Source organism: Coregonus clupeaformis, unplaced genomic scaffold (genome assembly GCF_020615455.1).
Source record: "Coregonus clupeaformis isolate EN_2021a unplaced genomic scaffold, ASM2061545v1 scaf0152, whole genome shotgun sequence".
In the NCBI taxonomy this organism is placed as follows: domain Eukaryota; kingdom Metazoa; phylum Chordata; class Actinopteri; order Salmoniformes; family Salmonidae; genus Coregonus; species Coregonus clupeaformis.
This window is the reverse complement of record NW_025533607.1, coordinates 411,338-555,516: the sequence shown is the minus strand read 5'-3', so window position 1 is coordinate 555,516 and position 144,179 is coordinate 411,338. Positions and strand designations below refer to the sequence as shown.

Below are 144,179 nucleotides of genomic sequence, written 5' to 3'. Positions count from 1 at the left end.
TGCACCACAGACTGTCCAGGAGTTGGCGGATGCTTTAGTCCAGGTCTGGGAGGAGATCCCTCAGGAGACCATCCGCCACCTCATCAGGAGCATGCCCAGGCATTGTAGGGAGGTCATACAGGCACGTGGAGGCCACACACACTACTGAGCCTCATTTTGACTTGTTTTAAGGACATTACATCAAAGTTGGAGTGTGGTTTTCCACTTTAATTTTGAGGGTGACTCCAAATCCAGACCTCCATGGGTTGATAAATTTGATTTCCATTGATCATTTTTGTGTGATTTTGTTGTCAGCACATTCAACTATGTAAAGAAAAAAGTATTTAATAAGATTATTTCATTCATTCAGATCTAGGATGTGTTATTTTAGTGTTCCCTTTATTTTTTTGAGCAGTGTATTTTTGTTCCATCAGCAGTGTGTGTGCAAAGTTTCAGATTGATCCAGTGAAGCATTGCAGTACTGGACTATTTTGTATCAAGTCTGCCCAAATGTGCCGAATTGGTCAATTAATACATTTTGAAGTACATAACTATAGAGAACATCCAAAAATGATATGGTAAAACAAAATGTAAGTTTACACACTCCAAGGAATGTCATACATGATGGATCATTAGCTTATACACTAACTTTAACACATCTAGATGGTCGGGCGGGGTGGGTGTGGAGCCAGAGACAGCAGGGGTTTAAACTGTAGAACCCAGTTCCTCCATTTGAATATACAAATGGATTTTATCAAACAAGACTATGCTACATTTTATCTCTGGGAACCTTAGGATGACAAATCAGAGCAAGATTACTGAATGTATGTGGTGAGTGATTTTGAAGGAGTCAGGTGCAGGAGCGTAAATCACAGAATAAAAGGGTTTATTTCTGAAGACACAGCGGTACGCTGCAATGCGTCAAATACGCCAGTGCGTAAAACAGGCGCACTGGGAAACAACAAGGCACACAGGGAAATATCCCGGCGATACACTGAGCTAAACTAACCTCCACAATAATCAATCACACACAAAGACAAGGAGGCAGAGGGAACACTTATACAGGTACTGATGAGGGGATATGAATCAGGACTTTGAACGGCCCAACAAATCGCAGTTTCAGCTTCCCGCAGGGCAGGAGGAGGGGCAGATTCTGGGTCGAGAGCCAGACCCGATCACCCGGTACAAAGACCGGGGCCTCACTGCGGTGGTGGTCAGCGTTGGCCTTCTGGCGATGTACGGCGCTCTGGAGATGGACGTGAGCAGCGTTCCACATCTCCTCCGAAGCGCCGAAACCAGTCATCCACCGCATGAGCTTCGGTCTGGCTCTGATGCCACGGTGCCAGAACCGACTGATAACCTAAAACTGATTGAAATGGCGATACGTTAGTGGAGGAGTGGCAGAGAAAGTTCTAGGAATATTCGGCCCATGGCAAGAACACTGACCACTCCCCAGGCCGGTCCTGGCAGTAGGACCGCAGGAACCTACCCACATCTTGATTCACCCGTTCCAGGCTGACCGAGACCCCCAGATGTTCCATGAACGCCTTCCAGACCCTGGATGTAAACTGGGGACCCCAGTCAGACACTATGTCCTCTGGCAACCTGTAGTGCCAGAAGACGTGAGTAAACAGGGCCTCCGGAGTCTGCAGGACCGTTGGGAGACCGGGCAGAGGAAGGAGGTGGCAGGCTTTTGAAAAGCGGTCCACAACGACCAGGATGGTGTTGTTACCCTGGGAGAGGGGAAGATCAGTAAGAAAGTCAATACACAAGTGGGACCATGGCCGTTGTGGAACTGGTAAGGGCTGTAATTTACCCGCTGGGAGGTGCCTAGGTGCCTTACTCTGGGCGTGCACCGAGCAGGAGGAGACATACACCCTCACGTCCTTAGCCAAGGTAGGCCACCAGTACTTTCCGGTCAGGCAGAGCACTGTACGGCCGATACCTGGGTGACCAGAGGAGGGGGACGTGTGTGCCCAATAGATCAGACGGTCACGGACAAGAGACAGCACGTACTGCAGACCAGCTGGGCACTGAGGTGGAGATGGCTCTGTGCGTAACGCCCGCTCTATGTCCATGTCCATCGCCCACACTACTAGTGCCACAATGCAGGACGCCGGGAGTATGGGGGTGTTGTCTATTGGCCTCTCCTCTTTGTCGTACAGCTGTGACAGTGCGTCTGCTTTCACGTTCTTGGTATCCAGGATGTAAGACAGTGTAAAATCAAACTGGGTGAAGAATAGGGCCCACCTGGCCTGGCGAGGGTTCAGCCTCCTCGCTGCCTGGATGTAATCCAGGTTACGGTGGTCCGTCCAGATGAGGAAAGGGTGTTTCGCCCCCTCGTGCCAGTGCCTCCACATGGTCAGGGCTCTAACAACAGCCAACAGCTCCCGATCACCAACTCCGCCGGGCTGAGCTTCTTGGAGAAGAAGGCACAGGGGCGGAGCTTGGGTGGCGTGCCCGAGCGTTGAGATAGGACAGCGCCTATCCCTACTTCAGACGCATCCATCTCCACTACGAACGGTAGTGATGGATCGGGATGGGCCAGTACCGGGGCTGAGGTGAACAGAACCCTCAGGTTACTGAAGGCCCTGTCAGCCTCAGCACAGACCAGCGGAGCCGGGAAGGCCCACCCTTCAACAGAGAGCTGTGACCTTGCCAAAGCCCCGGATAAACCTCAAATAGTAGTTGGCAAAGCCAATAAAGAGCTGCACCTCCTTTACCGTGGTTGGAGTCGGCCAATTACGCACGGCTGAAATACGATCTCCCTCCATCTCCACACCTGAGGTGGTAATGCGGTATCCGAGGAAGGAGACGGACTGTTGAAAAAACAGACACTTCTCTGCCTTGGCATAAAGGTAATGTTCCAACAGTCGGCCCAGCACTTTGTGAACCAGGGACACATGCTTGGTGCGCTTAGCGGAATACACCAGAATGTCATCGATGTAGACAACTACGCCGCGACCAAGCATGTCCCGAAACACCTCGTTCACAAAGGAGTGGAAGAAGGATGGAACATTAATCAAACCGTACGGCATCACCAGGTATTCGTAATGCCCCGTGTTTGTGCTGAATGCTGTCTTCCACTCGTCCCCCTCTCGGCCACGCACCAGGTTGTACGCACTCTGGTAATCTAATTTTGTGAAGAAGCACGCCCCATGCATTGACTCGATTACAGATGGCATGGGGATAACTATAACGTCTTGTCCCCTTGTTCAGTGCTCGATAATTAATGCAAGGGGGCAGACCTCCATCTTTCTTCTTCACAAAAAAGAAACTCGAGGAGGCAGGTGAAGTGGAGGGACGTATGAACCCCTGGCGCAGGGACTTGGAGACGTATGTCTCCATCGCCTCTGTTTCAGCCTGCGACAGGGGATATACATTACATTTACATTTTAGTCATTTAGCAGACGCTCTTATCCAGAGCGACTTACAGTTAGTGAGTGCATACATTTACATACTGGCCCCCCGTGGGAATCGAACCCACAACCCTGGCGTTGCAAACGCCATGCTCTACCAACTGAGCTACATACATTTTAATCATTTAGCAGACGCTCTTATCCAGAGCGACTTACAGTTAGTGAGTGCATACATTTTCATACTGGCCCCCCGTGGGAATCGAACCCACAACCCTGACATTGCAAGCGCCATACTCTACCAACTGAGCTACACGGGTTTACATCCCTGCCAGCCATTCCCTCCCCTACCCTGGACAACGCTGGGCCAATTGTGCGACGCCCCATGGGTCTTCCGGTCGGGCCGGCTACGACAGAGCCTGGATTCGAACCAGGATCTCTAGTGGCACAGCTAGCACTGCAATTTTGAAGGAGTCAGGTGCAGGAGGGTAAATCACAGAATAAAAGGGTTTATTCCGAAGACGCAGCGATACGCAGCAATGCGTCAAATACTCCAGTGCGTAAAACGCACTGGGAAACAACAAGGCACACGGGTGAAATATCCCGGCGATACAAAATACAAGGAGCTCAACCGAGCTAAACTAACCTCCACAATAAACAATCACACACAAAGACAAGGGGGCAGAGGGAACACTTATACAGGTACTGATGAGGGGATATGAACCAGGTGTGTGTAATAAACAAGACAAAACAAATGGAATGATGAGATGAGGAACGGCAGTGGCTAGAAGGCTGGTGACGACGAACGCCGAAGCCTGCCCGAACAAGGAGAAGAGGCAGCTTCGGAGGAAGTCGTGACAATGTATGTACATTATTTACCTTCAGAGGTGAATGTATCAAACCCAGTTGCCGTGATAAGGTTTTTGTTGTGCACTCTCCTCAAACAATAGCATGGTATTCTCACACTATAATAGCTATTGTAAATTGGACAGTGCAGTTAGATTAACAAGAATGTAAGCTTTCTGCCCAAATAAAACATGTCTATGTCCTGGAAAGTTTGCTGTTACTTCCAACAGTCATCCCGTAGAGGTTAACGTTCATTGGAACGTTGCAAGTACATTTATGTGTAGAAAAAAAAACTTTACACATCAAGTCTTGTTACTGTTGCTGAGCCAATTAAGGCCCTGATTGGTGAACCATTGATAGCTCTTTGGATATAAAAGGGTTCATTGTCTCTCACTCTCTATTTGTTCCTGACCTGCTGTGGTCACTCTCTCTCTCTTTCGCTTTATTTCTCTCTCTCTATATATATATATATAAAAGAGACAACAAAAATACTATTTACAGTACAGTTACATTAGATTTTTTGAAAGAGGAGAGGTGCTGTGATACCAGTACCCTACCATGCCCCTCAATCACTGTCACTAGCCAGCTATCACTGGGTACTCTACCCTGCACCTTAGGGACTGATGCCCTACGTACATAGTCATTGAACACTGGTCACTTTAATAATGTTTACATACTATTTATACACTGTTTATACACTGAGTGTACAAAATATTATGAACACCTGCTCTTTCCATGACATAGACTGACCAGGTGAATGCAGGTGAAAGCTATGATCCCTTATTGATGTCACTTTAAAAATCCACTTCAATCAGTGTAGATGAAGGGGAGGAGACAGGTTAAAGAAGGATTTTTAAGCCTTGTGACAATTGAAATGTGGATTGTGTATGTGTGCCATTCAGAGGGTGAATGGGCAAGACAAAATATTTAAGTGTCTTTGAACCGGGTATGGTAGTAGGTGCCAGGCGCACCAGTTTGTGTCAAGAACTGCAACACTGCTGGGTTGTTCATGTCAACAGTTTCCCGTGTGTATCATGAATAGTCTACCACCCAAAGGACATCCAGCCAACTTCACACAACTGTGGGAAGCATTGGAGTCAACATGGGCCAGCATCCCTGTGGAACGCTTTCGACACCTTGTAGAGTCCATGCCACGACGAATTGAGGCTGTTCTGAGGGAAAAAGGGGGATTGCTCTTTAATGTTTTGTGCACTTAGTGTATGTGAGGATTTTGGGTTTGGGGTTTTTTCAACCTCTTCCTCCAAGCTCCCTGTGTATCCGTATCCATGGGCGTTGTTATGACACCCGCCTCCTCATCGATCTCCTGTGACATCTGTCTCCTCTAGTGGAGCCTGTGGTCCTCTGTAGCTCAGCTGGTAGAGCATGGCGCTAGTAACGCCAAGGTAGTGGGTTCGATCCCCAGGACCACCCATACACAAAAAATAATAATAAATGTATGCACGCATGACTGTAAATCACTTTGGATAAAAGCGTCTGCTAAATGGCATATTATATACCCTTTTCATTTTCCTCTTTATCTCCTGTCTGGTTTCAAATTTGTTTAGGATGTAGTGACAGGTGTCTTTCTGATGGGATGTAAGGTGGGCGAAGACAGATGGCACGTAGTCTGTGCTCAGTGGATTATCACTTTCCCCTGTGAAAAGATTCAGAAGTTGGCATCAGCAAAAGTAATCTGCTTCCTGTTATTCTTATAGTAATTATTTCAGAGTAAGTTGAATAGTTGCAAGACTGCTGTAGCTAGTTAGCTAACAGTGAAATCAAAATATCAACTACAATTTCCACTCTTAAAATAGAGATAGATTAGCAGGATATTTCATTAAAATGCAAATATATAGTAGATAAACACATAGATGGCCCTCAGGCTTTCCTCAGGTTTTCCTCAGGTGCCAGTCGTCATGTAAAGATGGCTAGCTAGCTAATGTCCACAAAGCACTATCAGCACAACATATTACAGGCATGTTGGCTAATTCAGCAATTTAAATAAAAGTATTGTGAATGCAAGGAAAATAGTGTGAATGCAACTGATTTCAATGGAACGATGCTAATGAGTTGGGCATCAGTATTGCGGGCATCATGGCAGGCACCACTGTTTATGACGTCAGGTGCAAACCATTTACAGACGATTCATAGACGGTTCTAGGTAGAACCCTGTGATGGGTGATTTGGAGGAGTCAGGCGCAGGAGGGTAAATCACAGAATAACAGGATTTATTCCGAAATACAGAGTTATGCAGTAATGCGTCAAAACAGTCCAGTGCGCAAAACAGGCGCACTGGAACCAACAAGGCACACGGGGAAAATAACCCGGCAATACAAAATACAAGGAGCTCAACCGAGCTTCACTCTCCTCACAATAAACAATCACACACAAAGACAAGGGGGCAGAGGGAACACTTATACAGGAGAGGAGGCAGCTTCGGAGGAATTTGTGACAGTACAACCCCCCCCCAGCCCCCCTGACGCGCAGCTCACCGGAACCCAGCACCGCTCCTCTGGACCATACCCGTACTGAAGGCCCCCACCCGACGCCTCGAATCCAGGATGGAACGGACGGAGTATGCCATGGCGGAGGAAGCGGAGGGACCTCCCGCACCTCAGACTCCTGGAGCGGACCAGCCACCACCGGCCTGAGGAGAGACACATGGAACGAGGGGTTAATACGATAATCTGGCGGGAGTAATAAACTATAGGTAACCTCGTTTATTCTCCTCAGGACTTTGAACGGCCCCACAAACCGCGGGCTCAGCTTCCGGCAGGACAGCCGGAGGGGCAGATTCCGGGTCGAGAGCCAGACCCGATCACCGGGTACAAAGACCGGGACCTCACTGCGGTGGCGGTCAGCGTTGGCATTCTGACGACGCACAGCGCATTGGAGGTGGACGTGAGCAGCGTTCCATGTCTCCTCCGCACGCCGAAACCAGTCATCCACTACAGGAGCCTCGGTCTGGCTCTGATGCCACGGTGCCAGAACCGGTAGATAACCTAAAACACATTGGAATGGTGTTAGGTTAGTGGAGGAGAGATGGAGAGAGTTCTGGGCATATTCGACCCATGGCAAGAACACCGACCACTCCCCTGGCCGGTCATGCCAGTAGAACCGCAGGAACCTACCCACATCCTGATTCACCCGTTCCACCTGCCCATTAGACTTGGGGTGAAAACCAGAGGTCAGGCTGACCGAGACCCCCATACGTTCCATGAACGCCTTCCTGACCTTGGATGTGAACTGGGGACCCCGGTCAGACACTATGTCCTCTGGTACCCCGTAGTGCCGGAAGATATGTGTAAACAGGGCCTCCGCAGTCTGCAGGGCCGTGGGGAGACCGGGCAGAGGAAGGAGGCGGCAGGCTTTGGAAAAGCGGTCCACAACGACCAGGATGGTGGTGTTACCCTGGAGAGAGGGGAAGATCAGTAAGGAAATCAATACTCAAGTGGGACCATGGCCTTTGTGGAACTGGTAAAGGCTGTAACTTACCCGCTGGGAGGTGCCTAGGTGCCTTACTCTGGGCACACACCGAGTAGGAGGAGACATACACACTCACGTCCTTAGCCAAGGTAGGCCACCAGTACTTTCCGGTCAGGCAGCACACTGTACGACCGATAACTGGGTGACCAGAGGAGGGGGACGTGTGTGCCCAATATATCAGACGGTCACGGACAAGAGCAGACACGTACTGCAGCCCAGCTGGGCACTGAGGTGGAGATGGCCCTGTGCGTAACGCCTGCTCTATATCCGCGTCCATACTACCGGCTCCACAATGCAGGAGGCCGGGAGTATAGGGGTGTTGTCTCTGGGCCTCTCCTCTGTGTCGTACAGCCGTGACAGTGTGTCTGCCTTCACGTTCTTTGTACCCGGGATGTATGATAGTGTAAAATCAAACCGGTTGAAGAATAGTCTGGCGAAGGTTCACCGTCCTCGCTGCCCGGATGTACTCCAGGTTACGGTGGTCCGTCCAGATGAGGAAAGGGTGTTTTGCCCCCTCGAGCCAGTGCCTCCACACAGTCAGGGGTCGGACAACAGCCAGCAGCTCCCGATCACCAACGTCGTAGTTCTGCTCCGCCGGGCTGAGCTTCTTGGAGAAGGCGGCACAGGGGTGGAGCTTGGGTGGCGTGCCCGAGCATTGAGATAGGACCGCGCCTATCCCTACTTTGGACGCATCCACCTCCACTACGAACGGTACTGATGGATCGGGATGGGCCAGTTCCGGGGCTGAGGTGAACAGACCCCTTAGGTTACTGAAGGCCCTGTCAGCTTCAGCAGACCAGCGGAGCCGGGACGGCCCACCCTTCAACAGAGATGTGATGGGAGCTGCGACCTTGCCAAAGTCCCGGATAAACCTCCGATAGTAGTTGGCAAAGCCAATAAAACGCAGCACCTCCTTTACCGTGGTGGGAGTCGGCCAATTACGCACGGCTGAAATGCGATCTCCCTCCATCTCCACACCTGAGGTGGTAATGCGGTATCCGAGGAAGGAGACGGACTGTTGCAAAATCAGGCACTTTTCTGCCTTGGCATAAAGATCACGTTCCAACAGTCAGGCCAGCACTTTGCGAACCATGGACACATGCTCGGCGCGCATAGCGGAATACACCAGAATGTCAACGATGAAGACCACTAAACTGCGACCAAGCATGTCCCGAAACACCTTGTTCACAAAGGACTGGAAGATGGAGCATTCATCAAACCGTAAGGCATCACCAGGTATTCGTAATGCCCCGTGGTTGTGCTGAATGCTGTCTTCCACTCGTCCCCCTCTCGGACAAGCACCAGGTTGTATGCACTCCGGAGATCTAATTTTGTGAAGAAGTGCGGGCCATGCATTGACTCGATCACAGATGGAATGAGGGGTAGAGGATAACTAAATCGTATTGTCCCCTTGTTCAGTGATCGGTAATCAATGCAAGGGCGCAGACCTCCATCTTTCTTCTTCACAAAAAAAGACACTTGAGGAGGCGGGCAAAGTGGAGAGACGTATAAACCCCCGGCCCAGGGACTCTGAGACGTATGTCTCCATAGCCTCCGTTTCAGCCTGCGACAGGGGATACACATGACTCCTGGGGGGCACAGCGTCTACCTGGAGGTTTATCGCGCAATCCCCCGCCCGATGAGGTGGTAATTTGGTCGCCTGCGTTTTGGAAAACGCGTGCACCAAATCGAGGTATTCGGGGGGAATGCGCACGGTAGAGGTACTGTCTGGACTTTCCACCGTGGTGGCACCAACGGAAACACTTAGACACATACCCTGACACTCTCCCGACCACCCCGTGAGAACCCTCTGCGGCCATGAAAAGGTGGGGTTGTGGAGTGCTAACCAGGGAAGACCTAACACAGCAGGGAAATCAGGAGACTCAATAATAAAAAAAGTGACTTGCTCTCGATGAGTCTTGTATGTAACCATAGTGACTGGTGCTGTAACCTCCCTAACGAACCCGGACCCTAATGGTCGACTGTCAAGTGCTCTGATGGGGAGTGGAATGGATAGGGGAACCAATGTAATGCCTAAACCATGTAAAAATGACCTGTCCATAATGTTCCCAGCTGCGCCTGAATCGACCAGCGCCTTACACTGGGGAACTACAATGTAGTCAGGAAAGTGGATGGGTAGGGTAAAGTGCGCAGCAGAGTGCTCTGAACGAGTGGGGGTGTTCGATACCTGGGGTGACGCGAGAATGAACTGCCTGCCGCCTCCAGACCCAAAAGAACGCTGACGACATTGTGTAGTGAAATGTCCTCTCGTGCCACCAGAGTGACACTGGCGCTGTCGTCCTCCGTTCTCCCTCCACCCAGCTCCATCAGCTCGTGACGCAGGTTGGGGGGGGTAGAACGGGCAGGCCCCCTCCAGGATGTCCTCTGGCCGCCAGCAGGTTGTCCAACCGGATGGCCATGTCCACCAGTTGAGTGAAGGACAACATGGTGTCCCAGCAGGCTAGCTAACTTCGGACGTCCTCCCATAGATGGCACCGGAAGTGGTCGATGAGGGCCCGCTCGTTCCACCCGGACCCAGCTGCTAGAGTCCGGAACTCCAGGGCAAAGTCCTTCGCGGTCCTCGTCCCCTGCCTCAGGTGGACCAGCCACTCGCCCGCCTCTCTACCCTCGGGCGGGTGATCGAAGACAGCCCGAAAAAGGCGAGCGAACTCCCCGTAGTTGTCCAACGCGGCTCCTCCTTCATTCCAGACCATGTTGGCCCACTCCAGGGCTTTCCCCGAGAGGCAGGAGACGAGGGCGGCCACCTTCTCCCGCTCCGATGGGGCCGGGCTGATGCTGGAATAGTATAGCTCCAGTTGGAGGAGGAATCCCTGGCAGAGAGCAGCTGTCCCGTCGAAATTCAGTGGTCGGGATATATGGATCCCTCTGGGTGCTGGGGTGTGGGTGGCTGGATCCGGTCTCCCAGCTGGTCCCGACAGATCGGGTCCTCTCCTCTCCAGGCGTTGGACGACCTGAAGAACCCGATCCATCGCTTCTCCCAAGCTGGCTAGCATTGTCGAATGCTCCAGGACCCGTGCCACGACTCCAAGCATGTGCTCCTCTCCTGCTGACTCCATGTGTGTGATTCTGTGATGGGTGATTTGGAGGAGTCAGGCGCAGGAGGGTAAATCACAGAATAACAGGATTTATTCCGGAATACAGAATTATGCAGCAATGCATCAAAACAGTCCAGTGCGCAAAACAGGTGCACTGGAACCAACAAGGCACAAGGGGAAAATAACTTGGCAATACAAAATACAAGGAGCTCAACCGGGCTTCACTCTCCTCACAATAAACAATCACACACAAAGACAAGGGGGCAGAGGGAACACTTATACAGGTGCTGATGAGGGGATATGAACCAGGTGTGTGTAATAAACAAGATAAAACAAATGGAATGATGAGATGAGGAGCGGCAGTGGCTAGAAGGCCGGTTACGACAAATGCCGAAGCCTGCCCGAACCAGGAAGTTGTGACAAACCCTCTGTTAAAGGTTCTACCTAGCACCAAAAAAGGTTCCCCTATGGGGACAAACCGAAGAACCCTATATGGTTCTACCTTTTTTTCTAAGAGTGTATATGTAAAAATGTGGTTGTCACGTATTTGGTTGCTGCTTTGGACTGATCACTTCTTCAAAGCGGGTTTGCTAGAGTAGCAGAGCAGCTACTGTACTCACAGACAGCAGAACATATTTCTCATAGGGACTGACTTTTAGGTCCCTTTCAATGCCTTTGTAACTTTCAGTAATAATGGTGCTTAATATGTGTAGTGTTTGGTGTGTTTCGCGACAGTTGAGCTCTTAGGTTATTACTGTAGCTTTCCCTGAGAGTGTATGGCTCTGTCTATGTGCTGGTGTGGAGCTTGTCAGGCCATGACTAAGGACCTTGGGGCTTAGGCCCTCAGCTCCTATAGACTGGTATAAATAAAGTGCTATATTGTAAGGGTTGGTCTGAGGTGTGACCCAGGTGCGGTGCAGGATAGACAGTAGGCAGAGATGGTGAAACCAGGATCTGTACTGGTGGTCCCAAAACCAGGATACAAAATAACGTACTTGTCAAAATAAAATAAAGGAGGAGCAAATTGGTCTCCAAAAACAGGCTGACAGCAAACATATGAAATACTAACTACGACTGAAAACAACAATTAAACAGGGAGAACACTTCTCAAGTACCTATACATACGTCTCACAATCAGACACTGATTAGTACTGTTTGGCATCGAGAGACTAGCAGAGAAAACAGAGCAAGAGAACACAGGGAAGTGAGGGCATATATACACAGGTGAACAGGTAGACACAGGTGACACCAATAAGGTAATGATTAGTCCAGACTGTGAGTGAGGAGGTGCCTAAGGTTGTCAGAGGATGACACCTAGTGGGTCGCTCCGGAACTGCGACCCCTCCTGTAACAATGTATGTCAGCCATTGATTGCTTCGATTAAGTAACGACTAAGGAGATGACCTTTTGAAAATATGCCGTCTAGTAAATGAGAGAGGGAAATGACCAACAAATAAACATGATTTATTGCATGCCCACCCCGCCGTATCGGTTTCACCATTACAAGAAAAGTGCAGAATGTTTTCTGTTGAAAGAGAGAGAGAGAGAGAGAGAGAGAGAGAGAGAGAGAGAGAGAGAGAGATTATTTGATTGATTGATTGATTGATTGATTGGCTTCTGGGGCCACTTCTAAAGGGCAGAGGGTACCCGAAGAGAAAACAAACGACTTGTGGTGTGGGAGTAGATTCACAGACCAAATGATTCTCAAACTAAATTTAAATGAACTCCCATTGAACCTTCCATAATTTCATAAGCTTTCTTTTATCAGCCAATGTCTCTTTCTGTGTGTGTTAGAGGTGCGTTAGCGATTATTTGATTCTCAAGCCTCCCAGACAAAAAAGAAAACTGGACTCTCGGGTGTCAGCAAAGGCCATATGAAAGTTGATGATAGAAACCGTAGGAGCGTTCACTGTCTCCCCATCCCTCGCCCGCGCTCTCCGGTTACCAGTGATACTCTGGAACGCTAACGGTAAGTGAGACAGTTAATAGCCTGCAATGTTGACAGACAGGCCTGGGAGCAGGGGCGGTGTGTTCAATAGGGCGATATGGGCGACGCACTGCCAAACGGGAAAAGGAAGGGATTTTTTTTCTAATCAATTATATCACGGCAACAGTAGTTATCAGTGTTGTAATCTAGACGTCTGATCTGCCACAGTGCCACACTGCCACTAAATGTCCAATCAGGCTAAAGTCGTGCTTCAAATGGCCCCCCCCCCTTTTGGGGCGATTTCAGTCAGGTTGAAAATCGCCCAGAAGTCTGTCATAGACTCCCATGTAAAATCTATTTTTTCAAATTTCAGAGCTTTCAATACAATCTCTATGGGTTTCTGAGGGCTTGCACTTACGCGCTTTCGTCATACGTAACGTAACCATGAACGTAACTAAGAAAAGAGCGGGTAGCAGCATCAATCAATTCACGTACTACTATCAAGATGGCTATAGCGTTCAGTGCAACTCGATTGTCTCTTTGAAAGAAGTTCACATCAAAGAGACAACCACAAAGTGCAGGAGCGCTTTTTTGAGTTCCTTCCCATCTCGAATCAACCTCAGTCTCAATCGCCAGTGTGCTTTTGGAGAGACTGAACGGTCTTTTTGCCGACGACGTGAAAGTCAAACTCATTGCGCAAGCTTACGATGGAGCCAGTGTGATGAGGCGAGAGAAGGCAAAAGGTGCGTGAGCATTTCAAGAAAGGCCATTACGTGCATTGCTATGCGCATCAGCTGAATTTGATCATGCAGCAAGCTAAAAAGTAACTAGTAAACTAGTCCTCAGCATGCCTGATTTCAATGAGAAAGTCATTGACCGCTTTGCTGCATTGAAAGAGAGAAGAGAACAGTTTCAGTACAAGTAATGTAGCCTCTCTCTCTCTTTGTCCCTCCCTGTCTGTCTCTTTAACACACACACGCCCAAATCAGTTCACAGTTGATGTTGTTTAAAATAGTTATTTTTCATTTTAAAAAAAAGTAAACAATTTTTTTTACAAATCTATACAATTGGCCAGAATATGGTTGTTCATATTTACAAAGCCATACAGATAGCTGTGTTTACCTTTTCTAGAAATTATTTTCAAATTCTGTTTTCAGGCAAAATGTCTATCACTGTTCATTTTCACAAATCTATACAAGAGGGCAGAATATGGAAGTCTATAAAAATTTCTTATTACCAATAACTTGCATCAATGTTTTCAGTAGCCTCTATCAAAAGCTCCTGCTTGCTCAGGTGCACATATTTCCAATTCAACCATGAGGCCTTTTTGAAGCAAGTAATGTGTATATCAGTATTGACTTATATGCTGCCCCTGTCTTCATGTTGTTGCTGGACATATCTTTTTTAAAATGTGTGTAGGTCACCTAAATCATCAGAAAAATTGCCCCCCCTGAGAATTTTTTCAGGAGCCGCCACTGCCTGGGAGATAGGGTGTCCGAGGTAGGGTAGGATTTGCGCGGGCACTCATTTTACCCAATCGCTCATGTGGTGTGGGGGAAGGACAATTTGGGTGCTCCTGTTGTAAGGGTCTGTGTGGAGTGAGTTCGTGGGCATGCATGGATGTGTGTGTGTGCATGTGGAATGTAAAGGCAGATGGGGTTCCATCAGGGACGTGTTTGTGATGTTTCACCTCAAGCAAAGAGAGACCTGTTTACAGCGTCAGACCATAGAGCCTGCTTGTATTCATCTTTATTGAAATAACAGATCACAACCTTCCCACCATGGGATTGAGCCTATCGCAACTGAGCAAACGGTTCAGTTTGTTAACTCTCGTAGAATCAAGGTCTCAGCTGCCCCCCCCTGCCCAATAAAAGCTGCTCCTCTGGGCATCCCTCTGCCCTAGGGTCTCTGGCTCTTCCTAGGAGTTTGGAAAGGCAGCTGGTTTGTACTGTACCATGTTTTCCATATGCTTCATTGCAAACACACACTCACAGGCATGCACACACACACGTGCACACACACAACCTGCCCAACTGGAGCACTGTGTCCTTTGTGTGGCCCCACCTGTATTGTTTACAACACTATCTCCGTCCTCAGAGGAATGAGCTTCACAAACCCACAGCCATTTGCATAATGTCAGCTCTATGTTGGAAGTGTGCGTTGTTCTCTTCTCTCTCTACACACATATTCTCCAGGGACTAGCTCTAAAATTTGCAACAGAAACTTAGAATCTGATTACAAAGAAGCTGAAGCCTTATTAGTTGTGGAAGGAGGCTGCTGCAGAAGCATTCCGTCAATTACAGAAGTATGTCTAATCCCATTCCAGTTGGTCTTATCTGAGTTTAATATGGATCAGCTGTTTTTTTGTTATAAACCCCAGTGAACGCAATGAAGAAGAAAATGTATTTTATCAGCACATAGTGGATGGAAATGTCATATGTCAGCTGCTACTTGTGCGATATCATGCTTCACATCTGTGCCATATTATCTGTTCCTTACATGGAAGAAGGCCCGGGACATGCCAAAGTGCTTCCATGAAGTTTGGGTCTGAAGATGAACATTCCAGTTCATCATGGGTGACGCTACTCTGTCTGGTATCCTATGGCCGAGGATCTATCAAACTTGAGGTACTCCATTGCAAAGGCAATGGAAGGCAAGTTGGGCAACCTGACAGTAGGTTTTAATTTCACATCTCATTAATTACTTTGGGGAGAATCCACCACGGGAGGTGTCATGTGGCCTTAGACCCCTCTGAGTTCACTTTCTGATCATTTATTGGTCATCGGTGGAGAGGTTTGAATGGCTATGCCAGCTGCCTGTCCCTTTCCGTTGAGATGAGTTATGACTACAGCTACGAGCAAAGCCATAAACAACATAAATCTAATCATGTTAGGGCAGAATCCGCCTCCCCATGTTCCCCCTGACCCGCCCTCAGGCCTTTCCATCCAGGGAGGTTCATATAGGTCAAATGTTTTGCCATACAATTTTAGCTCAAGGCTTTCCCTGTTAAGTCCCCCAGGTGGAAAATGGTTGTCCCCCCCAATACCACCACTCCCCTCCTCCCCTGCTTGACGTAAAGACTGCTCTTTAGCAGTAACTCCAACTGACCCAGCTGCTGTGTGTGTGAGCCACACGCGGGGAGAGTTCTTATTTTATGAGTGCACCGCAGTGCATTATAACGGGGGAAGTCTATTTAAGTCTGGGCTCTTGGCAGAGACCTCTTAGTAGGGGCTTAAGAACCAAACTTAGATGAGGAAAGAGGCCTTGGCCAGGAGAGAGAGAAAATCTCCTATGTTGCTGAGCCTTCTCAAACCATTGACTCTATGCACAAAAAGACCTGATAACACTTTACTGAGACCTTCAGGTATAAGGCATTATGAAGCGGTTATAAGTAATGAAGCATTATACCAGCAGACTTGAAGTAGTGTTCTCAAAGGGCTATTTCAGCTCCGTCAAAGCTACCTCCTAGAATGTAGATAAGCATAACATAGCTCTGCCATGTTACAGAGCTCTCTGATTCTACCATGTATTGTTCTACGTTCTGCGATAAAGAGCCACGATAGGGCCCATGTGAGGCCTCAGAGCAATTGGAGCAATGGGAGTTTACAACTCAAACACCCTTGACGTTTTCCACATTTTGTTTTGTTACAGCCTGAATTTAAAATAGATTAAATGTAGATTTTTTTGTCACTGGCCTACACACAATACCCCATAATGTCAAAGTGAATTATGTTTTTTTATTTTATTTTTTACAAATTAATTAAAAATGAAAGCAAAAATGTCTTCAACCCCTTTGTTATGGCAAGCCTAAATAAGTTTGTTAACAAGTCACATAATAAATTGCATGTACTCACTGTGTGCAATAATAGTGTTTAACATGATTTTTGAATGACTACCTCATCTCTGTACTCCACACATACAATTGTCTGTAGTCAAGCAGTGAATTTCAAACACAGATTCAGCTACAAAGACCGGGGAGGTTTTTCAATGCCTCACAAAGAAGGGGATCTATTGGTAGACGGGTCAAAATAAAAAAGCTGACATTGAATATCCCTTTCAGCATGGTGAAATTATTAATTACACTTTGGATGGTGTATCAATACACCCAGCCACTACAAAGATACAGGTGTCCTTCCTAACTCAGTTGCCGGAGAGGAAGGAAACCGATCAGAGATTTCACCACGAGGCTAATGATGACTTTAAAACAGTTACAGAGTTGAATGGCTTTGATAGGAGAAAACTGAGGATGGATCAACAACATTGTAGTTACTCCACAATATTAACCTAATTGACAGAGAGAAAAGAAGGAAGCCTCTTCAGATAAAAATATTCCAAAACATGCATCCTCTTTGCAACAAGGCGCAAAGTGTTATGTTTGGGGCAAATCCAATACAACACATTACTGAGTACCTCTCTCCATATTTTCAAGCATGGTGGTGGCTGCATCACGTTATGGGTATTCTTGTAATCGTTAAGGACCGAATGTTCCTGAGTGGCCGAGTTACAGTTTTGACTTAAATCTACTTGAAAATCTATGGCAAGACCTGAACATGGTTGTCTAGTGATGATCAACAACGAATTTGACAGAGCTTGTAGAATTTTGAAAAGAATAATGAGCAAATGTTGCACAATGCAGGTGTGGAAAGCTCTTAAAAACATACCCAGAAAGACACACAGCTGTAATCGCTGCCAAAGGTGCTTCTACAAATTATTGACTCAGGGATGTGAATACTTATGTAAATGAGATATTTCTGTATTTCATTTTCAATACATTTGCAGAAATGTCTAAAAACATGTTTTCACTTTGTCATCATGAGGTATTGTGTGTAGAAAATATATTGAATCAATTTTGAATTCAGGCTGTAACACAACAAAATGTGGAATAAGTCAAGGGGTATGAATACTTTCTAAAGGCACTGTAGCTCAGGTTCAACGTGATAAAGTCTCTTTTACAAGTATGAAATCCAAACTATGTTGGTCTAGTCTACAGAGGAAATTAAATAAATGTGCATAAAATGTCTTATTATGCGTTAGCCGGTTCTCTCCAAAAGTGTTATTATTTTTTCCAATGCAACAGGTATATTTTGGAAAACAAGTTAGCTTCTTTGTACGGACTTCTTCTTCTTTTTCTAATGACGCCGTTTACTTAAAATGTATTAGCCCTTTTTTATCCCTGTCATAATTCAAAACAGAAACATCATTCATTTTAAGCCAAGTTCACAGTTTTTTCCAATGCTAAAAACTGTTTGTTTCAACAGAGTTCCAAAGAGTTCTAAAACCCAGAAATGCTTGGTATGTTGGTTAATTATTCCCATGAGAGGATAAATAGTGAATCCAGTGCTGATACACAAACCTACTGATACTGTTGTCACCTGTATACACTGTCCTTGGCCCAGTTAAATACAGCAGCATCCTTTGTTTTATTTTTATTTTATTAAATTTTTTTTGTTTGTTTCGGGGGTTTTTTTAGGGGGTAGATCAGCTTTAATATTTCCGATAGATTGTAACTTCCATCAATGTAATTGTCTGCATCACTTCCAATCCCCCATATGTTTTTTTGCTGTATATACATACATACATACATACATACATACATATATATATATTGTGACGTCACGAGAGGCTACACAGCTTTCAGCGGGATTGCTCAAGTAGTGCAAGGAGACAAGGTTCAAACAAAACAAGGATTTTATTATAGGTCTTGGGAAATTAACGAAAATATAACAAAATTCTGTTCTCTTGTGGCTCTTTAAGGGTTAACAGTTCAGGGATGTCTCTTCCACATCCAAAATCATAATTCTCACTCGCTCAGATAACTTTTCCCCAGCCTTACTGTAGTCCACGTTGCAGCTAGTGGCCAACCCAGCAAAAAGTCCTTCCAAATGTCTCTCACGTATTTCCACAGGTGCATATATCCAAAGGTGAGTATTTCCCAAAGGTAAGTATCTCCAAATCCTTATATTCCTCATGGAAGTGGACGTGCAGCACTCTTGTCCTCCAGAGAGCCCAGGTTGGAGACTGTGTCTCTTCCCTTCCCAAACCTTCAGCTCATCAGCTCCTCATTTGTTTCAGCTGCGTGGGAAGATTGGCCATAGAGGGGTGGAGTTCCCGACCATACCAGCAGATGGAGCCATAGCTGTCTGGGTTTGCAGCCACCTCAGGGGGATGTAACGTCCCTCCAGGACACAGCCTCTCGTGACATCACAATATATATATATATATATACACACATACATACACACATACATACACACATACATATACACATATATATATATACATATATACATATACACACATACACACACATATATATACATACATACATACATACATACATACATATATACATACATCCATACACACACACACATATCCTTTTTTAAATTATATTTCCCTTCATTACTTTCCAATCCCACCACCCCTTCCCCAATTGGAGTAAACTAGTGAACAACAATGCTTAGGCCTCTACTTCCAGCCCATACATACTATATACATTTTATGGACGCAGTCAAATTCTACAATAATTATATTTTGTTTATTTTTACTCCTGAACTTCCTCCGATCATTTTCATGATGTCCATCTGGTTTGCTTCTATATGCCATATTTTTCTGTGCTCTTTCACAAAAGCTCTCAACCTATAACCTATATACTTATTATGGACACAGTATGTTTTACATTAGTTATCTTGTTGTTATTAGTTGTTGTTATTAGTCCCATCCCTCAGCTCCATTCAACACCTCCCATCTATCTCTTAACACCATCCATATTGGATTTCTATTTGCCATATATTTTTCAACTGAACTGTGATATTTTGCAAAAGTTCTGAACCTTTCTATTCTCATTGTTTCTACAGATCGTAAATTGAAAATAAACATTTTTGCTAAAAGTATTATGATATTATTGATCGATTGACTATGACTTTTCAGATCACCCAGTAGTGCTATCTGCAGGGTTAGCTCCAGGTAAATATTGCAATCCTTTAGCCATTCCTGGACCTGTGTCCAAAAACAAGCTACAAACGGACAGTACCAAAACAAATGATCAAATGATTCTGTCTCTTTGCAGCAAAATCTGCAGAGCTGGGAAGATTGTATCCCCCATATAAATAACATTATGTTGGTAGCAAGAATTCTATATAATAATTTAAATTGAAAAATTCTAAGTTTTGAATCCGGCGTCGTTTTGCGTATAAATTCATAAACACTATGTCATGGAATCGGTACGTCAAAAATCTCTTCCCAACTATTTTGCAATCTATATGGGACGGCTGTCAATCCTTTGGTCCTTAAATTAAACTGGTATACTTTTTTATTTATCACAATTTTCTTTAACCAATTATATTCTTTAATGCAAGGCCGACAGACAAGTTCCTTACTTTTTCCCCCTTCCACTTTCCTTTGTTTTCTTTCCTTGACAGCTTCTCTCACATTTGTCAAACCACTTGAGTTAAAAACATTTTTTTTTAAATTACATCACGTCCCTGGATGAAAGCATCCTCAGGCAGTCCATCCATCTAATGTCTGGCCTAAACTGCCTCACAGCTCTACATACAGACTATACATATAATTTTTTGTTACCATTCAAATGCCATTACAGCTGACCTGTACTCATCTTACAGTATATGTGGAGCAATTCTGCAACTACTGTAACAGCAATCATGTCTATCAGAACACAGATTCTGTTCAATTTTTTTCTCATACGTTTTTAGATTCAGAGTGGTTTGACAAGTGTAGCACAGTAAAAATGTAAGAGATGTGGCAGCCTTAATTACATTCACGGGTGGTCTCCTGAATTAGCTTTAAGGAAAAGTGTAGCCATGTTAATGGTGACTCAAATTTAATCTGGCGCTCTGCAAATTGAGTCCAGCTTTACAGCAACATGAAATTTGGGCAGTTTTGGGAATCTGAACCATAGCAATGCCAGCTAAAGAACAATAACCAACTCGCTATCTTAGACAGACTTCCCTGCTGAAAAAAACTGAATAGACCAGCCTAAATTTCAAGCTGGTCTATGCTGGTTCATGATGTTCTATGCTGGTCAAGCTGGACTGACTATCATGGTCTAGCTGGTTAGGCTGGCCGACCAGTTGGTCAAGCTGGTGATGCTGGTGACCAGATCATGCTGGTATGCTGGTGGCCATCTTATGCTGATATGCTGGTGACCAGTTCATGCTGGTATGCTGGTGACAAAGCTGGTTCATGCTGGTCTAAGCTGGTCCAGCAAGGTCTAGCTGGTCAAGCTGGCCTTGCAAAACCATGCCCATCAATATCATATTACCCAGCATGCTCTATTGCAGTTAGATTTTTAGAATTGTTTGTTTTAATCAATATCTTTATTGTTTGTTGTATTTTTGCATGTACAATGATTGTCTAATTAATCTTATGCTACACAAAGATAAATAACATACATTTTTGTAAACTAATCCAATCTGTTAGTTGCATCCATTACTGAAATGGTTGTTCCAGTTTAGAGGGTTTAGGTAGTCTCATTTATTAATCTTTCTAGCCACGGGAGTCATTCTGAATGTAGATTGTGGATGAATATTATTTCTAATGGTTGGATGTCTCCACTCTGGCTGGATTCCAATAGGAATTAAACATCACTTTGCAAGCCAGCATAATGTGACTTGCAGACCTGATGTCGCTACTGTATTAGGGAAAAACTAGGTCTTGATATATTTAATGTACTGTCTTAAATAATTAAGCACTTCGATGCTGGTTTATGCTGGTATGCTGGTGACCAGTTTCTGCTGGTATGCTGGTCACCAGTGTCCAAAACACATGCTGGTAGGCTGGTCACCAGTGTACAAAACACAGCCAAGGCTGGTCACCAGTGCCCAAAACACAATGAAGGCTGATCACCAGTGCCCAAAACAAGGCTGGTCGCCTGCTTGTCTATGCTGTTTTTTAAAGCAGGGTTAGAAACAAGACAATGTTATGACTATTGCTTGTTTGGTCCTGACGAAGACCCAGTTGGGTTCGAAATGTTTTCCGATTAAACTAACACTTTGGGAGCATGTACCAGTGTGCAGGTTTAATTTCTGTTCTACATTTCTTGATATGGAACGTCAAAGAACTGCATCAATTAAGAATATCGTACATTTGCGTGTCAACTTTACGTGTCATCTGTCTGCTCATCAAATTGGACTGTTGATTATAATGACACTGTCGATAAAATCTTAGATCAGATGGCACCTTCTTGGGTTCCGACCCTCATCTCCCTTGAGCGCTGACACAGAGCGACGTGGTCTGAGGAGGTCCGAGCCCTCAGGCCCGTGGAAACATCTAGAAGGTGATAAGAGGTTCTGAACAGCTGGTTGACACCCCCTCTGGAGTCAGTCTGAAGTCATGGGCAGCTGCCCCCCACAAACGGTTTCATCCTCTTAACCCAACCTCAGGTCTGCCCCGGCCTGTCTTTCAAAGAAGAGGACGAAGAGACTGAGCGAGACATCGAGCCCGACTTGGTAAAGTGTGAGATGTCCAGACTGATTGTGGACTACAATAGGACTGGCCAGATGGTAGAGACATCGCATACTGGACTCATTATGAACAAATATGACATCTAACTAACACTACCATCCTGAAATATAAAGTTTGTTAACACATCTGATGGCGGTCTGTAGCTTTATGAATTTACAACTGAAATGGTGAAATGTACTTTCCTCCACACTGGCATTTATATTCTTGAAGTTGCTAATTCTAGCCTTGTGGCACAAAAATAATCCATCCTTCAATGCACCGCAAACAACAACAGATTAGACAGCCATAATCAAATGCTGTTTGGGGCTGAATAGTAGTGACAGTCAGTGAAGGGCATTGGACATTGAGCTAGTGTTTCATTTGTTTGTTTTCTCTTATTCATTTATATGGGACATTGTGAAATCTGTGGATTTCCCGGCTTGTGAATCAGGACAATCAATAAACTCCGTATAGTCGTTCTAACCTTGGTTAGAAATGTTAATGGCCTCGGTACTCAGGTGAAAAAGTAGACCTTTATGGGTCCTCAACTCGAATCCTTTAAATCCAATCTAAATTAACAGGCCTCTCCTTTGAAGCTGACCTTTCTGGGCTCCTGGGTAGCTGGGTAGTTGCAAGAGGCTGACATAAAAAGGACTGTAATTGAATAGCAGTGCTTTGTAGAGGGTAGAACAGGTGCCATGGTTGTGTCAGCATGGAGTAGGAAAGTGAGTAGAGGCTGGATTTTGGAGTTGACCTGGGATTTGATGATAGCATGCCGTCTTGGCTCCAACCAACCCCGTCTCCCAACACCGCCGTTACCGGGCAGGAAACTGTGAAAGTGTGTAGCACTATGTGCTCTATGTATCACTGCTCCATGCATCACTTAAATAGTTTGGGCTTTACAGAGATATTGATCTGAATCTTGAGAACATTGTTTAAATACATACAATGAGATCTAAATCTATTATGCCTTCATGTCATCACAATGCTTTGTAGTTTAATAATCGAAACATGGCCAACTGTATTGCTAAACTGTAGATCCCTCCACGCTGTGGTAACCATTAACAGATGGTCAAAAGGCTTTAAAAACAATATCATGCAAAGTCACTGGCACAGAGACACGGGGAATATAGTCAAGTTCAGAAGTGCTTCTGAGAAAACATTTCTGGTTCAGACTGCATGTCCATTTATGATACTAGTGTCCACACGGCGATGTTGGGAAATCACACAGCCTGCCAAACACATCACTTTCTATTCAAAGTGTGTCCTTGATCCCTAGTAAGGTACTGGTTAATCATTGGTCTCAATCAGTAGAGTTTAGATTGTTTTCTGCTTGAGGTTCACATTAGGTGTTGGTTGAGTCTGTGATTGTCGTCCATAAGCATCTCCTGCTTCAGTATCTTATGTTATTCTTTACTATGAAAGCTGCACTGTCTGTGGCCCCTTGTAGATGAGGGTGGTTTTATGGAAGTTAGTTTGGATATCGTAAAGACCTGTGTGTCCTGACCTGTCAGTTAGGGAGCAGACGCTTCCAACAGGTGGGCAGTATGTGGGGGAGTGAGACCTCTTTTATCCAGGCACAGATGGAGAAAGTGGTGTCAGAGGGGTCGCCCAAAAATAAACCTCCCTGCTGTCTGTACACCCGTGGGTTATACTAATTCTCTGGGTCACAGTCCAGGGCTAATAGGGTAGGTGGGGAAGTCCATGAGGGGCGTGACTCAGGGGGCAACTATTCAACTGTAAGGGTTCATGCAAAACCACTCTTTAGTTACATTTACATTTACGTCATTTAGCAGACGCTCTTATCCAGAGCGACTTACAAATAGGTGCATTCACCTTATAGCCAGTGGGATCATCACTTTACAAAGTTTTGTATTTTTTCATTTAATTTTTTTCATTATATATATTTTTATTTTTAATCGTTTGTTAATTGTTCTTTTTTTTAAATTTTTGATTTTATTTTTATTTTTGTTGTTTTTTGGAGGGTTGGGGTTTGGGTTGGGGTAAGGGGGGGGTAGAAGGATTACTTTATCCTATCCCAGGTATTCCTTAAAGAGGTGGGGTTTCAAATGTCTCCGGAAGGTGGTGAGTGACTCCGCTGTCCTGGCGTCGTGAGGGAGCTTGTTCCACCATTGGGGTGCCAGAGCAGCGAACAGTTTTGACTGGGCTGAGCGGGAACACACACACAGACACAGTTGTACAGCAGTTGAGGAGGGAATGTGGCCTGTGTTTGGGATTGTCCAAAAAGGTGTGTAATGTGTGGGCTGTTCAGTCAAAGAGAACCCAAATATCCTTGGAATCGATATATCACCGGATAACTATTAATTAATTCACAATAAAGACAAATGTTTCTCTATTTATGTCTTCAAATGTGTTGAACTAGCAAAATACTTGTGTCACAGCTGCTCTGAACCATAGATTGTGCTATGAATATATGCAAATTAATTCTGTCAATTGGATAGTAAATCATGTAGGATAATTGTTTAGATATGAGTGCACAAAACTCATGTTTGTAAAACTAAAGTGTTAAACGTTTTTGGAAGATGTTCCTGAAGACAGTTTAACATCTTTACACTACAAACCCCCCCCAACATTTTTTTTGGGGGGGATAATATATATATATATTCTGACAGAGGTACAGTGTTTTCAATAAAAGTATTGAGGCTAAATTATTCCTGTGGATAAAGAGTAGGATAGTGAGGCCTTTTGGTGACCCCTTACAATGTGAACTCTTGAACAGTAAATGCCGCATAACAACCCCTGCTTGATGGTGAGACACCTCTCTTTGACACTTTAACCTCTACGGGATCGGTGTCCCGTATACGGGATGGTTGAGCTAACGTGCGCTAATGTGATTAGCATGACTGTTGTAAGTAACAGCAAACTATCCAGAACATAGACATGTCTTATATGGGCAGAAATATTACATTCTTTTTAATCTAACTGCACTGTCCAATTTACAGTAGCTATTACAGTGAAAAAATACCATGCTATTGTTTGAGGAGAGTGCACAGCAACAAAAATCTTATCACGGCAACTGGTTTGATACATTCACCTCTGAAGGTAAATAATGTACTTACATTCAGCAATCTTGCTCTGATTTGTCATCTTAAGGGTCCCAGAGATAAAATGTAGCATAGTTTTGTTTGATAAAATCGATTTTTATATTCAAATGTAGGAACTGGGTTCTACAGTTTGAACCCCTGCTGTCTCTGGCTCCACACCCACCCCGCCCAGCCATCTAGATGTGTGAAAGTTAGTGTATAAGCTAATGATCCATCATGTATGACATTCCTGGGAGTGTGTAAACTTACATTTTGTATTACTATATCATTTTTGTATGTTCTCTATAGTTATTTATCAGTTGACCTATTCGGCACATTTGGGCAGACTTGATACAAAATAGTCCAGTATTGCAATGATTCACTGGATCAATCTGAAACTTTGCACACACACTGCTGCCATCTAGTAGCCACAATCTAAATTGCGCCTAAACTACAATATTATATTGTGGCCTTTCTCTTGCATTTCAAAGATGATGGAACAAAAATATAAATAGAAAACACATGTTTTTTTGTTTGTATTTCTTTTATCAGATCTAATGTGTTATATTCTCCTACATTAATTTCACATTTCCACAAAGGGGGGGGTAGAAGGATTACTTTATCCTATCCCACTGACCTCTACTTTGCCTACTCTCACATCTACTCATGAGGTAAACAATGTACTGTAGGCATTTGCTTTTGGCTTCCTGTTTTAAATTAATCAAATAAGCTCTCAGATAGCACTATTTGTTTTTGAGATTGATTTGTGCTATACATGCCACACATTTGGTTAGAGGAATTTGTCTTTGCAATGCAAAATACGTTCATCATCGCTGTCCAAGGATCTGGCAGAAGTGGCAGGCTGTTTAAAGGTTTAAACCTTCCAATGCCTATTCTTTTATCTTTCATGAGGATAATTTGATTTTGGGACCAGGGCCCATATTCACAAAGACTCTCAGAGTAGGAGTGCTGATGTAGGATGAGTTTTGCCTTCAAAATCATAATGAGTAACATTACATGGACGGGGGATCTGGACCGAGATCTGCACTACTACTCTGAGAGGCTTTATGAATACAGGCCCTGCTCTTTAAATATTGATGATGACATGCCACAGATGGCAGTAATGCTACACTAAGCTTCACAAGGAGGTTAATTTTGTCCTCAGATATTTTTTCTCTTTCTCTCAATGTGGTTTTCCCACAATAAGTTTTCCACTTGGCAGAAAATGTATTACAGAGAAGAAAACAGGACGCAAAACAAAAGCAAGAAGTGTCTTTAGGTGATTTGCCAGCAGGCACTGTTATAGGCTGTATTGCATCTTGAGCACAAAGCTTTTGCTATGAGTGTAAAAGTCTAACTTCCCTTTGCTAATTAAAGTGGTGTAAAGTAACTAAGTAAAAATACTTTGAAGTACTACTTAAGTGGTTTTGGGGGTATCTGTACTTTACTATTTATATTTTTGACAACTTTAACTTTTACTCCACTGTATTCCTGAAGAAAATGTATACTTTTTACTCCCATACATTTCCCTGACACCTAAAAGTACTCGTTACAGTTTGAATATTTAGCAGGACAGGAAAATTGCCCAATTCACGCACTTATCAAGAGTACATGTGGTCATCCCTACGGCTTCTGATCTGGTGGACTCAATAAACACAAATGCTTTGTTTGTAAATTATGTCTGTGTTGGAGTAAATTTAAAAAAACAGGAACATTGTGGTGTCTGGTTTTCTTAATATAACATTTACTTTTACTTTTCATACTTAAGGATATTTGAGCAATTACTTTATGAAGGTACTCTCCCGAGTGGCGCAGTGGTCTAAGGCACTGCATTGCAGTGCTAGCTGTGCCACTAGAGATCCTGGTTTGAATCCAGGCTCTGTCGTAGCCGGCTGCGACCGGGAGACCCATGGGGCGGCGCACAATTGGTCCAGGGTAGGGGAGGGAATGGCCGGCAGGGATGTAGCTCAGTTGGTAGAGCATGGCGTTTGCAACGCCAGGGTTGTGGGTTCGATTCCCACGGGGGGTCAGTATGAAAAAATAATAATAATATGTATGCACTAACTGTAAGTTGCTCTGGATAAGAGCGTCTGCTAAATGACGTAAATGTAAATATTTACTTTTGCTCAGGTATGACAACTGGGTACTTATTCCACCACTGGCTAGTTACTGTTTGGGTATTGTCTTCTAGCTGTGTCTATGCAAGGGGTTACTTGTAGGTTACTTGTGGGTTACTTGTAGGCTTACCACTGGAGAGCTGTAGGCCTACATGGCATGGGAACGTTATCACTATGTACATTCTATCTGGTCTATGTCAATATAAAAAGCAAACATTAAAATGAAGTGTGACAGCCAACAATTGATGAAAAGGTCTCACAATTATGGATGTTTACCGTTAATAGTCTACTGTAAAGACTATTTATTTCATTTGGCTTCAATTCATCTGGCTACTGTCTTTGTCATTACTAGGGCCAGGAGTTTTTCCTTTCCCAGGATTAGATCACATGGTCAGAAAAATATTGTTGCCCTAACCATAACCTATAAATGATGTATCTTTGTATGATGCATTCATTGTGTTGTCTCATCCCCTAGTAATCGTAGTCCATAGTTGGGGTTGTGGTTATTGCGATTTGAATGGGCTCAATACTGCTCAACAGAACTTTGCCTAAGGGGTTGTTTTGTTCCCTGTTTTTCCAGACTGCGTTAGCTTGATTCATCCTAACATATGTACCAATATTTGCCTTGCAAATACAAAGCTTAAGGCAATGTCACTGCAACCCTAGCATCTTAACTGTCAGTGCATCCAGTTGGTCCAAGGACTCAGGTCTGTTCATAAATTAATATGGTGAGCACCTATGGTAGATATTGAAGCATTTGTGCAAGGTTCATGCCACCTGCATAATTTCAGTCTTTATGACTCTGGTATACCTTCATCAAGACTAATGATGTTTCCTCCTGTCCAATTTCTGCCAGGACAGGAATAACTTGCTGTAGTATAGCAACAAATTATGAAACATGCCTATGAGACCTCTCGCCTGCCTTGGATTCTTTCTTATACTGTATATGCAGCGCACATGACCTGAAATGATTACATTTCTGCAGAAGCGCTGTAGTGACTGCAAATAACAATTGTGGTGGACTTTGTTACAGTGTAACACGCAGCTGCTGATGAAGTAGAAAACATTTTGCTAAAGTGTAACTATACTGAACAAAAATATAAAAGCAACATGTAGCAATTTCAAAGATTTTACTGAATTTTATAGTTCATATAAGGAACTCAGTCAACTGAAATAAATTCATTAGGCCCTAATCTATGGATTTCACATGACTGGGAATACAGATATGCATCTGTTGGTCACAGATACCTTACAAAAAAAGGTAGGGGCATGGATCAGAAAAACAGTCAGTATCTGGTGTGACCACCATTTGCCTCAGTCAACTGAGGCAGCGTGACACATCTCCTTCGCATAGTTGATCAGGCTGTTGATTGTGGCCTGTGGAATGTTGTCCCACTCCTTTTCAATGGCTGTGTGAAGTTGATGGATATTGGTGGGAAATGGAACATGCTGTTGTACACGTCGATCCAGAGCATCCCAAACATGCTCAATGAGTGACATGTCTGGTGACTATGCAGGCCATGGAAGAACTGGGACATTTTCAGCTTCCAGGAATTGTGTACAGATCCTTGCAACATGGGGCTGTGCATTATCATGCTGAAACATGAGGCAATGGCGGCAGATGAATGGCACGACAATGGGCCTCAGGATCTCATCACGTATCTCTGTGCATTCAAATTGCCCTCAATAAAATGCATGTGTTCGTTGTCTGTAGCTTATGCCTGCCCATACCCATATCCCCACCAGCCACCATGGGGCACTTTGTTCACAACGTTAACTTCGGCAAACCGCTCGCCCACACAACGCCATACACATGGTCTGCGGTTGTGAGGCTGGTTGGACGTACTGCCAAATTCTCTAAAACAAAGTTGGAGGCGGCTTATGGTAGAGCAATTAACATTAAATTATCTGGCAAAAGCTCTGGTGGACATTCATTCAGTCAGCATGCCAATTGCACACTCCCTAAAAAATTGAGACATCTGTGGCATTGTGTTGTGTGACAAAACTGCACATTTTAGAGTGGCCTTTTATTGTCCCCAGCACGAGGTGCACCTGTGTAATGATTATACTGTTTAATCAGCTTCTTGATATGCCACACCTGTCAGATGGATGGATTATTTTGGCAAAGGAGAAATGCTCACTAACAAGGATGTAAACAAAGTTGTGCACAATATTAATATTTGAGAGAAATAAGCTTTTTATGCATATGGGAAATTTCTGGTATCTTTTATTTCATTTCATGAAAAATGGGACCAACACTTTACATGTTGCATTTATATTTTTGTTCAGTGTATGTTTATTGATAATCATAGTAGGCGCACACTCTGAAACATGTTTGACGGAGGGATACCAGGAAGGAAATTTCACCTGCGTGCACTGAGCTGCGCTGCGAACGAAGGCTCTACTGTAGCCAGTACTATAGCGTCGTATTGTATGCGTTCTCGGAGAATTTCTCCACTTTGAATTCATTCCTCGTGAGCGCACAGCGCAGTGTCACATTACAACTGCTCTCGCTATTTAGTGTGACATGAATACAAAACGGACCTGATAAAAGGCTTGTTTAACGAGCTGATAAACGTCATTCCCGCAAATGTTTCGGTCAATACGATGCTTGACACACAGTAGCCAAGGTTAGCTCTACTGGCCTGTTTATTCGGATTGCAACCTATCATCGGAAAAATTTGGTTGACAGTGACAGCAACGGATCCTCTGCCGGCTTTCACCCAAGACGCTATACGACCCGGACCCGCCAGAGGAGCGTGAAAAAACCAAAAACATCGAAGGTAAACTATAGCCTGTCTATCCCTGCTTTAGTATGTCCTTTTATCCCCACCAGCTACTGTATATGGTATAATGTATCACATGTGAGGTTATTCTCAAAGCATGACTTCTGATACAGTGTAGTTACCATTTGTCAAGCTACAGAAAGTCGACAGCTCGATGTCATTTTGAATGCGTTTCATGTTGTCAATTGATTGATCAGCAATGCTAGAGGTTCAGTTAAGTCAGCCAGTGAGTCAGTTGCATAGTGAAAACCCCATTCATAGTTCACCCCCCAATTATAATTTATAATTATTTATGAGCAAAAAATGGGACAGGATTGATTGTGCCACCCATTGCATAAATTATCACTACATCATAGCATATCCTGTTGCAGTTTGCTCTAAGATCCTGGCTTATTGTTCTCTTAACGCAGATAATATCTGTTCAAATGTACACAGATAAGAAAGGTGTAACCACATTCCCACTGGTATCCTGGCACAGGTCCTTATAACAAATAAGCTGTATTGTACTGTCACTTTTGTTTATTTACTAAGAATAACTTTTCCATTTGCTGTTCATTGGGATCATTGTAAAGCAATGGGATTTACAGTAATCGGCCTTTTACAGTATGTATGGTCTCTTGTTAACTAGCCTACAGTTGATGCTGTGAATGCATGGGTGATGCCCTCAACTCTGTATGGTATACATTTGAGGACACCCCTGTCACTGGCACTCTCCAGTGTCAGGGTGTTGTATCTACAGGGTGTTGTATCTACACTTGTCTCTTCACAGGATTCACACCTTACGTGACATTTATTTTCAGACCGTTGCAAAATGTGATGAGAAAAGGTGGCATTCACAGGAGAAGTCGACAATTTGATATGGCGTTTTTGACACTGCCAACTCTGGGGTAACTTCACTTGTGTGTGAATGTAATGACTCTGGCCCCTGTAGAATGGCTGCCACTGAAAGTTGACCAAATACTCCAGATATCTACAGCTTTAGCCTACATTTGAATGAAAATGTCTGTCAATAGGCAAGACCTAACAAATGCATAATCTCACCACATTGCTGAAATAAGGAACGATAGCTTGCCATTTGCCATGCTGTTCACAACGGACCAAAATAGAGAGGACCTTTAGCTGTTGAGTTCCAACTTGATAGCAGCAAGTTGAGAAGCATGTTCTCACGATTTGAGGATGCCTCAGTAATGGTCTGCTATGTATTTTCAGGACAAGAGTTGTGTAAATCAAAAGCTCACATAGCTACATATTAACTTTCCACCTGTTTACAACAGTCCAAGAAATAAACATACTGATTATAGTGCTGACTGAGGAGGTTTTTAAGAAATCTCAAGTAGGAACAAAGAGTGATTATATGTACCGCACATGGAGCCTACTCAATTGGTGGGAGTTGATGGGAACTCGCTGTGGCTGTTGCACCCAACAGAGGGACTGTCTCACATAGACTGACACTGAACTTTTAGTGAGGACACACTGCTATGGGGCCCTGTATTTCCTTCGTCACTCTGAGAAAATAAACCACATAACTTTCTCAGCCTTTCTGTTATTGAGTGATGTTTTTTTGTTTGGGTTCAATTATTATTGTTGCGTTGTCCAATTCAACGTTGGTTTGATGGCTTTGGTCAGTTGTGAGTTTGCTGCAGAAAATCACAATGATGCAGTCATGGTTGAATGATTTCTTATCTGAGAGGGCCATTATAAATAGGCATAAATCAAGTTACAATGGGCCTAATTGGCAGTAAGGCAGCTTTTAGAAACAAAATAATTATCCTATGATGTCCATGGAACTGTATGGAAGGAAGCTACATAGTGTATCTTGACTTAGGGCTGTTGTGGTGACCGTATTACCGCCACACCTGCGGTCACGAGTCACGAAGGCAGTCAAATTCCACATGACCATTTAGTCACAGTAATTAGGCTTCTCCAAGCTCTGATGCTGCTGCTGGTCATTAGTAGCCTACCAAACTTGCTAACTGCCTGGTATTCAGCACTCTATTATCCCTCTAATCACTCTGACATCAATGCAAATCTATTCGAAAATCTAATCAAACACTTAATGAGAGCCCATGAGCTCATGTTGCGCAACATTTCTATAGGCTATGCAATTGCAGGAGAAAACCGAGTGATGGCCTCTATTAAAAAGAAGAGGATCCCATCAGCTTTCTATAGGCTAGGCCTAATATATTTATTTCTCAACTTTCCTAATATTAAGCACATTGCTTATATTCACAACAGGAGTATAGCCTACCTGGCTGGCATGAAAATAAACCACGGGGAAAAGTGTCCTCCATTCCCTATTTAAGTGTATAGATGACATGTATATTTTCCCGCTGCCCCTGTTTCAATGCAGGTGCATGATAATGGTCCGTTATAAATCGAAACAAATGTCACACATATATTATTTAGTATATTTAAAGAATAAATCAAGAATAGTCTGATGGGTGACAATATTAGCCTATCACTTGTGAATTATATATTATCACTTGTGAATGATGCCCAGCATAAGAAACAAAGCCTTTTTTTGTGCCTTTTTTAAATCATAGTCGCACACCTCATGTAGCCTAGCCCATAGGCATATATGTTTTAATAAGGTTTGTATCACAACTAAAGTGGCCTAATAACTTCTTAAAATTAAGGACATTAATCCTCTTTACAAGGGGTGTAGAGCCTAACTGGCATATATAAGCACGCGTGAGTTTCAAGTTTGGTGAAGAAGATTTTCACCATTAAAATGCGCCTTTATAATAAAAGCATTACATGCATAATTGCATTTGCGGTCACTTTTGATAATGGTGTTTTCCGCTAATGGAACATTCGCGCTTATAGCCTAATACCATGTGTGCATTGCTGCGCTTATAATGTGAAGAAATAGCCTAATAGTTTAGCAACATTTTAAGCTAAACGTTCTGATCTGTTGCGTCAGCCACATTGCATAAAAAAGGTTTGTTGATGCTAGTGGTTGTATTAATTTGGGATCTATCGCATCCCACAACTGTCCCAGACAGTTTGAAATATTTATTTCTCGCACAGAATAGAATACGTTGACTTTTGTACTATGGGGGATAGTAGATTGACATAGGCTAGTGCTTTTGCTGTTCGTTAGGCCTACTCATCTTGCTGGCTGACGAAAAGTAAATGTTGACAGTTCTTCCAATTTCTTCAATATGCACTTAGGAATTGGATAAGGACGCGCGCATTTGCGTCCCCGATGTGTCTGTCTTCACTTGTATGTAGCCTGTGAGAAAGACCCGATCACGTGACAGAGAGCCATGTGAGTGAGAGACTCTTCGGATTGCGCAGCACACTCAGGGAGAAGGGCACAACGCAGTACTCCAGGTCGCAAAAGGCATGGATTTTTTAGGGTGCATTACTGCCACAAAGGGGATGCCGCCGTGAAATTTCAGGCATTATCAAGTGCTTGTCAAATTGTGAATGAGAGACTTTTGGAGTGTATACAGCCTGTGCAAAAAACAAAGCGACTTTTTTCAAATCATCATTAGAGTCTCATCATGCAGCCTTACAATGTATAAACAATCTAAACATATAGGCCAACGTTTGTAGAACAACTAAAGTTATATGAATAACTCTAAATTAAGCATATAGGAGTACCTATTTATTTGTTAACCGCTCAACACAGAATAGTCGCATGTGGGCACTCCCTCAAATCGTTTGGAGAAAATATTTATATTTTATTCAGCTTTCTTCAATTGTATTCTTCATACTATAAAATAATATAAAATAATGCCACGGAATTACAAGCAAATCTTGTCTGCTAAATAAACTAGTGTAACCCTCAGCCATTTGGCATAGCCACATCAGGACCTAACATAAGGACAACTCAGAGTATGCTGTTCTTTTCTTCTTTAGACCTGTCTAAAATAAATCATAGATTTATTGTGAAGGTGTAGGCTATGTTACATGGATTTATTATTCTTTTTAAAATTGCTTGTAGAATATGTGTGGAAGCCAGGAGATGCTAAATGTGTTTATGTTAATTAACGGTCAATTACCGTGAGACCAACAGTTATTTGCTTGACAATCGCCGGCTGACAGAATTTCGTGACCGCCACAGCCCTAATCTTGACTCCAGCAGCAGAGTCAGCTTGGCAATCCATGAACCGCCTCTATAAAGCCACGTCTTGAGGGAAAACTCTGACACCCTTACAATGATGCACACATTTCTGGTCCATTTTGGTAACCAAAGACGACATCAGTGACAGTTGCTGTGGGGAGTGTTGTCTCAGTGGTCCATATAGATGCCAAATGTGATTCCAGCTGCTTCTTAGGCATCCAGGTCTTAATGATAGAGTAGTTGATTGAGCGGAGTGTGTCTGTTTATACTGTCGCTGCTGTATCGAGTTGCCCAACCATTGTTCGCAACAACTTTTGCCCTTAAATAAAATAAACAGGTGACCGGGCTTGAGCAGCTGTCACTCTTTGCACCAGGGGCCCCTGTGTGTGTGTGTTTGTGTGTCTGTCAGTATAGGGTACATAATTAGTGTAGATGCTTGTCACAGCCTTTTAGATGTTTAAATCCTAGTGATTAGGCTGGGGACCACACTCTGTGAGGAGGAGACAGGCAGCTGCCTCTGGTTATCAGTTGGAAGTGGGTCACTGTGCTCTGACTGAAATGGACCCATGATTCATCTCACTTTACCGACACTTATTACTTATTAAGTTACAGTTAACTATACTTGGAATGGCCTACACATATCCTTGCCATTTTACCAGTAAGATAAACCAGTCACACACAAATCAGGGGAGCATCTATTTAAGTTAAAGATGATGAAACATGATACAGTAGTTACCTAGTGAATGCCCAGTTTGCCCAGTTTTGGCCCCTGCAATACGGTACACGGTTTTACCAGTAAGATAAACCAGTCACACAAAATTAAGTGAAGGAAGTGATTATACTCTAGTTACCTAGTGGATAAATGCACAGTTATGCCCCCCATCTTGTTTAGTTTCATTTGACAGGCATTTGAGAGCTTTCAGAAAAGTTTATTCTCAGAAATATGAAACCGGTCCTGGGAAACCCCCCAAAACAGATGTTTTTCTTGTTTGTTTAATGAGTTTTAAACAGATTCTTGGTATTACAGTATATGCAGTTATACAGCTATACAGCTATAGGCTACAGCTGTTAAGTCAACTGTGTATGACTAGGATTTAAAGGTCTTCTGCAGAGAGTAGTTTGCAAAATGTCCAATTTCATAATATGCCATACCATCTGTTGACCAGGATTTAGGTTCCCTTTATTTTTCCAAATGTGGATACGGGAGCACGTTCTGAATGCCGGTCATGAAATGTGCCCGGTAAGCAAAAAAGTATATTACAGTGCCTTCAGGAAATTAGCCCTGGAAGCCAAAAATAACAAGCGCAGTCTGCAATGAAGAAAAGCGAGGGAAGGAGCACCATAGAGGAGTAGCAGGAGGAGGGATCCATTTCAATACTCACCAAAGTAGTAGCAGGGATATACTCTGGGACCACCATGTGCTGTTTGATGCCGGTGCACCGTTTTTGAAGTCCTCCCAATGTTTAGTCTGCAATTTCCTCTGCATGGCATCCCCCCTCAGATGCTTATCAAAATGAAAAATAAATATTTTGATCCCTGCTCACTTAGACCGAAGATCATATGCCACGGAGAGTGTCCATAGACTGAAAAACCTAATCTGCTGGATCATATGAATAATTCTCAGAATATAGCCAAAATCCCCTTAAGGAATCGTATTTACCCTCCACAGGGGTAAGGAACATGTTAAGATGTTAGGCACTGATTGTGCTATTCTAGAATGGACATTCTTCGGCCACTGATTGGCAGTTGCATTAGGCCCAATAATCAGATCATCTTCTCAACTCTCACAAGCCAATCCACTTGCTGGTCTGACACCATATGACTGTTATCCTTTCAATTAGTTTATTTCGGAGAGAGTTTTTCACACATTGTTGACATCCAAGGCTAGCCAGAGTAACCTTCTCTTTATTGCCAGTCCAGTTGTTCAGTCTGTGAATCTTATAAAGCTCTCCAGTAATGTCTTGTAACTTTGAATAATCAAATCAAAGTTTATTGGTCGCGTACACATATTTGCAGATGTTATCGCAGGTGCAGCGAAATCCTCCAACAGTGCAGCTCTAACAGTGCAGTAATAATACCTAGCAATACAAAACTATACGCACATAATCCAAAAAGTAAAATAAATCAATATCAGAACGAGCAGTGTCAGAGTTATTAGGTATGCCCATCTAGTACCGGATCGGACACTTCTTTGCCTCCAGAACAGCCTGAATTCTTCAGGGCATTGATTCTACAAGGTGTCGGAAATATTATTTGCTCAATTGGTATCAAGGGACCTAAAGTGTGCCAGGAAAACATTCCCCACACCAGTACAGCCTGTACCAGGCAGGATTGGTCCATGGACTCATGCTGCTTACACCAAATCCTGACTCTGCCATCAGCATGATGCAACAGGAACCGGGATTCGTCGGACCAGGAAATGTTTTTCCACTCCTCAGTTGTCCAGTGTTGGTGATCGCGTGCCCACTTCTTGTTTTTTCCTGGCATGCGTTAGGTCCCTTGATACCAATTGAGCAACGTGTCCATGCCACGACGAATTCAGGCTGTTCTGGAGACAAAGGGGGGTCCAACCCTGTACTAGATGGCTGTACCTAATAAACAGTGTATATAATTGTGTATATAGACAGAATGGACAGTATATGAATAGAAAAGGTGTGTACAGCAGTAGTTATTTAGGATGAGCCATGAATACAGTATATACATAGAAAGTGGGTAAAACAGTATGTAAACATTATTAAAGAGGGTTGTGTTGTCAGAAAACGTGATGATTTAGTTGGAGATGTTCATTGCCATGCAGTCATGGCTGAGCACGCACCCCTGTGGGGCCCATGTGTTGAAGATCAGCGTTGCGGAGGTGTTGAACTTCTACAGATACACCATTGAGAGCATTCTGTCAGGCTGTATCACCGACTGGTACGGAAATTGCACCGTCTGCAACCGCAGGGCTCTCCAGAGGGTTGTGTCGTCAGCAAACTTGATGATTGAGATGGAGACGTGCATGGCCATGCAGTCATGCGTGAACAGGGAGTACAGGAGGGGGCTGGGCACACAACCCTGTGGGCCCCCGTGTTGAGGATCAGCGTGGCGGAGGTGTTGTTGCCTACACTTCACCACTTGGGATTGGCCCGTCAGAAAGTCCAGGTCCCAGTTGCACAGGGAGGGGTTCAGACCCAGGGCCCAGAGATTAGTGGTGAGCTTGGAGGGCACCATAGTGTTGAAGGCTGAGCTGTAGTCTATAAACAGCATTCTTACATAGGTATTTCTCTTGTCCAGGTGGGAAAGGGCAGTGTGCAGTGCAATGGCGATTCCGTCGTCCGTGGATCTGTTGGGATGGTATGCGAATTGTAGTGGGTCTAGGTTGCCGGTTAAGGTGGAGGTGATATGGTCCTTAACTATCCTCTAAAAGCACTTCATGGTGACAGAAGTGAGTGCTACGGAGCGAACGTCATTTAGTTCAGTTACTTTCGCTTTCTTGGGTACGGGAACAATGGTGGACATCTTGAAGCAAGTGGGGACAACAGACTGGGATATGGAGAGATTGAATATGTCCGTAAACACTCCAGCCAGCTGGTCTGCACATACTCTGAGTACGCGGCTTGGGATGCCGTCTGGGCTGGCAGCCTTGCAAGGGTGAACACGCTTAAATTACTTAATCACGTTGGCCACGGAAAACAAGAGCACACTGTTCTCGTGAGCGGAGGGGGCCCGTGTCGGTGGATCGATGTTGTTTTCCTCGAAGTGGGCTTTGAAGGTGTTTAGCTTATCTGGGAGCGAGACGTGTGTCTGCGACGTGGCTAGCTTTCCATTTATAATCCGGGATTGTCTGGAGTCCCTTCCACATACAGTACGTCTCGTGTCTAAACCATTGAATTGCAACTCCAATTTGTCCCTGTACTGTCGAATATACACGGCGATGTGGTCGGCATTTGATGGGGAGGTATTCCAGATCAGGAGAACAAAAGGACTTGAGTTCTTGTACATTACCACAATCACACCATGAGTTCTTAATCATGAAACAAACCCCTCCGCCCTTTCTTTTTCCCAGAGAGTTCTTTCTTCCTGTCCACATGATGGACGGAAAACCCCGCTGGCTGAATGGACAGGGACAATATATCCGGAGAGAGACATGATTCCGTAAAACAGTTCAGTCCCATGACTGGAATGAAACAGATTCTTTAATGCAAATGAATGACTACATGAAACTGGTTATGTTACTTGCACCTGCAGTATCCACACTGTTCTCCAACAGTGTTTTTGGCAGCAATCGTTAGTGTATGGTGGTAACCTTTTTGCACTTCTTTTAAAGCTGCTTCACTGCACATTTTTGCACAAAAGCTTTTCTGAAGTATGGCATCTATTGAATGCTTTATATCTCTTGGAGGTATTGTTGTCATGGTTTTCTCGAGTCACAGCTCTTTATCTTAATCCCTCTATCTCTGCAGTGACTGTAGACAATCATTCAGCGGCCTAGTCATCTGGTTGTAGTTTGCCACCTGACACTTCGGTCACAGTGATTTACAGATTTGCCCACTTTTACTATTTGACAGCCATTTTGCTCTAAATCTTCAAATATGTTGTGAAGAATCCTTTATCTTGTTAAGTTGTATTAAATTGTGGGCATCTCCTATGTAGTAGGCCTCATTGAAGAATATCAATGTTTTTGTACGCAATTGGGTTCAGATGAAAAAAATTATAATAATAATAATAATTCATCATTGTTATTAATCCTATGAACAGCACTTTAGCTTATTCAAATGTGCCTTGTTCTACTTATTCAATGTTGCCTATGTGGGCCTATTGAAAATGTGGGTGAAATGTTGAAATTGAATAGATGCTGATGCTCACTGATTCCCCTCTGTTTGTCTGACAGGCTGTTGTCTCAAAGAGGTTGCCTGCAGTGATGTCCAAGGCAACGAAGTCAGCCTCCAAGTCTCGGTCCCACTCTCGGTCCAGGTCCAGATCTCGCTCTGTCTCCCGCTCCAGAAGCAGCTCACGATCCAGATCCAGGAAACATCGCTACAGGTGGCTAACAATGTAACTTACTGTAACTTAGCTAACTTACTTACCTACATAATACGGACCACCTCAATTCCTCCCATGGGAGGAAACTAGGACATTGTTATGAATTAATATTATTTTGTCTATAAATTGCCTATAAACAGGTTAAGAGGGATGAGGCAACATATTCCACCTTATAAGGACTTATGAAGTCATTTTTTTGTCTATAAAATCCATAAAAGTTCATTACATGGGTAGAGAGCCTGAAGAAGATTTTGAAACAAAAACAAGAGGCGAGGTAACACGTTTTCTGAGAAAGATTATTTCCTTCTTACTGACAAATCGAAACAAGATAAGAGTTGCTGACAGCGTCTTGACAGATATGCTACACATAGATTGTAAGAAATGCTTTTGACCCAACAAAGGTTGTTGCTATGTCGATTAGCCAAGGTTTGAAATGCTCCTGATTGGTTGCTGACCTCCAACAGTTATGCGTGGACTATGTATGCTATGTTTGGGCCTCAATTCATGACATGTTTCATTTGTTATCACCAACATGTGAGGTTCATAGGAGCATGTCAAATAGGGTGTCAAATGAAAGCTGAGTCATAAATGTGTTACAAAGTATCTATAACCGTATATCATGCTTTATAAAGGGTTCATAAATGTGGTGTAACTGTGTGACATAATCGCCAATATCAAATATGACATAACCATGTGCTTTATAAAGGGTGACATGTTGGGTCGAAGGATTGGATTACTCTCTGAAGTAAAGTCATGTTAGTCACATTACACCTAATCTCATTCGCAGACACTTCCGCCCAAAAGTGCGGAAGGTCTGGAGGACCAACGCATCAGACTTGGCCTTTATTAGTTAGGGTTAGGTTTAAAATCAAATTTTAAGAGGATAAATTGTGGAAGTGGGCAGGGTTTAGCCATAATTATTACTTTTTTACTGTGTTAACTAGTGACGATGACAAAATGTTGGCACCATTGTAACAGGTTGTAATCAAGCCCTGGTCTCCAGCATGGGAACAGATGAGGAATACCTGGTGCGGTAGTCTCAGGTTGGACTACTCCACATCATCTTGGCTCCGACACACACAAAAGCTTTACAGGTCCATCAACCCATTTAAATACCTCACACCCTACAGTAACCTGTGGACCATGAGAGAACCTTCATAAATCAGTAGAACGTTAATAACCTATTTATTGACACTTCATGTAGTGTCCTGTAATACTTAGTTTTACGTGAGACATCTTCGGTCATTCATAACACATCCATAAAGACTATATCACATGACGCTTTACTTAATTTAAAGTCAGACACCTTTTTGTAATTTACAAATGTATTAACACTTAGGGAATTATCACTAACAGCTAAAACAAATAAACATTAAAGACATGTTTAAACCATACATGTCCTTTTATTTGTATATCTTTTTTATTTTGTACTTTTACCCCCTTTTTCTCCCCAATTGGTAGTTACATCGCTGCAACTCGGGAGAGGCGAAGGTCGAGAGCCATGCGTCCTCCTAAATACGACCCTGCCAAGCCGCACTGCTTCTTGACACACTGCTCGCTTAACCCGAAAGCCAGCTGCACCAATGTGTCGGAGGAAACACTGTACAACTGGCGAACGAAGTCAGCTTGCAGGCGCCCGGCCGGCCACAAGGAGTCGCTAGAGCGTGATGGGACAAGGAAATCCCGGCCGGCCAAACCCATGGGTCTCCCACAGCCTTAGATCGAACCCGGGGCTGTAGTGATGCCTCAAGCACTGCGATGCAGTGCCTTAGACCGCTACGCCACTCTGGAGGCCCTTATTTGTATATGTTCTAAACAATACAACTACATTAAGTAAAAAAATGTCCAGCAATGTAATTACATTGAACATTACACAGAACTGTGAATAGTGTAGCTTGTCCCTGAGATGGCGGACAAATGGTTCCTGCCTCTCTGCCTGCTGGAGGTACTGCATGTTGGTTCCAACTTTAAAAGTAACAATAACAAAAAGTTAGCAGGTCTGTTAGGAAATGCCTTTGTCACACCATCTGGATAAGGGCATTTCTATGCAGCACCAGAAACTCTAAATGGGGAGATGGGAAATTCAATTTGATTCGTATTATTATATTCCTCTTTCATTTACAAATCGCACGTGACGATGAGACGTGGATGTATCTAAGAGGATTTTTATTAAGCTGAGCCTGGTAGCAACATTTTGGCTAGCTAGCAATTGCTGTAAAGTCACCAAAATTATTTGAAATAACGACTGAGGTAGCTACAGTATGTAATCTAACTCAACACTTAACTACTACAAACTACTTTAAATTACAAAAAATAAAGGTTAGCTTGCTTGTTTTTTGCTGTCCGGTTGGCACCACAATTGGGCATTTGATTTGCGAACTCATCACATGATCAGCGTCTTGTCAGCAACACAAAAAAAGTCCTTCCGGGTCACTGAATTTTGAAAAGTCACTCCCACTAAGGCCAACTTTGATCAGCGTCTTTTCAGCAACACAAAAAAAGTACTTCCGGGTCACTGAATTTTGAAAAGTTTCAAAATAAAAGTACCCCACATAATTGTATAAAAGTGTCAACAACTTGCATTTATTAATAATATATGAAAAATAATTGTCTAAACATTAACAATATTTGTTCATATTTAAGTGACATATGCATTACATTTGGGTTTTAAAACATGTTCCAAGGTCATATAAATGCCCCCAATGCGAATCATTGTATATGGAATACATATTGGCTTATAGAGCAAAAACTAATCTGGGCACCACAGTAAACGTATTGTAGGGAGTACTCAGTAGGGTCTATAGAATGTATATATAGTGTCATTTCATTGTGCTCTGAATAATACGGAGTGTTGCTAGCCTTTTACTCCACCCATTCCATTGGTGGTCAGAATGCAAATCACTGTATATGGAATACATAATCATCACATGTGCGATTACTGCACTACAGAAAACCCTCTAACCAAACAACAGTGCAGGGCATGAGCGCCGAATTAAAGGGCAACTACACTAAAAAATCTAAGTTTCTTAGATTTTTCACAGACCTCAAAGCTCATCCCCTGATGTGGTATGAGCATTGTTGTGGACACAGAAAATCAAATGTTGTTTTTCTATTAAAAAAGTGTGAAAAAACTGAGGGATAACCTGAAAATATTGGGGAAATCCGAAACCTGGGAAAACTCAACTGAGAAAATGGAATTAGGCAAAAAATTATTTTAAAAGACCTCACTAACGTTTTTTGATGTGCATGACTGCATTTTGGGGAAAGTTGAGGTCAGGTCCAATATAGGGAAGGGAAAGAAGTTGGGCCATCCTAGAAATGTTTTAGAATAATATAATATATCAAATTTAGCAGACACTTTTAATCAAAGCGACTTAGTCATGCGTGAATACATTTTTATGTATTGGTGTCCCCGGGAATTGAAACCACCATCCTGGCATTGCAATTCTCTACCAAGATGCATGACAGGGTTATACATTCTGTGTGAAGCCTCAATTTAATGTGATTTATTAGGCCTTTAGCGGTGCTTATGCCACCTTTTATAAAGCACAGGTTTATGTCATATTTGACATAGTGGGTTATGTCACATTTGATATTGGTGGTTATGTCACACAGTTATGCCACATTTATGAACCCTTTATAAAGCATGACATACAGTTATAGATTTGTAACACATTTATGTAGTGTTTATGAAGGCTTTATGAAGGCTTTATAAGCTGCACCTCATTTAAAGTGGGACCATATTCGGTCCAATTAAGGCATATATACATTTTTAAACCATTTCCCATCCTAAAAATGTGGAATAAGCAAAGGCTTTGATTTCTTGTCAAACAGATGGAAAAAACATCTACCAGAAAAAGTCGTAAAAGGTATTAGAAATACATTACAAACACAATAATGTTGAAGTAAAGACCCCAGCCAAATAATATCAACACTTAACATTTTTTCTGCCTTCTGTAAGTTTAAGAAACATTCCTTTGTGCCTTGAAATTCTGTTACCAAAATCCCACATATCTTTAAGATATTTTCTAATTTCTGTCCCTCATGAGAAGAGAGGATAATGAAAGTTCACAGAAGTAACAAGTACATGTAGACCTATCAATTAGTTATAATGTTTTTACTAATATACATTTTGTTTATGAATTATTAAGTGAATAAAACTCATAATTCTGCTACCAAATCGATAACAGAAATGGAATTTCTGCTATTTAATTGGCTAAAATTTGAAATCATAGTAGTCACAAACCACAGTTGGGTCACCTGCTACTGTCCTCCCTTCCACTGGCATATGGTCATGTTCAGCTGATAACTGTTTCCTTTCTCTTTCTGTCGTCTGGTGGTCAAAGCAAGAGTGTGAAGAGTCTGGATAACCCCTCCCTCTCTCTCTCCTTCTCTCCCTCCAATGAATGTCACCTCTCCCAGCTCTTACTGACACCTACCCATGAGCCCCCTCTCTTTCCATTTACTGTAACCAGCAGCATCCTCATCCACTGAGCACAGACCGACACCGGACGTCCATGGACGTTGAAAGTTAGTTGACATATGGTCAGTCCCCCCTAGCCTTGATTTCAACGTCCACTGTGGACCGGCCTTCATTTGGCCCAAACATAGACGTCCATGATTAGTTCAGATTTGGTCCAGACCGGACCAATTCTGAACCAATTATAGATATCTATGTTTCACAAATTTGGACAGCACAGTACATTACAGTACAGTAGAGCACAGTAGAGTACAGTACAATAAAGAAAAGTTGAGTATAGCTCAGTATAGTGCATTACAGTACAGTAGAGCGCAGTAGAGTACAGTACAGAAAATAAAAGCAGTGTATAGTTCAGTACTCTAGAATAGAGTGGAGTAGAGTTCAGTACAGTACACAGTAGACCACACTAGAGTTGAGTACACTATAGTGTATTGTACTGAACTGTACAGTTCTGAATAGTGTACTGAACTGAATTCTACTCTACTCTACTGTACTGTATTGAATTCTACTGTACTGTACTGAATTCTACTCTACTTTACTATACTCTGCTGTACTGTACAGCACTGAATTCTACTCTTTTGTGCTGTGCTGTGCTGTACTCTACTATACTCTACTGAGCTCTACTGTGCTGTACTTTGATGTCCAAACTTGTGAAACATAGACGTCTATGATTGGTTCAGATTTGGTCCGGTCCGGACCAACCAAATGTGGTCTTGTTTGGTGGCAGAGCTCATTAAAATAATAGCCAGTGTGTAGAATAATACCCAAATATGCAAAGGAGGATATTGCATATTTCTACCTTTGTGTACCTATTTAGGATACATCACCATAAAGAGAATGACATTCATATCCATAATTATGTATTTATGTGTGGTACAGATCAGAGGCCCATGATGAAATTCCATTACCGCAATTATGTTACTGGGTGTAAATCCACTTCACTTACTGTAGTTCAATAACCAAAAGAGATTTTTTCAAACTCAAGGTGTCATGTAATAGCTGACACCCCATTCTTTCTGCAGACGTTAATGGCGTAATATTTGAGTGGGCTTGGAAGGGGTTGCAGTGGTGCTGAAGCATACACTTACGTTTTTATTTCCTGCCTCAAAACCCATGTGTTTCCTGTGCTTTATGGTGAGTTGGTGCTCATATTAACTGCAGAGCCACAACAGCTTTCTATTGGTTACGGGCCTTACTCAGGGTCTGGTGCACTTTATACAAAGGAAATTGATGTGTGTGGGAAAGAGCTCTGGTGCTGTGATGGCACACTTGCCTCAGTGAGACTTGGTACTTGGCTATTGTAATGACCTCTGCCACTACTACACAGACCTTTGACTTGCACCAAAATACATTTCAGAATTATTTGCATTACCTGCACTTCTCTGATTCAGAGGGGTTGGGTTAAATGCAGAAGACACATTTCGGTTGAATGCATTTAGTTGTACAACTGACTATGTATCCCCTTTCTCTTTCCCTTACTACGATAATTGCATTCCTTAATAGGCTACATGCTAAACATCTACCTAGTGCTTTTACTATGTTGTTGTGTAGCCCTAAATGGAAATTCCTCGGCAGTGGTCTGGGTCATCTGTCAGTCGGCTGCAATGTTGTTCATTTGCAAGGGAAACTCGTTTGAGTGTGACGCCACTGGCCACTTTTGCCGCTGGCAGAATGGTTTTGTGGAGTCTATTAAAATGGAATGCATGGCATCTCTTTTCCGGGGAGTGGCACTGCATGGCATGGTACTATTATGCCATGGTCTTGAGTTCTGAAAAGAGATGGCTTGAACCTGAAAGTCAATGCTGGATCTGGATTGGCCTGTCACTGTTTACAGTGTGTGAAATGTTACCTTCTCGCAATACAAGATGGCACACACGCACAAACATGACTTATTTTAGATGTAAGCATTCCATAAAATGTTCCTTCATCAAAAGTACTGCATGTACCCACAAATCTTTAGCATTTCAAGTGACATTTTATCCAATACAAAGATGCCTACATTGTTTAGTTTGAAAATGCCGTACGTGCTGTATTATGTAATATTAGGCCATTCAATTCATAAAAACTGTGATTTTAGCTGTCCTAAATCCCTGTATATAGTAGCTGGCTGACTGAATTGCTCCTTTTAGCCAAGGTTTCTGGACAGGCTGGCCAGCCAGGGTAATTGGCAAGCCGTGCCCCCTCCTTTTGCTTTGAAGGATTAGAGTAGACATTTTTCCCATATGGCCCATGTGACCCTCTTTCCACTAGTGCTCAGCATAAGAGATGCAGAGTGTCTTGCTCTCAATGTGAGTGTGCAATGCTGCTCGGTGAACTACTTTCTCTGTTCACTCTTTATTCCAATGAAAAAACACACTGGGTGAGTGCTTGTTATTTACTTCAAATGTTTGGAGATGGGTCTTACTTAGGAGTACTAGATTGTTCTGTCAATGGTGCTTTTCTGTATGGATTTTGTGTGCTTTTAGTCTAAGTGATGTAATTTGAGGTATTTTTCTGTAGTGCTGACTGTAGTTTGGATTTCTCATTGTTATTTGTGCAAGTTATCCATCTTTGCCTGCATAGGGATATTGACTGCAGTGCAAAGCTGCTGAGCAGTTTGAGATTTTAATGACTTTTAACTCATATGTTATTATCAAAGGATTCAGACTATTTACCAGGCTATTTATTGTTGGATCGTGCTGATATATGAGTAGTCTCAGAGATGTATCCTCTTTAAGTGAGATTGTTTTCTTTACTGTAGCTAAGATTGACCATATGGATCGACTAAATCGTAATACTTACAGAGGCGATAGATTGTTTAGAATCTGGAGAAACTTATCTAGTGGTACCGAAGGCTACCTCTGTTATGCTTTAGTGTCCATGGTGCTATGGAGCCACCATGTGGATTGGGTAGACCTCACAGCCATGTCTCTAGATGTGTCGAGAAGTCAGTTTTTCTCCACTGCTCCATTGTGCACCCATGTATTCCCACTTCCCAGCAGTTAATTGTTAAGATGTGGTTTGCTACCTCCGTTAATATATGTCAGATGCACACAGATGCATGTCACTACCTGTATATGGGATTATGATATACTTTACAGAAACACAACTGCTAGGTACATGAGTGTCTGTCAATTATTTAATTTTTTTCCTGTAACCAGCAAGCTCTTTATAATTTTTTCAGCTGTAGACCCAATACATTGCTTATGGAAATGTGGACTTGAAAACAAAATTTGACAACATCACTTTCATAAGCAACACCAACAAATGAATTGCTCATGCTATAAGGTTGTTTATAGTCTTGAGAAAAACAGCATTGTACGCCTTTTTCCTCAAAGCACTTTTTTGCTAATGAGATTTATACAACGGAAGGTGTAATCAGTCATCTTCTTTTTGTCTTCCCTCCCTTTCATTGCTGTCTCTCTTCTCCCTTGTCTCTTTTTCCCACTTTCAAAGCTCTAGGTCCCGCACTCGCTCGCGCTCCAGATCTCATTCTCCATCCCACAATAATCGAGAGCGGAACTACCCAAGGGAGTACCAGAATAATAACCGCGAGTTCCGGGGCTACCACCGAGGCTTCCGGAGGCCCTACTACTTTAGAGGCCGAGGGCGTGGCTACTTCCCACGGGGGCGCTTCCAGAGGGGTGGGGGAGGCGGCTACAATAACAACTACCGTCCCAATAACTGGCAGAACTACAGGCAGCACCCCCAACAGCAGCAGCAACAACAGCAGCAGCAACACCCCCACCCCCACAGCCCGAGACGGGGACGATCCCGTACCCCTAAAAAGCGCTCTGGTAGCCCTCGTTCCCACAGCCACTCCAAGTACTCGGACCGCTCTTCCTCGCCCCGATCCCGGCGCTCCCGCCACTCCTCTTCCTCGCATTCTTCCTCTCCCACACGCAGGTCAGGCTCCGGGTCGGCCACGCAGAACTCTAAGGATGTCAAGGAGGAGCGTTCTGCCTCCAAGGAGGTCCAGAAGAGAGGAGGAGGAGGAGGAGGAGGAGGAGGAGGAGATGGCGAGCCCGTGGAGATCACAGGAGGGTCTGCAGGGCCTGATGGGGGCGCCGGTGGGGACAAGCCCAAGGCTAACTGGCAGGGCATGACGGATCACAGCAATAGCACCAGCCCCAAGAGGTCAAGTCCTCAGGTGCGCTCAGCTGTTATCATTGGTCAGGGCGCACCAGCGACGACCCAGGCTAGTCCCTCTCCTAACAGCACTAATGCTAATGGCCCCGATTCCAATGGTGCCCCCTCATGGCAGACACAGACGGTGGGCAGCTCGCCTTCCACCAAAAGCCCTTCTCAGAAAAGCCCCACACCTGTGTTCTCTGGCTTTGGCGTCTTCTCTAAAGAGGACAACCTGGCAGGCGATAAAGCAGCTATGTTCAAAAGGTAAGACAAATATTTTTCTCCTTTTCTCTTTGCAACTTATGAAATATCTTTAGAAGTGAAAGGTTAACACACACACACTAGCATGTTTTTCTCATTTGTGGTGCAGGAATTTACTGCCCCAAAGTTCACATTGTAGCACACGATTATTGTCAACATTTCGGTAAAATACCCTTTTCAAGGCTAGGAAATACCTTTCCTTTCATTTAGTGAGGTTAGTGCATAGTTGTAACGTGCCAATATTAATTCTGTATGAGTCTAGGAGTCTTCCTCTGAGAGTATTTTATTTGTATTTAGAATTCATGGATCTTTCCCAATGCGTCATGCACCACATATAATACTTTGTCCCTAGTATTTTTCCTTGGCCCTAAGCCCTTGGGGAAGTGGTGGTAGTCATAGCATGCTGAAACAGGAGTTTGTAAGTTGAGAAGGCATTACGGACCCTTGGGAGTTTTGAGATGTGTGTGTTTTCTTGACCAGTCAACGCTGCACTAACCATGACAAATCCCTAATGGCTTGGGCCTTTGAAGAAGGGATATCTTTTGCTGGCTGTCAGCTTCTGTGTTTATAACTGTATCATCCATTACACTAAGTCATCCACAATTAATGGGATTTTTACCTACACCATTGACAAACGTCCTTATTTCTTTCACATTGTTTGTGTAATAAAGTTGCAGGCACTCACCTGAACAGTTGTCCAAGATGCAGTTAAACACAGTTGTTTATCTTTCTCTCTTCGCCATTGTCTAGGTTCTTGGAAGTGCACAATCATAAGAAAAAGCAGTCCGGGTGGGAGAATGGCAGAGAGATGGAAACCAATGGTGGGGATGTGGAGCGGGAGAAAGGGAATGGCATGAAGTCCTCTGGGGGCATCTTTGACAGAGAGCTCGACAAAGGGGAGAAGGAGAAGTACAAGTACAGGGAAGACTTTGACGATGAGGGAAATGTGTCGTTGAACAGCTTCTTGAAAGCCACCCCTTTCTTTTCCTGCGATGGTGAGGAAGAGGACGAGGAGATGATACTCAAGCCCCGTCCCAAGGTGCTCCGCAAAGACCGTGACCGGGAGGACGACGATTCGCCCAAGCTCAAGAGCAAAGTCACCCTCTCGGCCCGCAAGCTATTCGAGGAGCGCTTCGGCAAGTGGGAAGACCTGGCCTACTTGCAGGTGGCTGCCAAAGATGACGATCTTGACGCCATGGCAGAGGAGATTTACCGCAGCCGGAAGCAGGAGAAGGCGGCGGCCATAGCTGCAGCACTGGCCAAGAGAGAGGCCATAGCGGGCATGCTCAGAGGCTTCTCCCCGGACAACGTCAGCAAAGGCAGGAGGAAGGAGAAAGCTGCCTCCAGCCCGTCCCCCACACCCCCACCACGGAGGAACTCTGACCGAGAGATGTTCATGGTCAAGGGGGAGGACTCTCCCCCAAGGGCCTCTGGGAAAAGAGGAGCGGAGTTCAGTGTCAGAATGGATTCCCTCAGAGATGACGTAGCAAGGTAAACAGTACGCACCATCATCATATAGATTCACATAGAGACTCTGATGCCTTATCGACTTGGATAGGTTTCACTCTCCATTAACAGGAAGCCATGAATCATGAGACTCTTTGGCTCAGGCCTGGACCATGTTTTATAGCCTCTTTGAGTCATAGTTCTATGAAACCCTGAGCTTTGTCAAAATGAATAAAGATGTGTATTAAGACAATTGAGATAATTACCCCTCCTGATTCAATCTTTCAGGTGTTGTTTATAGAAGCCTCATGAGAAAGATCCCATTCTCTTTGTTCTCTGTTTATTCTCGCCAAAAGGGCAAAGGTGAAACATCAAATGAAATGTTGTTGTTTTGTCTCTTCCCCAGATCCTCTGGTGTTATGGTTGGTGAGCGAAGGTTATCACGGGAACTTGTGCATCCTACTAAAAAGGAGCAGGGGTTTCACTCTATCTTCCAGCACATTCAGGCCACAGAGTTACAAAGGAGTCCCTTAGAGCTGTTTTCACAGCACATTGTCACCATCGTCCACTACATAAAAGGTGAGTGACCTCACTCACCTCTGATCCTTTACAACTGACCTGTCTCTCTGCTAGCTGTGCTTTAACACAGGTGTAAGTTAAGGTGCAATTGCAATATCAAAAGGTTTATATAGCCTATACAGTGTATCATTTGATAGGTCAAACTGAAAAGGGTTGCCAAGTGCTTGTGAAATAGCTTGGCCAGTATGCCATGCATTGCAATCCTGTGTGGGAATGATTATGGAAAAATATTTCTGTACATCGAAAAATTCATTTTTCAGGCACAAATGGTATGTAATTTAATTTGATTTCAATAAGTTTTCCAAAAATGGTTTTCATTGCTATGAAAACATTTGCATGGTTATTATACCTTTTATGACCCTATGGGGCTAATGAAATCACATTGAAAAATAGATAACCTTTGATGGAGTAGCTGAAAATATTGTTTTTATGGTCACAAGCTAATACTGTACGTAACTTATGAATTTAAAGGAATGGGAAAGTGCATTGGCACAAAATGTACGGTCATATCTGTTGTGTAACACAAGTTCTGGTTCCTGTTGATTACAGCACAGCACTTTCCATCCAACGGAATTACTCTAAATGAGCGATTTGCCATGTACCAAAGAAGAGCTGCGGAAAAGGAAATGATGAAGCCAAGAAAGAGCCCAGAGATACACAGGTAGAGTCGCCTTCTGAGTGACCCTCTCACCTTCAGTGTGCTGTGGCATCACCTCTAGTTTTATCAAAGCTTGCACAGGTATTATTCACACCTTTTGTCATTCAGTGCACGTTCAATGGTGGTCTTTGTTTGCTATGTGATATCCTGGAGTTATTTGGGTCTGTCCATTGCACGTAGACTATTCATTTCAGTCCTCATCTGATCATCACTGAAACTAAGAATAATTCTTTGCAGTCATTTCAGTCCTCACCTGAGCAGCACAGACTTGAAACTAAGAGTAATTCATTGCAGTCATTTCAGTCCTCATCTGAACAGCACTGACCTAAAATGTTTTAGAGTAATCCCTTGATTATGAGCTGTGGCAAAGTTAGAGCTTGTGTATTTCTCTCTTGCAGGAGAATTGATGTTTCTCCCAGTGCTTTTAAGAAACACTCTCACCTGTTTGAGGGAATGAAAAACTCCGGGGATGGCAGTTACAAGGTGACTGAACATTTTGAAATATGAAGTATTTTGGAAAACTGACAAAACAACAGCGAGCGAGTGAGCCAGCCATCCACTTTTAGACTGCGTTCTCCATCTAAGCCTGTGCTTTTCTTTGAAGGGAGATGCATAACGTCTAAAAGCAAAGCAAATGCAAAACGAGGCACATTCAGTTTGTTGTGTGTTATATACTCCCCCTCCACGTATGATGATTTGGTTATACTGTGGGTACAAGCCTGCCTGATGCCATTGAGTCGAAAAAAATGAGGGGTCAGAAATGGAAACGGCCAATTGCTCCTGTGTCCAAGCCATTCAAAGGACTCTAAACAAATGTCATAGTAAGTATTATTCTTCAACAAATAAGGCAAAATATAGTCAAAAGCAAAACCTGTTGTACTTTTGGAGTGCTTATACAGTCTATAGGCCTACTTATAACTTTGGTAATTTGATGATATCTGACTGAGACCATTTTGTGGTATGACTAAATTGAACTCGCTTCAAAACTGAAACATTTTAGGGGAATGAAACAGCGTGAAAGTGAATGAACTCAGCCTTTAAGAGTTTGTAACCTCATTATGTCCGGTTGTGTCGCAGAGGTTCAACATTGTATTGTGCAGACCTGGGAAAGTACACTGATCAAATATATACACGCAACGTGCAACAATTTCGAAGATTTTACTGAGTTACAGTTCATTGCTGACATTGCTCGTCCATATATTTATATATTCTTAATTCCATTGCTTTACTTAGATTTGTGTGTATTGGGTATATGTTGTGAAATTGCCTTTCTGAAGAGCTCAGTGACTTTCAATGTGGCACTGTCATAGGATGCCACCTTTCCAAAATGGCAGTTCGTCAAATTTCTGCCCTGCTAGAGCTGCCCTGGTCAACTGTAAGTGCTGTTATTGTGAAGTGGAAATGTCTAGGAGCAACAACGGCTCAGCTGCGAAGTGGTATGCCACACAAGCTCACAGAACAGGACCGCTGAGTGCTGAAGTGCGTAGCGTGTAAAAATCGTCTGTCCGCGGTTGCAACACTCACTACCGAGTTCCAAACTGCCTCTGGAAGCAATGTTAGCACAATAACTGTTTGTCGGGAGCTTCATGAAATGGGTTTCCATGGCCGAGCAACCGCACACAAGCTTAAGATAACCATGCGCAATATCAAGCGTTGGCTGGAGTGGTGTAAAGCTTGCCGCCATTGGACTCTGGAGCAGGGAAACGCATTCTCTGGAGTGATGAATCACGCTTCACCATCTAGCAGTCCAATGGACTAATCTGGGTTTGGCAGATGCCAGGAGAACGCTACCTGCCCCAATACCATGTGCCAACTGTAAAGTTTGGTGGAGGAGGAATAATGGTATGGGGCTGTTTTTCATGGTTCGGACTAGGCCCCTTAGTTCTAGTGCATACAATGACATTCTAGACAATTCTGTGCTTCCGAAGTTTGTGGCAACAGTTTGGGAAGGCCCTTTACTGTTTCAGCATGACAATGCCCCCGTACACAAAGCGAGGTCCATACAGAAATAGTTTGCCGAGATTGGTGTGGAAGAACTTGACTGGCCTGCATAGAGCCCTGACCTTAACCCCATCGAACACCTTTGCGATGAATTGGAACGCCGACTAAGAGCCAGGCCTAATCACCCAACATCAGTGCCTGACCTCACTAATGCTCTTGTGGCTGAATGGAAGCAAGTCCCCGCAACAATGTTCCAACATCTAGTGGAAAGCCTTCCCAGAAGAGTGGAGGCTGTTATGGCAGCAAAGGGGGGACCAACTCCATATTAATAACCATGATACACATACTTTTGGTCATGTAGTGTACATTTTTCCTATTTTGTTGCCTTACAACCTGGAATTAAACTTGATTTTTTGGGGGTTTGTATCATTTGATTTACACAACATGCCTACCACTTTGAAGATGCAAAATATATTTTTTATTGTGAAACAAACAAGAAATAAGACATAAAAACAGAAAACTTGAGCGTGCATAACTATTTACCCCCCCAAAGTCAATACTTTGTAGAGCCACCTTTTGCAGCACACTCAAGTGGTTTCCCCTTAAACCACTTGAGTGTTGCTTTAGCAGTATGCTTAGGGTCATTGTCCTGCTGGAAGGTGAACCTCCGTCCCAGTCTCAAATCTCTGGAAGACTGAAACAGGTTTCCCTCAAGAATTTCCCTGTATTTAGCGCCATCCATCATTCCTTTCTGACCAGTTTCCCAGTCCCTGCCGATGAAAAACATCCCCACAGCATGATGCTGCCACCACCATTCTTCACTGTGGGTATGGTGTTCTCAGGGTGGTGTGTGGTGTTGGGTTTGCGCCAGACATAGCGTTTTCCTTGATGGCCAAAAAGCTCAATTTTTGTCTCATCTGACCAGAGTACTTTCTTCCATATATTTGGGGAGTCTCCCACATGCCTTTTGGCGAACACCAAACGTGTTTGCTTATTTTTTTCTTTAAGCAATGGCTTTTTTCTGGCCACTCTTCCGTAAAGCCCAGCTCTGTGGCGTGTACAGCTTATAGTGGTCCTATGGACAGATACTCCAATCTCCGCTGTGGAGGTTTGCAGCTCCTTCAGGGTTATCATCGGCGGCAGGTAGCTTAGTGGTTAAGAGCGTTGTGCCAGTAACCGAAAGGTTGCTTGTTCTAATCCCCGAGCCGACTAGGTGAAAAACCTGTCGATGTGCCCTTGAGCAAGGCACTTAACCCTAATTGCTCCTGTAAGTCGCTCTGGATAAGAGCGTCTGCTAAATGACCAATTTATTTTTATTTATTTTTTATCTTTGGTCTCTTTGTTGCCTCTCTGATTAATGCCCTCCTTGCCTGGTCCGTGAGTTTTGGTGGGCGGCCCTCTCTTGGCAGGTTTGTTGTGATGCCATATTCTTTCCATTTTTTAATAATGGATTTAATGGTGCTCCGTGGGATGTTCAAAGTTTCAGATATTTTTTCTCCACAACTTTGTCCCTGACCTGTTTGGAGAGCTCCTTGGTCTTCATGGTTCCGCTTGCTTGGTGGTGCCCCTTGCATAGTGGTGTTGCAGACTCTGGGACCTTTCAGAACAGGTGATCATGTGACAGATCATGTGACACTTAGATTGCACACAGGTGGACTTTATTTAACTAATTATGTGACTTCTGAAGGTAATTGGTTACACAGATCTTATTAATGGATTTCATAGCAAAGGGGGTGAATACATATGCACACACCACATTTCCGTTATTTTTTTAAAATAATGTTTTGAAACAAGTAATTTTTTTCATTTCACTTCACCAGTTTTGACTATTTTGTGTATGTCCATTACATGAAATCCAAATAAAAAATCCATTTAAATTACAGATTGTAATGCAACAAAATAGGAAAAACGGCAAGGGGGATGAATACTTTTGCAAGGCACTGTAGGGACGTGGATCAGGAAACCAGTCAGTATCTGGTGTGACCACCATTTTCCTCATGCAGCGCGACACATCTTCTTCGCATAGAGTTGATCAGGCTGTTGATTGTGGCCGGTGGAATGTTGTCCAACTCCGCGAAGTTGCTGGATATTGGCGGGAACTGGAACATGCTGTCGTACACGTTGATCCAGAGCATCCCAAACATGCTCAATGGGTGACTTGTCTGGTGAGTATGCAGGCCAGTGAAGAACTGGGACATTTTCAGCTTCCAGGAATTGTGTACAGATGCTTGCGACATGGGGCAGTGCATTATCATGCTGAAACATGAGGTGATGGCGGCGGATGACTGGCACAACAATGGGCCTCAGGATCTCGTTACGGTATCCATACCATAACCCCACCGACACCATGGGGCACTTTGTTCACAATGTTGACATCAGCAAACCACTCGTCCACATGATGCCATACATGCCTTCTGCCATCTGTCCGGTACAGTTGAAACCCGGGATTCATCTGTGAAGAGCACAATTCTCCAGCGTGCCAGTGGCCATCGAAGGTGAGCATTTGCCCACTGAAGTCTGTTTACGACGCCGAACTACAGTCAGGTCATGACCCTGGTGAGGACGACGAGCACGCAGATAAGCATACCTGAGATGGTTTCTGACAGTTTGTGCAGAAATTATTTGGTTGTGCAAACCCATAGTTTCATCAGCTGTCTCAGACGATCCCGCAGGTGAAGAAGCCGGATGTGGAAATCCTGCGCTGGTGTGGTTACACGTGGTCTGCGATTGTGAGGCTGGTTGGATGTACTGCCAAATTCTCTAAAACATACATGGTAGAGAAATTAACCTTAAATTATCTGGCAATAGCTCTGCTGGACATTCCTGCAGTCAGCCTGCCAATTGCACGCTCCCTCAAAACTTGAGTCATCTGTGGGATTGTGTTGTGTGACAAAACTGCACGTTTTAGAATGGCCTTTTATTGTCCCCAGCACAAGGTGCACTTGTGTAATTATCATGCTGTTTAATCAGCTTCTTGATATGCCACACCTGTCAGGTAGATGGATTATCTTGGCAAAGGAGAAATGCTCACTAACATGAATGTAAACAAATGTGTGCACAACATTTTTGAGAAATAAGTGTTTTGTGCGTATGCAAGATTTCTGGGATATTTTATTTCAGCTCATGAAACATGGGACCAACACTTTGCGTTTTATATTTTGTTCAGTGTAGTTCCAGAATGGTCTGTTTTCACTTATGCCGGTCAAATGTAACACAGCAGCCGTTAAACTGGCAGTTCCCAGAGTTTGTCGGTTATTTATGGTCTTGTAACAGTTCTCCCGGCCCCTTACATGTAGTGTACAAACAAGACTGACTGCAGACTGACAGCACCTCTCCATGCTAACCCATAGCATGTCCATGTCCTTGTGTTCTTTTTCTTTTTACCTGTACAGGACGAAGGTAAAAACATTAAGGGTGACTCAATGGACCTTCGTCTGGATATTGAGCGCCGTAAAAAATATTCCACCCGGGAGAGAGATTATAAACAGGATGGGGGGAGAGATTCAGGAGACTCCCCAGAAGCTAGCAGGGAGAGGTCCGCTGAGAAATCCTCCAAGCACCACAAGAAGTCCAAGTATGTTCAACCAACTGACACTCTATAGCAGTGGTTCTCAAACCTCTCCTCAGGGCCCCCAGCCATTCCATGTATTTGATGTATTCCATAGCTTTATCTTGGCCAGGTCGCAGTTGTAAATGAGAACCTGTTCTCAACTGGCTTACCTGGTTAAATAAAGGTGAAAAAAAATAAAAATAAAAATAAAAAATAGCTAGTACACCTTGTCATCTGATCATCAAGCCTTTGACTAGGTGAATCAGGTGAGCTAGTTCAGAGCTACAAAAAAATTGTGAAAGGTCTGAGGGTCTCTGAGGAGAGGTTTGAGAACCACTGCTCTATCACAAGCATCACAATGACTTTACTAAATTCCATTTACTACATTTACTTTACAAGTCATGAACATATCTACAACTAGCCAGGGTCTTACAAGACAAGCAATGGAGCCAAATGTCAATAACAATAAACTGACTTTTAAAGGGGTTTTGGTCCCTCAACCTCTTCCTCCAGGAAAAACAAGAAGAAGCGATCTCGCTCTCGCTCCTCCTCTTCCTCTTCATCTGCCGAATCTCACAGGGGAGGAGACTACCCCCACGAAGGCTTTAACAAGGCCAGGCTGGGGCCTCGGGGGGACTATGGTGGCCCCATGGAGAGGGGACGAGGACGCGGAGGTTTTGTAAGTCTACTCATGGACGTGCACTCATATTAATTTTGGAAAGTAAAGGGTTTGATAAAGAATAGAATCATCAAGATAACAAGACAAAGTACAACCACAACTAACCTGAAACAAAACATTTAAAATATAAAAATATGTCAAATGATGGCACGTTTGTCTTCTTCTTTGGCTTTGCACTTGGAAAGTTTTTTACCGGAAATCAAACTCATGGGTAGTTATTTACATTTCTGCAATTGTCTTCTTGTCTTTATGATCTGGGTTCTCTGTGTCTGACTCATATTGCAGCAATTTAGAATAAGAGGAAGGGGCTGGAACAGGGGAAATTACCAGGGAAACAATACCACCAATGGTAATCCCCCTAACATGGACATACCAGTTCACCCCAAGAATGAGGACTGGGACCCAGAGTACACACCCAAGAGCCGAAAATACTACTTGGTAGGTTTGTACCCATGCCATTATAAATTATATCTTTGTTTCCTCTTGCCTATATATAATATTCCATCCTCAAATTAATTTATTCCTCAAATCAAATCGGTGAATTCACCAAATTCACAACTCCTTTGAACATGCTACCAAGTGAACTTGCTCACTTCAAGATATGAACTCTTTCTCTCTTTTCCTGTCTTTCCCTTTCTCCTTCAGCATGATGACAGGGAGGGCGAGAGGAAGTGGGTGGACAACCGAGGACGTGGAGGACGGGGAAACTTCCTGCGTGGCAGCAGGGGCCGTTTCATTATCCGGAAGGCCACCGTTGGCCCACCCAACAACAACAACAACAACAGCAGCAGCCCAAAGTGGACACATGACAAGTTTCAGGTCAACGGGGGGGAGGAGGAGGGCGAGCCCCAGGAGGAGGATACAGAGCAGGACCACAAAGACCAGGAGAAGTCTGAAGACACTGTCCAATAAGAAACTACCTGGACTTGTCCAATAAGAAAATACCCTGCTCTCAGCCTTTATCCATCACAATGGCTGGACATGGGAGAGTTTTGCCAGTGCACAAATACACACATTAGGAATCAATCAGTGCTATTAAATGGAGAACGCTGTATGGTTTTATTTCTGGGGACTCTCTTTGACACAATACTTTACGCAACATTATGTTATACTTTTGTCAGGGTATAGCTAACTTGTGTTTTATCTGCTTATTGTAGAAACACTGTTAGACAGTGAACTGCTGTGTTGGAATAGGAAATATACGTAACCAACCTCTGCGCTTGATAGGTCAGCACTATGAACAGTGCATTGTGGGGTGTTATGCCTCTTAGTACAGGGCTGCTGCAACATTGCATATCACTTCTTCTTTTTTTTGTTTTTGCGAGAAAGTCTGATGCAAGAAAGTCACACCTTTTTGCAGAGCATGACAGGAGGATATTTTTGTGCCTTAGACTTGTTAAAATATGTCAGACACATATTTATCTAATTAAATGACTTTTGAGGCCAAACAGATTAATACTATACTAGAAGAGAAACATTTTTATATTTATTATACCGTAGTGATAAATCGTACACTATTATACTGGAGATATATTTTTAGACTAGTTTAGCCATCAACCGGAGAAAATGCAGTATACTGTTGACTTTAGCAAGTTTTAGGATTCAACTACGTAACCTACGTAGTTGATTCAACTGCTAGTCCAGCATCCTGCAAATGACCCCTCTGACAATGGGACCAAATCATAAAGGGTCAAAGGTTATATTCTACAGACATGCACTGTGGAGTGACACAAGATGCTCACAGTCCCCCAGAAGGGCAAACAGAGACTGTTAACTAAAATGGCATACCCTGTCTGCAAAGTCACAATGGGCTACCTGGATGTTTGTTATCTTGTCTAGTTTGTTGAGAATCCTATATTGGATTTTTTTATCTTGTACTTTTCAGAACTGTTAACTTGGTCTTGGGTTGGGTGTGTGTACTACTCACCATTGGAAGTCTGTGCCTCAGAATATACCTTTGCAAAGTCATTCATTTAACTTTTGATTAGGCGACACAATTTGTAATTATTTGTAGCAACTAATGCTTCCTTTGTATGTTAAGAAAGAATGGTGATTGATTATATCATGGCATTGATTAGCTCATGGGACACACTCATGCTTTGATGCGATAGGTTTTCTTAATTGAATGGGGACTTCCCCCCTTGTGTAACGTCTTTTTTAAGTTTTGATTGCTGAGTAGTATGTGTGGGGTGCAACACAGTCAACTTTGGTTGAATATAAAATAAAATAAGTTCTAAGGTATTTGAATTTGATCTGAAATTATTTGTGCTGTTCAAGAAAATATAGTTTGTAAAAAAATTTGTAAGAAAAAGTAGGCTGTTGCACTATTTGGATATGTATGTCTTGCTGTGGGTTGCACTGCTCTATAATGTACATGATATATGTTGTGGTTGACACTCATGTTACATTTTATGTGGTTGGGGGCAATTACTTTTTTTAATGGTTCCTGTAGCCAATGTTTTTCAGATGTAAATTAAAAAGAACTTCTGGTTAATTTAACATCTGTTAAATTTACTTCTGTGTTGCTTATTTTATGTATCTTTATTCAATAAGGAGTTGAAAATCTAACGTTTACATTATTGACACCTGTCTATACTGGACTGGAAAGGTCAGCATAGGCCATACAGTACATGCACTAGACACAAAAGAGCAGACATTTGTAAATCGTTATACTGACTTTCAGTACTGTATTCTGTGTATAGGGAAGAGAACTGGTGAAAGCTTTGATTTACAGATGTAGGATCTTAATTTGATCGCTCTTTTGTTGCTGAGAATTTTCCTGCACTGCAGGAAATGCAGATGAGCTTCATGATTTACATAAATTCACTGAAACCCCACTCTAACACATGGTTGGCACTCCAGTTTCCTTTTCACGTCATTTAACATTTACATTTACATTTAACACCTGATTTATTTAACAAAAGTCACATCTCGACCCCGTGTAGCTCAGTTGGTAGAGCATGGCGCTTGCAACGCCAGGGTTGTGGGTTCGTTTCCCACGGGGGGGCCAGTATGAAAAAAGAAAAAATTATGCACTCACTAACTGTAAGTCGCTCTGGATAAGAGCGTCTGCTAAAATGACTGAAATGTAAATGTAAATCTCAATAGGTGGTCCAGGTATGTCATGACATAGCACAAGTGGAGGGGGTGGCCCTTTCCTCTTTTGTTCTCTATTGCTCCTCTATTGTTCCTCAGGCAAAGGGGAGGCTGATGACATCACAGATTCCCATCAAACCAACTCCTTGAATGCCCTACTCCTTGAAGTTGGCAGTTGTGTAAACATTTTTTTTTTTACTCTTTAGTCTGTGTATTTGACTGTATTTATGCTTGGGATATCGCTCTTCAACAGTAAAAGTTCAAAAATCGCTGTAGGACTTCTTTAACAGTATTGCACGTTCATGTAGCCTACTTTAGGCCAGACCACCACTCAATCAACCACCACTCAATCAACATTATGGACTAAATATTTAAATCCTGTTGCTGCATGATTCTTGCTGTGACAATATAGGTCAAATTAAGATCCTACATTTGTAAACATGTTTAACAGGAAACCATTCAATTAAGTAAAACACTATTAGCAATAGAGAGTGAGAATTTTCACATAATGATAGCTGTCCATTCATAGAATAGCTTACATTGGAGATTTAACGAGTATACTTGACTAAACCTGAACAACTCTGCAATGGCGTTCATGAAAAGGACATTGCTGCAGCAAAGAATAAATACATCACATTACTCTCTCAAGGTATTGAAAATGTGTCTTGGAGACTGCCTGGAGGGGGTACACACACACACACATACACACACACACACAATTACGTCACATTGTTTCTTTCCCATACAATGTGTGACAGTTACTTTACAGCTGAAAATATGTGGTCATGTACTTTTTCACCCTTGCCTATCGTCTCTCTTTTTCAATTAGAAACCTGTCCCACCTGTTCTCTCTCTCTCCTTCTCTTACTCTCTCGCTTGCTCTATATGACTCGTCCTCCTGTCATGACTAGCCGAAGTAGATGTTAATGTTTGACTAGAGGGAAGGAGGGCCCTGGCTAGCCATATATAGCTTTGCTTCTTGGGCAATACTCACTTTCTTTCAGTTCTCCTTCTGTAGCATGAGGTATCTGTCTGTCCTCTGGAGAGGAATTACCTTAAAGACTAGAAGAGAGAGTAAAGCTTTCTAAAAAGTCATGGGTAAGTGCATTGTAACTGTGTTGTCTATTCAGCAGTGTCTACAAGGGTTTGGGGAATGTTTACAATGTCTGTCATTGAATCAGTTATATTCAGGGAAATTGACAAGAACTATAGTGTAGAAAACATGGTCATTTTGTAATTTGTCATTTTGGGGCGGCAGGTAGCTTAGTGGGTAAGAGCGTTGTGCCAGTAACCGAAAGGTTGCTGGTTCTAATCCCCAAGCCGACTAGGTGAAAAATCTGTCGATGTGCCCTTAAGCAAGGCACTTAACCCTAATTGCTCCTGTAAGTCGCTCTGGATAAGAGCGTCTGCGAAATGACTAAAATGTAAATGTAATCCCAAATAATAGTTGGGATTGGAGGTGATTTTGGTATACCAGATATATAGGCCTGTTCATGTTTGTAGTTTATACACCCTCTTTGTCAGAAAACAGACAACAGAGATAATGATCTTGCTTCTTTTTTATTCAGAGAGCAAAGGGGTAGTAGGTCTCTGGGTCTCCACTATACTTTTGCAGAGTATTTGGTGTTGAAGGGATTCTTCATAGCTAACATTGACATACATGCCTAAAGCCAGGTAAGCAGGTTAGCACTAGTACTAGCAGTTGATAAGGTACATTTTTCATTATTTTCTTACTTGCAGGTTGTAGGCTATGGGTGTGTGCGGTACATCATTTTTTAATTTATATTCCTTGCCTAAAAACTACTTGAACAGAAACCTTTTCACTATGCCAGGGCAAATTCCAAACTGTAATTTTTGGAATCCATTTTGCTGCCCCAGTACTGTACTGTAACCTTGGTTTACATACGTGTTTTTCAAACACAAATATGCTACAGGAGACTGGTTTGGTTTACGAAGGCCTTGGTGTTTATTCAGAAAAAGTAAAGCTGAAATCTTTAAACAACATAACAATAGCTTTATTTGCCTATGATTTACTGTATGTTCCAAACACAATAATCTTGATGTCACATTGTTGCCCATTGCAACTATACTACTCTCCTCCAGCCTTGCATGATACATACCATATAGCCTGTTGAAACAAGCATTGCCTTTCTAGATGTTGGGGCACATTACCTGTCTAATGAGTCCAAATAACTGCAGTTACTCAGTCAATATCTTTAGATATTTTAGAAAAAAGAAAGCCAAACTTGCAATACCATTAGCCTTCTCACACTATGCAGCCAAGCTGAGTCAAACAAGCTGGTTATATACCCACCATAGTTGCCAAAACCATGCTAGAGAGAACAATGTGAAAAACAATATCCATGCCAGCACAGTACAGTTTGGATCATCACAATAGTGTGAAAAGGGTCCACGTTATCTCTCTTCCCCTCCCCATGTCTTTGAGGTACCAGACTATGGTGTTAACCTTCTGGATGTTGGGCCACAATCTTTGTTAATTTACTCGAAATAACTGCAGTTCCTCAAGCAATATTGTTAGATCTATTTGAATAGAGAATCAAACTTGCAACACCATCTTCACCCTCCTCCCTCATTTGCGTGTCTCAGAGGTGCTGGTGCTGATAGACTTTGAGGGCATGATGGGAGATGAGATGACGGTGCAGGTGGGAGACGTGGTGAAGAGCGTCACCAAGGCCAGCGAGGAGGGCTGGCTGGAGGGGGAACTGAGGGGCAAGAGGGGCATCTTCCCCGCTAACTTTGTCAAGGTACAATATGTCCATCAAGAGTTTGCCTTCATGCCTTCAGTCCATGGATAAGGATTAATACCATCTCAATTCAGTCAACGAAGGAAGTCCAATTAAATTATATTCTGTCAAGGAACTGAAATTCCATTATTTCAGTTTACTTGATTTTAAATTGATTTGACCCCAACTCTGATCAGCCTATTGTTTGTGCATGTTTCATGTGTAATCCATTGTATAATACTTGACTCATTAGCTTTTTCCTTGTATGTGTTTGTATCTTTTATTTCCCACACAGGAGGTGCCAGTGTATTTGATAGGTGACAGCAAGCGGGAACCAAGAAGCCTACGGAAATGTATGTGTCATTCTCCAATGTCTTTAAACCTCCACTACCATAACACTCTGCCTGTTGTGTTGCCCATAACTTGAACCGTAACAAAAACTGTATCCAGATATGTTTCCCAGTCTGTCAAACGTGAAACCTGTTTTGTACTAAAATATGGAAGTGTTTGGGTTTGTGCTCATCGAGATACACACACTTTTTTTTTTTTTTTTCACCTTTATTTAACCAGGTAAGCCAGTTGAGAACAGGTTCTCATTTACAACTGCGACCTGGCCAAGATAAAGCAAAGTAGTGCAATAAAAACAACACAGAGTTACATATGGGGTAAAAAAAAACATAAAGTCAGAAATACAACAGAAAATATATATACAGTGTGTGCAAATGTAGCAAGTTATGGAGGTAAGGCAATAAATAGGCTATAGTGCAGAATAATTACAATAGTATTAACACTGGAATGCTAGATGTGCAAGAGATTATGTGCAAATAGAGATACTGGGGTGCAAAAGAGCAAAATAAATAACAATATAGGGATGAGGTAGTTGGGTGGGCTAATTTCAGATGGGCTGTGTACAGGTGCAGTGATCGGTAAGGTGCTCTGACAACTGATGCTTAAAGTTATTGAGGGAGATAAGAGTCTCCAGCTTCAGAGATTTTTGCAATTCGTTCCAGTCATTGGCAGCAGAGAACTGGAAGGAATGGCGGCCAAAGGAGGTGTTGGCTTTGGGAATGACCAGTGAGATATACCTGCTGGAGCGCAGACTACGGGTGGGTGCTGCTATGGTGACCAATGAGCTAAGATAAGGCGGGGATTTGCCTAGCAGTGATTTATAGATGGCCTGGAGCCAGTGGGTTTGACGACGAACATGTAGTGAGGACCAGCCAACAAGAGCGTACAGGTCACAGTGGTGGGTAGTGTATGGGGCTTTGGAGACAAAACGGATGGCACTGTGATAGACTACATCCAATTTGCTGAGTAGAGTGTTGGAGGCTATTTTGTAAATGACATCGCCGAAGTCAAGGATCGGTAGGATAGTCAGTTTTACGAGGGCATGTTTGGCAGCATGAGTGAAGGAGGCTTTGTTGCGAAATAGGAAGCCGATTCTAGATTTAACTTTGGATTGGAGATTCTTTATGTGAGTCTGGAAGTTGAGTTTACAGTCTAAGCAGACACCTAGATATTTGTAGTTGTCCACATACTCTAGGTCAGACCCGTCGAGAGTGGTGATTCTAGTCGGGTGGGCGGGTGCTAGCAGCGTTCGATTGAAAAGCATGCATTTAGTTTTACTAGTGTTTAAGAGCAGTTGAAGGCTACTGAAGGATTGTTGTATGGCATTGAAGCTCGTTTGGAGGTTTGTTAACACAGTGTCCAATGAAGGGCCAGATGTATACAAAATGGTGTCGTCTGCGTAGAGGTGGATCTGAGAGTCACCAGCAGCAAGAGCGACATCATTGATATACACAGAGAAAAGTGTCGGCCCAAGAATTGAACCCTGTGGCACCCCCATAGAGACTGCCATAGGTCCAGACAACAGGCCCTCCGATTTGACACACTGAACTCTATCTGAGAAGTAGTTGGTGAACCAGGCGAGGCAGTCATTTGAGAAACCAAGGCTATTTAGTCTGCCAATAAGAATGCGGTGGTTGACAGAGTCGAAAGCCTTGGCCAGGTCGATGAAGACGGCTGCACAGTACTGTCTATTATCAATCGCGGTTATAATATCGTTTAGGACCTTGAGCGTGGCTGAAGTGCACCCGTGACCAGCTCGGAAACCGGATTGCATAGCGGAGAAGGTACGGTGGTATTCGAAATGGTCGATGATCTGTTTGTTAACTTGGCTTTCGAATACTTTCGAAAGGCAGGGCAGGATGGATATAGGTCTGTAGCAGTTTGGATCTAGAGTGTCACCCCCTTTGAAGAGGGGGATGACCGCGGCAGCATTCCAATCTCTGGGGATCTCAGATGTTATGAAAGAGAGGTTGAACAGACTAGTAATAGGGGTTGCGACAATTTCGGCGGCTAGTTTTAGAAAGAAAGGGTCCAGATTGTCTAGCCCAGCTGATTTGTAGGGGTCCAGATTTTGCAGCGCTTTCAAAACATCAGCTGTCTGAATTTGTGTGAAGGAGAAGCGGGGGGCATGGGCAAGTTGCAGCAGAGGGTGCAGAGTTGGTGGCCGGGTTAGTGGTAGCCAGATGGAAAGCATGGCCAGCTGTAGCAAAATGCTTGTTGAAATTCTCGATTATTGTAGATTTATCGGTGGTGATAGTGTTTCCTAGCCTCAGTGCAGTGGGCAGCTGGGAGGAAGTGTTCTTATTCTCCATGGACTTTACAGTGTCCCAAAACTTTTTGGAGTTAGTGCTACAGGATGCAAATTTCTGTTTGAAAAAGTTAGCCTTTGCTTTCCTGACTGCTTGTGTATATTGGTTCCTAACTTCCCTGAAAAGTTGCATATCGCGGGGGCTATTTGATGCTAATGCTGTACGCCACAGGATGTTTTTGTGCTGGTCAAGGGCAGTCAAGTCTGAGGAGAACCAGGGGCTATATCGGTTCTTAGTTCTGTATTTTTGAATGGGGCATGTTTATTTAAGATTGAGAGGAAATTACTTTTAAGGAACAACCAGGCATCCTCTACTGACGGAATGAGATCTATATCCATCCAGGATATCTGGGCCAGGTCAATTAGGAAGGCCTCCTCGCTAAAGTGTTTTAGGGAGCGTTTGACAGTGATGAGGGGTGGTCGTTTGACCGCGGACCCGTTACGGACGCAGGCAATAAGGCAGTGATCGCTGAGATCCTGGTTGAAGACAGCTGAGGTGTATTTAGAGGGTATGTTAGTCAGGATGATATCTATGAGGGTACCCATGTTTACGGATTTAGGGTTGTACCTGGTAGGTTCGTTGATAATTTGCGTGAGGTTGAGGGCATCTAGCTTGGATTGTAGGATGGCTGGGGTATTAAGCATATCCCAATTTAGGTCACCAAGCAGTACAAACTCTGAGGATAAATGGGGGGCAATCAATTCACATGTGGTGTCCAGGGCACAGCTGGGGGCTGAGGGGGGTCTGTAGCAAGCGGCAACAGTGAGAGACTTATTTCTGGAAAGGTGGATTTTTAGAAGTAGAAGCTCAAACTGTTTGGGCACAGACCTGGATAGTATGATGGAGCTCTGCAGGCTATCTCTACAGTAGATTGCAACTCCACCCCCTTTGGCAGTTCTGTCTAGACGGAAAATGTTATAGTTGGGGATGGAAATTTCAGAATTTTTGGTGGCCTTCCTGAGCCAGGATTCAGACACTGCTAGAACATCAGGGTTGGCAGAGTGTGCTAACGCAGTGAATAACTCAAACTTAGGAAGTAGACTTCTGATATTTATGTGCAAGAAACCAAGACTTTTGCGATTACAGAAGTCATCAAATGATAGCGCCTGGGGGTAGGAGTGATACTGAGGGCTGCAGGGCCTGGGTTAGCCTCTACATCACCAGAGGAACAGAGGAGGACTAGAATAAGGATACGGCTAAAGGCTTTAAGAACTGGTCTTCTAGTGCGTTGGGTACATAGAATAAAGGGGGCAGATTTCCGGGTGTTATAGAAAAGATTCAGGGCATTATGTACAGACAAGGATATGGAAGGATATGAGTAAAGTGGAGGTAAACCTAAGCGTTGGGTAACAATGAAAGATATAGTATCTCTAGAGGCATCAATTGAGTCGGTCTCTGAGTGTATGGGGGAGGGACAAAGGAGCTATCTAAGGCAGGTTTAGCTAGGCTGGGGGTCTACAGTGATATAGTACAATTAGAAATAACCGAAACAACAATAAACTAACCATGTTTGGGCTGAGGCTAAACATAAACAGGATGTAGTACCGTAAAAAGGAACAGTCCAGCAGATATCAGCTGTATAGCTGAGTTATCATAAGGTCCGGTGGTGAAGCACTTGTGAGTAAGAGGCCACGGATAGCGTGTGCTAGCGGGCCAGGGCTAGCAGATGGATGGAATCTTCGTGGTTAACGTCGTAACCACATCAGACGATTTCGTCGGCAGACCAGTCGTGTAGGATCGGCGGGGCTTCGTGTCAACACTAGGTGGTCCCGTCCGGTTGACAGAGAGGTAGATAGCCGGGAGATGGGCCTAGCTCAGGATGATTAGCCAGACCACAGCGTCCGTTTTGTTGTAGCCAGTCCGTCACTTGTCAGCAAGACAGGCTGAAACATTACATTTACATTTTAGTCATGTAATTAAAGGCCTTGTGTTGATATACAGCCTCGCCAACTAGCACCAAGCTTAATTATAATGTACAAGGAACAGATAAAAACCACACAGTCCTGTTATAGCACAGTCCCTTTCAGGGGTTCAATTAGTTACAACACGAAGAAGCTTGAATTCTTCTACTCATGCTCTGAATTTCTCTACTGAATTTCTATTCATCATTAGTTTTAACTATTATTTTACAATAATAAGAGCAGTTTTGACTAATTATGTGGCTGGTACAATGCTTTGTTCATGCAGCAAGGATGATTAAACATACAAGGAAGTGTGAGGTGGCCTTTGCCTACAGTCCCTTGAATGAGGACGAGCTGGAGCTGGTTGTCGGGGAGACCATTGAGATCCTCAGAGAGGTAAAGTGCTGCTTTTATCATTACTGACACTCTAGATTATCAATAGATGGAAAACACTTGCAAACATACTAGAGAAGGATTCTCAAACAAATATCCCACGAGACAATTTAACGCAGCCCTAGACCCAAATTAGTTTGAGACCACTGCTATAGAGTATCAGTGTAAATTAGTTGTAGGTTGTTGGATAGAACATTAGCTGCTCTATTTAGAAGGATATGTTTATGTTTTTACTTCATAATTGGAGTGTCATATCATATTTACTTTCTTTGTATCATATCTCTAATGGCAAATTCATGAGCATGAGGGAACAACCACAAATCATTTATCTTGTTTGCCTAGCTAGATATGATACTAAAATATCATTATGCTGACCAAACCTGTTTTGAGAATTCCTATGCATGTGGTTGATTGGTGAAACATGCTCTGTTACACTGTGCTATTCTTATATATCTGACCCATCTTTTACTTCTCTCTTTTAACACCTGACAGATTGAAGATGGGTGGTGGATGGGAATGAAAAGTGGTAAAGTGGGAGCGTTTCCGTCAAACTTCACCAAAGAGATATTTGTCTCTCCAAAAGGTGGGATTGGCACATTTTTCACATGGCCTTTTTTTTGCACAGCAGAGTTACTGTACATGTTCTGAGAGTGGACTTGTAGACTTTAATGTACTAAAATCAATATATCTTTATTCAGATGTCAAGCATAACGAGAGCAAAACCAGACCCAAACTCTCAGATACAATGTTCAGTAAAGAGGTATGGAATGCAAGATAAATCAAAATACAATAAATATGGGATTATTTTCTCCTGAAAACATACAGTATGTGTGATATGCCATTGATTAATTTAAAACATTTGTGTTTTTGTTAAGACAAAGCTACAGAGGACGAGTGTGCGGAACAAAACAAAAAATTGTAAGTTTCTATAGTTCTTATTCCTACTTTATGTAGGTTGTATAAATGAGTGGAATGCATTTTGAAATACATTTTAAATTGTACAATAAGGGCCTCCCGAGTGGCGCAGCAGTCTAAGGTACTGTGGTGCTTGAGGCGTCACTACAGATCTAGGTTCGATCCCGGGCTGTGTCGCAGTTGGCCGCGACTGGGAGACGCATGAGGCGACAATTGGCCCAGCGTCGTCCGGGTTAGGGGAGGGTTTGGCCGGCCGGGATGTCCTTGTCCCACCGCGCTCTAGCGACTCCTGTGGCGGGCCGGGTGCATGCACGCTGACACGGTTGCCAGTTGTATGGTGTTTCCTCTGACACATTGGTGCGGCTGGCTTCCAGGTTAAACGAGCAGTGTGTCAAGAAGCAGTGCGGCTTGGCAAGGTCGTGTTTCGGAGGACGCATGGCTCTCGACCTTCGCCTCTCCCGATTCCGTATGGGAGTTGCAGCGATGGGACAAGACTGTAACTACCAATTGGTGAGAAAAAGGGGAAAAACGTTTTTTTTAATTAAAGGATAAGATAAGGTCCATCCTTGTACCCCTCAACAAATTAATTATCCTTGTGGGAGAGACTTTTTGATACATTGAATGAAACTGCAAAGCAATGTCTCCACTGAATATAGACTATGTTCTGATGTACTACAACAACAGTGAGACCTTTTTGTTCTGCGTGTGACAAGCGTTCTAATTTTGGACCAAACTGCGACTTAGGCGAATGTCCACAAAGAACAGACAGCCACGTCATTGGCATGTGACAGTAAGTAATTCCTGCAGTTTACCCAACAGGCTATGTGGGTGTGGGCCCACAGAAACTCTGACAGTAACCCTGGCTTGATGCCACAGTTTAATGTGGAAAGAGATCAATGGTTCACACAGGTTAATCTCAATGCTTCACAGTTCACACCCTTCTCATAAAAATATAAGAATGTATGGACTGATATTCTTCCTTGTCGATTGGTCAGTTATGATGAGGTATCGTGATAAATTACTGTCAGCGTCTGTTACAACATAATCTAAAATTCCAGCCATGCATTGCCTAGGTTCTCTTTAAAACGTTCCCCTCTCTTTTATGTCTACTCAGTGAAAGAATGCTGTCAAGTCATGTTCGACTACGCAGCCTTGACTGAGGATGAGTTGAATCTAAAAAAGGGACACATTGTTACAGTCATCACCAAGGTTTGGGTCTTTATCCTAATGTTGTCATCCATGTTCCCCAATACAGTATACCTTCATGACTTTATGCCTTTTGGGGCCAAAATCAAGAATATTCTGCTCCATCTTTGGACTAGAATAAAACGGGTTATACAATTTCATCCCTCACTATGAGATAGCATTTCTGTACTGGAATATTTTTTTTCCTCTTCAACCAGACAAACCTGTTATGTGACTTGTGAGCAATTCCGTGAAAATATGTGCCACAATACACTAGATAACACAGCATGCACAATTACATAAGTATTGAAACCATCCAAAAATCTGATGGTATAAATTATATTCCAACTTACAGTGGTGTAAAGTAACTACATTAAGTAAAAATACTTTGAAGTACTACTTAAGCAGTTTTTTGGGATATCTGTACTTTACTTTACTTTATATTTTTGACAACTTTTACTTTTACTCCACTACATTCCTAAAGAAAATATGTACTTTTTACTACCATGCATTTTCCCTGACACCCAAAAGTACTCATTACATTTCGAATGCTTAGGTAGGACAACAATGTGGTCCAATTCACGCACCCATCAATATAATGTCTTTTCATACCTAATGCCTCTGATCTGGCAGACTCACTAAACACAAATACTTTGTTTGTAAATTATGTCTGAGTGTTGGAATTTGCCCCTAGCTGTAAAAACAACAACAAGAGAATCGTGCCATCTGGTTTGCTTAAAATAAGGAATTTGATGTCTAGCATTTACTTTTACTTTTTACTTTTACTCAAATATGACAATGTACTACTTTTTCCACCACTGTACTTAAGTATATTTAAAACCAGATACTTTTAGACTTTTACTCAAGTAGTATTTTACTGGGTTACTTGAGTAATTTCTATTTACTTTTATTCAAGTATGACAATTGAGTACTTTTTCCATCACTGCCAAATTATAAGTGGAAAAGAGAGGTTTATGATAACTTTGAAGATCAAATAATAGTGTCCACAGTTGGCAATGACCATGCTTCCCCTGACCCTCTGTTAAGCTCCCAGACAGTTTTTTGAACTATGTGTAGTTCTTTGAGTTGCTCTTTGCACAATCTCTTCTTCTGAAGGAAACAGAGGACGAGGGCTGGTGGGAGGGAGAGCTGAATGGACGCAGAGGTTTTTTCCCCGACAACTTCATCATGGTGATACCGACGACGGACACTCTCCAAGTGAGTTGGAGCAGGGAATGAGGGAAACGTTCCCAGGAATAGTCTCAGTGTAGCCCTGTGAATGGGAATTTCCCCTCACACATTCCAGGGGGGTTTAGCCATTATATTACATTGACCTAAGCAACTATGACACCAACGATACATCAACCAGTAATAAACATTTGCTATTTATTAGACCGCAACAGGTCAAGAAATGAAAGCCCTTTATCTACAGTTGGCTGACATAAAAAAAAAAAAAAAAATTATTTCTTAAATAACTAACTTATAAAGGTCTCTGACTCAAAGATCTCTTCAAAAGACGCAGTATAGGAATCACTGACTAAAATGTCCTTCTGTGGAAAGAGTGTGTTAGTTTAATTTTATTCATTTTATATTTCTTTAAAAAAAAGAAAACAACAACAATACAAGACAATACAAAGACAATACGAATGGCCGCTCCCATCAGTGGGTGCCCTAATCAGTGGGTGGGTGTTAGTTTTAGATGTGTGTGTTGCTAAAAGGCAGTAAAGAGAGACCGAGCCAACCTGATGTGTTTTCCGTTCCTTTTCCTCCAGTCTGGGAGCACCAGTCAACTACCGGAGCGCCGTGGCACGGACAGACACGCAGGTAAAGACAGCAACTTCCTGTTTTAACAGAGAGACCAGTGCAGCAGGATATACTGTTACACCAGTTAGTCCATGACACCAATATGACAGTACAGGTTGTATTGTGATTTCGATTCTGACGATGGAGGTTATGAGGTTTAACAGAATAACTGGTGCAACAAAATATACTGTGACACCCATAGACATCCTATTAAATTACTATTCTAATTATAGAATTAGTATTAGTGTATTAGTACTCTAATTCCTAATTCTATGGTGACAACAATCTGTGACACACCAATATGAACACCAATATGACAGCACAGATTGTTTTGGGATTTAGAGATGCTAATGAGGGCTGAATAAGAGGTTTCTCACACAAGGAAATGGCTATGGCTGCTACTGTTTTCATCTGCTGTGGTGTTTGTTTAGTCTGGCACAGTGTTCATATTTTAGGGTGTGTGAGGTTGTTGTTTTAGCAGCTGAATATGAGATTTTGTGTGGTCCAAATGGCTTCCTGAATATTTCAAAATCTAGGTCTTTGCATTTTACAGATACTTTTCTTGTAGATGGACAACAAACATTAACATACAGTTGAAGTCGGAAGTTTACATACACTTACTGTAGGTTGGAGTCATTAAAACTCGTTTTTCAACCACTCCACAAATTTCTTGTTAACAAACTATAAATTTTGGCAAGTCGGTTAGGACATCTACTTTGTGCATGACACAAGTAATTTTTCCAACAATTGTTTACAGACAGATTATTTCACTTTTTTTCAAGGTTTACATACACCTTAGTCAAATACATTTAAACTCAGTTTTTCACAATTCCTGACATTTAATCCTAGTAAAAATTCCCTGTCTTAGGTCTGTTAGGATCAATACATTATTTTAAGAATGTGAAATGTCAGAATAATAGTAGAGAGAATTATTCATTTCAGCTTTTATTTCTTTCATCACATTCCCAGTGGGTCAGAAGTTTACATACACTCAATTAGTATTTGGTAGCATTGCCTTTAAATTGTTTAACTTGTGTCAAACGTTTCGGGTAGCCTTCCACAAGCTTCCCACAATAAGTTGGGTGAATTTTGGCCCATTCCTCCTGACAGAGCTGGTGCAACTGAGTCAGGTTTGTAGGCCTCCTTGCTTGCACACACTTTTTCAGTTCTGCCCACACATTTTCTATAGGATTGAGGTCAGGGCTTTGTGATGGCCACTCCAATACCTTGACTTTGTTGTCCTGAAGCCATTTTGCCACAACATTGGAAGTATGCTTGGGGACATTCTCCATTTGGAAGACCCATTTGCGACCAAGCTTTAACTTCCTGACTGATGTCTTGAGATGTTGCTTCAATATATCCACATGATTTTCCTTCCTCATGATGCCATCTATTTTGTGAAGTGCACCAGTCCCTCCTGCAGCAAAGCACCCCCACAGCATGATGCTGCCACCCCCGTGCTTCACGGTTGGGATGGTGTTCTTCGGCTTGCTAGCACCTCCTTTTTCCTCCAAACATAACAATGGTCATTATGGCCAAACAGTTCTATTTTTGTTTAATCAGACAAGAGGACATTTCTCCAAAAAGTACGATCTTTGTCCCCATGTGCAGTTGCAAACCGTAGTCTGGCTTTTTTATGGCGTTTTGGAGCAGTGGCTTCTTCCTTGCTGAGCGGCCTTTCAGGTTATGTCAATATAGGACTTGTTTTACTGTGGATATAGATACTTTTGTACCTGTTTCCTCCAGCATCTTCACAAGGTCCTTTGCTGTTGTTCTGGGATTTATTTGTACTTTTCGCACCAAAGTACATTCACCTCTAGGAGACAGAATGCGTCTCCTTCCTGAGCGGTATGATGGCTGTGTGGACCCATGGTGTTTATACTTGCGTACTATTGTTTGTACAGATGAACGTGGTAGCTTCAGGCATTTGGAAATTGCTCCAAAGGATGAACCAGACTTGTGGAGGTCCACCATTTTTTTTCTGAGGTCTTGGCTGATTTCTTTTGATTTTCCCATGATGTCAAGCAAAGAGGCACTGAGTTTGAAGGTAGGCCTTGAAATACATCCACAGGTACACCTCCAATTGACTCAAATGATGTCAATTAGCCTATCAGAAGCTTCTAAAGCCATGACATAATTTTCTGGAATTTTCCAAGCTGTTTAAAGGCACAGTCAACTTAGTGTATGTAAACTTCTGACCCACTGGAGCTGTGACACAGTGAATTATACGTTAAATAATCTGTCTGTAAACAATTGTTGGAAAAATTATTTGTGTCATGCACAAAGTAGATGTCCTAACCGACTTACCAAAACTATAGTTTGTTAACAAGACATTTGTGGAGTGGTTGAAAAACAAGATTTAATGATTCCAACCTAAGTGTATGTAAACTTCCGACTTCAACTGTACATATATGGACGAGCGATGTCAGAGCAGCATGGACTAAGATACAGTAGAATAGTATAGAATACAGTATATACATATGAGATGAGTAATGCAAGATATGTAAACATTATTAAAGTGGCTAGTGTTCCATTTCTTAAAGTGGCCAGTGATTTCTAGTCTATGTCTATAGGCAGCAACCTCCAATGTGCAAGTGATGGCTGTTTAACAGTCTGATGGCCTTGAGATAGAAGCTGTTTTTCAGTCTCTCGGTCCCAGCTTTGATGCACCTGTACTGACCTCGCCTTCTGGATGATAGCGGGGTGAACAGGCAGTGGCTCGGGTGGTTGATGTCCTTTATGATCTTTTTGGCCTTCCTATGACATCGGGTGCTGTAGGTGTCCTGGAGGACGGGTAGTTTGCCCCCGGTAATGCGTTGTGCAGACTGCACCACCCTCTGGAGAGCCTTGCGGTTGCGGGAAGTGCAGTTGCAGTACCAGGCGGTGATACAGCCCAACAGGATGCTCTCAATTGTGCATCTGTAAAAGTTTGTGAGGGTTTTAGGTGCCAAGCCAAATTTCTTCAGCCTCCTGAGGTTGAAGAGGCTCTGTTGCGCCTTCTTCACCACACTGTCTGTGTGGGTGGTCCATTTCAGTTTGTCAGTGATGTGTACACCAAGGAACTTGAAGCTTTCCATCTTCTCCACTGCAGTCCCGTCGATGTGGATAGGGGTGTGCACCCTCTGCTGTTTCCTGAAGTCCAAGATCATCTCCTTTGTTTTGTTGACGTTGAGTGAGAGGTTATTTTCCTGGCACCACACCCCCAGAGCCCTCACCTCCTCCCTGTAGACTGTCTCGTCATTGTTGGTAATCAAGCCTACTACTCTTGTGTCATCTGAGTTGGGTGAACAGAGAGTACAGGAGTGGGCTGAGCACGCACCCTTGTGGGTCAGCGAAGTGGAGGTGTTGTTTCCTACATTCACCACCTGGGGGCGGCTCATCAGGAAGTCCAGGACCCAGTTGCACAGGGCAGGGTTCAGACCCAGGGCCTCGAGCTTAATGATGAGCTTGGAGGGTACTATGGTGTTGAATGCTGAGCTATAGTCAATGAACAGCATTCTTACATAGGTATTCCTCTTGTCCAGATGGGATAGGGTAGTGTGCAGAGTGATGGCGATTGCATCGTCTGTGGATCTGTTGGGGCGGTAAACAAATTGAAGTGGGTCTAGGGTGGCAGGTAAGGTAGACGTGATATGATCCTTGACTAATCTCTCAAAGCACTTCATGATGACAGAGGTGAGTGCTACGGGGCGATAGCCGTTTAGTTCAGTTACCTTTGCTTTCTTGGGTACAGGAACAATTGTGGCCATTGTCGACAAGTTAATTTATTGTATTTCAAAAATGATATTGAATTGTGTTTGGTTGTCAACTCCTGGATAGTTCCATCTGTGCCACTGACTTCTGACTTTAATTCCAGTTTGTCTACAAATTAATAATTTATGTTATATTCACGTCTCTATCTCAACCAAACATCTCAATAAAAAAATAGGACTAAATCAAATCAAATCAAACTTTAAATGCACTAAATAAAGTTTGATTTGATTTTGTCCTATACATTAACTTAGATTTTTGGTTGAGATGGAGACGTGAATCCAACATATCAGACAAACTGGAATTAAAGTCAAACTGAGTCAGTCGCACAGATGGAACAATCCAAGCCAAGAATCTCCTTCAAATGTTAACATTTGGTTGCACTGACAACCAAACACAATTCAATATCACTAAATATCATTACATTTGAAATAAACCAAAGCTTGAAACCCTAGGCCTATTGTAAACAACAATAGCTGTTGATGACTTTGCAAATGCTATAGGCCTAAATAGCATCATTGATGATATATGAGTGATAAAGTATGGTCACATTTAATTTGTTCTGTTAAACCTAGCCTTTGGAAATACTTTGATTGCAACAGTGAATCTATTTAGTTTCTAAGTGGAGAACACTCAACGATCGTTCTCACAATAGCACATTGGTAATAGTCAGCGATGAATCACATAGCTAAGCAGGGCGTGGTTAAGACCCTGGATGGGAGACCAAAGGGCAGCTGTAGATAAGTTCTCCAGTAGGAGGTGCTGCCTAGCCTATTGTTTTTTTCTTCTGATAGTGGATATTATGTTGAAGATCTGACATTGTTTTAAAGATACAAATTCAACATATTTTACAAAGGTTTGTCCATGTTGAAATTTGGTGATGACATAATCCTGTGGTTGTAATTTCACCCTCAAAACAACAGTTTATGAGGATGACTTTTTTCAAATCCAATGTAGATTCCATGTCACAATACGCTGACAAATTACATTGAAACAACGTTGATTCAACCAGTTTGTGCCCAGTGGGGAGGGATAGACGGCATGTAACAGATGTTTTGCCTGAAACAGTAACGAGGATGTGGGAGTTTGATCTTGAGACTGTTAGAGCCACACATAGCAGGATGTGGTTCGCTGGCAGGTTTTATCTAAAGGCACCAGATCTTGTCTCAAACACACACTTCTGCTGATGGTACAACTTATGTTTAAGACACTAACTGTTAGTTAGCTGTTAGGCCGGATGTTTCTTCTCAGCTTTAAATAATAAAGCCTTTCTAATTGAATACGAAGGGTACACAACATTAAGATGCAATATTTCAATCACATAATTTATTTGAATGATAAAATCAGTGCACAAATACTCAAAGAAGGTTTGTTATTGCTACATGACCCCATTGACATTTTGAGGCACTCGCTCTCGCTGAGAAATAACAAACTTTCATATCTTGGTGTTTGAGTTTGAGTTCAAACATTAAGAGGCCTAACAGTCATTTGGAGATAATATCATCCCAACTCAAAACAATCTCAGCCAGAGCCAAGCCTCTGCACTTGAATCCCTTGAACTACTCCATTGGCATCTACTGTCACTGGGGGGTTGCAACTACGTCACAGGAAGTCATAGACCATGATGGAGAGGGAGCTGTAATACAGTAGGTCACATGACCTGGCTGAGATGCCTTGGAGGAAGCCAGGGGGTGGGGGACCGTAGAGAGCTCTGTCTGTCACAGTGGCTTTTCAGAAGCTGCCCAAGCAGCAACTCTGCAACAACTCTTGTGCTTCACATTGGTGGAAAGGCTTGTTCAGGGAGTTTTACATGTGTTTTGAACTGAGAAGGTAGGCTCTATTCTCATTAATTCACTATTGGTACTCTTAGTCTGTGGAATTCATCATCACCAGTCTTTTTGGTGGTTTATTGTCTTACGTGTCAGCATGACACTCATCATGTTCTTCCTCTGTATCTTGAGAGATGTGCTAAAAGCTATAATGCAGATCCATGTTTTTATTGACTTGGCTGTATTGTGGTCAGTTCCCTTAACTGCACTCTAGTTGATAATTTCTTGTTTTTAATAAACACTATAATTGCTCGGTTAACTCTTAATGGTAATTGAGAGGCAGAACATTGTGCTTTGTCGAAAGACACTCCCATAAGTTTATTATACATAGCTGTTCACACTTGAGGGCTCTCCTTTGTGATAAATACATTATTTCCACCCCAAGCCAAGGCCTTCTCAAGGGAGACCCTTGGTACAGTAACTACAGTATGTTGGATTCTGTAGGATTCTATTGGACACAGCTTTGACCTATCCTGCTCCTATGACATACAGAATCTTGGCTTCCCATGCCACTATACTGGTTGGAATTTAATCAAACTCAAATGGAAGAAAATTAACAACGTTTCTGCGCTACATGAATATTAATTTGCATTTTAATGAAATTATGCTCAAACAAAATGTGCTGAGAATTATTAACCCTGGAGTTCTGGGTCTTGATGCTGTTGTACCCTCACCATTATCATAGTGAAGAGAACAATACACCAGTAGAAAGATAGATACCTGTGGCCGTGTATAATATGGTGTGTATTTTGTGCTCTAATTATTTTCTAGTCAAGGCAGAGGGTTCAGCGATGGAGATGAGCAGCCCTGCAAAAGCAAAAGGTAAGAGACAGTATGTTGATACCGTTCAGTCAAAGTACAGTTTTACTGTATCGGTAGTCTCATATAACCAAATGTTGTATTGCATTATACTTAAAAATACAGAGGAGATGATGCTTTACAATTGTACCAAGGTGTGTGTTGTTAATAAGTACGAATGAGTACAGTTTGCTTACTAGCAATGCTTAAATGTGCACATGTGCGTACAGATGAGAAACCAGAGAGTAAAGACCTGAGAAGCAACCCCCCAACCAAAGTCAAGCTCCCTGCTCCAAGTAGACCTGTACTACCACCTCCAGTGAAGGACAAGCCTCACAAGTTTGGTTGTGGCAAGTGAGTGATTCTAGAATATCAATTTTTTCTCAGTCAACATCAAACATTTAGGTAGAGTATGGAGGTATAGTAGTTCCAACATGAATGCAATCTTAATCCAATGTTGACACTAATATCACTCCATAGTATAAAGTATGAACGTTAATAGTGAGACTTGTAAATTAAGGATTGCTTCATGAAGCATTGTTACTGATCAGAATGGACAAATAGGGCACTCGGAAGCCTTGGTAGTTATATAATTGCAAAAGCCACTAATAAGAAAAGCTAAAGGTCTCTGTCAAGACAGGAACTATTTCTTCTCTTTAAACTGGCAAGGAAGGAGAGTGTGGAGGAGAGTTTTGGTTGGTGCCTAGGTTACTATAGCACATAGTCTTCATGTCTTAATGCTGAATGCCAAGATTCCCAAACCTTGATCGGTGCACTGGAAACTCTGGGATGAGTCAGTGTGGGCCTAAACAGACGAGAGCAGCCATTTCCTGTTTCCTGAACACACATGCACACACACACACACACACACACACACACACAAACACACACACACACACACACACACACACACACACACGCAACTGGGAAAACAAAAAGGCCATCTTTACCAAGGGGCAACTGACGAAGAAAAAGTAATCCGGACTTTTCTTTCCGAGTAAACTGTCACATGTTGGAGGCAATGCAATGACAGTGTGGCCTTGGCTAAAAGCATATTGCTTATTTGTAAAATTCACTTGATATTAAATCTTTATACTTGCAAAGGTCAAACAAGTTTGTAAATTTTATTAAAAGCTATGGTGTCCTTTTGTTCTAGTGAGGGAGTGGACGTTGAAAGGAGAAGTCTTAATGCTTGGCTAAACATAAACTCACTGAGGTTTCAATATGCATTGCATCAGTACCTGCCACTAAGTGCCTGCAAGAGGAAACAGGATACCACTTTTTCCACACTGAACCACATCCATTTTAATCAACTGAAAATCTCAACCGTAGAAAATGAAGCATATCTTTCACTTTTCTCTCTCTACAACACAGCAATTTGGGTCAAGTTAACCTTATGAATCAAGTGTTGGCCTGAAAGAATGAATGTTTAATTTCTCTGGAAAAAAATGCCTACCTATTTTTTTCCCATTAGAGCCAATGGCGATCTCCCTCCCCTTTCACCAAAATGTACAGAAGAGAGCAACTCGGACCAGTTTGACGGAGTGGAGGTGTCCCCTGAGAAACTGAGTCACCCCACAGCCAACAGAGCCAAACCCCCACAGAGACGACCACCATCAGCCCTCGTCACCAGTCCACAGGTATGGTGACAATATACCATACTGTATTATTATGAATATTATTATGGTACAGAATGCACATATTAGGACCAGAAGCATTTCGCTACACCCACTATAACATTTGCTAAATATGTGTATGCGACCAATACAATTGTATTTGATTGACAGAGTCACACATCCATGGAAGTTGTCAGAGTCACTTTGAGTTGGTGTTGTTGTCGTATGTGTGTCCTAACATGACCACCACACATAGTTATGTTTCCTCTGAAACCACAGGGTTAATCATGTAATTAACCACAATGTGGCTTAATCACATGACACATCACATGACAGTAGACCCACATCCCCTAGGTTATCATAGCGATGATGATACAATCCCTGATTTGTCTATTGTCATGACGCCACCAGTCCATGTCTGCCCAGAGGTGCACACTGTACTCCACATTCCCTCCGAAACCACAGGGGTGCAGTGTGGCCCAACACTCATCATGCAGTGACATTATGAACCCACAACCCCAGGTTAACATAGAGATGATGATACACTCTCTGGTTAGTCTGATGTAATTTTCTAATGTCACGCCACAAGAACATATCTGCTTAGAGGAATCACTGTCATAGGGGCATATCAGTGGAGAATAGTGGCCCTTGTTAGATGACATTCCTCCAGAGTTTCCCTGAAGACTATTAGTTTGTATGACGTGGCCCATCTGGCCCACTAAGTCTTAACTCACCCGCCCAGAGAGAGAGATGGCATGTTCATAAGTGGCTTGACAAGTTACATGCCATGAAGGGTTAGTGAGGCCGTGATGTGAGGAATGACTCTTAGAGGAATCGTCATTAAGGTCATGGTTGTTGTTCTAACCCTAGGCTCTGAGTGGCAGGGACCAGACAGAAGCAGAAAAATCGCCTAAACTGCTGAAGGTTTGCAAAATTGACTTTGATTCCATATATATGAACACTATCTATTATGACTCAGGATATGACCCAGATGCAGACACAGGAGGCGGATGGATCAGTTCTCAGATAATTTATTATAACACGGGGAGCAGGCAAAGGGCAGGTCGAGGACAGGCAGAGGTTCGTAACCAGATCAGAGTCCGACAGGTACAGGACGGCAGGCAGGCTCAGGGCAGGCAGAATGGTCAGTAAAACATGGCAGTGTCAATCAGGGACAGAACAGCAGGCAGGCTCGGGGTCAGGGCAGGCAGAATGGTCAGAACCGGGAGGACTAGAAAAACAGAAACTAGAGCGACTGGACAATGGGAAAACACGCTGGTAAGACAAGACGAACTGGCAACAGAAAATGCATGTATAAATACATTTACGTAATTTAGCAGACGCTCTTATCCAGAGCGACTTACAAATTGGTGCATTCACCTTATAGCCAGTGGGATAACCACTTTACAATGTTTTGTTTTTTGGGGGGGGGTAGAAGGATTACTTTATCCTATCCCAGGTATTCCTTAAAGAGGTGGGGTTTCAAATGTCTCCGGAAGGTGGTGAGTGACTCCGCTGTCCTGGCGTCGTGAGGGAGCTTGTTCCACCATTGGGGTGCCAGAGCAGCAAACAGTTTTGACTGGGCTGAGCGGGAACTGTGCTTCCGCAGAGGTAGGGGAGCCAGCAGGCCAGAGGTGGATGAACGCAATGCCCTCGTTTGGGTGTAGGGACTGATCAGAGCCTGAAGGTACGGAGGTGCCGTTCCCCTCACAGCTCCGTAGGCAAGCACCATGGTCTTGTAGCAGATGCGAGCTTCAACTGGAAGCCGGTGGAGTGTGCGGAGGAGCGGGGTGACGTGAGAGAACTTGGGAAGGTTGAACACCAGACGGGCTGCGGCATTCTGGATGAGTTGTAGGGGTTTAATGGCACAGGCAGGGCGCCCAGCCAACGGCGAGTTGCAGTAATCCAGACGGGAGATGACAAGTGCCTGGATTAGGACCTGTGCCGCTTCCTGTGTAAGGCAGGGTCGTACTCTCCAAATGTTGTAGAGCATGAACCTACAGGATCGGGTCACCGCCTTAATGTTAGCGGAGAGCGACAGGGTGTTGTCCAGGGTCACGCCAAGGCTCTTCGCACTCTGGGAGGAGGACACAACAGAGTTGTCAACCGTGATGGCGAGATCATGGAACGGGCAGTCCTTCCCCGGGAGGAAGAGCAGCTCCGTCTTGCCAAGGTTCAGCTTGAGGTGGTGATCCGTCATCCATATTGATATGTCTGCCAGACATGCAGAGATGCGATTCGCCACCTGGTTATCAGAAGGGGGAAAGGAGAAGATTAGTTGTGTGTCGTCTGCGTAGCAATGATAGGAGAGGCCATGTGAGGATATGACAGAGCCAAGTGACTTGGTGTATAGCGAGAATAGGAGAGGGCCTAGAACTGAGCCCTGGGGGACACCAGTGGTGAGAGCACGTGGTGCGGAGACAGCTTCTCGCCACGCCACTTGGTAGGAGCGACCGGTCAGGTGGGACGCAATCCAAGAGTGAGCCGCGCCAGAGATGCCCAGCTCGGAGAGGGTGGAGAGGAGGATCTGATGGTTCACAGTATCAAAGGCAGCAGACAGGTCTAGAATGACAAGAGCAGAGGAGAGAGAGTTAGCATTAGCAGTGCGGAGAGCCTCCGTGACACAGAGAAGAGCAGTCTCAGTTGAATGACCAGTCTTGAAACCTGACTGGTTTGGATCAAGAAGGTCATTCTGAGAGAGATAGCAAGAGAGTTGGCTAAAGACGGCACGCTCAATAGTTTTGGAGAGAAAAGAAAGAAGGGATACTGGTCTGTAGTTGTTGACATCAGAGGGATCGAGTGTTGGTTTTTTGAGAAGGGGTGCAACTCTCGCTCTCTTGAAGACAGAAAGGACATAGCCAGCGGTCAAGGATGAGTTGATGAGCGAGGTGAGGTAAGGGAGAAGGTCACCGGAGATGGTCTGGAGAAGAGAGGAGGGGATAGGGTCAAGCGGGCAGGTTGTTGGGCGGCCGGCCGTCACAAGTCGCAAGATTTTATCTGGAGAGAGAGGGGAGAAAGAAGTCAAAGCATAGGGTAGGGCAGTGTGAGCAGGACCAGCAGTGTCATTTGACTTAACAAACGAGGATCGGATGTCTTCAACCTTCTTTTCAAAATGGGGGGATTCAGCAGGGAGGAGAAGGTGGCAAAGAGCTTCCTAGGGTTAGAGGCAGATGCTTGGAATTTAGAGTGGTAGAAAGTGGCCTTAGCAGCAGAAACAGATGAAGAAAATGTAGAGAGGAGGGAGTGAAAAGATGCCAGGTCCGCAGGGAGTCTAGTTTTCCTCCATTTCCGCTCGGCTGCCCGGAGCCCTGTTCTGGATTGAGCAGAGGGAAGAGATGATAGGATGGAAGAGGAGAGAGTAGCGGGAGAGAGAGAGCGAAGGTTGCGACGGTGCATTACCATCTGAGTAGGGGCAGAGTGAGTAGTGTTGGAGGAGAGCGCGAGAGAAAAGGATACAAAGTAGTGGTCGGAGACATGGAGGGGAGTTGCAGTGAGATTAGTAGAGGAACAGCATCTAGTAAAGATGAGGTCAAGCGTATTGCCTGCCTTGTGAGTAGGGGGGGACGGTGAGGTCAAAAGAGGAGAGGAGTGGAAAGAAGGAGGCAGAGAGAAATGAGTCAAAGGTAGACGTAGGGAGGTTGAAGTCCCCCAGAACTGTGAGGGGTGAGCCATCCTCAGGAAAGGAACTTATCAAGGCGTCAAGCTCATTGATGAACTCTCCAAGGGAACCTGGAGGGCGATAAATGACAAGGATATTAAGCTTAAAAGGGCTAGTGACTGTGACAGCATGGAATTCAAATGAGGAGATAGACAGATGGGTCAGGGGAAAAATAGAGAATGTCTACATGGGAGAGATGAGGATTCCTGTGCCACCACCCCGCTGACCAGATGCTCTCGGGGTATGCGAGAACACATGGTCAGACGAGGAGAGAGCAGTAGGAGTAGCAGTGTTTTCAGTGGTAATCCATGTTTCCGTCAGCGCCAAGAAGTCGAGGGACTGGAGGGTAGCACAGGCTGAGATGAACTCTGCCTTGTTGGCAGCAGAACGGCAGTTCCAGAGGCTGCCTGAGACCTGGAACTCCACGTGGGTGGTGCGTGCAGGGACCACCAGGTTAGAGAGGCAGCAGCCACGCGGTGTGAGGCGTTTGTATAGCCTGTGCGGAGAGGAGAGAACAGGGATAGACAGAGGCATAGTTGACAGGCTGCAGAAAATGGCTACAATAATGCAAAGGAGATCAGAATGAAATGAGCTAAACATCTGGGAAAGGAGAGAGCGGGGCCTCCCTCACCACAACACCCAAATATAACCCCCCCAACTTCCACCTCAGAAACTATAATTGTTGTAAACTACAGCGGTTCAATGTTTTCTAGGAATACACTAACTTATTTTATTCAGCTAGCTAACTTGGTACAGTATTCTTCCGTGAAAATCGTCCAGGGCACCTAGTCATAAGACGCCACAGCCAGCTAGCATGCCGGACTCCAACAACACGGTTTAGCACCAATACACGGCCACAACAAACCGCCAGTGTGTCAACACGCCAAGCAGATCGTTCGTGTCCGTGTCTAACATTGTGGGTTAGTCCCGACAGCTTGAGCGAGTCCGTCGTCAACTTATTCAGCCAGTTAGTTAGCTAGAATAGTTAGCATACTAGTTAGCCATTGCTTTCAGACAAAGAAGAAACCCCTCCTTTCACGGCACGAACACACAGAGAGAGCCAAGCTAACGTTAACTAGTCACCCATGTCCCGAATTCCTTGAACGACTCTGGCTACCAATATGTAAAAACAAAACACAAATGTAGGTTATGACTTACCCCTAGCAGCTACTGTTAGCTAGCCAAGTGCAAAGCTAGCCACTGAATTGACTCAGCCAGTTCGCGTCTGTTCGCTAGGTCGTTCCAGCTATTGTTTACTAGTAGCTATCCAGGTAGCAACAAGCTAGCTAAATTTCAAGCACAGTAGCCACTGACTACCTAACGTTAACGGTTCAGACAATGAGGTTAGAAAACAGCTGAATGGTAGGCATTATTGTATGTAATTATTGTAGGCAGCCAGCTGGCGTAATTACAGGCACTCTCAGGCGTGAAACAACTATACCATTGCTAATAGTTGCCAGTAGCTACCCGCCAGCTAGTCCAGGTAGTGGGTTAGCTAGCTAGCTTCGTGCTTCACCGGGCTCAGCCGAATACAATACTAACCTACAATAATTACATACAACAACCCACGATAACTACCTACAATACCTAACTACAATCTAAATACATAGTTTAAGCTTTACTCGACAAAGCCCAAACAAAGCCTACATACACAGGGGATAATGAGGAAAATGGGAGACACCTGGTGGGGGGTGGAGACAAGCACAAGACAGGTGAAACAAATCAGGGTGTGACACTATTGTCATGTTAGGCCTTGTTGGCAAGTATAGAGAACACAAAATTAACATAGCGTCAATGTATCTCTCTCAAAGTATCAATTAGCCACAAAGTAACAACTGACTTTAAATAAGCTGAGATTGAATAGATTTAATTCAAAGTGCTTGAATCCTGGACCTGTCAATCCTTGACGATCAAACTGAGAGATACCTTGCCTAAACATTGCAGGTTGCAGAAAGTCATTCACCACCATCCAAGCCTGAGCATCCTCCCAAGAATCTGGTACCCTCCAGGCTAGCGCTTCCCAAGGCTGTAGTGGAGGCCAAGGAAGCCCAGGAGGAGAAGCCTTGTCTGGACAGCTTACACGCTGAGGTCAGGGAGCTGAAGATGGCTCTGGAGCTGCTGCAAAACAGACATGAGTAAGTAGTATTAACCTGTTTGTCCAGATGTTCAACCAAGCTATTTTCAACTACACTGCTCAAAAAAATTAAGGGAACACTTAAACAACACAATGTAACTCCAAGTCAATCACACTTCTGTGAAATCAAACTGTCCACTTAGGAAGCAACACTGATTGACAATACATTTCACATGTTGTTGTGCAAATGGAATAGACAACAGGTGGAAATTATAGGCAATTAGCAAGACACCCCCAATAAAAGGACTGGTTTTGCAGGTGGTGACCACAGACCACTTCTCAGTTCCTATGCTTCCTGGCTGATGTTTTGGTCACTTTTGAATGCTGGCGGTGCTTTCACTCTAGTGGTAGCATGAGACGGAGTCTACAACCCACACAAGTGGCTCAGGTAGTGCAGCTCATCCAAGATGGCACATCAATGCGAGCTGTGGCAAGAAGGTTTGCTGTGTCTGTCAGCGTAGTGTCCAGAGCATGGAGGCGCTACCAGGAGACAGGCCAGTACATCAGGAGACGTGGAGGAGGCCGTAGGAGGGCAACAACCCAGCAGCAGGACCGCTACCTCCGCCTTTGTGCAAGGAGGAGCAGGAGGAGCACTGCCAGAGCCCTGCAAAATGACCTCCAGCAGGCCACAAATGTGCATGTGTCTGCTCAAACGGTCAGAAACAGACTCCATGAGGGTGGTATGAGGGCCCGACGTCCACAGGTGGGGGTTGTGCTTACAGCCCAACACCGTGCAGGACGTTTGGCATTTGCCAGAGAACACCAAGATTGGCAAATTCGCCACTGGCGCCCTGTGCTCTTCACAGATGAAAGTAGGTTCACACTGAGCACATGTGACAGACGTGACAGAGTCTGGAGACGCTGTGGAGAACGTTCTGCTGCCTGCAACATCCTCCAGCATGACCGGTTTGGCGGTGGGTCAGTCATGGTGTGGGGTGGCATTTCTTTGGGGGGCCGCACAGCCCTCCATGTGCTCGCCAGAGGTAGCCTGACTGCCATTAGGTACCGAGATGAGATCCTCAGACCCCTTGTGAGACCATATGCTGGTGCGGTTGGCCCTGGGTTCCTCCTAATGCAAGACAATGCTAGACCTCATGTGGCTGGAGTGTTTCAGCAGTTCCTGCAAGAGGAAGGCATTGATGCCACGTTGCACCACAGACTGTCCAGGAGTTGGCGGATGCTTTAGTCCAGGTCTGGGAGGAGATCCCTCAGGAGACCATCCGCCACCTCATCAGGAGCATGCCCAGGCGTTGTAGGGAGGTCATACAGGCACGTGGAGGCCACACACACTACTGAGCCTCATTTTGACTTGTTTTAAGGACATTACATCAAAGTTGGATCAGCCTGTAGTGTGGTTTTCCACTTTAATTTTGAGGGTGACTCCAAATCCAGTCCTCCATGGGTTGGTCCTCTGTAGCTCAGCTGGTAGAGCACGGCACTTGTAACGCCAAGGTAGTGGGTTCGATCCCCGGGACCACCCATACACAAAAATGTATGCACGCATGACTGTAAGTCGCTTTGGATAAAAGCGTCTGCTAAATGGCTTATTATTATTATTATTTCCATTGATAATTTTTGTGTGATTTTGTTGTCAGCACATTCAACTTTGTAAAAAAAAAAATGTATTTAATAAGATTATTTCATTAATTCAGATCTAGGATGTGTTGTTTAATTGTTCCCTTTATTTTTTTGAGCAGTGTATTTTGATAATAGGCATAATCTACCGCACACCCAAAAATGATTAGTGAAGGTGCTGGAGGCAAAATGCAAAACTGGAAAGATAGGAAAAAGTCTCTGCACACTTCCAGTCAGATCTCTCCTAGTCTGGTTTGAATGCTGGGCTCACCATTGTTGAAACAATTCAGTATGGGTAAACCAGGATACATCTCTCCTGCCAAAAATGTAAACCATTCCTTCATTTTCTGACTCCTCTTTGATCTTCTTTGACATTTTATGTTCTTTCCTTCTAGACGAGACATACAGGAACTGAAAGAGGAACTGAGAGACGAGAGAAACAAACGTGGGGAGCTGCAGGTATGTGGAATATTTACAGTGAGCTCCAAAAGTATTGGGACAGTGACCCATTTTTTTGTTGTTTTGGCTCTGTACTCCAGCACTTTGAATTTGAAATGATACCATGACTATGAGGTTAAAGTGCAGACTGTCAGCAGAAATATTGCACAAATATCATACCCCCAAGACATTCTAACCTCCCGTGTTATTGTAGTAGTGAGAGGTTAACATGTCCTGTTACAGTGGAACATACAATACAATACAATACAATGTTTGGAGCATAATACAAGCTTTTGATTTAACGGAATATTAACACAATGTTTCCCCTATGCAGGAGGAGGTACATAGTCTTAGGACTAAACATTCATCCTAACTGACACCATGACCGGTCTAAGCAAGGTTCTGCTATGTCATTCCCTTGAACACAAACTTGAAATGAAATTAAAATGTTGACATTGGAGTGCAAGAGGGGATTGAAAGGATACATGTCTGCTTCCTCTGCAGACATACCAGCTGAGGCCACATTAGGGGCTGGAATCAATCCATATCTCTGAAGTATCGTGGAAGATTCACTTTATAGCTCAATTTAAAATGTAAAGGCAATGTTTGCATTCACAGTAAATGCTGCATAAGCCGGCTCAATCGAATATTACCTTTAAAGGGATACTTTGGGATTTTGGCAATTAAGTATTTTATCTACTTCCCCAGAGTCAGATGAACCCATGGATACCATTTATGTCTCTGCGTGCAGTTTGAAGGAATTTGCTAACTAGCGTTAGTGCAATTTCTAACTAGCGTTCGTGCAATGACTGGAAGTCTATGGTAACTGCTAGCATGCTAGTAGATACCATAGACTTCCAGTCATTGCCCTAACTCTAGTTAGCATTGGCTCCCAACACTACCTCTAACCTTGAGTTCATCTGACTCTGGGGAAATAGATAAAGGGATTCATTGCCAAAATCCCGTAGTATACCTTTACATTTTAACATCTGCGGTACTTTCGCGATAACGATTGAATCCAGCCCTAGATTGTAGTCAGCCATTTTGTTTGAGGGCATTCTGGACTTGATTGGCAAGGGACCAAGTGAATCGACCAAAATGCTTTGTATATATCGACCAAAGTACTTTGTAGCCGGGATTCAATTCAACGTGGGTTATAGCGCAGTGCACAAAGGACTTTTCCCCAACGTTTACATGGTAAACACTGCACACGTTGGACCAAGCTTAAATCACCTTTAAAAGTCTGTTATAGTGTGCCGTGCTTTAACATGCCTTGCATTGAATCCCTGTCTTTGGATAGAAAATACGTTTTATAGTGATGATGTTGTATATTTCATTGACAGAACAACACAATTGAATGTGGGCCATGTTTCTCAGTGCTTATTTTCCTGTAAAAGCATATTTCTTATTTTTATGAGCATGTTTGGGAATATTTTGAAGCATAGTGTTTGCGGAACATGAGTCAACTGAACAAACTACTTGTATCTTTTGTGCAAACTGCCATTGTATATAAGAGTAACTATTTTGTGTCTTTTTTAAATATAAAATATTACCTGTCCAAAATACTATTTTGTGTTTCCTTTGTGCCATGTTTTATGGAAATACAGGCTTCCAGTGACTTAGCAAGCAATATTTTGCAACTATTCTGCAATGCTGCATGTATCCATTGGGAGGCGCTTTTGTACTACTGTTGTGAATTCAGTGCTGCATTGTAAATGGCTTTCAGTCCACAAAAACATAACTATATTAGTTAATTCTGTATAAATGTACCCTTTTCTCATTTTTGGATGTGTCTTTTAGAATAGGTGCTAGGGGGTCACACTTGTGGTCTAAATGTTAACTTAGTCATACACAGGGTGAAGTGAAACTAATTAAAACCTTGAAAATACAAACACACTGAAATTAAGTGATCAGCCAGTGAAGCATGTCAGTATTATACTTTTGCAGCTGGATAAAAGTGGTTGCGTCAGTCACACCAGAACAATAACTTATAGCATACTGAAACTGAAAACAAGACTTATCACAATGAACAAAAATAGAGGATGAAGGAAGAAAAACAAGGAGAGATTTACTGTTGGATATTTGATGAGATTTGATGATCAGTATTTGTTGTTACCATTTTAGGCCTTTGGCTTCTCTTGAGTGAGCCCTATAGATCTGTTTCCCCCGTCTCAGCATTGGCGACATGCTTCTAGCATGGTCCGGGAAGTCTGTGAGCTGGAAAGCACATCTGGAGAGCATCTGGAACACATTAGAGAGCGTGGGCTTCTGAAACTGTCATGGGAACAAACTATTTTTAAAAACGGCAATGAATACGGGTGATGGGGTGCATATTTCCTCTCAGGCTAAAACTGCTAGTGTAACATGAAATAAACTAAAGTAAATAAATAGGGTTTGTTGGTACGGCAGTATTTCTTTCACATAAGGCCTATTGAAAGTGATACATCCTTATGGACCTGCAAAGACAACTGAAAATTGTACTTCAGATTAGATTTTTCATAAAACATATTTGATAGGTCATCATTCATAACTGTTACAGCACAGGCATTTCCATTAAACACATCAATTTTGCAACTTTTACTCCAGAATCATCCAAAGAGAAAATAGACAGCCTTTTCATTCGTCCAGAACAATCTTTTTTAGAGGGAAAGAGTTACTGTAAAAGAGGAGGGATTTGAGAGAAGAGCAATGGTATCATCAGGAGGCATGGAGCCAGAAATACGATATGGAGGAGGGTCAAAGGTAAACTAAAATTAGCCTTTATAAAAAAGGGGCTGAAACGGACAGAAAGAGAACAGTTTTCCTCTTTTCTGTGGAGAGGAAATGAGGGATGAGGAGAGGGCATGAGCTACATAGATCAGCTGGTTAACCTCCAGAAAATGACAACAAAGCCCTTTTTTAAATGTGTCATTGCGTAGATAAGGAGCCACAAGTCACAAACAGTACAGTTATCACTGGTGACTGTCATATCATTCAAAAGACAATGGCCCTTTTTGAATGCCTGTATCAATCATTCCTTCCTATCTTCCCTGAAGTAATCACAGATCTGACTTGGTTGCATTGGTAAAACTAATAGGGTGGTAACCTTGCTTCCACTTATCCAATCACTTATAGATAGATTCGTGCTTACCTCCAGGAAACGAGGAAGGAAGGATGCATTTCTAAAGTCTTCAAACAGGGCCATGGTTTGTTTTTCCAAGGAAAATTGAACTCTAGAGATGAATGGTTTGTGTCATTTTGATTTGATTCTCAATTGCAAATTTGCCCATTATGCTAGTCTATAGAATTGTCTGCGGTTCAGTGAACAATATGACATTGGGGAGGAATAGAGCGTGTGTGCTGCTGTAGCAGTAATTATTTTTGAAGTGGTGTTTTCCCAAATCAGTCACTGAACCACAAATTACAGTCTTACCCCTTCTACAATGTTCAGATCCTCTTGGTGGGCGAGTCAGAAACTTTTCCCACACAGTGTTGTGGTTCTCTGTGTGGTCCATCCTAATTGGAGTTTCCTCATATTAACTTTTTGGAAGTCCTCTTTGTCTCATTCATTGATTATTTTCATGTGTTATTCTTCAGTTGTTTAATTGGTATGAGTCAAACCCAACAAACATTTAACGTTGCTACAACGTTAGGGACATTGATGGAGAAAACAATAAAGCTATTCATTGAGAACTCATTGACAATAGATGCCCTTTTTCAATTATTTACATTTTACATTTGAGTCATTTAGCAGACACTCTTATCAAGAGCGACTTACAGTTAGTGAGTGCATACATTTTCATACTGGCCCCCCGTGGGAATCGAACCCACAACCCTTGAATTGGAATTTCAGTTTACTGGTATCAGCCACACTAAGATATCAAGTCGTTCTAAATAGATTACTCATTCAAATTATATTACTTTTCATTTTATTTATTCATAGCATTGTACTCGACAGGGATATCAACATGTCAGTTTTCACATCAGTACCATAGAGTCTGCTATAAAGCTAGCTTGATCCATGGGCCTACAGCTTTTGGAAAACGGCTCACTAAGCGTGTCACTCTCCCCATACAGGTTACATGGAGGAGGGTAAGGCTCAGATCATGCCTCTGACCGACAAGATCCAGGAGCATGCTGAGAAGATCCAGGAACAGATGAAGCCCTTTGTCAGTGAAATCGAGAAGCAGGTCCACGTCCACCCCATGACTGACAACATCCAGGCCCAGTTCAGTCCTCTGGCTGACAACCTGCAGGCCCAGTTAATGGACCTGGTCGACAAGATGCAGGCCCAGTTGAAGCCTCTGGCTGATGACTTCCAGGACCAGATGGAGCAGCTCTTCCAAACCGTGGTTGACCAGACCAAGGCTCCCCCCAGTAAAGCTAACATAACATCCCCCTAGTTTGGGTTCACTTTTGGTTCAGCTCAGGCCATAGACGGGAAAAAACATTTCCCATCTCTCTGTTTCACCTGTGTCATGTCCATCTAACTCCTTCTCTTGACATCGTCTTGAAATGATGCAGAAATTTCACCAGTAAAGGGGTTGAAAGGTTGCCATTTTGTCTGTGATTGTTTTCTCTATATAGATGGTTCACGTGGGCACATTGCAGATGAAATGAATGCACTGTGTACTGTCATGTAAGATCAAAGGTCAAGTTATGAGGTTGAAATTAGATGAATTTCTGGGCGGAATTTGATGGGAAGTGCTTATTGAAGTTCAAGCAGTATTTGTTTTTGATATACTGACCTTTGGGCCAGTCCATCATATAGCTTAAGCCCTATTTGTCAATATTCTGAAGTAGTTGTTTGTATTGGATGGAGTTTAGATTAATTGTTATACAGTGGGGGAAAAAAGTATTTAGTCAGCCACCAATTGTGCAAGTTCTCCCACTTAAAAAGATGAGAGAGGCCTGTAATTTTCATCATAGGTACACGTCAACTATGACAGACAAAATGAGAAAAAAATCCAGAAAATCACATTGTAGGATTTTTTATGAATTTATTTGCAAATTATGGTGGAAGATAAGTATTTGGTCAATAACAAAAGTTTCTCAATACTTTGTTATATACCCTTTGTTGGCAATGACACAGGTCAAACGTTTTCTGTAAGTCTTCACAAGGTTTTCACACACTGTTGCTGGTATTTTGGCCCATTCCTCCATGCAGATCTCCTCTAGAGCAGTGATGTTTTGGGGCTGTCGCTGGGCAACACGGACTTTCAACTCCCTCCAAAGATTTTCTATGGGGTTGAGATCTGGAGACTGGCTAGGCCACTCCAGGACCTTGAAATGCTTCTTACGAAGCCGCTCCTTCGTTGCCCGGGCGGTGTGTTTGGGATCATTGTCATGCTGAAAGACCCAGCCACGTTTCATCTTCAATGCCCTTGCTGATGGAAGGAGGTTTTCACTCAAAATCTCACGATACATGGCCCCATTCATTCTTTCCTTTACACGGATCAGTCGTCCTGGTCCCTTTGTAGAAAAACAGCCCCAAAGCATGATGTTTCCACCCCCATGCTTCACAGTAGGTATGGTGTTCTTTGGATGCAACTCAGCATTCTTTGTCCTCCAAACACGACGAGTTGAGTTTTTACCAAAAAGTTCTATTTTAGTTTCATCTGACCATATGACATTCTCCCAATCCTCTTCTGGATCATCCAAATGCACTCTAGCAAACTTCAGACGGGCCTGGACATGTACTGGCTTAAGCAGGGGGACACGTCTGGCACTGCAGGATTTGAGTCCCTGGCGGCGTAGTGTGTTACTGATGGTAGGCTTTGTTACTTTGGTCCCAGCTCTCTGCAGGTCATTCACTAGGTCCCCCCGTGTGATTCTGGGATTTTTGCTCACCGTTCTTGTGATCATTTTGACCCCATGGGGTGAGATCTTGCGTGGAGCCCCAGATTGAGGGAGATTATCAGATTTCTTCAAACCAAGCTGCTTACCTATTGCAGATTCAGTCTTCCCAGCCTGGTGCAGGTCTACAATTTTGTTTCTGGTGTCCTTTGACAGCTCTTTGGTCTTGGCCATAGCTGAGTTTAGAGTGTGACTGTTTGAGGTTGTGGACAGGTGTCTTTTATACTGATAACAAGTCCAAACAAGTGCCATTAATACAGGTAACGAGTGGAGGACAGAGGAGCCTCTTAAAGAAGAAGTTACAGGTCTGTGAGAGCCAGAAATCTTGCTTGTTTGTAGGTGACCAAATACTTATTTTCCACCATAATTTGCAAATAAATTCATTAAAAATCCTACAATGTGATTTTCTGGATTTTTTTTCCTCAATTTGTCTGTCATAGTTGACGTGTACCTATGATGAAAATTACAGGCCTCTCTCATCTTTTTAAGTGGGAGAACTTGCACAATTGGTGGCTGACTAAATACTTTTTTCCCCCACTGTATTAAGATATATTAATTTCATTGACTGTGACCCCTAGGCCTACTACACATTAAGCTATCCAAAAATGATTTAAAAATTGCATTGTAATAGAAAAGGTTACAAAAACTAAGAAAAATGCTCAAATATGCAGTCACGATTACACATTTAGTGTAACTGATTTACACTGTGGACTGGGACTTAAGCCAAGCCCCTCGATGTCGCGGAAGCCATCGTCTATGATCTAATCCATGCACTCACGGCAGAAGTGGTGATCACAGGGGTGCGACCGCAACGCTGAGGAATAGCCCACCACGTAATTGAAGGAGGTGAAAATAATAATATATTTTTTTATAGTGCAATGCATAGTCCTAACCATCATCACGACATCACCATCACATTCTTAATCCCTAATCCTAATTATCCCCACCTCCACCACCATCATCATCATCATCACCATCATCATCAACTTCATCATCATCATTGTAAAAAAGGCCTTTCAACCAATCAGCATGCCCGAATGGACATTTGAGACCTCCCACTCCAGGTCTGTGTTATCATCTAGAAGTGTTTTTATGGCTTTATAATCATCATCATAATCATTGACATAATAGCTTAATAAAAATGCATTGCAATTTTTAATGGAAAGTGTATTGAAGACAGACCTAATTCAAATTCGATTTAGGCTAAGCAGTTTAACTATTTTGAATTTAATTTAGGCCTACCTGTCTTTAGAATCTTGTCCTCTCAACAAGGGAAGATAGAAAACATCTCTCTCCAAAATCTCTGCAGCCCCTTCCCAGGGCTGTAGCCAGGGTCTGAGTTTTAGTGAGATCTGTGGGGTGGGGAGACATTTTTGCAGTTTTAAAGCTAATTTCCTGCAACTCTACACATTTTGCCATGACTTACGTGGTCAGCGAGGGAGAGCTGACACTGGTCTGGACAGTTGTCCTTATTTCTGGCTGAGTTTTGATTGGTTCTTTCAGATTTCTTTATTTCCCTGGGGGGTTGAGACCTCATATTGTTTGGATTTGAAAATCCAACAGTTGTATTGGAAGGGGTACCCCTCAGTGGCTGTCCATTTAGGTGTTTGAGTGAGAAAGACACAGAGGTCTACCAATCAGTAAAAAAGCACAGCCCCCTTCATTATCGACAACTCGTGCTGACAACATCAAAAGAGCCTTTCCAGACTCTGAAGTCAGGAGGACTTTGAGTTAGGTGTCAGCCAGACTAATTACTTATGCCATGTCAGGGCTCTATTCAATCCGTAGCGCTGAAGATCCGCTTCATAGCGCAATTGACAATTAAAGGTAATTTTCCCGCGGTTGTGGAGAGCTCAATCGGTCAGCTCAGTCGGAAATTACCTTAACATTTTAACTAAGATTTTCTGCGATACTGATTGAATCCATCCCTTAATATGATATCTGAGTGAGAGTGACTAACAAAATCAATGGGGGCCCCCTGGAGGTCAGGGCACCTGGGCACGTGCCCGGTCGGTAATTTGACCATGATTACTTCAAGTTTAGATGGCTGGCTAGACTAACTATACTAATTTACCAGTCTAAAAAATGTTAACTGATATGGGCTAATTGAGTGACTGTCAGTGAGTGACATATAACAAGAGGAAAACTGCTAATGCACAACGAAGTTTCGAAATTGCACCATTTGTGTGCTACTATAACTCCCAACAGTAAGTTGAGACCCCGACAGAGTTCCCAATTATTATTATTTTTTAAAGCTAATTCCGGACCTCCGTGTCCTCATATGTAGCTACGGCCTGGACCACATAAGGGTTTAGCCCTGACCTCAACAGAGAAAACCTTACCAAGGTAAACCTGCTACCCTGTCTGCTTTTCCAACACATTGTGTACTTCGAGGAAGTTTAAGACATGTTACAGAAGTTCTTGGCTGGTTTCCTCTCCAAGTAATGCCTTCCTCCCCGCAACATTGGCCTGGCCTCTCTATACATGGGTGTCCAGCACAGTCAGATTCTAGAACTAAGGCTTCTGGCTGCTAGGTTGGCCAAAAAGTCGAATGGATATAAGACCTACCGGGCACACACTGGTTGAATCAATGTTGTTTCAAGTTTTAATGTCACACGCACAAGTACAGTGAAATGCCTTTCTTGCAAGTTGTAAACCCAACAATGCTGTAATCTATATAAATTATTGATTTGGTTCAACATCATTTCAATGAAATTACGTTGGACCAATGTGGAATAGACGTTGAATTGATGTCTGTGCCCAGTTGGTACACTGATAATTATATGTTTTCCTGTTCTTGTAGGTCTTTGTTGGAGGGCCAGGTCTTTATTTGGTTAATAACCTGTACAGCTAAAGCCCAAGAGCACCAAACTGGATAATGATCATACCCAAGATACATATGCAAATTGTGTTATTCATCAACGTTCAACATGATTCTGTTGGCAATCAAATAACCTTTTGTCCTGTGTTTTATTTCAGACAATAAAATAAGACTTTATTTCGTTTAGATAGACGACTGGGTTTTGCCAAAACATTTAGCAAACAAATCTGAGATTTCAAGATATTTTATTATAAAAATCATATCTATTTAGCATTTCAAGGCACACGTGGGAGCAATTGATTATGAATAACAATAAACAATGAGTGACCTTACAATCCATTGTAATTAAATGGCTCAACTGAGGTTTTTCAGTTGTTAAATTTCAGCCCTAGACAATCTTTATATTGTACTGTATATTTAAAATATATAGCCCAGTGACATTTTAAGAAAGAGCATTGTTTGTCTAAAATACATTATGTGTAACAGAAACAACCACAAGGCCTTTTGAGTTTAACACTTTAATTCTTTAATTTCCCTTAGTGTAAAAAAAAAGTCTGAAAACTGTGTCCTTAAACTGAACAGACTGAGCAGTCCAATTCCAAAATGACTTGACATCAGGTGAAAAATGGTCCCACTGAATCTATTTCTATTTACTTAGGCAAAGCTATTTCCTCACAGAGGTTTCTAAGACCACTCTAAAGCATTGAGGATCCTTTCCTGATATAATGACAAACAGTTCACGGAGCTGTCCTGCTGTAAACTCACCAGTGTTGAGGGAAACATGTCCCCATAGCAAACAAAAGGAAGTGACCTCTCATTGCAAAATACTTGGTCCCTACTCCCTACTCCCTACAGTATCTCTGGCTATTTGTCAATAGCTGTGTTAGTCCTTCCTTGCTCCCTTAGTGCTTTTCTAAGGGCAATACTTTATTCAGGCACTTCTCTACACTGTAGACTCCAATTATGATAAATGTTCCCATTCACATGCCTAGACCACACAGCAGCAGAACTGGTCTCAAAGGTGCCTTGTGGTGTACTGCCATTATGGCAGTGATAGTAGGTGACAAATGTTCATGGGGGAAATCAATTCACACAGAACACCACTATCACATAGTGTTAGAGTCAAGCCTTACACTTCGGGGGCCTGTTCAGAAGGATCTCACGTTACAGAACGTTCAGATAGAAACCTATCATGTAGAACAGATATGATTGTCTGTCAGGTAGAATAAGGAATTGTGTCAGCTGTATTCATTCTATTTCTATCTGCAACGTTCAGAATGTTTCACATCACTGAATACACCCCAGAACGAAGTAGCACGCCACTTGTGACCTGCCTGTATTCAACAGCACGAGTAACACCCCTCATGGGAATTGTAAGGTCTCCCTCAGGGGCACTGACCCACCCAGTGGTCTGATTCTAAGTCTGTCTTTGGCGGGTGTGGACCACAGTGTACCCCCTGATTCCATAGCACCATAGTTCTATATAGTATGTCCATTCAGTGGTCCCGTAGTACTGGGCGTTAGTAGTAGTGCACCCGACCTAGAGTGCCTGTTCCTGAACCCAGGATATCAGGCTGCCCATTCCTCCAGATCTCCCGTATGATTCGCTCCCTCTCCTCCAATCGCTGTGCCCGCTCCAGCTCCTCGGCCGAAGTGAACACGTTAACGCTCAGTGTCCCGTCCGATTGGCTGTGGTTGTGGTGGTTGTCAATTGGAATCTCCGTGGTGGGCAGGGGGGCGGGTGCTTCGATGTCGCCTTCCTCTTCCTCATCCTCGCTATCTTCATCACATTCGTCCTCACTGAAGTCCTTTAAGTGTTTCTTCTCGAGCGTGGAGGCCGGGATGTTGGTGCGGGGCTTGCAGGAGATCCGGATGACCAGGAGGCAGAGGGTGAGGACCAGGCCGAAACACACCCCGATCACAAAGTACAGCCCAAAGCTCTCCGGGTTCTCTACAGGACAGAAAAAGATAATTGGTAAATTCACCTAGTATAACAAAACACCACAATAGGTCAAAAAGTAATTGTGCTAGTAGCCTAAATCAGTATTGTTATGACTGGCACATTGGCCATTTTGGTTAATTGATTCATTTATGAAACTACAGAATATGATAAGATGTGCTATTATCATCATCACTGGTATGGTACTTTAAAAGCAATGTGACAACTACTGATGTTAAAGTGATTGATTGACTGACCTTTGATGTGTGCGTAGGCAGCTATGCTGTTGCTTAGGAGGTCCATCTCTTTCCTCTTGGCGTCCATGCTGATGATATGTCCAGTAGCCCTTTCTTACACCTAGAACAAATAACAACAACACACTGCATCAGAACTCCTTCTGATCTCAACTACAAAGTCCTGTATGCATGAATGTATGCATGAATGTCAGTTATTCCCACCGTGTATCACAGAAACTCCCACACACCCTCAAACAAACTGACACAACAAGATATTTGGCCAAAAGACACATGCTACCCTCATGCACCCCACAGCTACCCACATGTTACCCTCATGCACCCCGCCGAAACACTTGTTTTACGAGTGCCTCTTGTGCCACACTAGATGTTTTGTCTTTTGCTATTGCGCCAAACGCACTGACCACAGTAATTCTCCATAGTAACATTCAAGGGACATTTTCTCAAAAGTGGGGTTACAAGTTTATCAACTTTCAAAGCAGAATTACTTTCTCATTGTTCCTCAACTGTATTATATGATATACAATTTTCTAGCTCTGAGTCTCTACTTTTATCCAATGTAAAAAAACACAATTTCAAATCTAGCTACATAAGACCGAATCGAGACGGTCGGTCACATATGTCTTTGGGTGGGTGCGGACAAGGCCTCCTGGTCCAGCTGTGGCAAACAAAAGCTCCACTGTTTCGTCCTCAAATACCAACAGCGCAAACTGGGATCATGACACATTTGGCACATGGTCCTGCCTGTGAGCCGTGACAGGCCTCTACAGTGAGGGGCCAGGGGTCAAATCTCTCCTCAGAAGCCAATGAACAGCACTTCCTCCAACGAGCCTCCCGGATCAATGTGGGCGAGGCCCTTTGTGTTGTTTTTACAGTACCTGGTTTGTTCACCCTTTCAATTTCCCTGACTGAAACAAATGGGTGAAGACCCGGAGGACCTGTGTTGTTGTTTAACTATCTATTGTGGTCACACTTTTACTGCCCCTGACTGAAACAGAGTCACTGGGAACAGATTAGAGTTTTCCTTTTTTGATCTTGTTCTGAAGGCAGCTCTGCCTGGAAAGCAGAACCAAATGTGAATGATTAAGTTTAGGCAAGTCATTTGATTGGTTTAAGTTAGACCACTGGAGAACCAATTCTGGCTCATCCCTGGTGACGCTTTCTGGTTGTCTGAGTCTTTTCCTCAGCGTTTCCTGTTGCTCTGTTTGGCTCCATTGTGTTCCTGCAGGCCCTCGCTGGCCCGGTCATTACTCCCTCGCCTCAGACTCCGCAGGAAGTCTAAAAAATCCCCTCAGAGAGAACCTTGCGGTGCCACGCCTCACCATCCAACAAAAGTACTACGCCTGGTCTTGCTTCTTCTCCTATGTGGTCTGTTTTTATTTTCTGTCAATTACATAGGCTAGGCTATAAAGGCGAGCCCCTATGCTACCCCTGCACTTTCGAGAGAGAGAGAGAGAGAGAGAGAGAGAGAGAGAGAGAGAGAGAGAGAGAGAGAGAGAGAGAGAGATAGAGAGAGAGAGAGAGAACCTGTTTCCAATCTGAGTGAAAGGCTGGGTGGATTCACCCATAGGGAACACTCTATCCACAGGGTCATGTGGTTCCTGCTGCGTCTCTCCTGCATTTCCTGTGCAACCCCCTCTCTTGTCATAGCCCTTTCCTGCTGACTGCCCTTTTCTCGTCCGCTCCGCTATTGTTCTCTCTCCCCCCCACCGACCCGCCTTGATGACATCATCACATGGGACATGGAAGGCACATGGCACAGGAAAGCCAAGCGGTGATAGATAGGGACACAGGGGCCCAGCCAATAGGAGTATCCCTGAACCTTTCGATGTGTTAGCATGTTAGCATTAGCCTCCGATCCCTTTCATTCTACACGTGTTTTGTGTTATGGCTCCCAGGGGAACAAACATGTTGTTCAAGTATGAAAAGATGGCTGGCTCTAGCACAGTCACATACAGTCACATTGTTCTCTGTCACCTCAAAATTGTTGGGTGATCTCTTCAGAATCTATGGATTCTACGCTAATGTAAATCCCGATGATATTGTGCTGTTGTTTTCACACTCATTTGTTAATGCAGCATTTTAAAAGGATACAAAAATGCAACAAAAACATGGGTCAACCATATGTATTGTAGCTGTTCATAGCACATGCCTGACTCTTTTAAAAAAGCACAATACTCTTTCTCTTGCTCTAAGATATAAAGATAGGCAATAAGAAGTACAGACAGATGTACACTTTGTATTGTATCATAAATCTTACCATAAAATGAAGCTGTAGAGGTAACTCTTCAGTCCCAGCTCATGGTGGAAGTAGAGAGGGTTGCTGAATGATTGAGCCTCTCGCTCTCTCTCTCTCTCTGGATCTATACCCGTGCCCTTTGCTCCTCAGGCCGAACAGTTCATTTGGCCGCCCTGAGACAAGAGCAAACACACAGACACTCACACAGCCGTCAGCCTACATCAGATCCAAACTCACTGAGGCGTTTGCAATGCAAACAATGACAGGCCCTGTGCTGTTGCCGAGGGATACACAATCCGGCAGCAGACAAGATACAGGCTTAGCTTTCAGTAATACAAAAGTTAATATTTGGATACGCAAACACATAAGTATACAGTGCATACTGTATAAATACAGTTTACATACACATATGTCCGAAAGGCATGTACAACAATGATGAAAAATATATTATAAACCTTAAAACACTGAAACACTGCACTTGTTGATGTATGGAGAATACATAACAATACATTATGTGCAGGGAGACAGACACTTTTTTTTTGTGGATTTGTCAATGGTGTTTCTAATCAAACATGACAAAGAGTGAATTCTCTCCAGGTTTTTGTGTACTCCTAAGCACTGATATGTTTGAAGTAGTCAAAGCTGCTTACAAGGGATAAATACAAGTATATAAAATATCTCTGATAAAGTCACGGGCTGATGTTTTCCTGGAACAGTTTAACATAGAAACTTAAGTCTCATCCCATCTCTGACACATCAAACCACTGTGATATCCTCAGAGCACGTTGTCTCCAAGAAGTAGAAATCCTAGTCTATAAACCCGACCGGCACAGTATATCTCACAGAATATGAGCAGCTCTTTAAATGCCAGGTGGGGAAAGAGGGCTGTGAAAAATGCTGTTCTGTGAATTTTCACAAACCCTTTTTGTGTTGAGAGGAAAAGCCCAGTGCCAGCTTGAGTTGGTTTAGCAGAGCCTCTTTGCTTTCCAGTGCAGATTTAGATCTTGCTGACTCTTGGCAGACCCAATGTACACTAATGCTGGGCCGAGAGAGTGTTCGGGGCTATCAGGGACACAGGCAGTGGTCACCATGGCAGCATCTCTCCACTCCAGGCCACTGAGTCAAATGGTCAGTCAGTCCCCACGGGAGTGAAACGATGAGCCTTTGTTTTGGACAACAGAAACGGGATCCATCCGCACACTCTTCCTGTTTTACTTCCTTCCTTTTCAATTACTGTAGCTTGTGTTTAAACAGACAAGGTCATCTTTCCCCCAGCACATCATTCCTATAGCCTGGTCCCAGATCTGTTTGTGCTGTATGTATAGCCAACTACAGTCGTTGTAATTGCCAAACAAAAACAGATCTTGGACCAGGCTACCTAAGCCTAATCCTTGCTGTTGGAAAATATTCATCATCTAGGCAAAGCAGCCAGTATCCGCATAGAATACTGTCTAAAGAGCTTTCCAATGCAATATTATGCTTTGGTCTCAAGGGTAATATAGTGTAAGGCCAGAGTGACTTCACCAGTTCGCCAAGGTCATGGCTAATGATTGGACTGCTAACTGGGCCTAACTGCTCTTTTCTCACAGTGGAATGCACCAGAACAAAATTCGTCAGAACTCAGGCATCTGAGAAGGGTGGTTAAAGACAACCAGAGACTCGTTTTCCCCGGGCGCCGATGACGTGGGTGACGTGGATGACGTGGATGTCGATTAAGGCAGCCCTCGCACCTCTCTGATTCAAAGGGGTTGGGTTAAATGCGGAAGACACCTTTCAGTTGAATGCATTCAGTTGTACAACTGACTAGGTATCCCCCTTTCCCTTTAAAGCCAATCTAAACAATAATTAACCTGGGCCTGTTGTTTTGCTGTGTTTTTGTTTTACCCTGAGGAGGAAAGTATTAACAGACGTGCTCTCCACCTCCCTCAACGCACTATCCCATGACTCAAACTTCAGTCATGTTCTCCAAGTGACTTTATTTTCCATAGCAGATGTTGCAATGCCCGTTGACTGCTGGAGAGAAAAACACTCTTCACATATGTTTCAGTATTTCTGCAGTTTTGGGGACCTTGAATGTGTGCTGAAAATGTTCTGGCATATTAGTCCCTTCAAGAGCCTCTAAATAGTTTAAAAGCTAATTGGATCATTCTGCCACTACAAAAAAAGTAGACACAAACACACTAAGAAAAAAAGGTTCTCAAAGGGTTCTTAGTGGTTGTAGAATTCTACATGAAACCAAACAGGGTTCTCCTACACAGACATGCCAAAGACCCTTTATGGTACTATAACCTTTTTTTGGAAATGAATGGAGTCACACTCCAAGCTAATGTTGCGTGAGAAGGCTTCAGCTTTGATGGCCTCACTCATAGATTACATCACCTCACATGTGACCAGATAATGCCTGTCATTCATTCCTAACTGACCTCATATCCTCAGTTCAAACAATTTGAACAAACAATCCACTTCCTGTGTCCTCAGTCACATGGTGGGCATCATCAGTCAACCAATGACTTCACATTGAAGCCAATCAGTTTGTACTTAAGAGTGTAAGAAAAGTGTATCTTGACACCACGTCAAGATACAAAAACAATGAAAAGTTCATCCAAGTCTCAAATAACTGTAAGGCCTAAGTATAAATAGTGTTGAGACTGACGCCAAGGTAAACAACATGTGGTGTTGTGAGGCCTGGGAAGAGGTCATTCTCTATTTCTGACTGACAAATGTTTGCTTTGGTTGGGAGGACAGAGGAACCAAATGAAGGAAAACCCTGTCTGCTACGTTGTGTGATATTTTTGTTCTTATCAACCAAGTTTTCCCCCATACATCCGGTTGTACTGTCAGTCCGGAACCCAGTCCAGACAAACACCCTCAACTCCCACTCCTTAAATTTGACAAACAACAAAACGGCAGCCCCGCCACTTGGTTTGCTATAAAGCTGATCATGCTGTGGGGGTGCTTTGCTGCAGGAGGGACTGGTGCACTTCACAAAATAGATGGCATCATGAGGAAGGAAAATTATGTGGATATATTGAAGCAACATCTCAAGACATCAGTCAGGAAGTTAAAGCTTGGTCGCAAATGGGTCTTCCAAATGGACAATGACCCCACGCATACTTCCAAAGTTGTGGCAAAATGGCTTAAGGATAACAAAGTCAAGGTATGGAGTGGCCACCACAAAGCCCTGACCTCAATCCTATAGAACATTTGTGGGCAGAACTGAAAACGCGTGTGCGAGCAAGGAGGCCTACAAACCTGACTCAGTTACACCAGCTCTGTCAGGAGGAATGGGCCAAAATTCACCCAACTTATTGTGGGAAGCTTGTGGAAGGCTACCCAAAACATTTGACCCAAGTTAAACAATTGAAAGGCAATGCTACCAAATACTAATTTGAGTGTATGTAAACTTCTGACCCACTGGGAATGTGATGAAAGAAATAAAAGCTGAAATAAATCATTCTCTCTACTATTATTCTGACATTTCACATTCTTAAAATAAAGTGGGGATCCTAACTGACCTAAGACAGGGACTTTTTACTAGGATTAAATGTCAGGAATTGTGAAAAACTGAGTTTAAATGTATTTGGATAAGGTGTATGTAAACTTCTGACTTCAACTGTATTTGATTGCGTTGTCAACGAGTGTGAATTGAAAGTGAAATCAAAACAATCTTTGAGCCATGTAAGTGCATTTTGGTTAAAAGTTGGGTGAAAAAATACCAACATTTTTGGGGGATTCTCCCAGTTTGTGCCCAGTGGGCAGTTTAAAATGGTTCACTTAAAACCCCCAGAAAGTTAATCCAAGGGTAATGTTTGGAAACCATCTTCACTGGGTGGCAATCCTGCTCGCTGTTCGGAGGAGAAAAGGAAAATATCATTTTCTAAGTTTGAGTCTCAGCTCAGTGGAGCTCCCCATACTCTCAGCTGGCAGCCATCTTTGGGGTCAGCTCCACCTGGTGCTCAGTGTCACTGAACCTGATGGCAAACACATGTCTGACTGGGCTCGAACTGAAATAATTCCCCCCACAGTACGAGTCCATGGCCAGGGCACGGTGCAATGGAAAACAGCACCAACACTTAGCAAAGCTTGATCCCCAAGATCCCATGTCAAGAGAAAACAAGAAAGGAAGATGCCCTTACAACCCTTCACGGCCGTCAAGAAAGACCAGCCGCGCTGGACAGAAAATGCCTTCACCAGATGCCTACCCTCTGAATGCTTTTGCAGGCACAAGCGCGAACAGAGCCCTAGCTCTTAGGAAAGGTGTCCGTGTTTATCGGTTGGAACGTTACCGCATGCACCTTTGCCTGTCTGTCACAGGGAGAGTATCATGGCTAGAAGGGATACAGCTTCTGTCTTTTTCTTTTTGTGCATTTTAGCTAACCCTAACCCTTTTCTTAGTCTTAACCTAATTATCCTAACCTGCTATGTAAATTCTCCTAACCTGCAGCGTAAGTTCTCCTAACCTGCTACAAAAAAATTAAATATGACAAAAGCTGTATCCCATCTAGTCAAAACCCAGAGAGAGCTAGAGCTTGAAGTTCCATCAGGCTTTTCTAGACTTGGATGCCGTCCTGCCTTGGTTGGTGGGTTTAGGTATAGACAAAGCCTGGGAGACCATACACTGGCATGATTGAGGCCACATGGTAAATTATTTGACAGAAAGCTGTTAAAATAGGAAAGGTATGGAAAAAACCATCCAGTAGATACCTCTGTGATACAACTTCAGATTATGAGCATCTAGGGAATAGCCATTAACCTGCTTTTCTGCTACTTACAGAATCTCACATCATGGCTTTCTGAGAAAAATGGAAACAAAATAAATCAAAGCACTCTACAGGCCTCTCAATTCCAGCATACAGCATGTATTCTGCCTTCATGTGCTCAAAACAATGAATAAATTACTCCTCAGTGGTCCATTTGATCCCATGGATCATTAATCCCAGACAGATATTCTCTCTCAGTAGCAGAAACAGAAATCAAAGAAACAAATAACTTTTTAATGAATATTGTCAGGGGCAAAGTTGATGAACGCTATACAATTGTCCTCATTTTACACTCAAACTCAAAATGACACCAGCTATGTCTCTGATCTCCCATGACAGAGCTGTTGGACTAGGCTATATCTGTGTATAAAAACAACAAAATTTAATTAAATTCAAATCTGGGCTTTTTCAACTCACTGAAGACCTATGCCAGGCAAACCACAGAAAGAGCATCCATTGTGCCAGGGAACTTTTGCGGCCGCACAGAAATTCTAGGTATCGAAAATATCCCTTTCCCTCTGTGGCTCAAAGTGAGTCATTATGGTGAGGAAACAGGCGTGCTCGCTCCCTTGTGGGAGCTGTATTTTTTCATGTATTTTCTCATTCTTATTCAATTATGGCTACACTCCCTAGATAAATTCCTACTCAGGGGCTGTTAATGTGATCTCTCAGACGTGGAGAGGAGTACCATGGTTAGATACTTTATGAGTGGTTTATAGTGTACAAGTATCTGGGGAAAAGGGCTTCTGTTTGGTAATAGGAGTGAAAACTCTTGCCTCTGAGGTTGGTCCCTGTCACTATGTGGCTAGTTAATCATTTAGGAATTTGACTTTAGACTCAATTAACAACAGCTTTTTAACACTGTAGCTTTCAAGGACCATAACTTTCTTCTCAGTCAAGGCATTATTAAACATTCTGATCTAATTCACAGGACAGGTACTCAATAGGAAGTTGTTTTGGTTTCTTTATGTCATACTTCTCTACATGAGGCCATGATTTCATTTAAATGTAGAGTGCCAAATTCACCTCCACTCCAACTTGGTTCAGCAGAGAAGCCTCTATGTTTTTCAGTGCGTATGTAACTGCATCCCGTGACAAACCGAAGCAGGCATTTTAGTGACATAAGAAATTATCCAGAGAGCAATCTCTTTACCCCGTGTGGATTGGGCTGGTGGGGGTATGGGGAGTAATGGAGATACGGGCTCATAGGGGTGGGGGTTAATAGTGGCCAGATGTGGGGTTGAGGGGTTTGATGGTAGACAGAGACAGAGTGCTGCTCTCCTATGGAAATCCAGAAGAGAAAACACATGCTCTATCTCCATATCGACTTTATCATATGTGCTCCATCTCTATCCAGGACATTTATGCTCTGAATTGGAACTTAATGAGTTTGTGTGTGTGTGAGAGAGAGAGCGTGAGTATGTGTGTCTGTGCATACACCCATATGTGTGTTAATTTTTGCTCCCTCGCAATCACCCCTGTGCTTTCTCAAAGCACAGTAACCCCCAGGTGATCCCCAACCTCAAGCTCCAAAAATAGAGTTGTGATCTCTGATCGATCTGGGCCAGCCTGCACCAGCCGACCACAACCACACACTGTATTCATTACACAGGACTTGTGATAACCCTATGACACAAAACGTGTTAACCCTTTCCATGGGTGGCTGGGCATAGTTAACCATGTCCTGTCTACAAACATATAGAGCTGGTTTCCCGGACATAAATTAAGCCTAGCCTTCTGGGAAAGTGGCCCGTGGTGTCATCTTTAGTCTGTATGGTATGACTTCTTTAGTTCGTCAGGGTACAGTTTTTTTCTGAGCTTGACAAACGACTTGTTTGGTGTTTTTATTTTATTTATTTCACCTTTATTTAACCAGGTAAGCCAGTTGAGAACAGGTTCTCATTTACAACTGCGACCTGGCCAAGATAAAGCAAAGTAGTGCAATAAAAACAACACAGAGTTACATATGGGGTAAAGAAAAAAAACATAAAGTCAGAAAATACAACAGAAAATATATATACAGTGTGTGCAAATGTAGCAAGTTATGGAGGTAAGGCAATAAATGGGCTATAGTGCAGAATAATTACAATAGTATTAACACTGGAATGCTAGATGTGCAAGAGATTATGTGCAAATAGAGATACTGGGGTGCAAAAGAGCAAATTAAATAACAATATAGGGATGAGGTAGTTGGGTGGGCTAATTTCAGATGGGCTGTGTACAGGTGCAGTGATCGGTAAGGTGCTCTGACAACTGATGCTTAAAGTTATTGGGGGAGATAAGAGTCTCCAGCTTCAGAGATTTTTGCAATTCGTTCCAGTCATTGGCAGCAGAGAACTGGAAGGAATGGCGGCCAAAGGAGGTGTTGGCTTTGGGAATGACCAGTGAGATATACCTGCTGGAGCGCAGACTACGGGTGGGTGCTGCTATGGTGACCAATGAGCTAAGATAGGGCGGGGATTTGCCTAGCAGTGATTTATAGATGGCCTGGAGCCAGTGGGTTTGACGACGAACATGTAGTGAGGACCAGCCAACAAGAGCGTACAGGTCACAGTGGTGGGTAGTGTATGGGGCTTTGGAGACAAAACGGATGGCACTGTGATAGACTACATCCAATTTGCTGAGTAGAGTGTTGGAGGCTATTTTGTAAATGACATCGCCGAAGTCAAGGATCGGTAGGATAGTCAGTTTTACGAGGGCATGTTTGGCAGCATGAGTGAAGGAGGCTTTGTTGCGAAATAGGAAGCCGATTCTAGATTTAACTTTGGATTGGAGATTCTTTATGTGAGTCTGGAAGTTGAGTTTACAGTCTAACCAGACACCTAGATATTTGTAGTTGTCCACATACTCTAGGTCAGACCCGTCGAGAGTGGTGATTCTAGTCGGGTGGGCGGGTGCTAGCAGCGTTCGATTGAAAAGCATGCATTTAGTTTTACTAGTGTTTAAGAGCAGTTGAAGGCTACTGAAGGATTGTTGTATGGCATTGAAGCTCGTTTGGAGGTTTGTTAACACAGTGTCCAATGAAGGGCCAGATGTATACAAAATGGTGTCGTCTGCGTAGAGGTGGATCTGAGAGTCACCAGCAGCAAGAGCGACATCATTGATATACACGGAGAAAAGTGTCGGCCCAAGAATTGAACCCTGTGGCACCCCCATAGAGACTGCCATAGGTCCAGACAACAGGCCCTCCGATTTGACACACTGAACTCTATCTGAGAAGTAGTTGGTGAACCAGGCGAGGCAGTCATTTGAGAAACCAAGGCTATTTAGTCTGCCAATAAGAATGCGGTGGTTGACAGAGTCAAAAGCCTTGGCCAGGTCGATGAAGACGGCTGCACAGTACTGTCTATTATCAATCGCGGTTATAATATCGTTTAGGACCTTGAGCGTGGCTGAAGTGCACCCGTGACCAGCTCGGAAACCGGATTGCATAGCGGAGAAGGTACGGTGGTATTCGAAATGGTCGATGATCTGTTTGTTAACTTGGCTTTCGAATACTTTCGAAAGGCAGGGCAGGATGGATATAGGTCTGTAGCAGTTTGGATCTAGAGTGTCACCCCCTTTGAAGAGGGGGATGACCGCGGCAGCTTTCCAATCTCTGGGGATCTCAGACGTTATGAAAGAGAGGTTGAACAGACTAGTAATAGGGGTTGCGACAATTTCGGCGGCTAGTTTTAGGAAGAAAGGGTCCAGATTGTCTAGCCCAGCTGATTTGTAGGGGTCCAGATTTTGCAGCGCTTTCAAAACATCAACTGTCTGAATTTGTGTGAAGGAGAAGCGGGGGGGGCATGGGCAAGTTGCAGCAGAGGGTGCAGAGTTGGTGGCCGGGTTAGTGGTAGCCAGATGGAAAGCATGGCCAGCTGTAGCAAAATGCTTGTTGAAATTCTCGATTATTGTAGATTTATCGGTGGTGATAGTGTTTCCTAGCCTCAGTGCAGTGGGCAGCTGGGAGGAAGTGCTCTTATTCTCCATGGACTTTACAGTGTCCCAAAACTTTTTGGAGTTAGTGCTACAGGATGCAAATTTCTGTTTGAAAAAGTTAGCCTTTGCTTTCCTGACTGCTTGTGTATATTGGTTCCTAACTTCCCTGAAAAGTTGCATATCGCGGGGGCTATTTGATGCTAATGCTGTACGCCACAGGATGTTTTTGTGCTGGTCAAGGGCAGTCAAGTCTGAGGAGAACCAGGGGCTATATCGGTTCTTAGTTCTGTATTTTTGAATGGGGCATGTTTATTTAAGATTGAGAGGAAATTACTTTTAAGGAACAACCAGGCATCCTCTACTGACGGAATGAGATCTATATCCATCCAGGATACCTGGGCCAGGTCAATTAGGAAGGCCTCCTCGCTAAAGTGTTTTAGGGAGCGTTTGACAGTGATGAGGGGTGGTCGTTTGACCGCGGACCGCTACGGACGCAGGCAATAAGGCAGTGATCGCTGAGATCCTGGTTGAAGACAGCTGAGGTGTATTTAGAGGGTATATTAGTCAGGATGATATCTATGAGGGTACCCATGTTTAAGGATTTAGGGTTGTACCTGGTAGGTTCGTTGATAATTTGCGTGAGGTTGAGGGCATCTAGCTTGGATTGTAGGATGGCTGGGGTATTAAGCATATCCCAATTTAGGTCACCAAGCAGTACAAACTCAGAGGATAAATGGGGGGCAATCAATTCACATATGGTGTCCAGGGCACAGCTGGGGGCTGAGGGGGGTCTGTAGCAAGCGGCAACAGTGAGAGACTTATTTCTGGAAAGGTGGATTTTTAGAAGTAGAAGCTCAAACTGTTTGGGCACAGACCTGGATAGTATGATAGAGCTCTGCAGGCTATCTCTACAGTAGATTGCAACTCCACCCCCTTTGGCAGTTCTATCTAGACGGAAAATGTTATAGTTGGGGATGGAAATTTCAGAATTTTTGGTGGCCTTCCTGAGCCAGGATTCAGACACTGCTAGAACATCAGGGTTGGCAGAGTGTGCTAACGCAGTGAATAACTCAAACTTAGGAAGTAGACTTCTGATATTTATGTGCAAGAAACCAAGACTTTTGCGATTACAGAAGTCAACAAATGATAGCTCCTGGGGAGTAGGAGTGATACTGGGGGCTACAGGGCCTGGGTTAGCCTCTACATCACCAGAGGAACAGAGGAGGACTAGAATAAGGATACGGCTAAAGGCTTTAAGAACTGGTCTTCTAGTGCGTTGGGTACATAGAATAAAGGGGGCAGATTTCCGGGTGTTATAGAAAAGATTCAGGGCATTATGAACAGACAAGGATATGGAAGGACATGAGTAAAGTGGAGGCAAACCTAAGCGTTGGGTAACACTGAAAGAGATAGTATCTCTAGAGGCATAAATTGAGTCGGACTCTGAGTGTATGGGTGGAGGGACAAAGGGGCTAACCAAGGCAGGTTCAGCTAGGCTGGGGGGTCTACAGTGATATAGTACAATTATAAATAACCGAAACAACAATAAACTAACCATGTTTGGGCTGAGGCTAAACATAAACAGGATGTAGTACCGTAAAAAGGAACAGTCTAGCAGATATCAGCTGTATAGCTGAGTTATCACAAGGTCCGGTGGTGAAGCGCCAGTGAGCAAGAGGCCACGGCTAGCGTGTGCTACGTCCGTTTTGTTGTAGCCAGCTGGTAGCGACGGAAAAACTGATATGTTCTGGGTCGACAACGCGCAGTGCTGACTGTCCGAATATCCGGCGATCAATGTCCAGTGATTAAAACCAATCCCGCGGAAAAAAAAATCAAATGTTCTGGGTGAAACACCGCCAGCTGTGGCCAATAGCAAGTAGCTAGTTCAGTAGCTAGTTCAGTTTAGTGAGTAAGCGTGTGCTAACGGGCCAGGGCTAGCAGATGGATGGAATCTTCGTGGTTACGTCGTAACCACATCAGACGATTTCGTCGGCAGACCAGTCGTGTAGGATCGGCGGGCTCCGCGTCAATCCTAGGTGGTCCCGTCCAGTTGATAGAGAGGTAGATAGCCGGGAGATGGGCCTAGTTCAGGTTGATTAGCCAGACCACAGCGTCCGTTTTGTTGTAGCCAGCTGGTGGCGATGAATCCGGAGTTAAAGGTCCAGTGAATCAGTGATTCCGGCGGAAGAACTGATATGTTCTGGGTCGATAACGCGCTGTGCAGACTGGCCGAATATCCGGTGATCAATGTCCAGTGATTAAAATTAATCCCGCGGAAAAAAATCCTATGTTCTGGGTGAAACACCGCTAGCCGTGGCTAATAGCAAGTAGCTAGTTAGCTGGCTAGCTAGTTTCAACTGGAGATTCTAGATTCTGGATAAAAGGTAAGTCAATAATAGAATCCGTTCCACATTGAGTGAGGCAGGTTGCAGGAAAGTATATTTTGTAGAAGGATGAAAAGTCTGATAGGGAAATATGTACGAAAAATACAAAAAACTGGGTATTTACAGGCTATTTACAGACACACGACAGAAACAAGACTGCACTACTTCGCCATCTTGGAATGTACCAAGAGGATGGTGTAGTGCATAAATATTTGATAACCGACCTAAACTATGATTTAATCATAAGATTAAGCTTCTGAGTACAGTGTCTCTTATTTAATGCGTAATCAATTAATACTAGAGATACTTTACAGACGTCACTGTACCAGTTTCTGTGTGCTTAACCCTGTCATCTTGTTTTTTATTCCTTCTTCACCATATAGCTTCTCTCTTCCCCCAGATTCCCATGTAAAGTTTAAACAAATTCAACCTTAAATCCAGGGCTTATTTTATGTTCTTGGACATTCACATGTGTGTGTACAGAGAGAGAGGTACAGAGAGAGAGGGGAGGCTTAGGCAAACCCTAGTGGATTTAGCATGTCAAACATCCCCCTAAGTCTGAGGAGACCAGGGAGAAGCCTTCACTAGAAAGCATTGAGCCTTTATGAGACAGCAGTGGTTTTAGTAGGAGTCTTGCTAAACACAGCTTCAGAGATAAATCCATCCTCAACCTATTATTTGTCAATGGCGAATCTGAATCGAATACGGTCTTGTTGGCTTTACATCTGAATAGATTAGATGAGGGAGTTCATAGCTTTTGCGTCTCTTTCAAAACACTTTTACAACATCTAATGGCTAGTGGTCTACAACATATAATATGCTGTATGCCCCACTTCATTTAGCTAGCATGTCTCAAACTCTCTCTCATGTTACACAACAAACCAACCATTATACCAACACAAATGGGAGAGGAATGTTTCACTCACCCTAAGAAGTTGTCGGATGTGAGTTACTCTATCGGTGTCTGCTAGGCGAGAATGGCAAGACCAAGGCAATGGCTTAAATGGGGATACCAAGGCACCATTACAGGATGGTAGTGGTAATCAAGCAAATACACCACTCGTAAAATACACCACTCATCTTGATCCAGGGCTATGTGTGTCTGTGAAAGCACTCTGAAGCACTCTGTTGTCTCCTGTGCAGCAGAGGGCTAGGCAACTGGTTTAGAGTTCAGACAAGCGTTTCAAGTCAAGGATTGACCTGTGACTCCTTAGAAGCCACAGATAAGGCAAAAACCCCAGTGATAAAACATGGGGCAGTGAGATTGAGGAGAACAAGAGGATGGTGGGGAACATAGCTGGGAGAGGTCAGATACAAGTCAACTGTCTCAAACATGCTTGAGGGTTAAAGGCATTCACACTTATCCCCTGTTATATGTCACTTTATCAGATTGACAAAGCGAGGCACAGCAAACAGCCTGCCCACTGATATGCTAATTAGAGGGGACCTCTGAGAATGGCTATCTCCTACTGATAAGAGGAGCTGACCACAGCACTCCAGTGGAGACGGTGTGTGCATGTGTATGTGTGTGAGACAAAATCATTATTTCCCCCAAACACACACGTACGCACACACACAGGACCCCTATATGTTGACGAAACGGAGGCCTGCACATTAGTGAAGCATGACGCTCTCACCTCGGATCCCCCTGATCGTATTACGCTGTTGATGAGGCCCTCATCAAAATACAGAACGCGGCAGCATGTTTGTATTTATTGAAGCAAAAGTCACTTATCACCGCAAGGTTAGCCACTGTGCAGCTAGCTGCATAGGAAAACGGACCAGCCAGGGAATGCTCATTGACTCTTGCTGCATCAGCCCTGCTCTCTGGCACTGATCCATCAGATACATGTTGTAACCACACACACTTCATACTGTAGCTCTTGTTGAGACACTTGTTGAGATGCTCAAGGGTGAGCATTGCTTCTCTTGAAGACAATCCAACAAGAACAGTATAACCCCTATGAATGAGCCTGAATCACGTAAAGACTTTTCCCGGAAGGAAGAAAACAAGGTACAACACACAGTGCTGGAACCTATAGCTGTGTGTTCTACTGAGTGTACTGACTGAATGGATGGGAACCTCGTCATCATTACAGTTTAAAAGCGTTTTTAAAGTGTTCCCAAACTTGTGCAACCACAAGAGGGCTTCAAAACATGAAACAGCAGGCACTCATTGAAACCCCACTGTAACTAGACACACACCACAGGTCGCACCCACATGGAAATGTAATTAGCATAATAAAAAATCCCCATAAAAATCACAGTTTAAGCTAGAGATATCCGTTTGTTTTGCATTGGATGCATCTCAATCCACCGCATCCGCCTATGTTGCACTTCCACATCTGCGGTGAAAGGTGACAGAGCTAGAGCGGTGTTTGTCAGACCATGAGACATCACGAAACCAGTCTTCCCAAACTATTATGACCCCTCTTTGGAAAGATGAGACTTTCACGAACACGATGGTGTTCTCCGTTTTGCTCTACGACCCCCCACAAGCGTCTTGGGACTCGTCTGAAGTAGGTACAGCAGATCTGCCAACTTCTGTCTGTAGAGTTTGGGCTACACACTAATATGATACCAGTTGAAAAAAATGAATGGAAGTATGTATATATAGAGACTGTTTAGTGCCAAAAATAAGGGGTTAAATACATATATATATATATATATATATATATATATATATACAAATGTTTCCTGATCTTTCTTAAATCTCTCAGATATAGGACAGACACTTCAGAACAAACTTCCTTTTGATATTTTTTGGGGACTATCTGTTGTTCCATGTAGTGAATCTGTTATTCAATGCATTTGTATGGACTAATAGCAGGATTTTTTAAATAGCAAGGTTCTTAAAATTCAAAATCAAATAGCAAAATGATCCTTGGTAAGACCTTAAAAAAATTCCATATAGGTTAGTAGAAACCCCCCCCCTCGACTTAGACAGGGCATAGACTATTATGGGCTTTAAGGGAAACGCAAAAAGTTACAGCCTTTCAATTGTAAATACAGTGATATAAATACCTCGTTGAGGTTTATATGTTATTGTACATACACAGACGGGTTGTCACACTCACCAAGTAAGTAGTGCTGTCAAGGTGTCCTCTTAGGAAAGTTAATTCCTGTCAAGATAAGGTAAGGCTCAATGCTATCCTCAGTCAAAACAGTCCACTTCTCGCCTCCAGGTTGGGAAAATCAACACAACAAGCAATCCTGACTTTGTCAATCTTGCCGATTCCCTGTGTGTGACTACTACTGTTCTCCAGTCCTGGAGCGTGTAGAGAAGCCTATAGGGAAATGGTGGCAACTTTCTCTGAATAACAGACTTTCCCTCTCCCTCCCGGTCTCCACTCTCTCTGCCAGCAGCAAGAAAAGGTGTCATACAATCCCTCTCAGAGAGAGAGAGAAATAAGGAGGAAGGGGGAACTGCCCAAAATGAGCAGGGTTTGGGAAAGAGGGAGGGAGGGAGGGAGGGAGGGAGGAAGGAAGGAAGGAAAGAGGGAGGGAGGAAGGGAGTAGTGGGAGGGGAGTTCTTCCCCCTCATTCCCTCTGTTAAGGAAACGGGCAGGAAAAGCACAACCCCTAGACAAATTAAGCATGATTTTCCACACCGAGTACAGCATGACAGCAAACACGAACAAAAACAAACACAAGGCATGACAATGATGGATTGTTGTTTACCTTTGGATCCATTTATAATAACTGCAGATAAGAAACAAAACATACTGTATTGCAGCTTAAGCCTTTTAGATTTAAAGATGAATGGGAAAGTGGAACGTTTGGGGGGGTAAACATGTAATCTGAATAATATGACAACTCCCTCGCTGAAAACTAATTGCTAACAGTTGTGAGCCACACTCAGAAACATATGGCTATCAATATGATTTTAAAATCCAAATGAAGATTGAAGAGGTTTGACTGCATAATATGAGATATCTATCTAGTAACTATCCTTGCTGAATAACATAATCACACAAAACCACAAAGCCATGTAAGTATCCATACTCCTTTGATCACTTGTATTTTAAAAAAGCCTACTTTTCAGGCTTAGCACTTGGCCATGACAGCATGACATGGACATACAGTAGGGAGAACAAGTATTTGATACACTGCCGATTTTGCAGGTTTTTCTACTTACAAAGCATGTAGAGGTCTGTAATTTTTATCATAGGTACACTTCAACTGTGAGAGACGGAATCTAAAACAAAAATCCAGAAAATCACATTGTATGATTTTTAAGTAATTAATTTGCATTTTATTGCATGACATAATTATTTGATCACCTACCAACCAGTAAGAATTCTGGCTCTCACAGACCTGTTAGTTTTTCTTTAGGAAGCCCTCCTGTTCTCCACTCAATACCTGTATTAACTGCACCTGTTTGAACTCGTTACCTGTATAAAAGACACCTGTCCACACACTCAATCAAACAGACTCCCACCTCTCCACAATGGCCAAGACCAGAGAGCTGTGTAAGGACATCAGGGATAAAATTGTAGACCTGCACAAGGCTGGGATGGGTTACAGGACAATAGGCAAGCAGCTTGGTGAGAAGGCAACAACTGTTGGCGCAATTATTAGAAAATTGAAGAAGTTCAAGATGACGGTCAATCACCCTCGGTCTGGGGCTCCATGCAAGATCTCACCTCGTGGGGCATCAATGATCATGAGGAAGGTGAGGGATCAGCCCAGAACTACACGGCAGGACCTGGTCAATGACCTGAAGAGAGCTGGGACCACAGTCTCAAAGAAAACCATTAGTAACACACTATGCCGTCATGGATTAAAATCCTGCAGCGCACGCAAGGTCCCCCTGCTCAAGCCAGCACATGTCCAGGGCCATCTGAAGTTTGCCAATGACCATCTGGATGATCCAGAGGAGGAATGGGAGAAGGTCATGTGGTCTGATGAGACAAAAATAGAGCTTTTTGGTCTAAACTCCACTCGCCGTGTTTGGAGGAAGAAGAAGGATGAGTACAACCCCAAGAACACCATCCCAACCGTGAAGCATGGAGGTGGAAACATCATTCTTTGGGGATGCTTTTCTGCAAAGGGGACAGGACGACTGCACCGTATTGAGGGGAGGATGGATGGGGCCATGTATCGCGAGATCTTGGCCAACAACCTCCTTCCCTCAGTAAGAGCATTGAAGATGGGTCGTGGCTGGGTCTTCCAGCATGACAACGACCCGAAACACACAGCCAGGGCAACTAAGGAGTGGCTCCGTAAGAAGCATCTCAAGGTCCTGGAGTGGCCTAGCCAGTCTCCAGACCTGAACCCAATAGAAAATCTTTGGAGGGAGCTGAAAGTCCGTATTGCCAGCGACAGCCCCGAAACCTGAAAGATCTGGAGAAGGTCTGTATGGAGGAGTGGGCCAAAATCCCTGCTGCAGTGTGTGCAAACCTGGTCAAGACCTACAGGAAACGTATGATCTCTGTAATTGCAAACAAAGGTTTCTGTACCAAATATTAAGTTCTGCTTTTCTGATGTATCAAATACTTATGTCATGCAATAAAATGCAAATTAATTACTTAAAAATCATACAATGTGATTTTCTGGATTTTTGTAGTATCCGTCTCTCACAGTTGAAGTGTACCTATGATAAAAATTACAGACCTCTACATGCTTTGTAAGTAGGAAAACCTGCAAAATCGGCAGTGCATCAAATACTTGTTCTCCCCACTGTAAGTCCTACATTACAGACTCACAGCACACAATCTTCTTGTTTTGTAACACAGACTTACTAGCAGGGAGGGAACACCCAACCAACTGAAGAGAGTGAGCAGTAAATACACTGGGCCACCAAGAAAAGCCTTGACCAGATTTTATTAAAGCCATAAGGAGTGGGTGGGCATGGAGATACAGTATTTCCCATCAACATGGACTGGGTCTCCATGGGAATCAAGGGAGGGGAAGACTTCTCTAAGTGCTGTGAAATCAATATTGAAAAGCTGCATTAAAAAGTTGTCACGGTTTCGGCCGAGGCTGCTCCTCTTCCTTGTTCGGGCAGGCTTCGGCGGTCGTCGTCTCCGGAGTACTAGCTGCCACCGTTCTATGTTTCATGTTCGTTTGGTTTTGTCTCTTTGTAACACCTGTCCCTTGTTTGTGTTTGATTGTGTTCCCTATTTAGTTTCGTTTGTTTGGGTCAGGTGTTATGCGTGATTGTATTTTGTCAGCTTGCCACAGAGGAGTTTGTTCTCTCTCGTTTGTTGTAATTTTCGAGAGTTCGCACTGCGTGTGCTTTTTCTTGTTTTCCGCACTGTGTATTGTGCGTAATTGTTCGCGCCGCCCGGTTGGGTTGGCGACTCTTTACCTGATTTGGATTTACTAAAGTCTGTTGAAGTCATCCTTGTTCCTGCGCTTGATTCCCTACACTCATCCACACACAGCACTCTGACAGAATCACGCATCATTCCATGGAATCAGCAGGAGCGACCGCGCCAACAGCAGGTATGGAGGAACGTCTTCGTGGGCAGGAGGATCGGATTAACCAGGTCTGTCATGCCCTGGAGGGGGTGATGAACACTCTCCACCGATGGGAAACCAGCGGGGTACCCACGACCCCACCTACCGAACCATCCCCATCGGTCAGTCCTCCTGTCCCATCTCCGGAACCCAGTGGGATTCGGCTCTCGCTCCCGAGGGCGTACGACGGCTCCACTGCCGGGTGTCAAGGGTTCCTGCTGCAAGTGGAGCTCTACCTCGCCACCGTACACCCGGCGCCCTCGGGACACGAGAGCGTCTCAGCCCTCATCTCCTGTCTCACCGGCAAGGCGTTGGAGTGGGCCAACGCCGAATGGAGGAGAATGGACGCCGCTACCACTACCTATGCGGAGTTCTCCCGCCGCTTCCGTGCTGTGTTTGACCATCCACCAGAGGGGAAGGCGGCGGGGGAGCGTCTGTTCTACCTCCGACAGGGGATGAGGAGCGCCCAGGACTTTGCCTTGGAATTCCGGACTCTAGCGGCCGATGCAGGGTGGAATGAGCGGGCCCATATAGACCACTTCCGTTGCAGCCTCCGGGAGGACGTCCAGCGAGAGTTGGCGTGCAGGGACACCTCGTTGACCTTTGACCAACTTGTCGACATGGCCATTCGGCTGGATACCCTGCTCGCCACCCGTGGACGTCCCGGGTGGGGTTCGCCCATTCCACTCTCCAGCACCTCCGAGCCGAGCCCTATGGAGCTCGGGGTGCTGGCGCTAGAGAACGGAGGAGTAGGAACCCGAGGGGGGCCGTTCCCTGCACTAACTGTGGTCGTGGAGGGCACACCGCGGCTAGGTGTTGGGGAGGGTCCCCGGTGGAGGAGAAGGCAGGTCACGCATTGGGGGGTCCCCCAGGTGAGTAGGCGCCCTACTTACCCAGAGCTTTCTGTCGTGCACCTAACCTTGCCTGTTTGTTTTCCACAGGTTGCACCTCGTTCCCAGCATAAGGCGCTGGTAGATTCAGGCGCAGCTGGGAATTTTGTAGATCGCCAGTTTTGTATAGAGTTAGGGATTCCCCTCCTTCCAGTTGATAAGCCTTTCCCTGTTCATGCCCTAGATAGCCGTCCGTTAGGGTCTGGGTTGATTAGGGAGGTCACAGCGCCCCTTCAAATGATGGCGCAGGAGGGTCATGAGGAGACGATTCAGCTCTATCTGATTGACTCTCCCTGCGTATCCGGTAGTGCTGGGCCTTCCCTGGTTGATGACCCATGACCCTACTATTATGTGGCGAGAGAAAGCTCTTAAAGGGTGGTCTGCCCAGTGTGAGGGGCGGTGTCTGGGTGTTTCCATAGGGGCGACCTCGGTGGAGAGTCCGAATCTAATGACAGCACTGCATATTCCCCCCGAGTATGAGGATTTGAAACTGGTGTTTAGTAAGACTAGGGCGGGGCAGCTGCCGCCTCATAGACGGGGGGATTGTGCGATAGATCTCCAGTCAGGAGCAGCTCTCCCGCGGAGCCATGTGTATCCCTTGTCTCAAGAGGAGAGGAAGGCAATGGAGACGTACATCGCTGAGTCTCTGAGACAGGGATACATACGGGCCTCCACTTCACCCGCTTCCTCAAGTTTCTTTTTTGTGAAGAAAAAGGATGGAGGTCTGCGCCCGTGTATTGATTACCGCGGTCTCAATCAGATTACGGTGAAGTACAGCTATCCACTTCCTCTGATTGCGACTATGACGGAGTCACTGCACGGTGCGCAGTTCTTTACAAAATTGGATCTCAGGAGCGCATATAACTTGGTGCGCATTAGAGAGGGCGATGAATGGAAGACAGCGTTTAGCACGACTTCCGGACACTACGAGTATCTAGTCATGCCATATGGGTTAATGAATGCTCCCTCAGTCTTCCAATCCTTCGTCGATGAGATTTTCCGGGACATGCAGGGACAGGGAGTAGTCGTGTACATCGACGACATTCTGGTGTACAGTCCTACCCGAGCAGAGCATGTAGCCCTGGTGCTCCGAGTATTGAGGAGGCTGTTGGAGCATGACCTATATGTCAAGGCAGAGAAATGTCTGTTTTTTCAGAAGTCGGTCTCATTTCTGGGTTACCAGTTGTCTGCGTCAGGGGTGAAGATGGAGGTAGACCGGGTGTCAGCTGTGCGTAATTGGCAGACCCCAACCACTGTGAAGGAGGTGCAACAGTTCTTGGGTTTTGCGAATTATTACCGGAGGTTTATCCGGGGTTTTGGACAGGTGGCAGCTCCCATAACGTCTCTGTTAAAGGGGGGGTCCGGTGCGCTTGCGGTGGTCAGCTGAGGCGGACAGGGCTTTTGGGAGACTGAAGGACCTGTTTACCTCGGCGCCGGTGTTGGCGCATCCGGATCCCTCTTTACCGTTCCAGGTAGAGGTGGACGCGTCAGAGGCCGGTATAGGGGCCGTTCTTTCCCAACGTTCTGGCACACCACCTAAACTCCGTCCCTGTGCGTTTTATTCTAAAAAGCTCAGTCCGGCGGAGCGGAATTATGACGTAGGAGACAGGGAGCTGTTAGCCGTGGTACAGGCCCTAAAGGTGTGGCGGCATTGGCTCGAGGGGGCTCAACACCCTTTCCTCATTCTAACTGACCATCGTAACCTGGAGTACCTCCGGGCAGCTAGGAGACTGAATCCTCGCCAGGCCCGCTGGACTATGTTTCTAGCCCGGTTTGTGTTTAAAATCACATACATCCCTGGGTCCCAGAACGGGAAGGCAGATGCTCTGTCTCGGCGGTATGACGCGGAGGAGAGGTCCGTTGAGCCCACGCCCATACTACCAGAGTCTTGTCTGGTTGCACCGGTGGTGTGGGAGGTTGATGGCGAGATCGAGCGGGCGTTACGCACCGACCCAAGTCCTCCACAGTGTCCAGTGGGTCGGACGTACGTTCCGCTCGAGGTACGCGATCGCCTCATTTGTTGGGCTCATACGTCCCCCTCCTCTGGCCATCCGGGTATCGGCCGGACAGTGCACTGCCTTAGCACGAAGTACTGGTGGCCAACGTTAGCTAGGGATGTGAGGATTTATGTCTCCTCCTGTTCGGTGTGTGCCCAGTGTAAGGCGCCCAGACATTTGCCCAGGGGTAAGCTACAACCCCTGCCTATTCCACAACGACCCTGGTCCCACTTCTCGGTGGATTTTGTTACCGACCTTCCCCCCTCACAGGGGAATACTACCATCCTGGTCGTTGTGGATCGGTTCTTGAAGGCCTGTCGTCTCCTTCCCATGCCGGGTCTACCCACTGCCCTACAGACCGCTGAGGCTCTGTTTACCCATGTCTTCCGGCATTACGGGGTACCCGAGGATATAGTGTCTGACCGAGGCCCCCAGTTCACCTCCAGAGTGTGGAGAGCGTTTATGGAACGGTTGGGGGTTTCGGTAAGCCTTACCTCGGGTTACCACCCGGAGAGTAATGGGCAGGTTGAACGTGTTAACCAGGAGGTGGGTAGGTTTCTGAGGTCTTATTGCCAGGGCCGGCCGGAGGAGTGGGCGAGATACGTTCCGTGGGCCGAAATGGCACAGAACTCTCTCCGCCACTCCTCCACCCAACTAACCCCTTTCCAGTGTGTGTTAGGGTACCAGCCGGTTCTGGCACCTTGGCACGAGAGCCAGATCGAGGCCCCTGTGGTGGATGAATGGGTACGGCGCTCGGAGGAAACATGGAACGCTGCCCACGTACATCTGCAGCGGGCCATCCGTCGGCAGAAAACGAGCGCCGATCTCCACCGCAGTGAGGGGCCTGTGTACGCACCTGGAGATCGAGTCTGGCTCTCGACCAGAAACCTGCCCCTCCGCCTGCCCTGCCGGAAGCTGGGTCGGCGGTTTGTGGGGCCATTCAAAGTCCTGAGGAGGTTGAACGAGGTGTGTTACAGGTTAGAACTGCCTATTGACTATAGGAATATTAACCCCTCGTTCCATGTGTCTCTCCTCAGGCCGGTGGTAGCTGGTCCACTCCAGGAGTATGAGATAGAGGAGACTCCTCCGCCCCCGTTGGACATCGAGGGGGCTCCGGCGTACACCGTGAGGTCCATCCTTGATTCGAGACGCCGGATGGGGGGTCTTCAATATCTCGTGGAGTGGGAGGGGTACGGCCCGGAGGAGCGGTGCAGGGTGCCAAGGAGGGACATATTGGACCAGTCCCTGCTGACCGAGTTCCATCGGGGTCATCCTGCGCGCCCTGCTCCGCGTCGTCCGGGTCGTCCCCGAGCCCCGGGTCGGCGCACGGCTGGAGCCGCGGTCAAGGGGGGGGTACTGTCACGGTTTCGGCCGAGGCTGCTCCTCTTCCTTGTTCGGGCAGGCTTCGGCGGTCGTCGTCTCCGGAGTACTAGCTGCCACCGTTCTATGTTTCATGTTCGTTTGGTTTTGTCTCTTTGTAACACCTGTCCCTTGTTTGTGTTTGATTGTGTTCCCTATTTAGTTTCGTTTGTTTGGGTCAGGTGTTATGCGTGATTGTATTTTGTCAGCTTGCCACAGAGGAGTTTGTTCTCTCTCGTTTGTTGTAATTTTCGAGAGTTCGCACTGCGTGCGCTTTTTCTTGTTTTCCGCACTGTGTGTTGTGCGTAATTGTTCGCGCCGCCCGGTTGGGTTGGCGACTCTTTACCTGATTTGGATTTACTAAAGTCTGTTGAAGTCATCCTTGTTCCTGCGCTTGATTCCCTACACTCATCCACACACAGCACTCTGACAAAAGTGCGTCATCGAGATTCCTTATTTCTCAATGGGGTCAATGTCGGCGCAAAGCTGTTATTGTGATACACCCTGCTGCTGAGATGGAAAGAGAAAGAAAACGTGATATTGGGATATGTCCCAAATATCACCCTATTCCCTATATAGTTCACTATGGGCCCTGGTCAAAAGTAGTGTACTATAAAGGGAATAGGATGCCATTTAGCATGAAACCTTGGTTTCTGTCCACATATTTCACTCATTAACCCACGCTCAGTAGAGAGCAGAACTTAACAACCCATGAAGGGACACAAGCTCTTTGGATGCTCTGGAGATGGATCCAGTTCAATTGGATTTCATCGCCGCTCCAGTTCAAACATCCTCCCTTTCTGCCTCTTCCCAGCTTTTTGCTTTTCCCTTGTCCCTAATAATACAAATTGGAGAAGAAAGAGAGACAGCGGAAGGCATCTCTCCAGCCCCCCCTATATTGAGCTCTAGGATCTCATAGTTTTTTGCTGGGGTTGTCAGGGAGCTCCATCCCTGATCACATTCCTGCATGGATGATCTCCTCATGGCTGGCAGATGTCCCCCTGTCCGTGGGACTGATTTACACTCCAACACTGAGAGAGAGGGGTGTGTGTGTTTGGTGTGAGTGGTGGGTGTGTGTGGTATGGGTGTGTGTGTGTGTGTGTGTGTGTGTGTTTGTGTGTGTGTGTGGTGTGTGTGGTGTGTGGTATTGGTGTGTGTGTGTGTTTGTGGGTGTGTGTGTGTGTGTGCGTGTCTGTGTGTGTGTGTGTGCGTCTGTTAGGGGTGGAGAGGTGGTAGTCATTGGAAGCCTCCAGGCTGTCTGATCTTGGCCAGTTTGGGACAAACCCAATGCTATCCTCTTTATGAGGCAATTACTTAAGTATACCTTACAGTGGGGCACAGCGAGTCAAGGTAGTGTACACCCTAGATTATGAGAGGCTTTTGTCACGGGAAGAAGGAGTGGGCGAGACTTTGTTCAGGGATGTGAATGTTCTATCTCTGGGGAGACCAGGTGGGAGAATTAAATGAACAAAGGACGATGAAATGAGAGGTGAGGGAAGGAGGAGGAGGAGGAGGGGAAGATCTCAGACAAGATAGCACTTGTTCATTGAGTGAGCTGCTGGGGTGACTTGAGGTGATAAACTATAACAGCCTGGCCTCAAAGACTAGACGTAACATAGTAACCGTAAATCTGTGACACTGAAATTAGTATGATATGTTTGGTATGGTTACATAAGACAGAAGGTTACTTAACCCAAAAACAAAAGGAGAGAGGTTGGTTGGTTGGTTGAGGATGGGTGGGTGTATAACCTGAACGTCTAGCAACCAAAAAGTTTTGTGTTCAAATCACATCATGGACAACTTTAGCATTTTAGCTAATTAGCAACTTTACAACAGCGTACTACTTTTTAGCTACTTTACAACTACTTAGCATGTTAGCTAACCCTTCCCCTAACCCTAACCCTAATCTTAACCCCTAACCCTGACCTTAACCCTTAACCCCTAACCCTAACCCTAACCCTTTTATTTTTTATTTTATTTAAACTTTATTTAACTAGGCAAGTCAGTTAAGAACAAATTCTTATTTACAAGGACAGTTTACCAAAAGACAAAAGGCCTCCTGCGGGGATGGGGGCTGGGATTAAAAATAAAAATATAGGACAAAACACACATCACGACAAGAGAGACACCACAACACTACATAAAGAGAGACCTAAGACAAGAACATAGCAGCAACACATGACAACACAGCATGGTAGCAACACCACATGACAACAACATGGTAGCAACACAACATCGCAGCAGCACAACATGGTAGCCACACAAAACATGGTACAAACATTATTGGGCACAGACAACAGCACAAAGACAAGAAGGTAGAGACAACAATACATCACGCAAAGCAGCCACAACTGTCAGTAAGAGTGTCCATGATTGAGTCTTTTAATGAAGAGATCGAGATAAAACTGTCCAGTTTGAGTGTTTTTTGCAGCTCGTTCCAGTCGCTAGCTGCAGCGAACTGAATAGAGGAGCGACTCAGGGATGTGTGTGCTTTGGGGACCTTTAACAGAATGTGACTGGCAGAATGGGTGTTGTATGTGGAGGATGAGCGCTGCAGTAGGTATCTCAGATAGGGGGGAGTGAGGCCTAAGAGTGTTTTATAAATAAGCATCAACCAGTGGGTCTTGCGACAGGTATACAGAGATGACCAGTTTACAGAGGAGTATAGAGTGCAGTGATGTGTCCTATAAGGAGTATTGGTGGCAAATCAGATGGCCGAATGGTAAAGAACATCTAGCCGCTCGAGAGCACCCTTACCTGCCGATCTATAAATTACGTCTCCGTAATCTAGCATGGGTAGGATGGTCATCTGAATCAGGGTTAGTTTGGCAGCTGGGGTGAAAGAGGAGCGATTACGATAGAGGAAACCAAGTCTAGATTTAACCTTAGCCTGCAGCTTTAATATGTGCTGAGAGAAGGACAGTGTACTGTCTAGCCATACTCCCAAGTACTTGTATGAGGCGACTACCTCAAGCTCTAAACCCTCAGAGGTAGTAATCACACCGGAGGGGAGAGGGGCATTCTTCTTACCAAACCACATGACCTTTGTTTTGGAGGTGTTCAGAACAAGGTTAAGGGCAGAGAAAGCTTGTTGGACACTAAGAAAGCTTTGTTGTAGAGCGTTTAACTCAAAATCTGGGGAGGGGCCAGCTGAGTATAAGACTGTATAATCTGCATATAAATGGATGAGAGAGCTTCCTACTGCCTGAGCTATGTTGTTGATGTAAATTGAGAAGAGCGTGGGGCCTAGGATCGAACCTTGGGGTACTCCTTTGGTGACAGGTAGTGGCTGAGACAGCAGATGTTCTGACTATATACTGCACTCTTTGAAAGCAGTAGTTATCAAACCTAGCTAAGGTTAGCCCAACAAGCTCTCACGGTCTCACTCCAGAATTAGACTATATTCACGTTTCTCCAAATGTCACATTTCTAAGAGCTGACTCCTCCTGCTCAGTTTCGCTCTGTTTCTCCAAACGTCAAATTTCGAAGATGCTCTAAAGTCAAATTTAGAAGGTTAAAGGAGAAATGTACCAAAAATCCAGAAACTCCCAAGTGATTCAGTGGAGTTTGCCCTCTCCCCCTCTCTCTGCCTGTAGTGCTGTACTGAAACAGCTGCAAAAACATTGCTTGATGCAGGCCTCGCTCTGCTCCGTTGCCAGTGAATCTATGATGCAGACAAATGTGTTGTTTTATTGAAAGTGTACGGCCAAATTAGCAATTTTTTTTCAGAAGTACTATCACTTTTAGTACTAACATTTGTGATTATTTTACTTCATTATTGTATGTAGCTGACTGCCACAGCAGTGGAGATGGGTAACAATTGCGCATGTGCGCTCTCTGCCACGTAGAAACTGCACGTTATGCCCTTATTCACAGATGCACGCTTTTTGGGGCGGAGAAGTGAAGACAGTGTTACACATTAGTTATACAAAGTAAACCACAACCTACAAATACTGTATGTCTGACAACGAAATACTCACTACTGGTGGGGCACCGATGATGTTGTTGAACCGTATTTATATGAGTCTGAGTATTTGGATGAAGAATTGAGGCAAATTGAGCTTCAGATGCACGCTGCCGCTCTAGCCACCGAAGCACAGCAGTAGCTGGACCAAAGCCCCAACCCATCCCCAGGATCAACACAGACTGGTGGTGCAGTTGTGGCAATTGTGCTCCAATGCCGCGAATTAGGAATGTTTGTGCTGCAGAGAATTTGAATACATGACGACAATTCCTACAGAAATAGAGGAACGTAATGATGATGACGAGAGGTACGTTTGCTTTTGCGACCATGGGGATTTTGCTGCCCACATAAACTCTGGTGTCCTGGAAAAAAAATCTGTATTCCAAAAATGAATTGGTGACGCAACCCTGTTACAGCTGGCAAACTTGAGAGTTATTTAGTGAATAAGTAGCTAAATGTACTTTATTGAATGATTGCTTATCATAAATCTCTATGAGCGGGACCGTTAGTGGGTTTATGTTTTCACATTAGCCCAAAACACTATATAGCCTATGTTTATTTATCACAATGGTTTTAGGATACTCTATTCTGCAATGTAAGGTGACACAATGTCTACTGTCTCTCCCAGCGACAGCCCCGAAACCTGAAGGATCTGGAGAAGGTCTGTATGGAGGAGTGGGCCAAAATCCCTGCTGCAGCGTGTGCAAACCTGGTCAAGACCTACAGGAAACGTATGATCTCTGTAATTGCAAACAAAGGTTTCTGTACCAAATATTAAGTTCTGCTTTTCTGATGTATCAAATACTTATGTCATGCAATAAAATGCAAATTAATTACTTAAAAATCATACAATGTGATTTTCTGGATTTTTGTTTTAGATTCCATCTCTCACAGTTGAAGTGTACCTATGATACAAATTACAGACCTCTACATGCTTTGTAAGTAGGAAAACCTGCAAAATCTGCAGTGTATCAAATACTTGTTCTCCCCACTGTACATATTTTGTCGGAAAACAGTGAAATTTGGTGCCTTCTTCCCTTGATTTTCTGTATAAAGTGCAGCCAGGGACCGAACAACAGCTTGCACTTGCTGCCATCTCTGTTTCCACTTTGTGTAACTAACTTTACCTGCGATATGCCTAACTCTCCTTTTTTTTTTGGTGGAAAAGTACCCATTTTCTGAACCGATAGTACTTTTGACAAAAATAGCTAATTCGGCCGCACGCTTAAACATTTTTTTTATTTGTCCACACTTCATGGATATCTGAATCATGAATTCACAGGCAATGGATCAGAGCGAGGCCAGCATCCAGCAATGTCACGTGTCCCGTTTTTGCTGCTGTTTCAGTACAGCACTCCAGGGAGAGAGAGGGGGAGAGGGCAAACTCAACGGAACTAGTTTCAATGTATGGAATCACTTGGGAGTTTCTGTATTTTGGGTAAACTTCTCCTTTTAGGGTTAAGGTTTTGGATAGGGTTAAAACATAAGTTTAGGCACTCATTCAGAATGGTTAAGGTAAGCATTAAGGTTTGGAATAGGGTTCAAACAAAAAAACAAAGATCCACCACTGGGATCAAACACACAACCTTCTGATAGAGAGTCATGGGATTACACCCATCTGCCACCCCTGTCCACAACACCCTAACAAAATTCAAGCCTACTTGATGGTAATAGCGTTCACTGTTGCTTAACGACTGTATGTATGAATGGACAAAGCCAACGATCATGTGACACCATTCATTCCAATGTGAAGCCAAATTAAGTCAGTTAAAATGGTGTCTCATGGAGACATAACATGCGCAGTTTTAGCTACTCCAGGAATGACGTTACAGGCTAGGTCAGTGTTGCCCCACCTCTTTAAGTAACTCAAATTGAAGGCTGACCAAGGTACTGCAGGGTGCCATTAGCAACTAAATAATCCTTATAACCTCTTCTGTGTGCGATTTTAAAATAATCGGTTCAAGGACATGCATTATTGGTACCATGATTGCCTTCGATCTTATTTATGTTTTCCATGAAGATTGACCACGAAGATATCTATTTTTTCATTGAGTAAAATGGGGGATCCTGTTTTCTGCTAATGCCTGGAGTTCTGCGGTCGGCCTTGAACTTCTGGGGCGTCAATGAGAGGGGGCAGTCGTTCTCCCTTGCTGTTGCCCCTAGTGGCTGGTTTTGAAGGCATTTCCCGACGTCCTCAAGACATGGATAGAGGTCCAATTTATAACTCACTCTTCTGCCTGAGCCACCTAGCCACCTAGGGTAGCAATTTGTAACATATCATATTAATTATAATTCGTAACATATCATACAAAATGGATGGACATCCACAAATGAATACCATATGAAATGTGAAATATTTTAAAGTTTACTATGTTACGTCTACCCCTGAGTCCAGGTTGACTATAAATGGTAAGCAGGTTTTGGAAGAACAAAGACTATGAAAGTGTAGCCTCTAGCTCAGATTAATCCTCATAGAACAGTGTTTGAGACAAGGGAATAAGGGTTTGCCCACTCCATCCAAAAGATTTCCATTAAACTCCTTTGTTGATGCTTTGTATTGTGTGGGTGGATGTGTGAATGGTACTGGGAAACACTGGTGATGAAAGGCAGGGCTGGGCTGCTTTACAGACACATGCACACAAAGACAGAAAATGCCTGGCAAACACTGGAGCCAACCTTATACATACATAAATACTGTAGACTACATATGCATAGCAAAATTACCCTTATCCCACATGTAAGGCTTAAAGTACTTGTTACACTTTAACTGTGAACAGAACAGGGCCGTAGGTTGACATGGTTAGCTGTTATGCTAGCTAGTAGCTATCTTCAAGATGAGGAACATAGACAGTAACAAACAACGCCACGATTTTTCAACACAGCCACTAATCTGATAATTGACTATGATAATTGAATCAGTCAAGCTTCAATGGCCATTGAAAAACCCAGACAAAAGTGAGACAGTTAAACACACCTCACACCACTGTAATAGTCATCTGTAGAAATGCAGTTAGCTGGAAATGAATATCATGGGAGAGCTCTCAAAGAGAATTATCATACTTTATTTTAAATCAGAAACATTTTCAAAATCCAAACACATGTTGCTCAGCCTCGGCTCGAGCTGTGATTGCTTACCTCGACTGACACTGAAATTAGAGACATCTTAAAAAGTGAGCAAGATGGAAGGAATGGAGGGAGGGAGGAGAAAGGAAAAAGCACGTTCCTTTTCCCATTTACATGGACTGTCAGAGATGACGATAGCATGCCAAGATACAACAAAATGCCTTGGCACCTCACAACCATTCATTAGCTAAAGACGGCTCCCTTGACAAATCTACCTAGTTTTTCCTGTAGGTAGAGCCCACACCCACACCCTCCACCCAGTACATAAAAACACGTCTTTGTCTTTTGGCCCCAAAGGCCCCTCATAAAACCAACTGGAGGCATCTGCCAGGAGCGACTTTATGACACACATGGGATTCCATGGCAGTGGCTCCACGTTCCGTATGTGGAGCTTGTTTTGTGATCAGGGGGCTCCACTTCCCCCTACTTCAACTACTATACACACACGCATGCACGCCGGCTAACACGCACACAAACAAACACACGCAGAACCCACACAGAACATGCGCACACCTACACACACACACACACACACACACAGAATCCACTCTCTACCTCTCCACTCCCTGCCGAGCCATTGCTTACCTCGTGATTCTGGAGTTGTGATGACAGCCAGCTCCGTACTCCTTTCCACTTCTTCTACTCCTAAGTGAGAAGCCTCACAGAAGCCTGAATTCCTCTTTTACAGCCAGTTTTAACGCCTTGTTAACTGACCATATAGTGGAATATCAGGGACACTGTGGTGTTACCCAGCCATTGGGGTTTTACAGTCCTATATGTTTCCGTGGAGGGACTGTAGCTATGGAGAAATGGGCGTGAACTGTGAAGGTTCTGGCACACCCATGCAGCATGGAAGGAAGGATGAGAAGCTGAGCATCAGGACTGAAGGAAAGGTCTATTAGGCAGGAAAGGCTGTGTAGGCTGGTACAGAAAATGGCTCAGGGAAGACTGGGGAGGGCGGCCTCTGCACGGTGGTGGGCAGCGGTCGCGTCATGCAGCCCCAGGGCCGAGGGCTGAATATAAGGCCCCTGTGTTCCCCTCTCCTCAGGAGGGGGTGACAGAGTTTTAACTGGTGCAAGCCAGGCACAGGTCTGTGGGAGAGAGGGTGGAGGGGAAGGTTTGTGTTCCCATCTCCTCAGGAGGGGGTGACAGAGTTTGAACTGGCGCAAGCCAGGCACAGGTCTGGAGGAGAGAGGGTAGAGGGGAAGGAGAGGGGGTAGGGGGGGATTACATAAACAGTTCAACACCCTGGCAGCCAGGCATTTTGACTTCCATCTACCTCTTACTCACAACCTCTTCCCATCCCCTCCCTCCCCCCTCTCTCCTCCCTCCCTCCTCCCTCTCCCTCCCTCCCATCTCGCTCCTTGACAGCCCTGTGCCAAGCCCCCAGGGCTGTAAGCTCCTGCAAGGTTGCAGCAGGCACGTTGGAAGCACTCCTTACATTCCTGGGGTTCAGCTTGTCTAGATGATGCGCTAACGTCAGATGAGTTGGTATTAACTGTTCAAGGACAAATGAGTGGATTGCTGGCAGGACACATACAGCGGTCGGTGTCAACAATTAGCTTGCCCAAGGAAAGATATTTGAGAGCTTTGTAGGCTACTGACATCCACTCTTCTTTGTGGGCTGAAATGGTACCTAAAGCAGCCGTAATGCATAGTAATGCATATGTTCTATTTATTTTCTACAGAATGAACTCAAGAGACTGGACACATCTCAGTCATCACTAGTTTTCGTTTGTGGAGAGATATAGTCAAAATGTAATGTTCCAAAGATCTAGATTTGCATACAAAAATAGTTCAGTGTGCGTGTGTGTGTTGTGAGGAAATAGTGTGACGGGACTACTTCCCCAGTCAGCCTAGAGGCAGTGGGTGCAGATTGGCCCCTTTGGACCCCTGTATGTGCCATTATCAGTATTTAATGGGGACTGGCATCAAACACTAATTATTACGCCTGCAGAATGGAGGGAGCGGAATTCCAGGGAGGGATACTGGGTCATGTTCATTAGCTACCAAACGGAAGAAAACAGATTGAAACAGTGAAGGATTCACAGTAAAATCGCAAGAGTTAAAACCATTCTGGTCATGGTGTTGATTTTTTTAGAGTTAAATTTTTTTTAAATTAAATGAAATGCCATTCCACACTTTTCCATGTCGTTTTTAAATAACTCCCTTGTCATTTTATATGTTTCTGTGTTGTTTTTAATTAACTCACTGAACTGGTGTCAAAAGAACACTTTTGAATGTGTTGAAAATAAACTCTGTTTCAAATGTTAATAAAGTGAAGGGGGATATGTTTAACGTTGTATGCTGAATGACCGTGATGTTACTAGCTATGCCTGTCATGGGCCGTTCGGTAACACGGTTGTTGATTAAAACCATTCTAGAACCCACCTCCTGAACGGAGTTAAACAACCAGTTACTGAGTTACTGTAGGTCGGGACACGAACAGGGATAGAAAGTTCAGAACCAAGTTTGAACACTTAACATTGTTATAAAATGGCAGTTGGCAGCGCTTAAAAGTAAGGTATACATGTTGGCATTCAGCCTTCCAAGTCTTCCAAGCTTTGGAATTTTGGAGTAGCTGAACCATTCATTTTCACTGAATGTATACCTTTTACCCCTATAGATTTTGTGCTTGAGAGAGGGGGGATATGAAACACTTCTGTGCAGCATTGTGTAACTTTCAGTTTTACTTGAGCTTGACTAAACTTTAGTTACACATACTGCCTGTTTCCAACCATTTTCTGGAAAAGCCTGAGTTAACCACGTTACCTTATTCTGAACCTACCAGCCAGAGCTATATTAGTTCGTAACTTTTTGGCCCAAAAATCGAAAGGAGATGCTAATGTTGACATAACACGTGGAGTCCTTTGCATAGCTGTGGGAAGAGTGCATAGCTATGAGTTAGGGGTACTGGACAGGAGGATAAAAAAAAAAAACTATATTTAGTAACGCATTGCATGCATCTATAATCACAGATATAGCCCCTGGTTCACCCTAGACTTGACTGCCCTTGACCAGCACAAAAACATCCTGTGGCGTACTGCATTAGCATCGAACAGCCTCCGCGATTTGCAACTTTTCAGGGAAGTCAGGAACCAATATACACAATCAGTTAGGAAAGCAGAGGCTAGCTTTTTCAAACAGAAATTTGCATCCTGTAGCACTAACTCCAAAACGTTTTGGGACACTGTAAAGTCCATGGAGAATAAGAGCACCTCCTCCCAGCTGCCCACTGCACTGAGGCTAGGAAACACTGTCACCACCGATAAATCTAAGATAATCGAGAATTTCAACAAGCATTTTGCTACGTCTGGCCATGCTTTCCACCTGGCTACGCCTACCCCGGCCACCAGCTCTGCACCCTCCGCTGTAACTTGCCCATGCCCCCCCGCTTCTCCTTCACCCAAATTCAGACAGCTGATGTTCTGAAAGAGCTGCAAAATCTGGACCCCTACAAATCAGCTGGGCTAGACAATCTGGACCCTTTCTTTCTAAAATTAGCCAACGAAATTGTCGCAACCCCTATTACTAGCCTGTTCAACTTCTCTTTCGTATCGTCTGAGATCCCCAGAGATTGGAAAGCTGCCGCGGTCATCCCCCTCTTCAAAGGGGGTGACACTCTAGATCCAAACTGTTACAGACCTATATCCATCCTGCCCTGCCTTTCGAAAGTATTTGAAAGCCAAGTTAACAAACAGATCACCGACCATTTCGAATCCCACCGTACCTTCTCCGCTATGCAATCTGGTTTCCGAGCTGGTCATGGGTGCACCTCAGCCACACTCAAGGTCCTAAACAATATTATAACTGCGATCGATAAAAGACAATACTGTGCAGCCGTCTTCATCGACCTGGCCAAGTCTTTCGACTCTGTCAATCACCGCATTCTTATTGGCAGACTAAATAGCCTTGGTTTCTCAAATGACTGCCTCGCCTGGTTCACCAACTACTTCTCAGATAGAGTTCAATGTGTCAAATTGGAGGGCCTGTTGTCTGGACCTCTGGCAGTCTCTATGGGGGTGCCACAGGGTTCAATTCTCGGGCCGACTCTATTCTCTGTGTATATCAATGATGTCGCTCTTGATGCTGGTGACTCTCAGATCCACCTCTACGCAGACGACACCATTTTGTATACATCTGGCCCTTCATTTGACACTGTGTTAACAAACCTCCAAACGAGCTTCAATGCCATACAACAGTCCTTCCGTAGCCTCCAACTGCTCTTAAACGCTAGTAAAACTAAATGCATGCTCTTCAATCGAACGCTGCTTGCACCCGCCCGCCCGACTAGAATCACTACTCTCGGCGGGTCTGACTTAGAATATGTGGACAACTACAAATACCTAGGTGTCTGGTTAGACCGTAAACTCTCCTTCCAGACTCACATTAAGCATCTCCAATCCAAAGTTAAATCTAGAATCGGCTTCCTATTTCGCAACAAAGCCTCCTTCACTCATGCTGCCAAACATGCCCTCGTAAAACTGACTATCCTACCGATCCTTGACTTCGGCGATGTCATTTACAAAATAGCCTCCAACACTCTACTCAGCAAATTGGATGTAGTCTATCACAGTGCCATCCGTTTTGTCACCAAAGCCCCATATACTACCCACCATTGTGACCTGTACGCTCTCGTTGGCTGGCCCTCACTACATATTCGTCTCCAAACCCACTGGCTCCAGGTCATCTATAAATCACTGCTAGGCAAATCCCCGCCTTATCTTAGCTCATTGGTCACCATAGCAACACCCACCCGTAGTATGCGCTCCAGCAGGTATATCTCACTGGTCATCCCCAAAGCCAACACCTCCTTTGGCCGCCATTCCTTCCAGTTCTCTGCTGCCAATGACTGGAAGGAACTGTAAAAATCTCTGAAGCTGGAGACTCTTATCTCCCTCACTAACTTTAAGCATCAGTTGTCAGAGCAGCTTACCGATCACTGCACCTGTACACAGCCCATCTGTAATTAGCCCACCCAACTACCTCATAATGTTATTTAATTTGCACCCCAGTATCTCTATTTGCACATTTTCATTTTAGTCATTTAGCAGACGGTCTTATCCAGAGCGACTTACAGTTAGTGAGTGCATAAATGTTTCATACTGGCCCCCCGTGGGAATCGAACCCACAACCCTGGCGTTGCAAGCACCATGTTCTACCAACTGAGCTACACATCATCTTCTGCACATCTATCACTCCAGTGTTAATACTAAATTGTCATTATTTTGCACTATGGCCTATTTATAGCCCTACCTCCATAACTTACTACATTTGCACACACTGTATATAGATTTTCTATTGTGTTTTTGACTGTACGTTTTGTTTATCCCATATGTAACTCTGTGTTGTTGTTGTTTTTATCACACTGCTTTGCTTTATCTTGGCCAGGTTGCAGTTGTGAATGAGAACTTGTTCTCAACTGGTTAAATAAAGGTGAAATAAAAAATAAATAAAAACATTTGCGTAGCATCCAGTTGAGCAGACTAATTTTGAGGATTTCCACTCATGGGGATTTTTTTTAGCAGGGTGTGTAAAAGATTGTCCTTTTATAAACACATTTCATGCATTCTATGTCATTTACATTATAGAATACATTAGCATAATATTTCTTAATACCACACAAATGGCCAAATGCAGGCTACTGTGCAATTCACTATTCAGGTAGGATGCAATTTTGGAACTTTATTCATAATTTTTTATTCGTATTTATAATCATTTGTTTTATCATTATTATTATTATTATTGTATATCATTGTTATTATTGTAGGCCTATTTATTAATCTAAACCAGTTATTTAAATAGCCTATGCAAAACGTGTTTTGTTTCATTCTGTTGAGACATTTTTGTTGGCTAAATTATGTTTGAATCTGTCTTTTGAATTGTGTGTCCTGCATTTAGTTTAGGAAAGGTTTTAAGTAGGCCTGTTGTAAAATAAATATCATTAACCTATTGCTGGTAATGGTGGGCACTAGCCTTTCTTGGTAATTGCCTGTTCAAAACTTTTGTGAAGGTTTAAACCAGTTCGCAAATGTTGAGCCATTTTCTTTGGCCAAATGAAGTTCCAACTCTAATGTTCTGGTTGCTGTGATATAATATCCTGCTCGTATTTTCCCTATAAACAATGGCTTGACTTACTTTGACATTACCTTAATAAAGTTGAAAAACTTTTGTGAAGGTTTAGTGGGTGTGGCTATTAGCCTATTATACTGAATGCCTATGATATGAAGGCAGTGCACACTAGCACTCCAACTGACTGTCACGGATTCAGCCGAGGCTGCCCCTCCTCCTTGCTCGGGCAGGCTTCCGCGTTCGTCGTCACCAGAGTACTAGCTGCTACCGATCTATGTTTCTATGTTCAACTTGTTCTGTCTTGATTGGTTACACCTGTTTCCCATTATGTAGTATTGTCTTCCCTATTTAACCCTCTGTCTTACACTGTGTGTTGTGTGTGATTGTATTTGTTATCGGCAGTCGTTAGTGTGCGGGTTATTTCCTCCCTGTGTGGAGATTGTGTATTCTCAGATTACTTTCTAGTAAAGTACGTTTTCTGATCAGCTCTGTGTCCTGCGTTTGACTTCGCCCACCGCATTTCACTGATGCCTTTGACAGAATCACACACCCTACATGGAGTCAGCAGGAGCAGCGGTGCCAGCCGGATCGATGGAGGAACGCGTACAACAACAAGCGGCCATGATCCAGGCTCTCGGCACCGCCATGGAACGTGTGGTTAACACAATGGAGCGATGGGAGGTCTTCCTATACCTCCTCCGATGACACCACCACCTACATCGATACCCATTGTTTCACCTCCGGGGTCCAGTGGGATTCGGCTCTCGCTCCCGAGGGCTTATGACGGCACAGCTGCCAGGTGTCAGGTTCTATATCGTGGAGCTCCGCCCCATAGGGGAGCTCTGCTCCTAGTGGTTTACCCTCTGCCCTAAGGCAACAACAGCCTGAGACAAAATTATGCACACACCTGCAGCCAATAGGAGTACAGATGTCCCTATAAGAGGGGATGCCTCCCCTCAATCAGCCTCCCTTTTTCTTCAGCGACTGGATGACTAGACTGAAGAGCCAAGAAGAGACGAAGCACAAGACTCAGGACGAAAACGCCGTTGATATTCCAGTCATCAACGTCGTCTAAATGAGCACACCGGGAGATTTTCCACCCCCAAAAGCTCTTTTCAGAGCTCAGTGCAGATGCACTTCCATGGCGGCCGGTGACCACCACGACCTGTGTTTCGTGTGTTTGGGATCCCAGCATGCCAAGGAAGGCGTCTGCAGTCCCCCGAATTGCGCCTCCTGCGCCCTCCTTTCTTTAAAGGAGAGGAAGCAGCGTTGGGCGTTTTTCAGGGAGGACATCCCCCTTGAGGACGTGCTGTCGATACTAGCCTCTGCTTCAGAGGCGTCGTCCGACGGCGCAGACTCGGGGGAAGATAGGGACTTTGAGGAGGGGTCTGGCATTCCTATGGAACAGTCGGACCCCATCCCTCATATTTTCAAGCCCCCCTTTCCTTTGGAGAGCGAGAGGGCTTGTAGTCCCTATAGCGAAGGGGATACGAGCTCTGAGAGATCAGAAGCTCTCTCTTTTGCTGCAGCCTCTCTGAGATCGGATTTTCCGGGTCTCATTGAGAGAGCTGCTCAACGGCTGGTGATAAGGCTGCCCCCTCTTCCCTCCGCACCGGAGGTTGATATGATGGAGGGCGGTCCTTATTCCAGGCCAAGGAAGGCGGCAGAGCCAGTGGCTCCTGCCATGCCTTCTTTGGCTAGGTACGTTGAGGGCTCGTGGGAGGCACCTTTAGCGGCGCGTTCGCCAGTTAAAGCGTATCTCCCATTCACGAGAGTGGAAGGAAGGTTTCAGGGTCAGGGAATCCCCAGGTTAGAGAGCGCCATGGCGGCGTATCTCGTACCGGGTTCGAGCCCTTGGCCCTCTTCCAAGAAGGCCACGTTGCCATCCCAGAAGGACCGACTCACAGCGTCGCTGTTAGAGAAGTCCTTTGGGTTGGGAGCCCAAGCTGTAGCAGCAGCTAACAACATTGCCCTCTTGGCGGCCTCTCTGTCCCGTTTAACCACGGGCAAGACAGAGCTGGCACCGGAGGAGGTGGAGGAGGCGTCCAGAATTTCTGGCGCCATACTCCACCTGACACAGGCGTCCGCAGTCTGCGCGGGGAGGTCCATGGCCACTTCGGTGGTCGGGGAACGACACCTCTGGTTGTCCTTGACATCCATGAAAGAGGCAGACAGGACGTCTCTCTTGAACGCCCCCCTCTCTGACGACGGCCTCTTTGGGGTCGCAGTCAAAGAGGCGACGGAGCGTTTTTCCAAGCTGGAGGAGGATAAGAAGCAGCTGGCCAAGCACCTGCCATTGGCAGGACGACTCGGCCCCCCTCCATCCCAAAGGCCATCTACCTCCGCCCCTCTAAGTAGACCGGGGTCTACGGCGAGGCGGCGTAATCGGCGTCATCCGGCGGCCACGAGCAGCAAGGGAACGGGCCCCGCCCTTCCAGCAGCTACGGTAGCCCCACTACAGCCGGCGAGGGAGGTGACGAGGACGCCGACCTGGCCCTCCAAGGGAGGCAAGAGGAGGCGTACGTGACGGGACGCGGGGGAGAGGATGGAGGACGCATCGATGGTGTCGAACGTGCCCACTGTTCCCCCCCACCCTTCGGTTGAAGGGATGGGTGTTGATGTAAATGCCTTTGTTGATGTATTTAATAAAGAGTTGGCTCCACCTGACTTTGTCAAAAAAGAGCCTATTTTCCATAATACGTCCGAGAGCGTTCAAATCTCACCCTCTCTTCCTTACCACTCTAAGAGCCGTTCAGCCCACCGAGGGTGCGTTGCTGAACAGGCACTTAGAGTAGGTATCCGTAAGACCTCAATCAGGTCGTCACATCACACTTCACGTATAAGAAGTGCTTTACATAGAAGGCAGCAGTCCCGGTCAGATTCTGACATGAGGACGCAGCCGCTATTTGGGGATGGCGCACTAGCACAGACTAAGGTCTCTGCTAGTACGAGCCAGACCCATGCTGCGTTCACGGAGGGCCCGATTACCGCGGTCACGAAGGTGTTCAGAGTATCGGCGCCCCCAGGCATTGTAACACAGCAGCTATCTGGGGACGGCGCATTATCGCAGACCAAGGTCTCAGTTAATGCGATTCAGACCCATGCTACGTTCACGGAGGGCCGGATTACTAGGGTTATGGGTATAACCAAAGTATCAGCTCCCTTGACAGAACGAGCTAGTACTCACCACACTGAGTGTGAATCAACCCACCAGGGGTGCAGAGTTGAACGCACACAGAAGGTGAAAGTTAAGAAGGTATCAAGGTGCCGCCTTGTATTACCTGTTATGGATACAGGTATCCTGTGTTTTTGTGTGTTTCTCTCCTTCTGCCCTAATCACAGGTGTCCTGTATGTTCCTGATTGGTGGTCGTTGAGGTGTCTGCTGATTGGACCAATCAGTGAACATTCCTGTGCATTGCACCACCTGTTACTCGTTTGTTCAATCACACATCCCATTGTATAAAAACCAGTCTTGTGTTTGTTGAGAAAGAGAGAGAATATTTCCGTATGTGAGTATGGACACGGTGGTGTCCTGTTTTTGGTTACTCACTAAGTTGCTGTTTACTATGATTGGTAATTCTGTTAGACCACTGTTTTGTATGTGAGTAATGGATACTGTGATGTCCTGTGTTTAGAGTACTCATTGAGTTGCTGGTTACTCTGTTTGGTAACTATTGTGTGTTTCTGGGAAAAGGGGAGTTTGAGCTAGCTGCCCTTGGGCATACATTTCCCGTAGAAAGAACTGTCTATAAACACTAGTTAGACCTGAGCGGACCACCCACTGTATTTTTGTATGGTAGCAGTAGCCTAGCGGTTCTTGAGGCAGGCAAGATCAGCTTAGGGGTGTTTTACCTTATTGTTTCATTTCTTGGGTCCTGCTCAGCCCTTTTTTCCCAAACCGTTACCGTGTGTTCAGAAATAAACCATTTGTGTTTGACGGTAGTTTATGGTTGTCGTGTAGTTTTTCCTTCTCACTGTTCCATGCCACACTTATAATTTGCATGATTTATGTTACGGGTCTCATGTCCATCCACCCTAGACGTTTAGAGCCACGGGGTTCGTAACATAAAGTGGGGGTTCGTCCGGGATCTATCCCATGCTACTCATGCAAATTAGTAAGTGTCTGGTTCAGTGTTGAGCTTGGCAGCTGTACTACCTGTTTTTTTTGTGTGTTCAGTAGTCGACGGCTCGTGTTGCTAGTTTAGGATGGCTACTTTTGAGTTGGATGCATTTTTGGAAAACCCTACGTGGGAGATTTTTGAGAATTGCCGTAGAGTGGATCTACAGGCTTTGGCTGACCACTTTTCTGTACCCATACCGAGGGGTTTAGTGAAAGCAGAAGTTAGGGAAGTAGTGTTAGCGATATTATTGAACGAGCGAGTGCTTGAGTTACCGCCGCCTGAGTCTGCTGCTCCTGTAGGGGATGTGGTTGCTGTTCCTGTAAGCCCATCAGTGTCTGAGGACGAGGCTAAGGCTCCAGCCACATTGCCCCGTTATGACCCACTCTCCCCACTGACTGACAGTGATGCCAGGATCGATGTCCGCTCGACACGGCTCCAAATGGAGGCGGAAGAGCGGGCACAAATCAGGCAAGACAAGCTGGAGATGCGTAAAATGGAGCTAGAGGCAGAACAGGAGACGCGTAAGCTAGAGGCAGAACTGGAGACACGTAGGCTTGATCAAGAACTGGAGACGCGTAAGATGGAACTGGAGATGCGTAAAATGGAACTAGAGGCAGAAACAGTGAGGTTAGTCTCTGCTCATACTATGCCTGCTAGTGAGCCAGCCTCACCAGCTGTGTCGTCTGCTAATTTTGATATTAGTAGACAGATCACCTTGGTACCTGTGTTTAGGGAGTCAGAGGTTGATTCCTATTTCAGTGTGTTTGAACGTATAGCGGTAGCATTGAAATGGCCCGAAGAGGTATGGTGCCTATTACTTCAGTGTAAACTAACAGGTAAAGCCCAAGAGGTTCTGGCAGCGCTACCTCTTGAAGACAGTTTGAATTATGAAGTGGTCAAAGCTACTGTTCTTCGTGCCTATGAGCTTGTTCCTGAGGCATATCGACAGAGATTTAGGTCTCATAAAAAGTATCCTACTCAGACTTATGTGGAGTTTGCTAGAGACAAAGAAAATCTGTTTGACAAATGGCACAGTGCTAGTAAGGTAACTGATTTTAACTCTCTACGGGAGTTAATCTTGTTAGAAGAGTTTAAAAATTGCTTACCGGAACGCATTGTAGTTTATTTGAACGAACAGAAAGTATCCTCACTGTCGGAAGCGTCTGTATTGGCAGACGAATTTGTGTTGACGCATAAGAGCGTGTTTTCGGCTCGTACGGAGAGCAGGGCTGCGGAGTTGCTAACTTTTAGTCCTAGTCGACCAGCAGTACGTCCAGCACGCCCAAAAGATGTGCGTCACTGTTTCTATTGTCATAAGGTGGGACATTTGGTTAGTGATTGCTTTTTGCTTAAACGCAAACCGGGGATGCCTCAGCACGCCAGGCCGCCAACGGGTGTTGGGCTGATTCGTACGGTTGTAAGGCCGGAATCAAGACAGAAGCCTCATAGTGAATGTGGTTTGAAAGTCCCTGTCCCAGATCACAGTTATGAACCGTTCAATTTTGAGGGGTTTGTTTCTATATCAGATGACGAAGCGTCTCAGCGTCCAGTTAGAATCCTCAGAGATACTGGTGCGGCGCAGTCGTTCATACTAGCTGATGTGTTGCCCTTGTCTAATAATACATATTGTGGTTCCAGTGTGTTAGTACAAGGAATTGAAATGGGATTTGTCCCAGTGCCATTGCACTTTGTGAACGTACACTCTGAGTTAGTCAGTGGATTGTTCAGAGTTGGCGTACGTCCTATGTTGCCAGTAAAAGGTGTGACATTTATAATGGGCAACGATATTGCCGGAGGAAAGGTGATACCCGTATTGGAGGTATTGGATAAAAGTGACCAGTCTCTCTCCGAGGAGCTGGCACAGGGTTATCCAGATGTGTTCCCCGCTTGTGCTGTCACACGTGCTCAAGCACGACAAGTGGGTGAAGTGATAGATTTGTCGAACACGATTCTATTCAGAGAGTGTGACCCAGAGGATAGTTCGGGTGCTACCTCTGGTAAGCTGGTGCAGTCTGACCAACAGCCCAGAGAAAGGAAGAAGGATGTGGAGCTTGTTGCTGAGGCAATACAGTTACCAGTTACTCGTGAGCAGCTAGTCGCTAACCAACAGGTTGACATTAGCCTGGCTAAATGTTTTTCTAGTGTTGTCTCAGAGGACGAGCTAAAGAAGAAAAACATGGCATACTTCATTGATGGTAATCTCCTCATGCGTAAATGGACATCCCATGTTGACGCTGGCGGAGATTGGAATGCTGTTTACCAAATAGTGATTCCTACAGCCTTTCGACAAAATGTTTTATCCCTCGCTCATGATCACCAGTGGTCCGGACATCTGGGAGTCACCAAGACTTATGATCGAGTTTTGCGACATTTCTTTTGGCCTGGCTTAAAACAAGATGTGGCTCAGTTCTGTCGGACTTGCCACACCTGTCAAGTAGTTGGGAAACCGAACCAGGTTATTTCCCCCGCGCCTCTTTGTCCCATACCGGCAATAGGTGAACCCTTCGAACATGTGATGGTTGATTGTGTTGGACCATTACCAAAAACAAAATCTGGTAACCAGTTTATGTTGACAATTATGTGTGTGGCCACCAGGTACCCAGAGGCCGTTCCTCTGCGAAGGATTACTGCTCCGGTGGTGAGTAAAGCGTTGATCAAATTCTTCTCAACTTTTGGATTACCTAAGGTGATACAAACTGATCAGGGTACGAATTTCCTTTCTAAACTTTTCAAACAAGTGTTAAAATCCTTGTCAGTTACACACCGTGTGTCAAGCGCATATCACCCAGAGTCTCAGGGTGCGCTTGAACGTTGGCATCAGACCCTGAAGTCTATGCTCCGTAAATATTGCTTGGAATCTGAGAAAGATTGGGATGAGGGAGTTCCTCTAGTTTTGTTTGCTGTCCGTGAGACAGTACAGGAATCCCTGGGGTTCAGCCCAGCTGAACTGGTGTTTGGACACACCATGAGAGGACCTATGAAAGTCCTTAATGATCAGTTTTTGTCACAAGAGTTGTGTGTGAAAGAAAATGTGTTGGACTACGTTAGTCGCTCGTGAGCGCCTACATGCTGCCTGTGCTCTAGCAAAGGAAGCGCTGTCTTCCTCACAGAAACGGATGAAACGACACTATGACACACAGGCTATTTCTCGTTCACTGCAGCCAGGTGACCGAGTTCTTGTGTTGTTGCCTGTGCCAGGAGCGTCATTGTCAGCACGTTTCTCTGGTCCTTATGTCATTGAAAAGAAACTAAGTGAAACTGACTACGTGATACAGACTCCTGATAGAAAACGCCAATCTCGTGTGTGCCACGTTAACATGTTGAAGACATACCACACCAGACCCGTCACTCAGGTAGACAGTCCAGAGAAACTGGCCGAGTCGGCTGTCTCTATTGCTGCTACGGCTGTAGTGGGAGGTCATGTTAATGATGTGGACGGAGATGGTTTGGAGTTGCGCAATACTCAGCAGCAGTGTGCTAGATTGCCCAATTCAGAGATGCTGCTGTCTCTCCCGTCAAGCCTGATTCATTTAACGGACAGACAGTCAGATGATATTGTGAGACTATTACACAGCTTTCCATGTCTTTTTAATGATGTTCCTACATGTACAAATGTGTTAGAACATGACATTAATGTTGGAAACGCTGCACCTATCAAGCAACATCCTTATCGTGTCAACGTCTCTAAAAGAAAGATCATGAGGGGTGAGGTCGGTTATTTGCTGGAGAATAACCTGGCTATGCCAAGTTCAAGTCCTTGGAGTTCTCCGTGCATTCTGGTTCCTAAACCTGATGGGACATCCAGATTATGTACGGACTATCGGAAGGTCAATGCTGTCACAGTGCCCGACTCGTTCCCGTTACCCAGACTGGATGACTGTATTGATACTGTTGGTGCTGCTACTTATGTAACCAAACTAGATCTTCTAAAAGGTTACTGGCAGGTGCCGTTAACCCCACGTGCCTCCGACATCTCTGCCTTTGTGACCCCAGATCACTTCCTACAATATGCTGTCATGGCATTTGGGATGCGGAACGCCCCAGCCACTTTCCAACGCCTGGTTAACACAGTATTGGCTGGAGTTCCTAATTGTAGTGCTTACCTTGATGATCTGGTAATTTATTCAACTGAGTGGTCTGATCATGTTAAAACTCTAAGGGTAGTGTGTGAACGTCTAGCAACCGCTTCTCTAACCCTGAACTTAGCAAAGTGCGAGTTTGGGAAGGCCACTGTTACTTATCTTGGTAAACAGGTCGGCCATGGTCAGGTGCGCCCTGTAGATGCCAAGGTCTCAGCTATAAACGCATTTCCCACACCTACCACCAGAAGAGAGCTACGCCGTTTTTTAGGGATGGTTGGCTACTACCGTAGCTTCTGTAAAAATTTCTCTGCGGTAGTTGCTCCATTAACGGATTTGCTCAGTCCGGCGAGAAAATTTGTATGGTCTGAAGATTGTTGTACTGCTTTCAACACTGCTAAAGCACTCTTATGTAGTACTCCTGTTCTTGCTGCGCCAGATTTTGAACGACCGTTTAAACTGGAGGTAGATGCAAGTGCCAGAGGTGCTGGTGCTGTTCTACTGCAGCAGGGCCAGAGTGGAGTGGACCATCCTGTCTGTTATTTTTCACGGAAATTTAACAAATGTCAGACAAACTATTCCACCATTGAACAAGAAGCTCTAGCT

The 144,179-nt window shown here is 44.2% G+C and overlaps 3 protein-coding genes across 10 annotated transcripts; 2 read left to right on the top strand and 1 right to left on the bottom strand.

Moving 5' to 3' along the window:
* The first annotated feature begins 29,638 nt into the window (after positions 1-29,638).
* Positions 29,639-59,356, top strand: LOC121555810 (thyroid hormone receptor-associated protein 3-like). Of its 5 annotated transcripts, none has more exons than XM_041869662.2 (11): positions 29,639-30,056; positions 39,002-39,153; positions 47,069-48,007; positions 48,755-49,495; positions 49,857-50,029; positions 50,579-50,690; positions 51,086-51,170; positions 56,021-56,202; positions 56,662-56,857; positions 57,143-57,295; positions 57,503-59,356. In XM_041869662.2, exons 2-11 carry the CDS (start codon positions 39,032-39,034, stop codon positions 57,767-57,769), a joined length of 2,970 nt encoding a protein of 989 aa, XP_041725596.1. In that variant the 5' UTR covers positions 29,639-30,056; positions 39,002-39,031; the 3' UTR covers positions 57,770-59,356. The 5 variants fall into 5 exon arrangements, with proteins under 5 accessions (XP_041725596.1, XP_041725599.1, XP_041725598.1 ...); XM_041869665.2 differs by having other exon boundaries at positions 29,640-30,056; positions 56,692-56,857; XM_041869664.2 differs by lacking the exons at positions 29,639-30,056; positions 39,002-39,153 and adding an exon at positions 44,426-45,992 and having other exon boundaries at positions 57,143-57,299; positions 57,503-57,594.
* A 1,595-nt stretch (positions 59,357-60,951) lies between these two features.
* LOC121555806 (CD2-associated protein) lies at positions 60,952-91,539 on the top strand. Of its 3 annotated transcripts, XM_041869655.1 has the most exons (17): positions 60,952-61,051; positions 62,561-62,718; positions 62,993-63,050; positions 67,542-67,651; positions 68,141-68,231; positions 68,347-68,408; positions 68,524-68,566; positions 69,678-69,772; positions 70,865-70,966; positions 71,521-71,572; positions 77,902-77,952; positions 78,159-78,282; positions 79,403-79,568; positions 80,415-80,468; positions 85,147-85,337; positions 87,307-87,370; positions 87,684-88,079. In XM_041869655.1, exons 1-17 carry the CDS (start codon positions 61,048-61,050, stop codon positions 87,720-87,722), a joined length of 1,464 nt encoding a protein of 487 aa, XP_041725589.1. In that variant the 5' UTR covers positions 60,952-61,047; the 3' UTR covers positions 87,723-88,079. The 3 variants fall into 3 exon arrangements, with proteins under 3 accessions (XP_041725589.1, XP_041725590.1, XP_041725591.1); XM_041869656.1 differs by lacking the exon at positions 80,415-80,468; XM_041869657.1 differs by lacking the exons at positions 80,415-80,468; positions 85,147-85,337; positions 87,307-87,370; positions 87,684-88,079 and adding an exon at positions 91,406-91,539.
* Positions 91,540-96,233: 4,694 nt separating this feature from the next.
* On the bottom strand, positions 96,234-114,912 carry LOC121555800 (protein eva-1 homolog B-like). 2 transcript variants are annotated; one of them, XM_041869651.2, is made up of 4 exons: positions 114,580-114,912; positions 100,459-100,610; positions 98,202-98,301; positions 96,234-97,956 (listed from the first exon to the last, which is right to left on the bottom strand). In XM_041869651.2, the coding sequence occupies exons 3-4, from the start codon at positions 98,266-98,268 to the stop codon at positions 97,526-97,528; spliced, it is 498 nt and encodes a 165-aa protein (XP_041725585.1). In that variant the 5' UTR covers positions 98,269-98,301; positions 100,459-100,610; positions 114,580-114,912; the 3' UTR covers positions 96,234-97,525. The 2 variants fall into 2 exon arrangements, with proteins under 2 accessions (XP_041725585.1, XP_041725586.1); XM_041869652.2 differs by lacking the exon at positions 114,580-114,912 and adding an exon at positions 112,429-112,633.
* Between the last annotated feature and the right edge of the window lie 29,267 nt (positions 114,913-144,179).

Bases quoted from the DNA above. Each gene is read 5' to 3' on its own strand.
- LOC121555806 (XM_041869655.1), top strand. The intron at 63,051-67,541 runs GTATGTGTCATT...TTGTTCATGCAG, and splicing joins ACCAAGAAGCCTACGGAAAT to CAAGGATGATTAAACATACA. The intron at 79,569-80,414 runs GTATGGTGACAA...TTCTAACCCTAG, and splicing joins CCCTCGTCACCAGTCCACAG to GCTCTGAGTGGCAGGGACCA.
- LOC121555800 (XM_041869651.2), bottom strand. From the start codon at position 98,268: ATGGACGCCAAGAGGAAAGAGATGGACCTCCTAAGCAACAGCATAGCT. The intron at 97,957-98,201 runs GTCAGTCAATCA...TCTGTCCTGTAG, and splicing joins TGCCTACGCACACATCAAAG to AGAACCCGGAGAGCTTTGGG.
- LOC121555810 (XM_041869661.2), top strand. From the start codon at position 45,856: ATGGCCCATGTGACCCTCTTTCCACTAGTGCTCAGCATAAGAGATGCA. The intron at 48,008-48,754 runs GTAAGACAAATA...GCCATTGTCTAG, and splicing joins AAAGCAGCTATGTTCAAAAG to GTTCTTGGAAGTGCACAATC. The intron at 56,858-57,142 runs GTAAGTCTACTC...CTCATATTGCAG, and splicing joins GACGAGGACGCGGAGGTTTT to CAATTTAGAATAAGAGGAAG.